This window comes from Manduca sexta, chromosome 3 (genome assembly GCF_014839805.1).
Source record: "Manduca sexta isolate Smith_Timp_Sample1 chromosome 3, JHU_Msex_v1.0, whole genome shotgun sequence".
NCBI classification, from domain to species: Eukaryota; Metazoa; Arthropoda; class Insecta; order Lepidoptera; family Sphingidae; genus Manduca; species Manduca sexta.
The window spans coordinates 1,764,518-1,908,696 of NC_051117.1; the positions used below are offsets into that span (position 1 = coordinate 1,764,518).

General features: G+C 36.2%; 5 protein-coding genes and 7 non-coding genes across 17 annotated transcripts in view; 5 read left to right on the forward strand and 7 right to left on the reverse strand.

The window, feature by feature from the left end:
- Positions 1 to 483: 483 nt before the first annotated feature.
- Positions 484 to 15,702, forward strand: LOC115442297 (inhibin beta B chain). Its single transcript, XM_030167307.2, has 5 exons — positions 484 to 1,048; positions 12,488 to 12,594; positions 13,296 to 13,514; positions 13,823 to 14,098; positions 14,350 to 15,702. Exons 1-5 carry the CDS (start codon positions 496 to 498, stop codon positions 14,506 to 14,508), a joined length of 1,314 nt encoding a protein of 437 aa, XP_030023167.2. The 5' UTR covers positions 484 to 495; the 3' UTR covers positions 14,509 to 15,702.
- Positions 15,703 to 20,345: 4,643 nt separating this feature from the next.
- On the reverse strand, positions 20,346 to 107,893 carry LOC115442286 (chloride channel protein 2). 4 transcript variants are annotated; one of them, XM_037439794.1, is made up of 24 exons: positions 88,318 to 88,461; positions 74,771 to 74,965; positions 52,262 to 52,424; positions 51,666 to 51,788; positions 50,235 to 50,363; positions 41,743 to 41,876; positions 41,185 to 41,341; positions 40,376 to 40,464; positions 39,070 to 39,191; positions 38,637 to 38,738; positions 37,816 to 37,918; positions 37,313 to 37,441; positions 35,476 to 35,638; positions 34,835 to 34,926; positions 34,334 to 34,472; positions 31,234 to 31,337; positions 30,498 to 30,683; positions 29,065 to 29,164; positions 28,336 to 28,486; positions 26,729 to 26,855; positions 26,012 to 26,128; positions 24,796 to 24,891; positions 23,927 to 24,013; positions 20,346 to 23,148 (listed from the first exon to the last, which is right to left on the reverse strand). In XM_037439794.1, the coding sequence occupies exons 2-24, from the start codon at positions 74,846 to 74,848 to the stop codon at positions 22,984 to 22,986; spliced, it is 2,856 nt and encodes a 951-aa protein (XP_037295691.1). In that variant the 5' UTR covers positions 74,849 to 74,965; positions 88,318 to 88,461; the 3' UTR covers positions 20,346 to 22,983. The 4 variants fall into 4 exon arrangements, with proteins under 4 accessions (XP_037295691.1, XP_037295693.1, XP_037295687.1 ...); XM_037439796.1 differs by having other exon boundaries at positions 74,771 to 74,951; positions 88,314 to 88,461; XM_037439790.1 differs by having other exon boundaries at positions 88,314 to 88,461.
- Positions 29,525 to 29,606, reverse strand: Trnas-gcu. The gene has a single exon. It is a non-coding gene; the product is annotated as a tRNA-Ser (tRNA).
- Trnas-gcu lies at positions 32,105 to 32,186 on the forward strand. The gene has a single exon. It is a non-coding gene; the product is annotated as a tRNA-Ser (tRNA).
- Positions 32,592 to 32,673, forward strand: Trnas-gcu. Its single transcript has one exon. It is a non-coding gene; the product is annotated as a tRNA-Ser (tRNA).
- Trnas-gcu lies at positions 33,533 to 33,614 on the reverse strand. Its single transcript has one exon. It is a non-coding gene; the product is annotated as a tRNA-Ser (tRNA).
- Trnas-gcu lies at positions 36,554 to 36,635 on the reverse strand. Its single transcript has one exon. It is a non-coding gene; the product is annotated as a tRNA-Ser (tRNA).
- Trnas-gcu lies at positions 56,181 to 56,262 on the reverse strand. The gene has a single exon. It is a non-coding gene; the product is annotated as a tRNA-Ser (tRNA).
- On the forward strand, positions 94,630 to 94,711 carry Trnas-gcu. Its single transcript has one exon. It is a non-coding gene; the product is annotated as a tRNA-Ser (tRNA).
- A 7,667-nt stretch (positions 107,894 to 115,560) lies between the features above and the next one.
- LOC115442287 (glycine receptor subunit alpha-2) lies at positions 115,561 to 134,241 on the reverse strand. The gene is made up of 9 exons (XM_030167294.2): positions 133,995 to 134,241; positions 132,433 to 132,580; positions 129,603 to 129,685; positions 128,476 to 128,702; positions 123,561 to 123,695; positions 120,511 to 120,611; positions 118,834 to 118,994; positions 118,078 to 118,150; positions 115,561 to 117,820 (listed from the first exon to the last, which is right to left on the reverse strand). Exons 1-9 carry the CDS (start codon positions 134,072 to 134,074, stop codon positions 117,692 to 117,694), a joined length of 1,137 nt encoding a protein of 378 aa, XP_030023154.2. The 5' UTR covers positions 134,075 to 134,241; the 3' UTR covers positions 115,561 to 117,691.
- A 5,339-nt stretch (positions 134,242 to 139,580) lies between these two features.
- Positions 139,581 to 142,539, forward strand: LOC115442289 (beta-1,3-galactosyltransferase 5). The gene is made up of 2 exons (XM_037439802.1): positions 139,581 to 140,460; positions 140,595 to 142,539. Exons 1-2 carry the CDS (start codon positions 139,725 to 139,727, stop codon positions 140,870 to 140,872), a joined length of 1,014 nt encoding a protein of 337 aa, XP_037295699.1. The 5' UTR covers positions 139,581 to 139,724; the 3' UTR covers positions 140,873 to 142,539.
- A 71-nt stretch (positions 142,540 to 142,610) lies between these two features.
- Positions 142,611 to 144,179, reverse strand: part of LOC115442288 (facilitated trehalose transporter Tret1) — a 26,925-nt gene continuing 25,356 nt past the window's right edge. For all 3 annotated transcript variants that reach the window (XM_030167295.2, XM_030167296.2, XM_030167297.2), the window contains exon 4: positions 142,611 to 144,179. This exon is cut by the window's right edge and continues 633 nt beyond it. In XM_030167295.2, the coding sequence (XP_030023155.2) occupies positions 143,479 to 144,179 (701 nt within the window). In that variant the 3' untranslated portion in view covers positions 142,611 to 143,478.

A 144,179-nucleotide genomic window follows, 5' to 3' on the forward strand; every position in this document is an offset into this window, starting at 1 on the left:
AGCAGGAATAGGATTATACGCACCCTCCGCCACTGACCGTCACGTATGTCAAAAGAATTATATCAATGCATAAGACATACGTGTATTAGGTATTCAATAATTTAGTTTGATCTACTTATATTTGTATCAAATACTTAACATCCAAGGCTGTATGTAACCTCTCAAGAATAAGAGCTATTTTTCCTATGATGTAATAAACGGAGAATTAACCGTCTTACTAATTGACATTGTTAACTTATCACAATTTTGTAATTAAGCTTCCAACCAACAAATTACATAATTAATCAGTTTATCACTTTCTTCCTCACGCTAATTAAGAGTCAAGATACAAACACCAAATTGGTCACTGATTAAAAATTATTATAACTTTCGCCGCCTAACCAGTTATATCCAATACAAACTTAACACAAAACATCTATAATTAGTTGGCATTAAAATTCCCAGTAAATAAACGGTAAACAAACGTGCGTTGTACTAGCTGTCAATAATTTTATTATGATGGCCGCTCGTATCACGCCGGTCCATTGTCCAAGCGTTATCAATGACCTGAAGGGGGCTGATAAAGAAAAAAAGCTCAGAGGAATACCGTCAGTTCGGGGTAAGCGTATAACAGCGCACGGATCCGCGCCGGCGAGTCAGTTGAGCTCCGACCACCGCGCCAGACGCCCGCATGCGCCTGGACCTTCTCTCGTACTTCAACTGTCTCCGGCGAAGGAATCTACCATGGCCGCGTGCGCGACGCGAGTGCTCGTGTTCATTCTAGTCACTAACTTCTTAAGTTTGGAGGGCGAGATGTTGGGCAGCTGTGCGAACTGCGCCAACGGGGATCTTAGTGTTACGGAACTGACTCAGATGAGGATAGAGTTTGTTAAGCAGCAGATCTTGAAGAAGTTGAGGTTGAGCAAGAAGCCGGCGGTGGCGCTGCCCGTCAACAGTCTGCCGATGCCGGTTGCCGAGGGTCGGACGCTCAGCGAGGGCACCGACAAGCCACCAGAGTTTGATGATTATTATGGCAGAACTGAGCAGAAAATCATCTTTCCCGTTGAAGGTGAGCTAAGACATATTAATGCTTCTAAATAAAATTCATGTCTATCTATAGTAAAAAAAAAGAAATGCAAAAGTAACAAAATAGAAAAGTTATAAAAGGAATATGAAGTCACGATTTATCATATAAATATAGACAGTAATAAAATTGTTACTAAACTGAATTGCGATGTTAATTCATACATAAATAAATGTTTTAATGAGGATAAAAACAATAATGTCCTCAAGCAAGATAAATAAATTTTATGAGACAGGAGAGACAAAAATTTTATAAATAGGTAATTCTGTATATCCAATTCTATAAAATCTTTAACGACCACAAAAACTATATCGAAAACCGCAATAAAATTAGACTATTGTTAAAATTTAATGTCATTGACACTTTTATTACTAACACAGAGGACGAGATTACAAGAATTAAAAAAACTCACAGGTAATCAAGAAATCTGGTCTTTTATTAACAAGTTACATTTTTAGATAGTCATATACCAAATTAGGCACTAATTACTTAACAATGCGGATGTAATTACTGTAAAAAACGTCACATAAATAATGTAAATAGTGATGAGTAATGTTACATCTTTAATTTAAGATGTTCGCAATTAATTTATGCAAATATGCGCAAAGATAATGATATTGATATTAAAGTTCTTCAACTCGTATCTGCTATTTACAATACAACGCAAGCAAATAAAAAAATACGCAGCATACTTAAATAAAATAGATTTACTTTCCCCTTTTACATTCTGATAGATTTTACTAATTTGTCGCTCCTAAAATTAATGATCATTGGCCTTATTCTGGATAAAAAAACAAATTTCAATTCAGAAAATTCTGAATTCAGCATTGTGTTTTGTAACCTCACTACAAATTAGACGCTGCGTCGCGCGTCTTAGACCCTGATGATTTGATCATTTCTATAATCTACACTGAACTTTTGTTTCAACAGAATCCTGTGCACCTGACATAAACACTCTTTTGAATATTTGCTGGGCCTAAACCTAATAATCTAGAGATAAAAGTGCGCAATATGAAATCCCTAAAGAAGGCCTACAGAACGACAACTTTATTATATTTCGCGAAGCGGAGAGTTAGTATAGGACAATTCTTATACCATCTTTGTCTATAATTCATATGGACACAATTTAGAATTCAAGAGAATCATTAGTAGTTTAAATTCTAAAAGGCAAATTAGATTACGGCTGTTGCATTATCGAATTATTGCGTACTTACGCCTGAATAAAGTGAAGTTCTTTTAAGAATTGTGCATTGCTTTTGCATCAAAATTAAAGCTCATAAAAACTGATTAATATAAATAAAATCGAAAGATAAATAAACAAAAATAATTTGAACTATTTTTCATCTATTTAATCCTCTAGCAGTTTTGAAGGGAGTCAATTCTTAATCGTTACTGTCCAAATAAATTTTATGAATCATTACAAGGTTTTTCCACTACAGCAATGAGCTTTTACTTAGTATTTATGTAATTTAAAGTTTGCTTGTTTTTTATTATGCCTAGATGGCAGCCTATCTCCCTTAAAATTTATAGTCTTACTAGTTGTTGCTCGCGGTTTCTCACCTTTCCTGCTGCAAAAGTCCCCAACACACTATAGCGATTAATAGCATCATCTATACGATGACAACGCCCTCAATTTAAAGAATTTAATTAAAAAAGTCATAGTCTACCCGCGTGCCATATTTGATCAAAATCCGTTCAACTGTCTCTGCATTTATTTCTAACAAACATTCAAATATCTTTGCATATTTTCCCATTTGTATTAGTTACATTTGTTAATTATTTATTTTAAATCAAAATGGAAAAATTACTAGTGAAAAGTTCAAATGTCAGCGAAGCTATTTATTATTTTTATAACGTTTGGAGTACTCACAGATAAATATATGTATACTGCACCAATTATTGTATTCGTCGTAGTTGTTTTAATTATTCCCGTGATAAGATACCGTGAGTTAATGAGAGTTACTAGCAAGAAGCATGACGTTTATTTCTACCTGATAATCGAGGTATGAATTTGTGCATTTAATTTTGAGGTTATGTTCTTAAGGGTGGTGAAAAGGTCATTATTAAATTGTTTATAAAATATGAATATTGTGTTGATAAAATATGAATTAATATTCGTATATTAATGGCATAATATTTAATGTTTACTGGTTCATGCGGCTGAATCAATGAAATAAAACTTTAGCTCTAGATTTAAACATTCAGTGGTGTTGTTCATGACAATTATTTCCTTTGAGAAAAATACATTACATTTTGTAACGTGACAATTAATTATGATAATTAATTGCTTTTATTAAATTGACTATTTATTCATTGAAAACAAATTTGTAAACTCCATTATAACAATTAATGACATTGTGCAATATTTCCCGCCAAAATATTTGCAGATAAGTTAGTGCGAATTGTTCCGAGAAATACTAATTTGCAAGTCTATAATTTATTCCTTACAATAAATACACGTGATATTTCAGTCTGAGTGTCGAACTTTGTACCTCGCGAATGAACGCACACGGCAAAGGCGTGTTTTCATACTCTCGTGACGTCTAAACGGCCTAGATTATATATCTAGGCTAGGTGGACTTTGGACCTATTTTGATATTATGAAATACGAACTTCGAAGGTTGTCCGATATAGAAACTATGTCATAACGATATTGCAAGGTGTTTAGACTTCAATATGTTACCTGTAACAAACGATATTATTGCATAAGAAATTCAAACAGGAAATGTAGGTATGTTGCTGATAAATATCATACAATCAAACAAGATTTAAACATGCACGTTTAGACGGATAAAAAAAGAAAAAGAATATTGCCTTCAAATATAGTTTTAAAAATAACTTTTATTTTACAAAGATGATTATGATTATATTTCATCTTTATATATTACTTTTAAGTGTTATATTCTTAGTGATCATAGGTTTAAAACATAAAATTGAAGGTACAGTGAAAAGCGAAAGCGAACTTTTCTTAAGCTATTTTGTTAATTAATAGATTACAATTCAAAATTTTCAGTTAGGGGTTAGTAATTAAATCAGAAACATTTAATACCTAATTTCGAGTTGTGCGTTGTAAACAGTAGACATGACATTGAAAAATAATTGATATCTTCACTTATCTACAAAGAAAACTAAAACCAACATATTAAGTACGTAAGTCAAGAACAAATACATTTTCTTCTACTCACGATAGTTATCTGAAAAGACAAAATAAATACAGACTATTTGAAACTTATAGCTAAATAAAATACATCAAATAGTAACAGTCAATAAATTGTATAGTCAATATTTCATAACGTCAGAAATCAGCCGCTGGTGTGGTGATAAGCCAAAATCAATGTCATAGAACTTTGAATTAAACAACTTAGAACCTTATTACACTCGTTACCTTCAGCCAACAAATAATGTCCAGTTATTAGAATTGCCTATTAGTAGTTAAAAGGCAGAAGGTAAAGAAAGCAGTATCTATTTTGTAACCAAAAGGACTTCAATATTAGAGCAATACTGGGTAATTAAGTGAAAATTTAATAATCATGCCAGGTCTGTATTACTGCCCACTATTGAGCACGGGCCTTCTCTATTACTGAAAGGGTTTAGGCTCAAGGGCGCCACCAAGGGGGTTAGAGAGGGGCAGCTGCACCCCCCCCCCTCCTCTAGAGGTTCTAAAAAAATCCCAATCTAAAGCAACCAAAATCCTAAGTATTTGACTGGAGTTGCTTGATTGATTATTCCCGTACGCTCAATTACAATTCATACTTTTCTCATTCTCCATATCAATTGAACCCTCCCCCCCCCCCCCCGTGGGTCATCGGCTGGCGAAGTTTTTGTAATTAGGCCTTAGGCCACCACACTAACTCAGTGCTGGCATAGTTCACATACCTTCATAATTCTCATGGAGATTTTCAGGTATATGGTTTATCGCGATGTTTTCTTTCACTGTTAAAGTATGATAGTTGTACACAATGCGTAAAAATTTTAGGTGTCTTGGGTAGGAACTTGCGGACTTTCGTTTTAGCTATCCGTTCCTTTCCCAGTTGTAGGCTTCAGCGAAAATAACTTAGTAAAATAATGATAAATAACACGACATCCTCAAATCAAAGTTTAATTGTTAACAAAACGGTGATACGCCACGTCATGTTCGTTTATATTTTAAATAGTTTTTAACCGGCGCAGGGTTAAGAAGTCGTGTATGCGGAAACTGATAACATGATACGTTACATAATGGTGACCTATATTGTCACGTATTCATAATATCTTACGGGTGGCAAATGAAACAAAAATATTAAGAAGATATGTCTAATGGTTGCGTAGCTTTTAATAAATTTGTATATGTATTAACATTAAAAAATCGCTTAAAAATATACTTTATTTCGTGTCCATTAAAGGCCAGCTAAAAGGGCTGTCAGCAGCCCACAGTTGCCATTCAAGTTATGGGGCACAATAAAAAACAAATGCTTAACTCGAGTAAAGGATCAGATTTTGACTCTATCTTATTTATGGCGGATCCTTTTCAAAAGTAAACAGTTTTAAATATCGTTATAAAAATCGAATACATAAATTAAGAACGTAAAATATAACCATTAAGACTCTGGACTTGACTTTAAAGTAAGCTATAATAAGTCTTTCCCAAAACGAAGCGTAAATTAATCAATTTGTTTTTTGTAAGTAATAACCGCACATAGATTTTTTTACGCGTAAATAACTACATTATTAATTACTACAAAGAAACGCAGAATCGTTATCTCTGTGTAGCGTAACCATTAAAAATTAATCGATCTGCCGTGCCCTTTTGAACTTTAGTTTGATGAATTGTTTATACGGTTATCAGTGGCAAAAATTCATCAACTTTGCCCCATAAATATAGGCTGACGAATGCGGTATTCATTCAAAGGGAAGTGAGATTCAAATAATTTCATTGGATGTGTGTAAGGAAAAATGTATAATAAATATTTTTACTTAAAATAAACGATTGTGTTATAATTTTTTTTATTTTTGACGTCTCTATAAATGTTTTTAGAGAATATATTTCCTTTTGAAAGTGTTATTACATTCTTAAATTCTCGTAAAGTTACTTCATAGTATGAATAACACAGATTTTTGAGTTTCTTTAAAATTTGTTTGGGTATTTACACAGGGTTATTTTGTCGTTGCGTTACTAAATCGAATCACAAACAATCTATAAAAAATAAAAGTTTATAACAAGCTACTCGAAACCTAGATGTAAAACAAAAAGTATAAGATTCGAACAAAATTAATATCAATAAAAAGTATTTTTAATTTTACACGTCTTAATGCTACTAGTTTAACACAATTGATCTCAGCGGCAACATCATACTTTCAGTCAGAAATACTCTCACGCACACACCATATTCGCGCTAAACTACAAATTGATAAAAAGATCAGAAAAGTAGAACAGGTATGTATATTTGACGAGAAATATTCGTTATTAATGGATATCGTTTTTACACTATATCAGCAAAGCTTAAGACGAGTATATGGTTACATTTATTAACGCAATTTCTAAATGACCCTATATGTATAATAAGTATTATATAGTACATTTCGAATTAAATTCCTTGAGTTCATTTTATAACAGTTATATACAAATTGGGGGAGATAAACAAATTCAAAAACCATCTTACGTAGAATACGTTTTATAGCTAAAATACAGCTAACTAGTATTAAACTCAAACATTATAGTTTCACAATTATTCACAAATAACCAAAACATAAAAAATCCTACCTATTGAATAATATAATAAAAATATGGGTCTAATTAACCGAGTTACGGATTTGGAGCCACGCATTGTGCGAATGTCTCATTTGGTCCCGATATGACTTGACCTCTTCTAATTTTATGGGCACAACAACAAACCGAGGTAGTAGGTACGTGATATCAAATATCCGTGATGATAATTCACTGTAATTGAATTACATTCGTAATTCATGCGAACCTTGTAAATATAAGACCACAATATCATTAATAAACACGTTAATGTTATCGTAAACAGCTACTAAATAATAATTTTATATCTTTAAAATGGCTTAGAGGTTTTTAAAAATCTCTTTAAGATGTCCCTATATATATAGTTTTTCACTAGGTTTTATTGAATAATGATATATCAATGTATTGTGTATTATCAATGCTAAAGTTCGTTAAGATCAGTGGCGAAGTCTCCAAATAATCCGATTTCTGCCGGCTTTCCTTTCGTAATTTGTATAAAATCTAATTATTAGTACGATTTGCAGACCGCTTTTTGTGTATTAGTACGTATATGTTGTGTCGGGTTACCTTTCGAAAAACTTGACGATGCGCCGCCATTGGTGAAGATATTTTTAATTTTGTTGTTTGTAAGATGTAACCATACACGCATAATTGAATTTTCAATAATTTTGAAATAGAGCTATATTAACAATATCATCATCAGTCTATATTTTAGTATACAGCTGGACACAGACCTTCCATACATACATACATAAGCGCTATTTCACCTGATCTTCGACTGCTCGCTAGAGCTACATAACCATTGTAAATTAAATATTACTTACAGATAGTAATTCATTAACATTTTATATCTACGTACCTATAATAAAAAATACGGCCTAACAATCAGTTTGTTATATAAAAATGGCTAAATCGATCGAGATTCCTAATTGTTTGTAACATTCAGTGAAGATGTATGTCACATAAAAGTAAAAGAATATGATGGGAACGGGGAATATATGTGAATACAATGTCTTTCAAATAGAGGCGTTGGCATAACTAAAATTAAATAACAAATTTAAAATTAACAAAAATGTAACTAATTAACTTTAAATTATATAAGAATTTGTAATACCTTCATTTATAGCATACAATTTCAACGTGATTTATAAAAATATTTAACATTGATTATTTCCCAGAAATTTCTAAAAATAACTAGTAATTTTTTTATGAATTCATCATTTTCGTGGCACGTGATGAAAAATTCACACAGCATATTCAACTAATAATGAATATACAAAATTGGTTCATTATTACATACTTGACCCTACACCGCTCTTTTTAAAATGATTCAACAAATCACTTATCTTCACAATTAGTTTTTTAATTAGCAGCCTTGAAGCATTACTTATTTCTGTTCGTTAATTAGTAGTCATTGATGAGGCCGTGAAATAATTGGGTTAAGTTACAAATATGTTGTGCAAGTCACGGTAGTATCGCGATATTAAAAAGAACGTGTGAATAAATCTTAAAAGATGAACAACGAACTTTAATTTAGTTTATAACCTAAATAAAAATAATCTTATATATTTTGAATAAAAATAAAACTACATACATCTTTCAATGGCTTCTAAGTAAACTATCGAATCTAAAAAATAGTGATTTTCACTTTTCAACTTTTCGTTATATATGGACTGTTTATTATTGATATTATTTATTTATTTCACTTTATGTACAAAGAGTATAAAGGCGGATTTAATGCCAGCAGCATTCTCTACCAGTCAACCTTTAGGTGGTGCAGAGATTAAAGAGGTATGTGTACACAACGAGAGAAGGTAGTGGAGAGAACATTAACAAAGAAAACTGACATAAATTAAAAATATAAATATACCCACATACATACATATATACAAATAATTAATAATGATTACCAAACCCATTAAAAAATCTTCATTTAATAACTTTTTTTAGTGGGTTTCGAACTGAGTTAGTAAATAGAGAAAGCTGAAAGGTGCATATAACAGTACATATAACGAAACGTTATAAAAGTGTAATTCGTTTTTTTTTCAGATACTGTAGCTTACTTAGGAACCATCGCTATTTCAAACAGGCCGGTATAATTGTGTTGAGAGGTAATTATCGTTTGTCAGTCGCCATTCTGCTAGGACCATATTACATATCTGGTGTAGAGGGTCACATGGCTCGTATTAGTAATAAAAATATTGCAATCTAGTGTCTCTGGCGGACGAGGGCGTTTCAATAACTTACTTCCTTTGCATTACAAATAAAGAGAATAACATAAAAAGCTCTGGGCGGTGTTACTGCTATTTATCTACGCGTGTGGGAGGCGCATACGATCAGGTTAACTTCCTTGTCTTGTGATTCAGTTTTATACAGGGCCATTTTGACATTGCGTTACTAAATGAAACCACAAATTTAAAATGTGCTTGATAATAACGCAATAAGTAACTCAAACCGCAGACGTAAAAAAAACGTGGAAGTTTCGGACACTCATTTTGTTAAGTAATTAGTATCAATAAAATGTATTTTAATTTAACGCCCCTAATACCTCAACTAAACTATATAATTATCAAAAAAATACTAAAGTAAAATCAGGATTTTTTGTGAAAATATTCGTTCTTCATGTATGATTGGCACAATATTAGCAGAAGTAATGGCGAGTACTTATGTGGTTTTTTGGTATTTGTTAACGCAATGTCAAAATGACCTTCTATAAAAACTTATTATAATACGTCAGTTCCTTATAAGGCTAACTTTTCATGGTTTATAAATACTTACCGGATGAAAAATTATTGCACAATATTGAGTAATCCTTTCTTGGAAGAACCTATCAAGTCATCAGTTCTTCGTCCTAGATATATCTTTTCTATAACTCGGGGTCCTTAAAGCAGAGCGTGAAGAAGCAATTGTGCAGGTCGGCATAGCAGTTCCGACTTTCTAGAGATGTTTTTGTGTTTTACCGTTAATATTTTTTATTATAATCTGCCTTTAGTATAACATAATATTATAGAAATGAACCTTTGTGAGTTGCTTGTAAATGTAATCCCTAAAACTAGTTCAATAATTTTAAAAATCTCGAAACTTAAAGGATTTTTCACTTCATACCGGGAAAGATGTTCAAGGCGTGTGGGCGGAGTCATGAGCAAAACCTAGTGTGTAATATTCTTTTATTGGCTGAGGTTTTTGTGGCAGGAAATGTGAAGTTTTCATTGGCTCTTGTTAGATTACACGGACGGTGTGCAAACCAAAATGATTTAAATAAACACACGGTTACTTCCTCAAAAAAGTCGCATTTTAGGTATTTCGTCACAATTTAGCACAATGTGTAAATTTACTTGACAGTTTAAAGCGATTTGCAAATGTTTACCGAACATTTATATCAATTACCATTTTATATTCATACAAATGAATATGATTCGTCAATTTTATTGGACTCGCTAAATGTAAAACAAACATTTTGCCTTCAAATACGCATTTTTGACGCGTGATCGAAGAACACGTGGGAATAACATGAAGGAATCTTTTCATTTATCATCACACGTACCTTTCTATAGTCTTGGAGATTAGAGTGCTAACTGTATAAAGCGTATTGTCAATATGATATGCGATGTGATCTCGCGACGAACATTAGGCCGTTTGAACGAGATAAAATGTTGAAATGTTACAAATATGGACTTTCAATTAGTTTTAATGGGGATACGTAAAAGATATGGCAGTGTACTCAGCGAGTTTCAAAAATGGAATACACTCATTTCAATGTGTATTCGATTGTAGATATTGTTCTCAATTCCATTGTAGATCAAACAGCATGAAGTTTGTTGACATGTTTATAAAATGATTTTGATTGGATTATTTTCGATATTGATCCGATGATAGCCATTCGTTTATTAGGTTTGATCGTAAATCTTTTCTATTTATGTTGCGATAATTCTTTCCAAACACTATAGGTATATTGTACCTCACGATCATAGAATTACACGTAAAGTTATGTATTTTAATCAAATAGAATAGACATAGATCAGGAAGGAATTGTTAACAATCCCGCAATTGGCTAATTGACTCTATAAGTGCTGAACTATATCCATATATACCCAGCATTGCCTAAACTGTGTCGGGGGTAGGAAAAAAGTCGATATAGCACGTGTAGTTGCGTTTCATAAGGCCAGAAATATTGTTGGATTTACAATCTGCTTCCTTAAGCGTCACGCGTTTTTGAAGGTTGCGATCTACGATAGGCATTGTGAGTAATTCGCTGAACACGATTAGGTGCTTTCCTTGTATTAAAATACGTGCAAATGAAATAATAATATTATTTCTCACCTAGTAATATAATGCATAATTTTTTTTGTATAATATAATAATATCCTCTGCTCATATACTAGTTACAAATTATTTTACAAAGCAGAGGAATTTTTACAAACATTATTGTGTCAAACAAAGAACAAAAAAGTTTTTACCTACTAGTAAAAAAAATATAAAAAAATTCACGTCGAATTGATAACCTCCTACTTTTTTTTGAAGTCGGTTAAAAAGAAAAATAATATGATAAATAAATTTAAACATGAATGAAAACGCGCAATAGAGGCATCATTACAAGTGGTTTGTTTTTAATTTATTCTATTGATGTTGTTTATTTTCTCGTGAGAATTAGCGGTAAGAGGACCGGATAACTACTGGCACATGTCTAATATTATCTGCTGCCGACCCCGCCTCGATCCTTGCTCCAATTAACATAGGGTCAGCATATACTATGTACTATATGCAACAAAAATATTATCACAATTTCGTAACTACGATCAAGTAAAGTCCAGATTTAAAACGGCTCGTGGGCACCGGGGAGGTACCACGTTTACTGCATTTAGTGTTATTTGAACTGTATTGCACTTAGAATAATGATTGCTTTGTATAACACCATATTGAGAAGCCAAATCTATATTTTAATATTCGCAATATGGAATTTGAGGTTATCTCAAATTCCGGAGAGAAATTATTAGAATCAACCAACACTCCATTGCTTTACAATTGTTTGTTAATAATAACTCCACCCCTAACGGTACTGCATCCACAATTTTAAATCACAAAATACCATCATTCTGAGACATTGGATTGGATTTACAAAGCCTTGTAATTACTTGCGTTTAATGAATGTTTATGAATAAAACGGAAATAATGATATATTTCTCACTAAACATTAAATTAATGATAAATATTGTACTAATTAGAGAAATAGTTGAACTTGTAGGTAACTCTAACCTATAAACATGTACATAAGTAAATAACTTATGCGTATCACATTGAAGTAGTGATTTCACACTGTATAATTGACTATAAGAAATATGTCTTCAATGATAATATCAAGCGTTCAAATTGTTATCTGCGAGACAAAGAAAACTAATGGAAACAGGTCCAACTATTTTCCCGCCATTTTTATTTAGCGCGGGAGGACGCCATTTTGAAAATAAAACTTATTTTTACTACTACTCAGTTGCTTTTCTATTGGCTCATTCCTTTATATTATATCAACAGTGTTAGTTATTTTATTAGCAAGTGTTAATAGCAAAGTATAACACAAGAAAGTTATAATTATTTATGCATACGTCCAGAAATACGAATTATTTGAATATCTCAACGAGTTCGCACGTAGGCCATGTTTGCCTTTAATGATGTATCACAACTGATTAGGTGTTTTATATTTGTTACAGGTGAATGTCTCACTTCTGGCCGGTATCCATTTAAATGTCTCCAGTTCGAACTACCTCCTGATGTGGAACCCGAAGAAGTGTCGGTCGTGGAACTCTGGTTTTATAAGGTAAATATATAATTATTTAAAAACGTCTAAAGGTTTATGATTTATGCTAATCATTTTTAAAAGAGAAGGTTTCCATAGATAGTATAGATGTTTATACCGTGATGTAATAGAGAATTTCCAATTTCTATTAAATTGATAGCTTGCTAATGTAGAGCAGGAAATTACTTGCTCTATACTGCACATTCTATAACTTTAATAGTCTCTGGACCAATATGAGTAGTAGCAAAATTTATGGGAAATTACAGAATTTTAGATTTCATATTAGATTTGCAATTTAATTTGACTCTAATGGGGCCAAGTTGGTGTAATCAGGCAAATTTATCTTTGACATAGGTTTTTCCTTAGACATAATAGTATCTCGTAATATCCGTCTCTAATTCAAATTAACCTATATTTGATAATAAGATGGCGCCCTTTGATCGTCGGAATATATTCCAAAGACTTTCGCTCATTATTGGGTCGATTAATTTATGTAAACAAAGATAGCATTGACCCATTATATTTGAGGCGTGTTAGCTATTCAAAACAAATACACATAAATTATAATTATTAAACAACAACTCAATTGTAACAGGATAGCAAAACAATAATAGAACAAAATAATTAAGTATTTATTATGAATGAACGTCTTTTATTTACCTGTGTACAGCGCCATCTAGTATTCCTCAACCACAACTAATAATGTTTAATATATTTTTTAGGAAAGAGATCCTATGGATGAATACAACCAAACATTTGTGATATCCGAAGCGGCTCACTGGGACAGTCAGCAGCAGTTTAAGAAGACCAAGCCTATAGCGATCAAAGAGACGGATATTGGAGAAGGTTGGGTGCGGGTGGAGCTCGCCTGGGCTGTCAGAGTCTGGCTGGAAGGCAGGGAGAGGCTGCACACGTTGCATGTCGCGTGCCGGACTTGTCAGGTGAGAAGTGATGTGTTGTATACTATGCTTTATAAATTATCTGTTTAGGGTTAAGTAGAGTGGCAATTAGTGGCAATCATTTTTAAAGTTTGACTCTAAACAACTCACAGGGGTTTTAGATTAAAATGACTTGCAGTTATAGTCAAAGTATTACCAACAGGTATACTGGACGATATGAATATGAGAATAATTAAAAAACAAATCTAATATTTAATAATTGCGATTCACATGAAATAGAATATCAGAGATTATATTTTTAATATATTTTTTTAAATAGACAGTAGAATAAACAATATTTTTTTTAACAGTCACGCCGCGCCCCGCTCTCCTTCCACGAGAAACACCGACCATTCCTAGTGCTATACACCAAATATGCCGGCAAGAGACGCCGCGGCCGCGCGCTAGAGTGCGGCGCCGGCACCAACGAGTGCTGCAGGGAGCCTCTCTACATCAGCTTCAAGGAGTTGGGATGGGATTATTGGATCATACGACCCGCTGGCTACCACGCCTACTTCTGCAAGGGAAGCTGTGCACCCATCTCGTCGGTTACCACCGCTGAGAGCTATCATTATGATATTATTAGAGTAAGTATTTTTATTATGAATTTTTGTGGGACGTGTTATACATTTAAGAATATTCTTTTAAGTGCTAGAAGGTAAAAGAATGGTAAATGTGGCTTATAATACTCCGGGAAACTTAAATAACAACATGACAGAAACCAGACGACTTTAAATTTTATGTGATCTGTTGGATAATCTTTTGTTAGAAAGTCAATACATATTAAAAGTTAGACAATATTTTTTATGCCTTTACTAATTGTTTCTCTTGTCAACAGAAATACTTCTACACGTTAACGGAGAAGAAACCGGAGTTTAAACCGTGCTGCGCGCCCACAACCTTCAGTTCATTACAACTTCTCTACATAGACTCTACGAATACAGTCACACAGAAAACTCTTCCCAACATGGTGGTAGAGTCTTGTGGGTGCATGTGATTGGAAGACAAAAACTTAGTAAATGCAGATCACGTGCGGTGGCACTCGGAACTTTTGTCAAAATGGCAGCTATGTGAAAATGATTGAAAAACTATATTTAGTGAATGCAGTGATATTGACCCTGTGAATTATACGTATGACTTCCAAGATTACGATAATCGACTATGCTCGAATAGTAATTGTATATTGTCAGAAAATCTAGCTCGTATCCAGCCTTGGCTAACCGCCATTTGCAAAAAACGATCCCAGTCATTTTTATCTATCTCAAAAATGGACCAATCAGAACAAAATATTTTTGACACGCTTACAAATGAGTTATTTTGATTGGTTCATTTTAGGAATCGGATTGATGATTGTAATTGAGATCGCTTATTGAAAACGGCTATGAATGATAGCTAATTGCTATTTATGCAATAAGTAAGATTATATTATACGAAGTTCCGCGGCATGGAATGGTCCGTAATGTCATCTTGACATTCTCAGGTTATTACAAATATTATGTAAATATTCGGACATCTTTATGAGAAAGTTCTTTGCCAGAACTCTATGAGCCTAGACAAACATAGATATTAGTAATTATACCATTCCAATAAGGTTGAAATTCATTTTATGAGTAAAACATAATGATCTTATTACGTGTATCAGAATTATGACCGATAGATGTATTAACCTTTCTCCAATACTAATGATTCTTATCTACTTAAGCGTTATTGTGATATTGTAGAGTCGTAATATTAAGATAATTGTATCGAATAATTACTAATTACCAGTGCATTTATTTAAATTAATTTGTAAATATTTTTGTTTAGATAATATACGGTTTAATATTCATATTTGAAGAAGGACAAGTTAGAAACGAAATATTTCGAAATATCATTGTTTTTATTATTTGCAAGTTTGATTCACTTTGGTTTTGTTAAATAATTTATTTTAGAGTCCTTTTTGTATGGATATTGAATATTGGAATATTTACGTTAGTTAAATGTAAATAACTGTATGATAAATTATCAAAGTATGTAACATAATGTAGTATAGTTACTTGTATAAATTTAGTTTATTTACTAACATTCGGAACGACACCCACTTTTGTTCAGATGTAGTGCTTGCTTTTTTTCATCTTTTGCTCGGTTTCAGATAAAAGTCTTAATGCATTTTGAGATTAAAAAATACATTCAACCAGCATTATTCCCTGTGTGCCAATTTTTTATTAGAATCATTTATTACGCGCTCAAACCTCGACAAAAACCCACACCTCTCTTCTACTTTTTTCGGTATCAAATTCGAGTAGAGCTAATGAATATCATGCCTGTTTTATTTTTTTATTGTTTTCAAGAATTTAATATTTATTTTTATGATTATATCAAGCTGAGATAAACAAGCTTTATCCAACAAACCATGTTTTTAGATGAAGCACTACGTGGATAAATTCGTTCCTATAGTTGTAATGTTAGCAAATTGTGAGATAATCTCGAATATAAGTTTTTAGGTTGTTATTTGAATCATTTTAATCATTCATTTAGTACATTTCTTAACGCTAATCTGATTTTGGAAACAATGTTCACGAAATCAAACTTATATTATTCAAACATAGATTTTGTTAAAACCTATATTAATAATATTATCAGTCTTGTATTATATACTGTCCCACTGCTGAGCACGGGCCTCCTCTACTACTGAGAGAGATTAGGCATTAGTCCAACACGCTGCCCTAGTGCGGATTGGCAGACTTCACACACCTTCAAAATTTTTAGAGAAATTTTCAGGTATGCAGGTCTCTTTATGATGTTTTCCTTCATTGTTAAAGTAAGCCATAATTCACAAAGAATACTTACAAAACTTAGAAGTCAGAGGTGCGTGTCCTTAATTTCTCAACCTGCGGGCATTTGTCTCAGCAGTCCATTCCACCTCCAACTAAGCTATCGCCGTTTACCTATTGCTTAAAATATTTTATTTAGCATGTGTACATCATAAAAACATGTGTACATCATTTGATAATGTGTATTCTATTGAATTTTTCCGAACCTGTGTTTCTGTTGTAACATTTTAAAATTTTTCATGTGAATTTAAGATCTTTTCTATTTTCTCATTTATTATAACTCACTTACATTGTATCGTGTACTTAAAACAACTCTAGTTGTTATTGAATATTGTACAGTGTTCAAGTATTATTCGTATAAGTGCTGTATATAGAAATATTATTGGTAAAATAAAATTGATTATAAATGTATTTGGTTTTGTTTTATGACCAATTGAATGATGTCACGTGGGCGATGATTACACAATACAATCACGGGTTCGATACCTGTTGCAGGAAAATTATGTTATCCTCAACTACTTGGAGTCTGTGTTTTTAAAGGCGAACTTTGTTTCACATCAAGATTATTTATCGATAGTTATCGAAGTATACACACACGCCTTTTATTCCCAAAGGGGGTTAAGGTTATAGCTTAAGGTCCATTTTCATACATTTTGTTTCACCTTTAATCTGGGTAACTAAACAAGTATTGACAAGTAAAGAATTTAAATTCACGTCTATTTAATATGACGAAAGTTTAAAGGCCGAAATATCCATGCATATTAATTATTTTTACGTTTTTCTTTCAACTGCGAGAACTAATCACTAACTAGACGTGAATTTAAATTCTTTACTTGTCAATACTTGTTTAGTTACCCAGATTAAAGGTGAAACAAAATGTATGAAAATGGACCTTAAGCTATAACCTTAATAGAGGCGCAACAGGTGCAACCACTTTTCGCCGTGTGTATGTATTCCGTCTCATGATGTAATAGGGAGCGGAGCCTATCACCAATTGAAGTGTATATCTGTATATAAAATAAAATATTTGAATGCTATATTAAAACTAAATTCTGATTGGTCCATTCCTACGACCGATCTGAGGAAAGCCATCAAAATCTCTTGTCAAAAAATCGTGTTTTACCGCATTCAAGGACTGGTGAGTATTTTGTAGGTAGGCAGAGAATTAAAACACAATACGACACAAAACATCGTTTACTAATAAAAGCAACAGATCACAACGCATCTAACTCTAACAGCGTAGTCTCACGCCAACGCGGCGAAGATTCACACAAATTTTAAACGATTTCATGATATAGGTGAAGTTATGGCCTAAAACATTTAAAGTACAAAATCAACACTCGCTTGCCACCAAGTTGCACAAATAACCCGCTCTTAATGCGGTACATCCAATGATGACCACGATCCTCAGTCATGAGGGACCGACTACAGAGAGATGGCCTAAAAAGTCCAGATCATGAAACTGGTTATTTTAAAGATGCCTGTTCGTGGCATCGTAAAGTTTTGATACGCGTTCTTTATCAATATTATAATAGGCAGACCGTTTTTGTCACTTATTTTTTGGGGCGTGCTAATTCTTGATAGTTGTGAGTTCATATTTTCTGTATCCCCCCCCCCCCTTCCCTCACTTTTTAATGGCAATTTTTTCGATATTCTCGAAATTTCCTTCGCCTCATAAAAAGCCCTGATAGAAGGTATGTTTGTAGGTTGATTTCTATTTTTAATTTTTATCCCCCAAATTTGCAATAATTATGACTTATTTGTATATTTATGTACGTATAGTAACAATAGGCCAAACTTCACTTAAATCATTTACAACACACATTAAATAACAATCACACAACTGAATTACAATAAATCACAGAATTTACGGATATTATGTCCAACGTTAGTTTCACATTTTTTGCTATTGGTTGGCTGGCACACTTCCATGTTCATAATACTGCAACTGACTTTTTTAATACGTACTTTTTTCAATGTATTTCGTAAGAAAAAAATATTTCTTTGTACTTTTGTGCATATATGTTCATTATTTTTTTTTGTTTTATTATATTCGCAAAAAACCTGAAAATTTATATACTTATCAAAATTGACAAGGTCAATTCTTTTCATTTATGGAAACCGATGATCAGTGACAACTGATTACGAACGGATCGAAACGTCTGCGGCCGAATACAAAATAGAACGAATTTTGAAACCCAATGCCTCTTTTAGACTATCTGCGAACAATTCCACGATTAACTTGGCGAATAATTCTTGCACGAATATGACTATGAACTAAGAGTGACGAATACACCCGAATAAGCCGTTTGTTCTTGTTCATGACTATTCGTTAGTATTCCGCAAGTATCGAAATCTCAATTATAATCGTTAACGCTAATAGACAATAGAAAAAAAATATGAGTAAATTGTAACGTTACGTCCATCGCTCGGATGTCATTCTCATACATAACGTTAGCGTTAACGATTTTAGTACAGCATCTTCGCTATAATATTGGGGTTAGGTAGAAGTCGTTGAATATACGGTATTTACAGGTTGATTATTTAAATCTTTTAGATCGGTATTCACAAACAATACTATGAGGACGCGCGACAGTGCGCCCGAACGTATAGTGCCTGTAAGTTGATAGTTTTCTTTGGCTTGGTTAAGCTTTGTTTATCTGACAACCAACCGACATACAAGACTTTCCCACCCTCACACCCACCACTACAGCTCCTGTAAGCCAGTATCAGCAGTGGCACGCATTTTATGACACCGAGCAGTGAAGCTCGGCGAGTCTCAGGGAACACTAATATGTCATTATCCCGCAACGAAACTAATCAAATAGAAAGATAGGAGTTGGAAACATAAATTGTCCACTTCCCTCCAGAGCAAATCGGGACACATAATAATGAACTAAGGAGGAGTTTTAGCCTCTAGGATAGCTTGATATAGTTGTATCTCAATATTAGCCAATCACAGCGCTCCTATGCATACCCACTGCGCGGGCTGTCATGCTGAAAGCACTGAGAAACAGACTTAATATCACAGCACTGGTGCGTACTTATCTAAGTAACGTTTGTGAATACCGCTCTTAATTTTTTTTGTTTATTTTTAAAGAGAAATAGTTTAATATTCTTCGTCTATATTTGGTATTAGTAAGTTGCAGCATTAACATATGGAGTAAAACGGAACGTACATTATAAAATAAACAAGCGAACAGGACGGACCGAGTCGCAATGATATGTGACGATACAACCATTTATTACGCGTTTATAAGGACGGAGGAGAACAAAAAAATACGGAAAAATATTAAAATGTACTTACAATTTGTAAAAAATAAGTTTGATATAGGAAATTAGGCTTTATTGTCCTATTAATAAGAAAAATTTAGTTTGAGGTATTCTCATGGTTTCATAATAATTTACTATACAGTCAACACTCGGTTATCCGGGTTTAAAATTATTCGAACACCTTACAAAAAATAGTCCGATAATCCAATTTCCTCTGTATTACTAAGTAAATAGAGTAGTAAATGAGAAAGTAAACCTTCGAAATAACCACTCATTTCTGTTGCATGCTAAACTCATATCCAGTGGTATACCGTGCAGTATTTGGGACAGCAATGTTCTCTAAATGAGTATAATTTGACGCAATATCTCTGGTAAGTGGTGTCCATAATATATATAAAATAAAGATAATTATTATATTTCTTGCATTTTAGAACAATTTGTCTTGTACTTTTGTTTTTTGTTTTGGATATAGCTATTTATTTTTTTATGAATCAGTTTTTCAAGTTCATTATTTTTACGTACTATTTGTTCTTCCTTCGCCCTTCACTTAATAATACTTTAAAAAGGTGACAGTCTATTAGTAAGATATCTAAAGGACATAATTTTTCGTAAATATATTTTTATACTTAAGATAGGCAAAAGCGTGCCTTGTAAGGCTTATTTGAAACAAAACATTGGACTTTAAGTCCAAATAAAAACGACTAGACTAGAGAAACAATAAATAAAATATGCAATAATTTTTTATACTTATTTTTTTCGATATCACAAATTCTTTAGCGTATTCATTTCTAATAATAAATAGGAATTATATCCCGTAAAAGTATTTACCAAACAAATTAGGACACATATACTTATTGATTTGGGGAACAATATGCCGACTAATTACCACAATTATTAAACCAGCAGTAATATTATTATACCCAGCCCTGCATTATATACTGTCCCACTGCTGGGCACGGACCTCTACTACTGAGAGGTTAGGCCTTAGTCCACCACACTGGTATAGTGCTGGCAGACTTCACACACCCTCAAAATTCCTATAGATAACTTCTCAGGTATGCAGGTTGAAATGTTTTCCTTCACCGTAAAGCGAACGATAATTGACAAAAAAACACAGGTAACTTTGAAAACTTACAGTTGTATTTGGGTTTTGAAACTGAACAGATCTGTCTAAGCAAACCGTTCCATTCCCAACTGGCCTATCGTGTATTAGTCCAGCATTATTAAAGTCCAAATTCTACAATAAATAGGGGGTATTTTCGACCCTAACAGCGAGTATATAGGAACCAAACTACATTAAAACACTAATAGACTGTCACCCTTATTCCATTTATGCACATAGCATATCCACAAATGGCACAAAAATTAGGGTCCGTTGCCGAAATATACAAGGCGAGACCCTTGGACATTTAAATACATCGCTTATAATCTAGAATAGTTTTGGAATGATTTTGAAAATCACAAGCCTTCGTGACAATAATTTGGCATCGGTGCAAAGCGTTACTACAATGTTTTTGAGCCTAGCAGTAGGATTATAGTCAAGTATCAAAAATATCTAAAATTTTGGTACTTATGTGTAGTAAAACTCTGCAGAATCGAAACTTCTAACAGCCGTTTTCAATAAACGATCCCAATCCTTAATCTTCAATCCGATTCCGAAAACCAATCAAAATAACTAATTTGTATGCATGTCAAAAATACTTTGTTCTAATTGGTCCATTTTTGAGATAGATCGAAAAAGCGATTACGATCGTTTATTGTAAACAGTAAGACATCATTTTACACAAGCAATGTACTCGGAGTATTACTGCTCGATGTAAAGTGTACTTGCAATATGTTCATTAAAAATTATGTTTTAAAAATATAGCCACATGATTGATTTTTGAATGTACCTTGATATACGCGGCTTTTTCAAATAAATATTTCCATATTGCAAGCACTATGATTATTAAATTATTTATAAATAGTAATCTCTTTTGAAAGCACCATATAAACAAAAAATATTCAAAATATATAACTAACAATAAATAAGTGTGACTTGTGCGTTTTATGACAATTTCTACTTAAAGCTACGCTATGCTATACAAAGCTATATTAATAAGATAAAAAAGTATTTAAAAATGCAAGATTGGTGACACAATGCGTATTTTCTATAGCCTTTGGTCTATTTAATTACCTAAAAACATAGTTTGACATGCACTTATCTGCATTTTCATAACCAGCTTTTGTATAGCATAGCATAGCTCTTAATATGCGATGTCTTTTGACACTTAAACGTTATACCTAAAACATGAGATGCCGTCTTTACTGGCGTTTTGAACTGCGTTTTGACACGCCCCCACATCTTTGGGTTTACGTATATTGACTAACAACGAATAAACTTAAAATATATACATCAAACGGCATCGCCGCGTATCGTATAGCTTAGCTAACGTCAGTGTGGTCCCACCTTTAATTAAGGCTTTATTGTTTTTAATTGAACCTTAATGCCTCGCGTTAAATATCATTATTATGCTAGATGATAATACTTGGTAGATGAACAGCTGGAACACTGAATATTTATTGCAGCTGTTTTGTTAGTTCAAGATGGGCAGGAACTTATAAGGGGCTATTTAAGTTATAAGTAAACGTTTTGTTTCACTTTTTAACCGACTTCAAAAAAAGGAGGTTATCAATTCGAAGTGTTTTTTTTTTTGCAAACTCTATTGTCTTTTCGTATTCTTTATTTTTTTAATTAATATTTATTAACAAAAAAATTATGAGCGTTAACCTTTTTGTAGTTTGTCATTAGAGAAAACAACGAAATGGATTATCAAATAAAAGATAATAATACTTAATACTTGAATAGCCTCTAATTGATTTTAATTTAATTACAATACATATTGTTCAAAAGGTAAATAGTTTTTTTTTACTACTTCTAGTAGTCTTAATTAGGAGTACCATCTACCATGTTACATATTCTACCTACAACTGACTTGCAGGTCACCACCACATTTGCAAGCCGTCAATTCAAGTCCTATACTTGATGGTAAATGCCACTGCGTAATACAATATAGTAGGACTTCCCTCATCATCCTTATATAGAAAGAGCTGGGTTTCAATAATCAAACATAATTTACCTCAAAAATAAACTTGAAATTATATAGATTTCATAATTAAATTTCTGTTACCATAGAAATCAACGGGGTGAATAGGAACACGAAGAGCAAATAAGCTGATGTTGTCTAACTAATTATCAATAAATATTTTTCTGTAGTTGCCAGTTTCGGTTCTTCGCATTTCTTGCCTTCATATATCATTCTCAGATAATATTGGCTATTGAGTCAAAATAACCTCAATTGAATTACCTCACAATTGAAAAACGAACCCTATTGCCCAGTGATAGGCTACTGTTTCTCGTTGGTGGTGAGTTTGGCGGTCTCGCTGTCGGACGGCGGCGCTGGCTCGGTGGCTTGCACCTTGATCATGGTGGGTAGCGGCGTGGTCGGGGGTTCGGGCCTGTTCGCCACCGTCAGGGCGCCGCTGTTCACGTCTTCGATAGCTTTGCGGAGCTGTGGTTCGGAAAATTGGATTTTAATGATGGGAAAGTTGAAAAATTATCTTTTTTTTTTAAATTAACATAAATTTGTTTGTTGGTGGTAGGATATATTCAATATCCGCCCGGATAGCGACCGTACACAAGGTGTTAAAACCCGCCATAGTGGCTCTCGTAAGTGTGTCGCGTTCTGTTGTATATCCGGTTCCTCAGGGCGGCATATTGTGTCGACTGTCGAAGGGCAATCATTGGTCGACAGATGACATTCTATTGGGCAATACTTCAATTTCAACACAACTTATGAAATCTAGCTAGATATTTTAACTTTGACTATTCCAAATACCAACACCTCAGTCTCCCCATGACAATGAAGGCAGCAGTCTTCGAAAATTCGACAGAAAATTATAATATAAAAAACGGCGATTTCGATGTCTAACATTCGCGTAAACATTAGAAATCATAATCAAATTTTTTTTTTAAAAAAATCTGGTGATTATGTTGTTTTTTTTTTCTTTAGTTTAGCATGTTTATTATAATGTTAAGTATTTTTTTCTTTTTTATCCACTGTCCTTTTTTGGGTCTCATTTTTGTGGAACCTTAATTGGATTGTGTACTACTTATTTTATCTTGTTTAAAGTTGCATTATAGATTAATTTCTTTCTTAAAAAAAATACCTTACATTTCATACTCAGTCGCTATGACTGTAAAGTACATGTCAGTTTATTTCTTAAAAAAAAAAAACATTTTATACTCAGTTCCTATGAGTGTAAGGTACAAGTTGGGTTAATACTGACCTCCTTAAGCGACACGACGCCGATGAGTCGCCCGATGGCGGTGACGTACGCTCTGCTCACCCCCAACGTCGAGAACAGCGAGTGGACCTGATCGACATTATGAGTGTTTATCAATAAACGTTATTTATTTATTTATTTATTTATTAGCACTGCCACATTGTACATATAATAACAGTTACACATAGTTACACTAGTTTTAAACAATAATTATAGTCACTGATATGTACAACAAGTACGGCGTACATAACATTCGCCACAGCACTCAGCGAGTAGCATATTTTTATGGGGCCTCAATACGGTACACATAATATTAATAATAATGAACAATTTTTTAAACTACAAATACAATATAAAAAAAAAATATACGTTATATGTAGATAAGCTCATAGGTCCCATGCCCAGCAGTGGACAGTATATATAACTGGGCTGGTATTATTATTATACTAGTTTTTGCTCATGGCTTCGCCCGCGTAATGGAGTTTTCAATGATTACGGGATCAGATCATATAATTGTCGCCGTAGTTAGTCCCACAATATTATTTGAGTGCCTCGACAAGGTAAAGACAATAAAGCCAAACCATAGAGTTCCGTAAGATTTACAATACACTGACTATTTATTAGGTACAGCACAAGACAAAAAAAAACTATGTAGGCTCTACCTTATGAGCCTCAGTTACACCCCGGGAGAGAATTATATGGACACAGCGGATACGCGGGGCGATGTGCGCCGGCGCAGCTCGTAGTGTCACGGGCGGGCGCGAGGGGCGTGTACTAGGGCGGCGGGCTATACACACAATAACACTACTGGCACACTGCATACTTCCAGCACTATTTCTCTGATATCTATTATTTTTGATATCAATACTGACCTTGAGTAGCGAGGTCCTCTCGACGAGCTGGAATGGCGCGGGGTCGATGTGGCAGATGTACAGGTTCTCGTCTTCGTACACCGAGTCCTCAGGGTGCTGGAGACAAATACCACAGTAAGAATATTACTTTATAGTCATTAAGGCACTTTATCAAGCCTTTTTTTTCGCGGGGAATAACGCGTTATCGCTTCAACCACTTGCTGAGTGGAATGGTTGTTGGTTTCACCGGTCTTACGGCCCAACGTCACCGCTCGGGAACTTTACCAAGCCTGAATACATGAAATACCATATCAGAACTCCCCACCTCTAAATTGGTTTTAGGAATAAGTTAACTATATTATCCTATGCTTAAAGAGCGGAACTAAGCTGCAACGATTAACTAGTTTATATTTTTCAAAACAAGGTAAAGTATGAAATATTATTTTTTTGTATTATAATGAATGATATTAGTGGGCTGCAATTTTTTATAAGATTTTGCCTCTCCTCTCCCAATAAAAGTGAACTTTAGTGGTAGGATATATTTAATATTCGCCCGCATAGTGACCATCGGTGATGTAACCACAAGGGGATAAAACCCGCCATAGTGGTCCAAAGTGTGTCGCGTTCCGGGACCAGCATCTGTATATCCGGTTCCAACAGTCCGGCATAATTATGTCGACTGTCGAGAGGTAATCGGTGGTCGTTATCCGGACAGATATAAAATATATCCTACCACCAGCGTTGGTCTCTCGATCAATCACAAACATCGACTTACGAGTCGAAATTTTTTGAGACATTTTAAGGGAGTTGACTATGAATAAAATACCTTGTACGGTAATTCTTATGGCATTTATTGCTTTCTAAAATAGTAGATTAAATTATCGATTACAAGCGGCGATAGCCTAGTTGGGGGTGGAACGGACTGCCGAGATGAATGTCCGCAGGTTCAAATCACAAAGGCACACACCCCTGACTTTTCAAAAAAATTATGTGTGTATTCTTTGTGAATTATCGCTTGCTTTAACGGTGAAAGAAAACATCGTGAGGAAATCTGCATACCTGAGAAATTCTCTATTAGGAATTTTCGAGGGTGTGTGAAGTCTACGAATCCGCACTAGGCCAGCGTGGTGGACTAAGGTCTAATCCCTCTCAGTAGTAGAGGAGGCCCGTGCCCAACAGTGGGACATTATATAATACAGGGCTGATATTATATTAAATAGTAGATAGTAATAGTGACCAGTTCTCGCTTCCTGGCGATCTGCAGCATGCGGTCGAAGTCGATCTCCTTGGCCATCTCGAGCTGCTCCCACGCCTTCTGGTCCTCGGGCGACATGTCGCACACACGCTCGCGGGGCTAGGCAGACATGTACAAATTTATTATAGCACGCTATCGTTATTCAAGCAGTGTATGATTTAACTAGTTTTGTCTAGATTATAAGGCATGTGTGATATGCAATGTTTGAATTGCTGCACTATTTTAGAAAGAATTGATAATTTATGGTGTACAAGGTGTTGCTCAGGGCTTGGCCCGCGTGAAGAGTCTTTCCCCTTTACAAAAGTTCCTAAAACACTGAAGCGTTTCATAGTCACTTGTACGATACTAGCGCCATCTATTTAAAAAATAGATAAAAATTTCATTATTTTTCATGGGACAAAATAAACGACAAAAAGGTTCCTATGTGTTAATTCAAGATCGGGTCTATCCGTGTTCGTTCTATTCAAATCTGTTAATCTTTTTCTGCGTTTTCTTTTAACAAACATCCAAAACATTTTAACAACCTTTCATATTTATAACATAAGTAAGAAAATAAATTTTATATTTAGTCTATGGTTTAATTTAATATATGTTACCTACAAGACTGATATACATATTTAATTTGACTATATGGATCAATTCATACTTTAACATTCAGTTTCACAATGTCATCGCACTTATAAAAATAACATTATTTACCAGTTGCACTTTCTTGTTGATAGAGGGACTGCGCGGCAGCCCCGAGCTGAGCTGGTCCGGGAGTCCTCCCTCCACGTCCTGCAGGAGGGAGGAACGCTTGAAGATAGCTTCGAATGCCGCCCGGATCCTGATGAAAGAATTGTTACACTAAAATTACTTTACATTGAAGCTGATGCTGGAGCTGTTGGTAAGCTAATTGTATTGGCCCGGCGTATCAAGCGTAGCGTATTTAATTAAAATGACTTCACGTTTTTTCTATGACTTTGGGCACCGATACTTGGTACCAAAAAGGGAATTTGACAAAACATGTTCTTTACTTTATTCAAATTTGTACATAATTATATAAATGTTAGTACGGAAATAATGATTAAAATCCGGTAAAAATCAAAAAGTCATAGGCCTTTGAATTTCGAAAGGGTAAGTGTCAAGAAACAAGAAAAGACGCGCAATACGCGCCCGTGACGTCACCGGGAATTACTGCGCGTGCAAAGAGTGAGATGGAGCGACATTCCCACTACGTACTCATTCTACCCATTGTAATAATTAAAATATGAATTACTAATTTCTTAACCAATATTGACGCATTTTTCACAAAACGACTTCTTATTTGTACTATACATATAGATCACTACATAGTATAAAACAAAGTCGCTTTCTCTGTCCCTATGTGTCCTTAAATCTTTAAAACTACGCAACGGATTTTGATGCGGTTTTTTTTAATAGATAGAGTGATTCAAGAGGAAGGTTTATATGTATAATAATAACATCCATTAAATAGTCAGCATTGCACCCGTGCGAATCTATACTATTATATAAAGCTGAAGAGTTTGTTTGTTTGTTTGAACGCGCTAATCTCAGGAACTACCGGTCCAAACTGAAAAATTCTTTTTGCGTTGGATAGCCCTATGTTCGTGGAGTGCTATAGGCTATATATCATTACGCTATACCCAATGGGAGCGGAGCAGTAATAGCTAATCTCAGGAACTACCGGTTCAAATTGAAAAATTCTTTTTATGTTAAATAGCCCTTTGGTCATGGAGTGCTATAGGCTATATATCATCACGCTATACCCAATGGGAGCGGAGCAGTGGTAGCTAATCTCAGGAACTACCGGTTCGAACTGAAAAAATATTTTTGTGTTGGATAGACCTTTGTTCCTGGAGTGCTATAGGCTATATATCATCACGCTATGACCAATAGGAGCGTAGAAGTAATGAAACATGTTGCAAAAACGGGGAAAATGTATTAATTAGTTTTTAGAGCTTCCGCTGCGTGCGCTGCGTAAACGGTTAAAGTAATTCAACAATAATGTATGACGGGATTGTTCCTCTTAAAAAGTTCTATAAAAATATATTATAAACCAAAGTCCCCCGCTGCATCCGTCTGCCTGAACGTGTTAAACTCAAAAACTACCCAACGTATTAAGATGACATTTGGTATGGAGACAGTTTGAGACCCTGGGAAGAACATAGGCTCCCAGGAAATTATACAGCGTGACTTTTATAACGGAAAACTTTAGCCCGAAAAACTTTATAACGCGGGCGGAGCCGCGGGCAAAAGCTAGTTAATAATAAAACAGCTACCGCATGCTGATGTATAACTCTCACCTGGTCTCAGCGCCGGTGACGGTGGTGTAGACGGAGGGCTGCGGCGTGGTGGGGGTGTGGGGCCCCGTGCCGGGGGACGCCAGCCCCCGCGTCAGCGTGAACGAGTTCGTCTTCTTCAGGATCGATTTGGGACGGAATAGTTGGCCGGGAGCTAGAATAATTTATTTAAATTTGTTTGTGATGTTGAAACATAATAGGTCTAATAATGAAAAAAAAAGTCAATAGAGAACTATGAAAAAATTATAACACGAGAAGAAAATCAACTATTAACATAAATAGTTGCAAATATACACGAAAAGAAATAGTAAAAATAATAATAAAATATTTTTTTTACCTCCTTGGTCCATATCAATATGGAGTTCGTACAAAATCGCAAAGAACTAACGTAAATGACGATCTAGTATGATTTACTTAAAAAAAAGTATTATCGATCTGTTTATTAAGTCCAAAGCTCTTTAGCCCTCCACCTATATACTCGTATAATGTTGTCCAAGCTTGCAAGTTGACTGACAGTTGCGACCATGAAGCCAAACTAATCTACCATAATAATGGCCATCATCATCAGCCGCAGAATGTCCACTGCTAAACATGGGCCTCCCCTAAAGATATCCAGATCGACCTATTGGAAGCGGTCCGCATCCAGCGACCTCTTGCGACTTTTATTAGATCATCTGTCCACCTCGTGGGTGGACGTCCGACGCTGCACTTGCCAATTCGTAATGGTCATACCTGGTAACAATCCGCCCTGGTCCTTGGTGGTGAGGGACGAGCCCCTGGTCATCCCAGATCCGGGAACTTGAAGACTTAGCATGTCCGGGGCTGGTGTCACCTGTCCGTGGAAGCCGTGATTGTTAGAGATGAGTAGTATAGAAAAAAAAAGATTGCCACATTTTTTTTGTCTTCTGGCACGCAACACATGTGAAGCTCTAGTTTATAATATTATACAAAGCTGAAGAGTTTGTTTGAACGCGTTAAACTTAGGAACTATCGGTTCTAATTGAAAAAATATTTTAGTGTTGCGATAGCCCATTAATCGAGGAAGGCTATTGGCTATATAACATCACGCTATGATCAATAGAAGCGAGCATCAATATTACACAAAAAATAACCTTTCATTCATATATCTTTTTTCAAACAACTAAACGGCTAAGGCCTGTAGAATTAAACGTAAAATATGACAAAAAGTCCTCGACGAGGATGGGATTCGAACCCACGCGTGCAGAGCACATTGGATTAGCAGTCCAACGCCTTAACCTCTCGGCCACCTCGTCATGTTAAAACTTATTCAAATAGCGAGTGTCATGAAATATTCTTTATTATTTTTTTATTATTAGATTATAGATAACTATGCTTCTACACACGACTTTTATACCTTAACACTTTATTATCTTAAAAGATATACATATATTTATTTGAATAATATACTCCAGTGTCACTCTGATACATTAAGTAGCTCTGAGTGTTAAGAAAGAGCAAGAAAAATTTTCATCATAAAAAAAAGGGAGTGAAATAGCGTCTTCAAACGTATTGGTTGGTTGGTACAAGATCTCATGAAGTACCCGATAATAACTCCAGAATAATAGAAAAATATATTTCTCTCCTTAAAAATGCATGATATCCTAGTTGGGAATGGAACAGTCTTCCGTTACGAATGTCTCTAGGTTCAAAACCCAAACACACCTTTGACTCATCGGGTTACGTTTGTATAGTTTTTTATCGCACTTTAACAGAGAGAAAAACGTCGTAAGGCAACCTACTTCATACTTCTCCATAAGAATTTCGAGGGTATGTGAAGTCTGCCAGCCTTGTAGTCTAAGATTTAAAAACCTCTTAGTTGAAGACGCTCGTGCTTAGCATTGGTCAGTATATAATACAGGGCTGGTACTATTATCTCAGAGGTCTCACCTCAACTGATTGCCTTGGTGACGTGGTTGTACTGCATACGCGGTACGACAGCACTCTGAGGTTCTGGGTTCGAATCCCGGGTCGGGCAAAGTGATATTTGGGTTTTTTAGCCCGGAGTCTGGAATTTGTGCCCAATATGACGATAGGCTTGCTTATCACATCTTGGGACGGAACACACTTGGCGAAAAGTGGGTGCCCTTGTTGCGCCTCTGCATACCCCTTCGGGAATAAATGAGTGATGTGTGTGTGTGTCTCACCTCAAACCTCGAAGGTCTTCGATCTCTCCTCCTGGCCTCTGCCTCGCGGTGCCACCTGGCGGCCACTGTGAGACGCCTCTCTCGACCCACTTGCTTCTCTATCACTCGCACCAGCTCCCATCGGTGTATGGACCCCAGCAGCACCATTGATGAAGGACTGTCTACTAGCGGGAAGCTCTTGATCGCCTGTTAATAAAATATACGAAAACAATAGGAGTCAGTGGTCTCAAGTAAGCAAATTTACATGGTCCAATTGACATCAATATGGGAGTATTCCTTGTCGACGAACACAAAGTATAGAGTAACAACATCATGAATATGAAGATAGGCTTCAAATTGTATATCTTAGGGTAGTTATACATTTGTTGAACATGTTTTCGCTCAGACGTTTGAAGATGTTTTCTTGTATCAGACTCTGCATTCAATACCGGAGGAAGCATTCGAATTAGATACTGGTATCTCCCGATTAAACGATTGCAGGGGCCTGGAGGAAAGTTTTGGGTGATATTTGGTTGGAAGAATAAACTTTAACCGGCCGAGTAACAAGATCTGGACCAAGCAGTCAACAGTTTACATTTGCATCCACAAGACAGATGTGACTGCAACTCCATTGAATTTGAAAGTCCTTTTCGCACTTCTGCTTCTAGAAATAAATAAACAAGTGGAGTATCCATTTTATTTGCACGTATTTCTTTACATGCTGCTGCTTGTAGAGAGAAATAGACATGGCTCTAACCTTGTTCTCTTTCAGTATGTCCTTGAGCTGCTGGAAGGTCATCCTGTTCCAGATGTATTTCACGTCGCGCACCATGAAGTCTTCCACGCAAATGTCGTACATACCTGGTAACAACAGACAATTGCAGAAAATGGTATTTTTACAGCACAAATAGGCAGCTATGGTTGTTAGTATGGTTGGTTGTTGTGGTTTGGATTTTTTATATGGCCACAATCCATAAACACCAAACAAACAGAAGTCTTAAGGGGGGAGTAATAGAAAATGCAGAGGGAGAGCATTTAGGTACAGGGCAACCGAAAATCTGTATGTTAGTACACATTTGATCCAGTGGGCGGGGCTTGAGCGGAGCGCGGGAGGCGACGGCCGTCTGATACCAATCTTAAGATCAACGCATACGCATCCCCGCGCACATATACAAGCGATCGGTCAAGTTGTTTATCGACAGTTATTGATTCGATTCTTTCCTAACCCAATTTCGGCTACGGCGGCTATTCTTAACGGAGATCAGCCAAGTACGCAGGATATATAGTGCACAAGTGTGTGTGCAATACACAGGTACACGCTGTTCCTTCACTTTCATAGTCCGATGAGACAGCAATCCGACATGACCGGAGAAAGATCAGGCGCAGGACCAACGGCTTTACGCGCCGACAATTAACCGCATGGGTAGACACCCAACGTAACCTCTTCGCCCAAGAGTTCTCAATCATACAAAACCCAAAAGCAACCTGCCGTTTCACATTAGTTTATCTTCGTCGTAAATCTATTTCTTTTAGCGTCACGATTTGTAATAAATTACGATAAACTTTACGAGTAAGCCATTGTTAAACATACGCAAAACTGGTAGTGTAAATTTACATGGTACACACATGACGAGGTGGCCGAGAGGTTAAGGCGTTGGACTGCTAATCCAATGTGCTCTGCACGCGTGGGTTCGAATCCCATCCTCGTCGGGATTTTTTTAAGTAGTTAGACCGATTGCTGAACAAATATTGATGGACACTACTAATTTAGTAATGGAATTCTGAAGCAGCAAGTTTTTTTACTCTTCTCTTGTTTATGTCATCTCTTTAAGATGGACAGAAATTAAAACCTGTCATAATGGCACAAGTGTGTTGCGTTCCGGGATCAGCCTGTGTATATTCAGTTCCAACAGGCCGGCATAATTGTGTCGACTTTCGAGGGGCAATCATCTCTCGTCAAATGACATTCTATTAAACCCCACTCCACATACTATCAGGTTCAGTAGAGTCACTGTGTCGCGCACGTATAAAAAATAACCATTTTGTCACAAAGGCCATTCATATGTATGCATAGATTAGAATGATGGGGTTTGTTATTTGGTTTACATCCGACATGACGAGGTGGCCGAGAGGTTAAGGCGTTGGACTGCTAATCCAATGTGCTCTGCACGCGTGGGTTCGAATCCCATCCTCGTCGGGGAGTTTTGTTATTGCAAATCGAATGGTTGAACAAAAAAAAAATGTTGAAGTAATATGTGTCAAAATGCCTAATATATACCAATAACCATATATGCTTATATGACTATATATGACTAATATGAAAGACAAGAAAGCAGCAAGGTTTTAACAAAATGTAGCATAGATATAGATTTTTATATCATTTTAAGTGATATGACTAGTCAATAGGCTTTGATAGGCCACAACTTAGGAGCGATATTTTAAATTAGGAGCGGGACTAATAAGACTAACTATCTGAAAATGAAATTCAGCACATTCAGTGTAAGTATTTTTTTTTTATATTTGTGCATGGCAAAGCGTCCCCACTGCTCTTGATGGTAAATCGAGTGGGATCGAATAGAATATCGACTGACGAGAAGTGAATACCCTTGACAGTCGACACAAATATGTCGGCCTGTTGGAAACGGATATACATAGGCTGATTCCGGAACGCAACACACTTACGTGGTCCACTATGGCGGGTTTTAACACCTTGTGTACAGTCGTTGATATCCAAGCGGATATAAAATATATACCACCAGAAAAACTTGCCTGAGGAAGTTTTTTTGTCACCACCCAAAACAAAAAACTTGCAATGTGTTTTTCGTTAAACAAAAAATAAAGTTACCTACGTATTTTGTTCGGGCGACGTTATACTTCAAGAAACTATAAATCCTGCGCTGACGATTACAATCATCATTCGAAAAATATCACAATTTATTAAGAACTTATTGAGCCAAAACCTTTGATTACAGTTGCCCGACCTACGTTTTTTAAATAGAGCCTCACAGAGCTCATATCTTAAAACCTTGCCACCGGAAATTAATACAAAAAGTCCTCGACGAGGATGGGATTCGAACCCACGCGTGCAGAGCACATTGGATTAGCAGTCCAACGCCTTAACCTCTCGGCCACCTCGTCATGTTAATGTGCAAAGGAAAATACACATGTATTGTAATAGGTTATAAAATATTTTTGTCATAAATATTCATAACAGTAATTCACTTCAGTTTTCTGTAAGACAATGGTATATGGTTTAAATTTGTATAGCAAACTACACAAGTACTGAGCACAGATGCTCAGTGATGGGGAAGGGTTGGCGTATGTACAAATTGAACGAAGTGTATAATAGCATGTCAGCCAATAGACAACGACCATCGACTGAGGAACCAATCACGTTGTACATCGATGCGTCACGCGTCAAACCGACCAATCACGAGTGTGCTCACGACTCGTGCCTCTATCCGTATGAGTTATGGTTTTGAAAATTATATGTGCAGTATAAATGAATCGCTTTACAATAAATATACAGAAAGCGATAGATCGGTTATTTTGTTTATAGCGAAATATCGAGAAATTCAAATAATCTTTCTCACCCCTATTCTTATTCATTAAGTAAAACGGTGGTTTAATGTCTTACACGCTTTTTAAAAATCGTATGATAAATTTCTTAGTTTGTACGTCTATGATGTAAAAAAGAACACAATTTACAAAAGGCGATCTTCTTTTGAGATGTCTATCCGGCAATGTCAGTCCCTCAATTGTACACTGATGTCTTGATAATTATACATTCAATGATATCCAACTTATTTCTGAACACAGCACAATAAACCGCCTCAGTATGGAAGTGATGTACTCACGGCTGGCTGATGACAGCAGGTCGGGGAGGTAGGGCAGCTTCTTGATGAGGATGATGCTGTCGAAGCAGGACGGCTGCAGCAGCGCCGCCGTGGCGTTGGCCGCCAGCACCGCTGCCATTATCGGCAACAGGTGTGTCACCTGCAAAATCATATTCATTTAGTCATTTTGATGTTTTTTGAGATCGATTGATAAAGTTATCATTACCCCATACACTTATGCCCAAGGAATATCTTGTTATAAAAGGAATATTTGATTTTGTTAAGACAACTCACTCGTTAAATAAATTTACAATCGGATGAACAATCGATATTTGGAAATCGATTACTAATTTATTAAATTCAATTGACAAAATTTGGCATTATATTACAATTTTAAAATTGTATTTATTCAATTACTAAGTCCACCGACTTCTTTTTATTGCAGTCTTAGACTTTAATGCACACATCTGTGTATAACTATTAAAATACTTTAAAAAATCATGAGTAGTCATTAAAGCTCACCTGTCCCGTCATCTCGCTGACGATGACGATGGTAGAGACGGTGTGTGTGACGGCGCCTGTGAACGCGGCCGCGCCCACCACCGCGTACCCGCCTGCGTACACAAACAATCACAGTTGTAACTAGCTTACTTAAATGAACTGCTCTAAACAACAAAGCAAACCATTTTTTTTTCTGTATCATGTACTGTAGTTTATCATTTTTTTTTCGCAGGGCAAAAACACGTTGTCGCTAGCATCACTTTGTGAGTGGAACGATTACTTTGGTTATCCGGTCTTACAGCCCAATGTCGACACCCGGAAATATAGCATCCGAGCGGGTATTGGACTGAGTCCCTAACCCCTGTATGCCCCTGAATAATAGGTGCGCTTGTTGCACTTCTGCTTACCTCTTTGGAAATACAGGCTTGACGTGTGTTTGTTTATTGTATATCAGACCTGCATTACCATTGTTAACAATTCATTATCTTTCAAATGGTTTTATTTCGTCACGAGTTAAAAGAATGCTTTCATAATTGTACACTAATGTGTACCCTTTGAGTTAGGTATAAATAATAGGGCCCGAAAAGTCGATTTCTAGCCCAAGCCGAAACCGAATTTTCGGACAGACTACTAAAAATATCTGTTATACAGGGTGTTCTCACCTGGCAGTATCTTCTGTATGTGGCCGCCGTAGGCCACGCCGAGCGGACAGAAGTAGTGCATGACCTCGCCGGTGAAGCGGCCGAGCGACGCGCCCATCTTGAACGCCGGCACGAAGATGCCCGCCGGCACCGGCAGCGTGCACGACACCATGCTCAGGAAGAACTGACGGCAAACTTACTGCTGTAGGTCTCATACGTGAGTCCGCCTGGGTACCACGGCAATGTCTATTTTTGCCGCCAAGCAGCAGAGTGATATGTGAGAGTCTGCCTTGGTAGGTACCACGGCAATGTCTATTTCTGCCGCCAAGCAGCAGAGTGATATGTGAGAGTCTGCCTTGGTAGGTACCACAGCAATGTCTATTTCTGCCGCCAAGCAGCAGAGTGATATGTGAGAGTCTGCCTTGGTAGGTACCACAACAATGTCTATTTCTGCCGCCAAGCAGTGTGTAGTCACTGTTGTGTTCCGGTTAGCACATTGTAGCCAGTATAACTGGACATAATGAGACTTAACATCTCACGTCTCAGGATGGTGAGCGCAGTGGAATACCGAACAATATTTTGTAGTTCAAGGTGTTGGATGGTGTTTCAACTGTTTATGGGCGGTCGTATCGCTTACTTTTAGGCAACGGCAAGCTAATCTCATCATTCTAAGCAATCAAAAAAAATAAAATGAAAAAAAAAAGCAAGTTGTAGAACCCGTTATAGGTATGGGCATACAAGCGCGTCAATGTTAATGTCAATACACAAGGCACACACCGCATACAAATTGTAAAACCGGATACCGGATCACCTTGCATATCCTTTTCAAGACCGGCATAATTGTGACAACTGGTGATGGGTAATCATCTCTCGTCAGTCGACCCTTTATTTGAACTCTATCCCACTTACCATCAGGTACAGCGAGTACATTCTGCTGTGGTATGAAACTAATAATAATAATGACGAGAAATGTGATCCCCCTTTATTTATCTTTTGGGATTATTTAATTTTTTTACTGCAAATGACATAGAATCATCAATATAACTTATGACCTTGTATTAGTGAGTGAAATATTTTACATTTCAAGCCAAAAAGTCCTCGACGAGGATGGGATTCGAACCCACGCGTGCAGAGCAAATTGGATTAGCAGTCCAACGCCTTAACCTCTCGGCCACCTCGTCATGTTAATGTCGAGTTAAAATTAACAACATATTGTTAATTATTTGCACAGGTGTTAAAACACGCATAAAACAAATACAATAATCGATTACATAGTATTTACATGCCTATATACTTTGGTTACGTAAATGTGTTATTTTTTTTCTGTGGGATTATAATGTGTAGTGTGTGTTTAGGAGAGCTATATACTTTACGAAAATATGTTTTTTTTTGTTGTGTGAGATTACAATATGTATAACACTTAACATCTACCTGTAGTGGGTGTTTAGGAAAGAATGTATGTGTTTATTGAGAAAGTTGTAAAATACACTCTATACCTTTCACTCAAGGTTGGTTACGGATGTAACATATTTCGCGTGGGGATGTTACAGTTAATGGGAATTTTGTACATTAGGCGAGCTGTTTGCTCGTTTTGACATTCATTTTTATAGAAACTCAAATCTAATAAAGATCGCAAGACAATTCCACAAATCTCAATAATTACTTTTGTATTTATTGTGGTCATTTAGACTGTGGACTATTCCTGATTTACCGTCTCCCCTCTTCCATAGGCCAAGAGTTGGCAATTACCCTCCCTTCCAAACCAAATATGTGTCAAAAGTGTGCAATTAACCTCCCCTTTCAGACCAAAAACCGGGTCTCGACTACACCCCTACCGTATAACAGCAAGTCGACTCACGACAGAGAAGAAGAATATGATGAGGCATCCGAAGTGGTCGACTTCAGGCGTCTGCCAGTGCGACACCACGGCGGCCTGCTCCGCGCTCAGCTCGTCCGACCACGTGAAGTTCGCGAACATCGACAGCACCTGCGCACGCGCATAACTTCACACCAATACATCTTCAGTCGTGTGACTTATAATTCACACACACACACACAACACCACGCATTTATGCCCGAAGAGGTAAACTTTATGACAAGGTAAGATTATCAATTCAAAGTACCAACACTTTAAGTTAAGATAAAATTTATGCTAAATTTATTGTTCAACTCTTCAACTTCATCATGGTCATCTACAACCAGTAGAGTCCCACTGCTGGGTATAGGCCTGAGTCCCACTTCTGCTTATAGACCTCTCTCGTAGCACCATTACGTCTCAAACCAATCGCATCCAGGTTCGACCCGAGATCCTAAATATCCACTCATCTTGGTTATGGTCAAGTCTTAATATCTGGTGCTTACCTGTTCAACGTTCCCAAGGTCAGCTGCCATGTACTTGCCGATGCCGGGCGGGAAGAGAATCGACATCACAGCCAGAGTCATGAAACCAGGGTAGATGAACCGGCTATAATACAACAACATCAATTTGAACTTAGTTTACTGGTAGAAGGTAGAATAGCACACATAAACTCCTGCATTTCATTCCCGAAAGGGTAGTCCGAGACGTAACAGATGCACCCACTTTTTGGGGTGTGTATTCCGTCCTATGATACTTCTCGAAGGGGTAAAGGTGTTTGTTTTCCGTCCCATTCTGTGATAGGGGGAGAGTCTATCGCAGTATTGGGTACAAATTCCAGACTGGGTGATACAGAGTAGAGAATCCTAATATTACTGCCCAATCCGAAAAGCGATCCTGAGACCTCAACATTATAGTCTTTCTGTAATACAATTACGCCTCTGAGGCAATCAAGGTTGAATAGAAGAATAAATCTTTTGTTTCCAACTGATCTATATTTCTATTTGATTAAATATAATGATAAAGTCGTGACATAATAACAATATCATTGTCATAGTCATACGGAACCATTATGTAGTTCTTAATAACTGCAACTTTACTTAGAGCTGACTTCATAGCTGTCAACTGTTTTGTTTGCAACGCGTATTTTAACCCGCAATAAAAACTGTAAGCCTACTATAGCTAACTTCAAATTGGTAAAGTGCAGATATATTATGGACTCCTTTACATGTGGAAGTCGGCCCTTATGCGTGATCCACATGCCAGCTGGAAATTAGAGTCTTTATTGCACAAGTGTGAAGTTTGTACGAGTGTAATGGGAACATACTTCTTCTGTAGGAAGTTGCTGAGCGTCTTTGTGTTCCTCATGAAGAGAACATATTGCCGATGTAGCCACACCCATAAAGCAGCTAATAGTCCACACACCACACTGGAACAGAGAGGGGAATTTTATTAGATTATTTTTATTTAAATCAAGCGTTATTACTCACTTACTAAGCTGGAATTTTAACTCATTTTTTTAATGTAGATTAGTAAATAAATAAGTCTGATGTTAACTGTTGCCCCGCTCTTTAAAACATCCATAATATCGGGATTATGGATGCGCTGCAAGGTTTACTGAAAATAATATGGGGAATCTTTAAACCTAAAAAATCTACCATCATATGAAATACAACAGCAAGCCTTCGCTTCAAATTTCTATGGTGGATTAATTTATGGCTTTTTCTTTGTCAAAACCGTAATTGATGTTTACAACCTACCCGAGCAGTACGAAAACCGCGAACTCTTGAGGATCGAATGGGAAGTCTTGCGGCAGGTTGGTGGGAAACAGCGGCTTGACGGTCGGCAACGCGCCGGACCATACAGACAGCAGGCGGAACATCTGGAATATGTGTTAATTGGATCATTTCACTAATAAACCATGTTAATAATAATATATAATAATTGTCCCGTTGTCTCAATCAAAAGCCTAGCAACCAGTCCAGCTAGATCCCATCCATAGACCCAGTATAATTCTCATCTTTTCTGCAATAGTCCCTGCACCTTGCAAGCGCTGTCTTTGGCTGTATTTCCTCCATAAGTACAGACAGAGAGAGTACTCGCAAGGTGTATAAACCCCACTTAGAGTAATGTATCTTAAAGGGGCCTCTACGTGTTGGATCCATGTCCCCACGCAAGCCTTCCAAAAGGACCGGCCTTTATGCCGTGATTTCCCGCAGGAAAGTTACAACATAATAATAATAATATCAGCCCCGTATTATATACTTGCCCACTGCTGAGCACGAGCCTCCTCTACTACTGAGAGGGATTAGGCCTTAGTCCACCACGCTGGCCTAGTGCGGGTTGGTAGACTTCACACACCCTCAAAATTCCTTTAGAGAACTTCTCAGGCAAGCAGGTTTCATCACGATGTTTTCCTTCACCGTTAAAGCAAGCGATATTTCACAAAGAATACACACATAACTAGAAAAGATAGAGGTGTGTGCCCTTGGGTTTAATCCTGCGGCCATTCGTCTCGGTAGTCCATACCACATCCAACTAGGCTATCGCTTCTGTAAATAAAGCATGGGACTTTTTGATTTTTCGAAGTTATATGTATATATTTTTGTATTTTCTCAGGCTTTAATTGTGAAAGAAAAAAACTCTTGGAAATCTACTTAAATAGGTATAATTCTATTCATAAATTTCCAAGCTAACTGAAGTCTGCCAGCCCTAGTCGGGCGTGGTGTACTAATTCTCTGAGTAGCAGAGGAGGCCCGTCGGTAGATGACAGGGATATTATTTTTAATATTACAAATGTGATAAATGAGAGAGTTTGAGAATGTTTGTTATAAGTAAACGCATAAATATCTGAACAGATTTGGATGAAACTTGGGAGATGAATAGACCATATCCTGGATCAAATCATAGGCTACTTTTATTCCCCGTATTATTGCAAATAGGAAATGTGGGATTTTTATAATTTTAATTAGATGGCGCTGGCACCTTACAGCTATGTTTTAGGGATTTTTGTAGCAAGAAAGGCTTTCTACGCGGGCAACACCTAGTGTAAATTTAAATACTCACAATAGCACTGCAGCACGCCGCAAAGAACCCTCGCCAATAGTTCCTTACTGCAAAGTATGTTGTCGTTACTTCTATAGAGAACAGCACGCCTGAAATTAAAACATAAAATTTAGTAGCCATCGCTTTGTCTATTTCTGTCGCCAAGCTGTTGCTTGTAGACGGTAATAGACATTGCACGCTTACTGTTGTATGCATGCTGTGTTCGATTCGATTTAGATATCTCATCTCATCAACCTACAACTGTCTACTGCTGAACATAGGCGTCCCCTAGAGCGCGCCACGTTGCTCGGTTCTCCGCTCTCCTCATCCAGCGTTATGACTTAGATATTGAACCCAGTGTATTGTTGGACATTAAGCCAAACTCTTCAGGGTGATAAACGCCGTAGAGTACCATGTGTCTTCAGCCATTGGAACTCCACTGCTGAACACAGACTTTCCCCAAAGATTTCCAGACCAACCTGTTAGAAGCAACCTCCTCAAAGTCCTAACAACCTGTTAGTACTTTAATGACGTGTGCCTGGTATTGATAAGTGTGTGTGTGCGTGCGTGTGTGTGTGTGTGTGTGTGTGTGTGTGTGTGTGTGTGTGTGTGTGTGTGTGTGTGTGTGTGTGTGTGTGTGTGTGTGTGTGTGTGTGTGTGTGCGTGCGCGTGTGTGTGCGCGCGTGTAAGTGCGCGTGTGTGTGTGCGCGTGCGTGCGTGTGTGTGTGTTTTATTTTCTTTGTTTCCTTTTTTTTGTTGTCTTTATGTGTGTGTAGAGAAATAAACGGTTTAAATGGTAAATGGTTTAAACGAGGTTTTTTATAACCGACCTCCAACAGGCGCGGCGAAGCACGAGGCGACTCCCACGGCGCAGGCGGCGGCGAGCATCTCGCTCGTGCGGGACTCGTTGCTGTAGATGCCCTGGAACGTCGTCACCAGCTTGGACAGCAGCGTCGCCACCATCGACGCGATGTGCACCGACGGACCCTGGATATAGAATGAAACTCTTGATTTTTCAAGGGAAATATGGTACCTAATACAAAGGACTCATATATGTACTACCTGATGGCGTAGTTGTATTACCGTACGACTGTAGTGCTGAGGTCTCAGGTTCGGTCCCCGGGTCGGGCAAAGTGATATTGGGTTGTTCTATTCAGTATCAGCCCCGAGTCTGAAATTTGTCCACGGTAAGGCGATAGACTCGCCTTCTATAACATCATGCGACGGAGTATGCATGATGACAAAGTGGATGCAGTTGCTCCTCTGCCTATCCCTTCGTGGATAAAAGACATGAGTGTGTGTCATATATATATATACGTCCTAGTTAGTTCGAAACCCCAGTAACGCTGTCATATAAAATGGTCTATTGATTTGATCAAAACCCTTACCTCTTTACCAAGCGGAAGACCAGACCCCAACGTGGCCGTGAGACCGATCAGCTTGGATATCAACGCTCGGAACGTCAAGTATTCCTTCAGGTGAACTCCTCGGAGTATGGTCTTCATTTCAGGTATACCCGAGCCTGGAGAGCGGGAATAGTAAAAGTTATTTGAAGAGCTTGTTATTGTAATTTTATCATAATAAGTGAGGGTCGCCGGAGTCCGATGGATGAGGGCGGCCCAGAACCGGTCCCTGTGGCGCTCAATGGGGGAGGCCTATGGCTAGCAGTGGACGATTCAAGGGCTGAAATGATTTCATCATAATCATTATCGGCCTGTTGCAATCGACTGCTAGACATAGTCCTTTAGCGGCGTACAGTTAGTAGCCGCTGTGGAGGAACAGATGGTTGCGTTCTATGGAAGGGGAAGATTTCCTTTCAGGCAGATGTTGCACCTGACCGACCGCGGCCTCTACTTTTAACTCTATATAGGTCTTAGTGAACCTTCTTGATATTTCTGTTTAAAAGCAATTATCAGCGGCTTATGATCGGTATATATTGTAGAATATTTCCCAAGGTACACCGGTTTGCTGCTTTACGCATCCAGTCCCTCTGGTCAGATAGCAGGACTACTTACACAAGAGGGCCGGTAGCGACTGGAGGTAATTTTTTAATTAAGGCGAAATTTAATATGACGAAATTTTAAAGGCAGAAATATCCATGATTATTAATTATTTTTACGTTTTTCTTTCAAAAGCGAGAACTAATCACTAACTAGACGTGAATTTAAATTCTTTACTTGCCAATACTTGTTTAGTTACCCAGATTAAAGGTGAAACAAAATGTATGAAAATGGACCTTGAGGTATCGCCTTAAGTATAAAAGATTATAATCAACCTTGAACACTTTTGAAATGAGCTACACTAGAGTTTCTTGTTTGTTCTTCTCTGATAACAATTGCCGAATTGGTATTAGAAAAAAAATATCCAATCCAAATAATATTTTATGGATTTAAAATAATTTAATATCATTTTCCTTCATGCAGTTCACAAAACATACTGATGGTAAATGCTATGTAATTCTATAAGTACAAAGTACCTACTGCAGACTATTTGGCTGCGCATAACTCCATACAACATAAGGCTTTAAGCCTCACAATGCCCAGAATGAAATGGCAACAATCTTAAATATAACCAAAAGTGTAATTTAATTATTTGGAAACAATCTTTCAAATGATAACACAAATGTATTTTAAGCTCAGATATAGCATATCACCTTTAACAATAAATAAATATGTAAACGTTCAATATGCTCTATTTTCCAAGTCGGTTATATTAAAGGAAAATTAACAATAAAAGGAAAACGCTGTTTAGTATTAGATCAACGTATTGATGTAAGTTATAGAGCTATAAAATGGCGTGAGTTGCATGATTCTGGTATTTACTAGCACACACACGCACAGATAAATACAAACAGGGAAGGGGGGAGACGCACACACACGCAATCATACACACACTCATAAATGTTCTGTAATTGTGAATAATACCATCAACTAAGAGGTATTAAGATGTTATCTTGATTCTAACACTATAATTACTATAACCACACACAGTTACACTCTATACGGTACACACAGTGTATAGAAATTAATATTATGTCAAAACATTTCTCGACGGAAATGTTTTTTTTATCTATCTATATCTATACTTATAATACATCTGTAGAGAGGTCAATTCTGTACATGAAATATATTTCCAAAATAACTATCAGGGAGTGATTAGGGATCGATACTGATGCCAAAAATGCAATTAGTAAAATTTTTGTCTGTCTGTCTGTCTGCCTGTCTGTATAACCGTTATAGAAACAAAAACTACTCGACGGATTTTAACGAAACTTGGTACAATTATTTGTCATACTCCTGTGCTGGTTATAGTATACTTTTCATCACGCTACAATTAATAGGAGCAGAGCAGTGAAGGAAATGTTGGGAAAACGGGAGAAGTTACTCCATTTTTTAAGTTTCCGCCGCTTGTGCAACCTTAATGGTTAAAGCTACACAGAAATCATGTATGACGGAAATGTTCGCCTTAAAATTATATAAAAAATATCCCACGACAGCATATGTCTATCTTTTATGGTGTACTCACAATAACACGTGTAGCTCCCGATAGCATAGCAGTTCGAAGCTTTCTCATTATATTTGTCTACTCTTACGTTTATAACACTCTCAGTCAGCCCCGGATCTGGGGGGGAGGGGTGAGGGGGGCAAGCCAGGGCCCGTGCCCCGGGCGGCGAATTTAGAGGGCGGAAAATTCAAACTTGGCAGACGAATACACATCATTAACGCAACTTTGACTACTGCGACATCTATACTGTAGGGACACAGAATGAATATGGTAATTGTTGGAGACGAATGAAACTCGAAGCTCGGATTAATAATGAATGATTTATTGATACAGGTGCCCTATATTTATATCAATTGCTTAACGCCAGTAAGGTTGACACAACCAATGAGTGCGCGCGGGCAGCAGTCCATCTCTCTCGCACGAACCTATAGCGCGCCCGCTCGCACACTATAAATATGTGCGCCTCAGCGCGCCGATGGCTGAATGCACCTCAGGTCCGATGCCGGTGAGCACGCCACGTACCGTCTTGGTTTGTTCGATTGGACAGACATTTTGCGCTCCATGTACGCGGTGTGAGATTGCACCCACTGTAGCCAGTTCGCATGCTTAACAGCGATATGTGGTTATGTGGGTAGATCCCACATCACTCCCCCCTCAAGCGAAGCGTACATTTGGTTTTACCACTCTCCCGGATCTGGTGACGTAGGGCTGGTTAGACTGTCGAAAACTAAGGTCGGCTGTCTCCTCGATCGTTTCAGTGCAGATGTAGGCTGGCTTAAGCCTGTCTAGCGATATCACAGCTGAACGAAGCGGTAACTTGATCTTAAAGTATTTGTCGTAACGCTTGATAACTTCGTAAGGGCCGTCGTAGGGCGGAGTCAGCGGAGGAACGACTTGATCGTTTCGCACGAAAACATGTGTGCACGTTGCCAGGTCTTTGTGCACGAACGGCTCTCGTCCAGTACTGTTAGAGCAAGATGTAGACTTGAGCGATGCCATGGTGTCCATAAGCCGACGAATGTAGTCATTTTCCTCATGACTTAACTTAGCCGTCGGGATGATGAAATCAGACGGTAAACGGAGTGTTGTTCCGTATGTCATCATTGCCGGGCTAAATTTTCCGTTGGGGCGGAGTGCGGTGCGTAATCCCAAAAGCACTGTAGGCAATTCATCCGTCCACTGAACGGAGTTACCGCGGGCCATTAGTGCTGCTTTCAAGGTTCGATGCCATCTTTCGATAAGGCCATTGGATTGTGGATGATAGGCTGTAGTGCGGATGCGTGAGATGCCAAACTTCTTCATCAGTGAGTTGAAAAGTTGCGACTCGAATTGCCGGCCTTGATCGGTTGATATGCGTGACGGGCATCCAAATCTTGTAATCCAGTTGTTGTATATAGCTTTCGTTACGTTTTCCGCCGTGATGTCAACTAGTGGAATTGCCTCCGGCCACCTGGTGCAACGATCGATGATAGTAAGACAGTAGCGACAATTATTAGACAATCGCAGTGGTCCCACAATATCGACATGTATGTGTTCGAAACGCTTAGAAGGCGGAAATTCGCCTAAAGGTGTGGTTACATGGCGGTGTATCTTGGCTCGCTGACAGTCAAGGCATGCTCTGGCCCAGTTGCTGATGTCTTTGTTCATGTTTGGCCAAAAGAATTTCGTACTGATCTGCTTCCGTGTGGCTCTGATACCTGGTGACACAAATCGTGTTGCGCTCTGAATGCAGCAAAACGATATATTGGCGGCAGATATGGTCGAGGTTTGCCAGTGGACATCTCGCATCTGATTGGTCGGTTGTTTCCTTGTTCGGTGACGTCACTGAAGTTCAAATTGGCTTGCTTTTCAAGTTGCTCTAGTTCAGGATCGCCGCGTTGATCGAGAGATAGCTTTTCGTAATCGATGGGGGGAAGGACATTGTAATTCTTCGATGCGAGACAATGCGTCGGCCACCGCATTTTCGTCGCCGCGCACATATTCTATGTTTCCACAAAATTGGCTGATAAAGTGCAACTGCCTCTCTCTCTTTGGCGTGTCGGTACTGCTTGCAGGACGTTTGAGTGCATAAGCTAACGGTTTATGGTCAGTGAATACGGTCACTTCGCAGCCTTCTATAAGTCGTCGAAAGTGTTTCACCGCAGTGTAAATAGCCAGTAATTCGCGATCATAGACACTGTAGCGACGCTGTGTTGGGCTCATCGTCTTGGAAAAATATGCGAGTGGTTTCCACACATCGCCCACCTTTTGTTGCAATACGGCACCAAGGCTGCAGTCAGAGGCGTCTGTCATTATTGCCAGTGGGGCACCGATGACTGGGTGCGCCAAAGTCGTGGCTTTCAAAATGCTTTGTCGGCACTTTTCGAAAGCTTCATTAGCTTCTGCGTTCCACTCTATCGGTGACTTGTCGTTGCGTTTCCTATCTTGCAAATATTTGTTAAGCTCAGTTTGCAGCTCCGCTTGATGTGGCAAACAGCTACGATAAAAATTGATCATGCCCAGGAAACGGCGTAACTCGGCGACTGTTTTTGGTTTTGGGTAGCTGGATATGGCCTTGACACGTTCATCAGTGGGTTGTATGCCATCAGCAGACACGTTGTAGCCAAGAAAATTGATTCTTTCTTTTCCAAACTCGCATTTTTCGACTTTTATAGTGATACCATATTTATCGAGGCGTTCTAGGACTCGCCGTAATAGATTTTTGTGGCTCTCTTCGTCCATCGAATATAATAAAATATCGTCGACAAAACAAAAACAATTGTCTATGCCTCGTAGAACCTCGTGCATAAACCTTTGAAATGTTTGGCTGGCATTGCGTAATCCGAACGTCATACATTTGAATTCAAACAAGCCAAACGGTGTGGTTATCGCCGTTTTCTGGGAATCTTCCTTGGCAATCGGGATCCAATAATATGCCATCCTTATGTCTAGTTTAGAAAATATTTTCATATTGTGCAATTGATATGTAAAATCTTGTATGCGAGGTATCGGGTAGCGGTCGGGCAGGGTGACAGCGTTCAATCTTCGATAGTCGCCGCATACACGTAGACCTCCATCCTTCTTCTTTACGACGTGCAGAGGGCTCGCCCACGGACTCTTGGAGGGTGTGCAGATACCCATCTCTAGCATCTTGTTGAATTCTTCCTTTGCCACCTTATACTTGTCAGGAGGAAGGGGGCGGGGCTGGGCGAAGAGCGGGGGGCTTGAAGTTTCTATGTGGTGAACGACATCATGTTTTACCAGTTACCATCATGTTTGATCAGGATGTCGTGGTATGCTTGGTCATGGTTAATGATGTGTATTGTTCCCTCGAATGTTTTCACTTCAAAGGCGTCGATTGCTAATTCTGTGACCTTGTCGATCAGTTTTTTTCGATGAAGATCGATTAGCAACTTGTAGTGACGGAGAAAGTCTGCTCCCAGGATAGAGGTTTTGACATCGGCGATAACGAATGTCCACGACAGATTACGACGAAGGCCTAGATTGAGCCTGAGCGTCTTCTCTCCGTATGTTCTGATGGGGGTATTATTCGCTGCGTATAGTCTGTAGTCACTTGATCTCTTGATTTTTCTGCCAGGAGTGGCCGCTAACACTGATATTTCGGCGCCAGTGTCAACGAGGAAACGTTCTCGCGTGTCGCGATCGTAGACACATAGGCGGTTTGTGGTATTGGGGACATCGACGCCCGCCACATTCGATGTCTGTTCTAGTTTAACGGCTTCTGTCTTCTGCAGCACGGCGATTCGCAGCGCCTTGCCTTATCACCAAAACGATAGTGACACCGGCACTCCCATGTCGGGTCGCCAGGTTTGGTAGACGACTTACTGCGTTGTCGAGGTCTCGAATGAGAACGATCAGGGCGTCTCTTGCGTGAGTAACGCTGCATTGACCGTCCACGCAGTTCAGCAACCTCCAAGGTCAGCCTTTCAATTTGTTTTGCCAATATTTCCAACTGTGTGGGTACCCCCGGGTCGCTTGTTTCTCCCGATACCGCTTCAATCTTTGCTGTGGCGGGTTCTGAGTACTCTACCATCTTGTCAGCCATGGCCGCCAGTGTCTCCAGCGACGACTCGGTGTTAACTGAGAGCACAACGCGTACTTGGGCGGGTAGATGCTTCATCCATTCAATACGCAGTCCGCCATCCGTAATCATCCCTCTACCAAGCTCTCGCATCTTGCGCAGCAGCTGAGAGGGTTTTTGATCACCCAACTCTAAGCCGCTGGTGAGTTTTTGGAAGTTTCTGACATCAGAGTCTTCGTACGCAGCTAACAAACGAGTCTTCAAAGTATTATATTTGTCAGTTGCGGGTGGATTGTAAAGAATATCTGTGAGGTGCTGGAGGTCCGTTGCCTGTAGCTGTTGCAGCACGTAGCGATATTTTTGATCATCCGAAGTCTTCAGCGGGTCCACAACGGCTTCAAATTGCACGAACCATGCCCGAGGAATTTCTCGCCAGAAAGGTAGAAGTCTGGACTGTATGGAGACAGCTGCCACGTCGAGTTCGAGCTTCGTTTCCTGGTTTGCTTCGGTCTTCTCCATCACGTCGGGGTCACCAAATGTAGGGACACAGAATGAATATGGTAATTGTTGGAGACGAATGAAACTCGAAGCTCGGATTAATAATGAATGATTTATTGATACAGGTGCCCTATATTTATATCAATTGCTTAACGCCAGTAAGGTTGACACAACCAATGAGTGCGCGCGGGCAGCAGTCCATCTCTCTCGCACGAACCTATAGCGCGCCCGCTCGCACACTATAAATATGTGCGCCTCAGCGCGCCGATGGCTGAATGCACCTCAGGTCCAATGCCGGTGAGCACGCCACGTACCGTCTTGGTTTGTTCGATTGGACAGACATTTTGCGCTCCATGTACGCGGTGTGAGATTGCACCCACTGTAGCCAGTTCGCATGCTTAACAGCGATATGTGGTTATGTGGGTAGATCCCACAATACTATTATATAAAGCTGAAGAGTTTGTTTGGTTGTTTGAACGCTCTAATCTCAGGAACTACTGGTTCAAACTGAAAAAATCTTTTTGTGTTGGATAGTCCTTTGTTTGTGGAGTGCTGTATATCATCACGCTATACCCGATAGGAGCGGTTCAGTAATGGCTAATCTCAGGAACTATCGGTTCGAACTGAAAAAATATTTTTATGTTGGATAGCCCTTTGTTCCTGGAGTGCTATAGGCTTTATATCATCACGCTACGACCAATAGGAGCAGAGCAGTAACAGTTTCAACATGTTGCAAAAACGGGGAAAATATATTATTTTTGAGAGCTTCTGTTGCGTGCGCTGCGTAAACGGTTAAAGTTATGCAACAATGACGTATGACGGGATTGTTCCTCTTAAAAAGTTATACAAAAATTTATTATAAAACAAAGTCCCCCGCTGAATTTGTCTGCCTGAACGTATTAAACTCAAAAACTACCCAACGTATTAGAATAAAATTTGGTATGGAGACAGTTTGAGACCCTGGGAAGAACACAGGCTTCCGGGAAAATATATAGCGTGACTTTTATAACGGAAAACTTTAACCCGAAAAACTTTATAACGCGGGCGGAGCCGCGGGCAAAAGCTAGATCAGTATATAATACACATAAATTATTTCCCGCGGAGCGCGAAATGATGATGATGATGATAAAAGTAAAAATATAGGTGGTTAGGGGCAGCATTATCCAGATTTTGCCCCGCCTTCAAAAAATTCAAGATCCGGGGCTGCTCTCAGTCATCCCTAATTAAAAAAGTTAACATTATTAAATATTCCATAAAAAAGAATCATAGAAATCGGTATAGAAACACCAAAGTTATACATGAAGTACGCTAATAATAAGCCATCACGCGTGAATACTGAATCATGCTATATGCTTTCTTCGATTTCACCAGGATCCCATCATCAGACCCTGACCGGACAATCGGACCATCTGCATACCACCATACATTAAAAAAACATCCCGACAAATTGAGCACCTCCTCCATTTTTGAAGTCCGAAATCCACGCGGGCGTAGCTGCGGGCGGAAGCTAGTCTTGTAATAAAGTTTCAAAACAGATAATATGGAACCTATATAATAACCTAAATAATATACCTATATAATAATAAAGATTCAATATTATTATATAGGTACATTAGTTAGATTTTTGTTTCATCGAATACTGCCCAAACGGTTTGCCGAAAAATTCAGTCCCGTGATAGGCTAGACTCTAGCCTAAATAGTTATTAAAGTGGACCCTCTTGCAGCTAGAGGGCCCACTTTAAAATTTTGTATGGCTAGGAAATCGAACTCAGATCCTCATCATACCACATTCTACAACTTACCCTTATTAATCCAAAACACCTAAAATGTCAAATATAACACATGAACAATCCTCACCAATGCTCTGCGCGGCGACGATGTGCACGAAGCCAGCCGCGAAGAGTATCAGACATACAGGCAGCGAGACCCACGCCACGTACTGGCTGAACGTGGAAGTCGCCAGGTCCTGGTACATCCACATGCGAGCTGGAACGTCGAGAAGGCAATTTCAAGAGATGATACATAACAATTACCTCATACACATAAACTCTTGGTACAGAAACTTAATACTGATCATGTTATGCTTTAAACTTGTTCCAGTGTATCCTTAGATTTGTTTGCTCACCTAATTTCTACAATTTAATTATTATTACTTATTATTACTTAGCTCATAGTTAAGTACTAAAAATTGCATTGTTTTCTGCTTGCGGCTAAATACTTATATGTAACTCTTATTGTGGCAGCCCAAGATACAAGCGTAGCTTAGTTTGGGTGCCACTAGCAAATATTGTAAGTAAATAATAATACTGTAAATAGATAAATAAAAAAAATATGTATGTATGTATCGACCGTTTAAGGGTAATTGTCTTAAGCGACACTAAGTTACATGCATATCAAAAATCAGCACTTTTTTCTATGCTTTTTTAACCTAGTTAAATTTTTTAGAAGAAAAATGTCGTTAAAGTCAATTAGCTTTTCAACCATCGATACTTACTTGGTGCATTGTGTTCTTCCTTGCGTCTTTAAAGTATTTTTTATCACTAATTTACAGAAATAATAAATCTACAATATATAGATATATGTATAATAGATGTATAGATAATAATCCGGTAGTAGTAATGGAAAGGAAAAGAAATGTATGCATCATCTGCGTGCCTAATGCCCATAATACGCTTGCGCATGCGCATAAAATAGACTTAACAACGCGATGAATGTTTTCCATAAAACAAATTTTTACTTATAAGGTAAACAAAAAATGGCTAGTGTATCGACTCTTTCAAGTTTTAAGTACAATTTTCAAATTAGGTAAGAAACGATTGCGATTTTTTAAAAATCTTTTACTGGTAAAGGGACTTTTTTAATAAACACATTAAAATGTACAATATCTTAAACGGGAAACTTATATTGATAAATATTATGTAATACCACTAACAAGACATCATACATACCGGTCCATAATTAATGTTTGCGTGAAAGAAAATTATACCCTTTACAAGAAGCAATAGAATACGGGTATTTACGTAATTCTAGAATCTAGATTTATTATCCTTAATGGATACACATTTAAAACGAGAAAACGGTAGTGCACCTAAGGTACATTTGTATAGCATGTTAATGCACATTTATATGTATAGTTTCTATGGTAATTTGTATTGAACAATTTTTATTGATAGGATATAATTTATGAAGTTGTCGATCAGTGTCTTTGATTTTAGCTGTAAGACACTAACGGTTGATACGGAATGTGAAGAACAAGATTGATGTATTAATACTGGCTGTGAGACTTACCGTTGTTGCAGACAGCGATTCCCCTGTCCATGGCGAAGTTGAGGATGGCCATGATGATGCCCAGGAGAGCGAGGAAGATCCAGTCCTCGCCGAGCCGCGCGAACGTGTGCCGCCATATGTAACCTGTCACATACTTCACATCATTGTTTATTTTTTGTGGACACGCTTGTAAAAAAAAGGGTTTATACTTTATGCGAGTGAATATAGGGTTGTAAGTTGTAACTTCATTAGAGTATTTTTTTTGTAGGGATGAATGGAGAGAGACTAGCAATAAGCATTCTTCCTCCATACAACAAACTTACGCTTACTAAGTATTTTTTCTAAACAAGTTCATGGGAGGTGTGATTACTTTTCATTCGGGAGCTCTCTTGGAGCAAAATTATGAAGGTTTCGTAGCTGTTAGAGCGTAGAAATTGGTGCCGATGTTCATTAAACATATTCAGTTAAAATACTCTATTTTAGTTACGTCAATATATTCAAGCAACGAAAACAAGTAACAAATTTTATAATACTAACATTAAACTATTGCAAATACTCTTTATGACTCAATATTGACTAATCCCACTTTATTTTACAAGTCTTACATACACACTCACCAAAAACTTTGAAGAATTTTCCCCTGGGTCTCGGCTTCCCTGTTGCTTCTAGCTCCTTCTGCCTTAGCTTATCGTCTTTCCGCCGCTTCTTCCGCAGTCTGCGCAGTCTTCTCGCTTCTTCCCTGGCTGCTTCACTGAGGTCGCGTTGGTAGCGACCATACATCTGAGAACAGAAGATATAGTATTATCATCATCGTCTTTCTAGCAGTGTCATCCTGCCTCTCCCCGGGATATTTATTAATTTCCTAGATTATACGTTTTTGTGTGTTCCTGTACACTGGCAGTATGACCCTACCTCTCTCCTGAATATTTATTTATTTCCTACATCATCTCTTTTTGTGTGTTCCTGTACACTGGACACGAAAGCTTTTCTGACTTTCCTAGTCTGAACAATAGGGTAATGAATGTTTTTCTTTCTTTCCTAATGGGAATAATAGGGTAACAATTCGCCATAATGGCTCAGGCGTCGCATTTTGAAGTCAACTGGGGTACATCCAGATAGCAAATTCTAGCACTCAAAGAAGCTACGTTCTCCAATTCATTATACGTCGATTCCGAAAATAAACCAACCATAACACAATGCTACAAATTAACCACTTTTTTGATTGAATTCGCGATCGATCCGGTTTTGGATATGGTTTAGTATCTTGGATTACCATCTCTCAAGTGGACTGTATGTAAAGTGCACGCAGCCGGTGTAGTGGAAACTTAAACAAGCAAAGCTGCAAGCCCGATGCAAGCAGTTTAGAATACGCAAGTGGGAATACACCTGCAAGTATTTGCACAATGGAAATTCAGCTTTAATTTCACCAGTATTCACTGCACTTTACATCAGGTCCACTGTATTTTTGCAGCATAATATTAATCTAGTCTACATTGTAACATAAGGTCCACTGTTCTTTACCACATCACATACCACAACCCTATTCCCTTTCTCTATTATCTCTTCTATATCCATCCTCCAATCTCATCTTTAAGAAAGCGGATATGTAACTGAAATATCCGATAGTTCGGATACCCTTGAATCCGTCGTGTTTGCTAAAGCTATCAGATTAACTCGTGATGTTTGGCGATGATAATAAAATTGGAAAATTGTAAATACCGTTAGGTTTAATTAGATTTTACGAGATAATGGTTGAGATTAGTTCTGTATCTAACGGGATGGGAACAAGGTCGATGCTTCGTCGTCGGGCTTTGCGTATTTCTGCCGCTAGGCAGCAGTGCGTTGCTCTGGCGTGTTCATTTTGAGGTCCCAGAGCTTCACCAAAGTGCACATGGAGACCAACATGGGGTTTTTAGCCGGTAAAAGTCGGGCATGCCCTGCTTATAGTTAGTAGGTAGGGATACAAAGGGATTTCCCCATGAAAAAAAAATAAAAAGGCAGCAGTGCGTTCCGATACCTAGCTCCTCTACCTAGAACTCTACAAAGGCGGACTCTCACATATGGGACACCTACCACCAGTAGACATCAATTACAATACAATGCCAAAATGAACCTGTATACAAAAAACCGCAGGCGAAACCTAGCGTTGCATACAGTCCAGCCTACACGAGTCTGCTTGCGGGTTCACTGACACAGTAATTGTACGCGTCGTTGGCAGACAGGGCTCAATACGAAAAATGTTAAGCAGTGTTTACCGCCTCCTTAGTTAAGTGGCAGTTTACTTCCGTCTGTTATAACTGGTGACTTGTATGTTAAAGTTGGTTAACTAAGGTCTAAATTATATTTTTTATGTTCTATTCGATTTCTGGAAGGTAATGTTTTATATCAGAATTCTTATCGAATTGACTTTCTCCGGGAACAGGCTCTAATAATCAAAATACATCTAATAGTTCGTTTTCCATAACTATCGTGCAAGGCAAAAGGCTTGCTATCGTTCAAAGCATAGAACGGAAATACAAAACAAATAGTGGATACACCTGCGCATCTGCTTACCTTTCTTGGCACACAGTCGTGAGTTTATGATACACATACCTGTCTACAGTTATTAAAGTCTGTATTTAGTGTCGTTAATAAATATCGCGTCCTACGTCGTATGTTTTTAATTGATCTATTTGCGGGTAATGTCGTAAGACTCCCCTTGTATCTTGTAATATGATCTTAGTATGAGCTGGCTATTTCATTGGGATGCTATCGGGTTATTAAGTGAGCGGACTTTTTATGAGCAATTTGCTGTTGGAAGGATATTTGTATTCGCTCAGAGCGAGTATTCAAGCAGCCTAAAGTTCCATACCCAGGCCATATCCTGAGACATGATAAGTACCATCAGCTGAGAACCATAATTATGGGAAAAATATCAGGAAAAAGAAGTAAAGGAAGTATGAGGAAGGCGTGGCTGCGCAATATACGGGAGTGGACTGGAATAAAAATAGTAGAAGAACTGTGCCGGCTAGCTATGGACAAGGAAAGGTGCAGGGAACTGACTGCCAACCTTCAGTAATGGAGAGGCACCTGAAGAAGAAGATGAGCAGCTATCGTATACAAGATGTAAAACCGTAAGAACACACGTACATATGTCGCGTTCCAGGATCAACAACGTGTATACCCGATTTTGTACAGGCGGGCATAATTCTGTCGACTGGTAAGTGACCAAAGTTGTCGAGTAAAAAGGTCAGTATTGTCAACTAGTGACGTTTCCATGAAGTTATCCTTCATGGCTCTACTAAATTCCTTACATTAAAAAAAATCCCCGCTATGTCTTTTTGAACACTATAAATTCAAAAAACTATCAAACGGACTTCCATACGGCTTTTGCCAAGGGACGGAGTGATTCAAGAGGAAAGTTTACTTGTATAATTCATGAATGTACTGTACGCTAGAAAAAATGTAGGCATATATGGTCTGCGATATATTTTTTTTAGGGCACGGCAAAGTGACTCCACTGAATCTGATGGTAAGTGGAGTGGGGTCCAATAGAATGTCGACTGACGAGAGATGATTACCCCCCGACAGTCGACACAATTATGCCGGCCTGTTGAAACCAAATATACACAGATATGTAGGTAGCGATATATGCTCTGCATGTGCGTGCGAAGTTGGGCGGGTCGCTAATTAATATTCATCAGTATAATAATATTTTCATATCAAACGTGTACAAGAATAAAATGGCCATAAAACCAATTTTATGAGTCACAATAGACGATGGTAGGACGTCTTCATTAAACCAGAAGACACTAGAAATGTATGGAAACGTCTTCTTTTACTCGTAGAGTAGGGTTGCTGACAGTCTTCACATCAACACACCAGCTCGACCGTGTACCTTTGTTTCATAGACGTAAAGTGACTTCTAGGTGGCAGGTCTTATATGAAAGAGTGTCTGGGTAGGTACCCCCGTTATGTCTATTTCTACAGTCAAGCATCGTGGATTAACTGTAGTGTTCCGGTTTGAAGGACATTGTACCCAATGTGATTATATTATGAGACTCAATAGCGTACGTCTCGGGATGACAAATGCAGCATAGTAGTACTACGCTGTTTTGCATGGTTTACTAATATACCTAGGCGGGAGTGTCGCCAAAAAATCTATTTTGTTTAAAAAAATCTATAGAATTTTGTATAATTGTAGAATGTAAAATGTAGATAGATATTATAACTTTGACTTTTCAGATGACCAACACCTCAGTTTCCCTGTGACTATGAAAGTAGCAGTCTTCGAAAAGTCGGGAGAAAACTATAATAAAAATCCGCGATGAAATCAGGAACCTAGTTATATTTCGATGTTTAACAATCAGTCGTCTTGCTCGTCTCGTCATTTAGTTGTAAAAAAACGGTTAAATAATTCCACAAATTACAAACAAACTATGTGATATTAACTTTGATGTCTCCATTAAACTAGAGAATACTAGAAAATTTTAAAACCAGAAACGTTCGGCTTTAACCATATTAAAATATTTGTCGATCAAAATTTTAAAAAGTCTCCGACGAGGATGGGATTCGAACCCACGCGTGCAGAGCACATTGGATTAGCAGTCCAACGCCTTAACCTCTCGGCCACCTCGTCATGTTTATGTCAAGTTAAAATTGTATATAATATGGCTACAGATTTCGTAGAAAACAGAAGTGCTAGTGGAGTTCCTTGGAACTTACTTACGTCACAATATGTGTTATAGATGACGTGAGGTAATAAGCACTAAGAATGTGATAGCAATAAATGGCACCGACTAAATGTAAATACTTTTAACCCAGGCATTGGTTTTTAGACTAGGTAACTCAAAAAAATCGCCTTAATTAGGTTATCACCCCTACTGCATTCTGGTTTACAAGTTCTACCCGTGGCATTAAATGGAAATCCACCATAGACTTTACAAATCTCAAATGAAAGTGTGTCGCGTTCCGGGATCAGCAGGCCGGCATAACTGTGTCGACTACCGAGGGGTAATCATCGTTCGTTAGTTGACATTCTATTGGACCCCACTCCACTTATCATGAGGTGCGGTAGGGTGACTTTCCCAAGCACGTATAAAAAAAATCCTGGACAAGACTCATATTCTAAACAACACATACAAACAAAACGAACACGGTAAATTAAACACACAAAAAGCGGCAATTGCGCGTCCTTCCGCAAAAAAAACCTATTTAACACAATTATCGTGTTGACAAAGATTTAAGACGATGTTATATGTGTAGAGTTTAAGCCTTCTGCGCAAGCGATGGTCGCTAACTAAACATAAAGATTAAAATTGTTTGAATTGCCTTCATTATTTGCAAGGATTAGTGTAAAAATTACACCATTAACAGTTATTGCTCTAGTTTATAAATTATGAATATTGAAATGTTCTTGAAAATTAACTCTTCTATGAAAAATTTGTATTCTATAAGAATTATAATCTATAATAATGATTCTTACTAAATTTCATACCATGCCATACCATGTTAATCTTTAAACTGATACGTTTTTTCAGAAGATAGTTTATGAGAACTTTTACTTCTCTTGTTAGTTCGGCAGGATAGTCTACGTCAGTCTTAAACACTTCCTACGATGAAATCAATCATGAAACTATTTGATATCTTTAAGGATTTTAAGTACCTCCAAATTTATGAACAGTCTGAAGTTTCGAGCGGCAGTCATACGCTACAGAGTGACAGGAGACTATTTGGATCTGATAAGTGCAAAGCAGTCAAAAACTATAACACGCAGAAGGAGTAGAGGGAGTGATAAGTGACTAAATTGACACAAAGTACGATATTGTCAAAATATAACAAGAGATGTTGTGTTGATGACACAGCATACTCTCCACCCTAACAATTACTAGAAATGCAACTTACTGGATACATCAGCTGACCCCAAATTCTAAGATCAAACCACTACAGCTCACAAGGTACCAGCTGTACCAATTCCGAAACCTTGATTCACGCAAGCCAATGACTCGTCAGCATCATCAACAACGTGTTGGTCTAAAAATAATCAACGCCCACGTATTCGCGTGCACCTAATTGTTCCATTAATTCTTTTTGATGCGACATGTTTATTATTAGATTTAGTTCAAAGCTGTATTGTCTTATCGTTTCTGGTTTTTTAATTAGAGTCGGTTACGTCCGCTCCTGTTAATTGATGTATTTGTTTTAGTATTTATGTATGGTAAACGTTTATGATTCCTGGCATATGGTGCCAAGATGTGGTAAGTAAGCTGGAGTGGTGATATTTATAATTATTATTTTTATTATTTATTTTTATATATTGATCACCAACACAATTTACACCAATACATATGTAACAATAGTAAAATTATAATATTATTGACAAGCTAAGTGCCATTGCAGTTATAGGTGAAGACTGTATGCAAAATTATGTATAACAAAAAATAATGTTTCTTAAATTATTAATATATCTGTGAAGATTAAAAATAACGAAATTAAAATAAATAAATTAAATTGTTACAATTAAAAAATCATACTGACTAATATATAATTTCTTTATGTTGGGTTGGGTTGAAATATATATAGGTATTGATAGTATCTAAGGCTGTTCTTCTCCAGTCTTGGAAGTCCACTGCTGATTATAGGCCAGAAAAATTAAATTAATCATCGGAACTAAAGAGCAGTTGATGTCATATTTGAAATTAGACACAATTAACTTAGTTTTACGCCTTATTTTTCCAAAGACATCTTATGGCATGGTTATAACACAAAAGCACCGTTTCCACCCCCATAATGTAATTCCTGATATAATTTCACGTTAATCAGCCTTAAATGAGAATAAGTGGAAGCGACAATTGTACAGCGCGATCTTACAAACGAGTGCATCATTATTATATCTGCTAGAAATTTGTGGAAATCAGAAATCCCAAGAGGCAAATAAATTTTAGTTCTCCAGATGTCACTTGGAGTAGAGGGTGGGCTGTAAATTTATGGTATCAGAAATTTTAATCGTTTCAGTGTAACTCTTCAAAATAAAGACGGTTAGAGGTTAAAAAAGTATGCGGTGTCAATTACCTAATATGGTGGAGTTGTACTAAGGGTAAAAAAATTAGCCCTCATTGTGGACGAAATTATTAAAATAAAGCCTCCATAGCTCAAACAAAATCACATGAGGATGTAAGTCTAAAATTCATTTTATTATAAAATCGAATCCTTAGATCATCGGGCTTTGCGTTCTACACTAAAAAGATAAATAATGCAATTTTAATTCCCTCAAAATGCTATATTAAGAAAATATTACAGACTTCAAGGATGAGGATATGAACAAGGATTTTCAGTTTTCCTCAGCAGTGAGACATCGTGACCTCAGAGACAGGCCCAACAAAACCCGACGACATTGTAGACTTGCTAAATGAAATATTTAGCGGAGTGCGGTAACATAAAGGTAATGCCATTGTAAAGCGAAGTATTACATTCAATATTTTTGTTGACGATAAAAAATTAAAACTAGACCAGGCCGGAGTAGAAGGACGGACTAGTTAGTTGAAAGGTACAAAATAAACATAAGAACATCTGATGCATAATAAAAAAGCAGATATTTCAAAAGATATGTGGGTTATTGAAGAAGTCACAAATGAAGCAGTAGGGCAATTTTAAAAATAAAGAAGATGTTTGAATAATTTTAAAGGAAATGCAGATGCCATTGAACGTATTCCAGTTAAATATGGTAGACAAAACATATCCAAGAAGAGAGTCTCCACCTAGTAAAGAAAAATAAAATTTCATTTGAACTTCACAAGACCTTCAAAATGGGTCAGCCTACTTCATGTTAGATGTATCTATTTTCTTACCTATAGTAAAAACCTTCATATCACCTTAAACCACTTTTATCCAATGCTTATTTGTATTACGTATGACTTACATAACAATAATGAATATTGTAAATACGTTAGCAATAAACGAAGCAGTCACGACTCGCTCGCTGCCTACCCACAAAGGGGCATTATTGTAATTACACACATGAATTGTAATACATATTTTCATAGTCACGACTTAGTTTCCATTATAGTCAGAACACCCTATTCCGTCTACGGGGCAAATCCGTCTGTTTGCAATTACGGACGTTTTAATTAAAGGACAGCTTTCAAAGCCGTATAGGCATTGACGTATCTATAGACACGAACGTCCATATAAACTATTTGTTTAAAATTTGAACTAAAATAGCAACCAAAACGTCACTGTTATAACCTATTTATTCACTTGAACTACAAATAATTGTACTTAATAATATCAGCCCTGTATTATATACTTGCCCACTGCTGGGCACGGGCCTCCTCTACTACTGAGAGGGATTAGGCCTTAGTCCACCACGCTGGCCTAGTGCGGATTGTTAGACTTCACAGACCCTCAACATTCCTTTAGAGAACTTCGTCTCGGCAGTCCGTTCTACACCCAACTAGGCTAGTTGTACTTATTTGACTAATATTTTTATTTAAATCCAGGTTTACACTTAGACTTGAGTTTTTACACTATGAGCGCCAATCCGTACATGACCACAAGCTGTCAATATTGACCATACTAAAGTTAGTTTGAATGGATTGCAGTTCAATTCAGTTGAACACAATGAATGTTCGGAACGCCAAATCTAGTACGTAGTACATATATATCGATGCGTATAGGTAAATAGGATATTTTTGACTCTTACTTTCGGCTATCAAAGCTGTCCTTCGAATAGGAAGTTTTTTTCTGCCTTTCTTCTTCGGGTAGTCATCGCTAAGGTAGTTAGTGAAAGGCTGGTAGGTTAGCTAGGTTAGGGCTTTTATTGTCCTCACCGGTGAGGATCGCGACGCGTTTCTCCCTTATTGCTTATTCAAAAATACATATATACATCATTTTATTTCTTCTTCCCTGCCAGCCCGAGCTGGCTTCTTTGTTTACTAAGTATATTTTTCATTTATTTTATTTTCAATATAAATTGTCTTTTTTTATTTAAGCTAATTTAATTAAGTAATAATTAAATATTTTCATGTACCTTGACTTATCATAAGTGCAACCATGTTCGCCTACGTGATGAATAAAGAATTTTTATTTTTTTAATTTTATTTTAATAGAACGCTTGTAAATGCTAGAAGACGGATACGCCACAGTACACGGAATAGAGCTCACTTACTATATGTATTTTGCAAGTAATACGAATGTAAATATAACATGCTTAAATGAGGTAAGGATACCTTGTAAAGTTCTGTGTACAATGCTATGTGCTAGTGCAATCCTGAGGGTATGACAGTCTTAGAGAAAACTGGTATGCGGTGACTTTGCTGTTATGTTAATAGGTGAGATAGTGTCGCTCTTAAACCCGTGCTCTCTGCCTATGAAATTTTATTCTGAACGGCTCATCCGTTATGGAAGTTATTTTAGCGGACGCAAATAATATATATATTTTTTTTATTTCAGACGTTTATTTTATTAGAATACTTAGAAATGAAATAGTCACAGGCAATCTTAGTCGTACATAAAATTAACGGGTACAAAATAACAGGAAATACAATTTATTAAATGTTATTTTGTCAGTCATTCCAAAATGTAATCATTAAGCACAAACAAACAGTATCATATATTACCACCGTATCACCTATTGTATTTCGACGACAAAATTTTACACAAAATAATTAGAATCATTAAAAACTCATAATACTTAAACTTGTTAGTTTTGTGTTAATAAAATTACAATTACCTGGTAGTGAGATTTTTTTTATATGGATGGATGGATGGACGAACAAACAGACTTAATTTTGGTATAAGATTCATGCGAGCATAATAATAATAAAAAATAATATAAGCTCTGCATATACTGTCCCACTGCTGGCACGGGCCTCCTCTACTACGAAGAGTGATAAGGCCTTAGTCCACCACGCTGGCCTAGTGCGGATTGGTAGACATCACACACCCTCAAAATTCCGTGCGAGCATAATCTATATCTATCTATATCTATACTTATAATAAATATGTAGAGAGGTCAATTCTGTACATGAAATATATTTCAAAAATAACTATCAGGGGGTGATTAGGGATCGATACTGATGCTAAAAATGCAATTAGTAAAATTTTTGTCTGTCTGTCTGTCTGTATAACCGTTATAGAAACAAAAACTACTCGACGGATTTTAACGAAACTTGGTACAATTATTTGTCATACTCCTGTGCTGGTTATAGTATACTTTTCATCACGCTACAATTAATAGGAGCAGAGCAGTGAAGGGAAATGTTGGGAGAACGGGAGAAGTTACTCCATTTTTTAAGCTTCCGTCGCGTGTGCAACCTTAATGGTTACAGCTCCACAGAAATCATGTATGACGGAAATGTTCTCCTTAAAATTATGTAAAAATATCCCACGACAGCATATGTCTATCTTTTATGGTTGACTCACAATAACACGTGTAACTCCCGATAGCTTAGCAGTTCGAAGCTTTCTCATTATATTTGTCTAATCTTACGTTTATAACACTCTCAGTCATCCCTAATTAAAAAAGTTAACATTATTAAATATTCCATAAAAAAGAATCATAGAAATCGGTATAGAAACACCAAAGTTATACATTAAATACGCTAATAATAAGCCACCATGCGTGAATACTGAATCATGCTATAAGGATTGTTTTTGTATATATATAAGGTCGCGAACGCACAGGCAGGCGGCTTGCTTGGCACCTAGAGGTTAGCGAATCACCTAGCGAGTAGCTTCGTAAAACGAACATTCTCGAACGTTCGCGACCGGCTCCATTTTTGAAGTCCGAAATCCACGCGGGCGAAGCTGCGGGCGGAAGCTAGTATAATAATATAATAATATCAGCCCTGTATTATATACTGTCCTACTGCTGGGCACGGGCCTCCTCTACTACTGAGAGGGATTAGGCCTTAGTCCACCACGCTGGCCTAGTGCGGATTGGTAGACTTCACTCACCCTCAAAATTCCATGCGAGCTAATCCATTGACAATCGCTAGCAAATAAACAAGCCGATTTGACGTAATAGAAAAAGATGGGTGCAATTTTCCGAATTGATTTCTGCGGTTAACTATGTGTTTATAGAATTAGCGGCGTTCGTGCGCGTGCGCTACTTGTTTTGTTGTGGTTTATGTCACATGTACTTGTGCGGTCGCTGTAATCTGTGTAATGTGGTAAATTGTTGAATCTAATGATGTAGGTGGCCGAGAAACTGCATCTCGATGGAAGACATTGTTAAAAGGATTTTTTAAAATATTCTATTATAAAATAGTACAACGAATGTGTCGTTATAATATTTTATGACTGCCTCGGTGGCGTAGTATTACGGTACGACTGCAGTACTGAGGTCCCGGGTTCGACCCTCGAGCCGGGCAGTGATATTGGGTTTTCTACTCAGTATCAGCTGACAGTCTGGAATTTATGCCCGACATGGCGATAGGCTCGCCCTCCATCACATCATGGAACGAAATACATACGGCGGAAAGTGAGTGCACCAGCTACGCCTTTGCGTACTCTTTCAAGAAAAAAAAGACGCGAGTGTGTGTGCTATACATCTGACGTGTTGGCATCTCTTAACCAGTAGTTTTACATAAAATCAAAACTGGCCAGTAATAAAAAAAAAAGATACCGATTCCATTCGGGCAGTAACACAACCTCTTTATAAAAAAAAAAAACAAATACAAGACCTTAACGGTAACGCGACTCCCTCGACCCAGTTTCTCAGATATCCTTCCACTTCCTTAGTCCATTGCAACACCTGTATAATGTGCTCATTATACAATTGTGCGTCCAGTCACGGGATAGCGATGCCGTGGGAGTGGAGGAAATACCGTCTGATGAAGTAAATGAGGCGTGCCGAAGGAAGTGCGGGCAAAGTTACAATATTTAATTTTGTAAAGTTATACCAACTGGGAATGTGATATGCCGGCGCCAAGAGAATGAACCGTAACTGTGCCTTTCCTTCTGTTAGCTACGAGGGATACAACGGTTGACGGACTTAAATTGTAATTTAGGCAAATGAAACCGGCAGAAGTTAACTGTTATGTTAGGGCCGGCGTATATACAACAATAATGCATTACATTGCGTTAGTGGATTTTGAATATTATTTCAATGAAGACAATGTCGATAATAGTTTGGCAGTGAAAAATACTCTGCGCTGCGCTCAGCCATATATCGGCCCTTAGACATAGTGAATTGACTAGAAAAAAACATAAGCTCAAGTAAAAATGTTTAGGTATAAAATATAGCTGGGAACTGCTCAGCGAATTTCATCAGCATTCAGAGAGTTTGGATATAGAAAGCATTGTTACCTGCTCCTAAAATTCTAAAGATCTAGAATTTTAATTCTTAAGAATCAGGTTAAACAGTATAACAATCAACATGGTTAGAACTATATTTTAAACACCATAACGTATATTAAGTAATCTGCGGTCATCAGAGATCATCTTGTTAGGTTCTCGTAATTAAATAATAGAAGTAATTAAAACAATAACAGCGTCATTATTTTAATCAGCGCCGTCTCCTGTTTCCGTATATATTTCATGCTCTGTTGACATAAACACATCCGGTTCTTTAATTATGTTAAGTAGATCTTTGGTAAATTCTTGACACTTTAACCTATTAATTTGTCTGAAGTTATAAATCTATCATAGTAAAGGGCATTTGAAAACTAACGAAACAAGTATTATCAACATCCATGCAATAAAAATAAGTTATAAGTCTTTTGAAATTTGTTGAAAGGAGTAGCTTTCTAATAACAGTAATTGCAAACTGTGACGTCACCGGTTGTTGGCGACCATAAAGCTGCGTGCGTAAGAAAGCAATAGCGCGATAACTCCATCATGCCCCCACTTTTGCTCACAACAATATTACAAATATGAATAACTGCTTTATTTTTCAATCAATTTAGATGCTGATTTCACAGCAGAATTTCTGTTTTGTATTTTGTTTCTGTTATATATGAAATAAAGTACAAAATCAAATATAGGAATCGACCCTATTAACAAATAAATTATTATATATAATTACATCTTCACAGTTCTTTACTTTCGTATTTATAACACTTTTAGAGAAAACTTGTAAAAGGTATCAACAAAGTCGGAATCATTCATCGCAGTACCATTTGTATTTCCACCATTATGATCTTCATTCTTAAGCATAGCAGCCTTGAATAGGGTCGTCAGTTAACTTGATTATCCTTTTTATCTCGACAATACTAAAGACTTATTTATGTTTTGTACCGATTTGTTGCTAAGGTCTTCTTTGCTCAGTTTATTCTATTTTACCCATATAATATTTTATACTGTATAGTTTATATCGAAACTGTTCAATAATTAGAAGCCAATATTTTCCCCATCAATTAAATCGTCTTGAAATACGGCCGTAATCAATTAACGATCCATAACCAAAATCTTCGAATCGAAAAACAATCGAACAGGAAGACAGGGCAAACAAACTTACTAACACAATATATCTTATGAAAAATAGCGTATTTTTTTGTTCATCCTGCTTTTCTTTCCTATCATATTACTGGTAAACGATGTCAACCCTGCGAGATAAAATCGCGTGTTCGCGCTGTCATTACGGCGCGTGCGCACGCCAGCAGCGTCTTCCCGTGCGTGGAGGGCGAGGTCGCTGACGCACCGCTTCCTTATTGCCTTTGGGGATAGCTGTTACTACTTGCTTAATGTATTATCGTGCTTGTGTACGATTCTCTTGTTTACAATACTTCTAGCACCTTTTTAGATCACATCGACTCCTTATAATATTAGGCAGCATGTCACTGAAGTACTAATTTACTAAAATATTTCTCTTTTTATAGAGTTTTATAAATACTCCATATTATATGACATAGTGTGTAATACGAATGGCGTATCGATCGACTAGAAATGGTACACGGGCGGAACCTGGAACACGGCTTACGTGGGCCACTATGGCAAGTTTGACTTGGTACGATCTCTATCCGTGCGGATACAAATATCCTACCAGCATTCCCTTCAGAATATACCCTTGACCTGTCACTAACATAAAGGCCATCAAACCAACCGATCAGCCGTCAAACGCATTAACCGCCTTAACGCTAGGCTGTCTTATTAATGTAGGATGATAAACGCAATCTGCAGACGGCGAACCACGTGGGCTGCGGCCGTGAGACACTGCATGCAAAGGCTGATATAACATTGATGCACGCTTCAAGGGTTAATGTATTTCGACGGATGAAAGGGTAAATGACTTAAGCAACATTTTCAACATTAACTAACATATTATATATAATATTATATATAATATGTTAGTTAGAAGCAACAACTTTGTGCCCCTTTTAACGAAATTAAGACGGACGGAGGAGCATGAAATTTGGTACAGTTCAAGTTTATATGGAGAAGGAGTTAAGAAAACTAATGTGAGACGAGCGTGGCGTCTTTTTATGGTTAGCGAAACGACATAAACCATAAACAGCAACACCATACATAACTTTGAAACAAAAGTACTCCAATACGCTCGTCACTGACATAAGACGTTAAGTATTATAATTCCCAGTAATTATTGATACTTGTAACTAGTAGCAAACATCTATTATGCGACAGTTTAGATGAGTAGATACCACCGCAATTTATTCCTACCGCCAATCGACATTCTGCAAGAAATGTTACACTTTGATGTATAGGACATTATAAATTTTGTTTTCAAACAAATTATTTATAATTTTAATAACACTCAAAATCGACCTTTTGAAAGCCCTTGAATATCAAAAAAGGCCTTTGGGACAAACACTTTACTCGTAGTGAGGAAACGCGTCGGACAAAAAATATTATGAGGTAAAACAACAAAAATATTTTGGACATATATTTGGTACGAGTCCGGGTCACGAATGATATCATCTGATTTTAAGGTTTAATCAAGAATACATTATTTACAGTCGAAATTATAACAACACTTATTCGTTTAATTTTCATGTAACATCGAGTATAAGGCCGTGTAAGAAACCCTGAGAATCAAACTCAGGATCTCACAATGCCTGTATGCATAGGCTTACCATACGTCCCGGTTTGACCGGGATAGTCCCGGTTTGAGATCCCTGTCCCGGCATCCCGGTCAAACTTGAACAGCACCGACACCCCAACCAATCGTTCCCCCGCCGCGCCGCCCGTGCCACCCGCGCCAACGACGAAACAAAAGCGAGCGAGAACGAGTGATACCGACTGCAGCAAAATGAAAATGAGCCTCTTTCTCTTCTGCGTCCCGGTTTGGCTCTTCGTAATTATGGTAAGCCTATGTATGCACTACCCCTGAACGAACGATCGCTTCCTTGGTAACATTACAACCACTACTCAAACAGTCCGGCATAACTGTGTCGACTGGTGAGAGTCAATCATCTCTCGTCAGTGGACACAATCTGGACCTCACTCCGCTTTCCAAATCTAATTGCCTTGTACGTATATAAAAAACACTGACCACTTAACCATGCAGACCTACCTCAGTGCGAAGGTCCTTGCAAGCGTCACTATGTCTCCAATGAAGATGTTTATCACTTTGACCGAATTATTGGAGTGCGTGCGACATAACGGACTCCTCAAGGCAGATAGACGCTATTTAGTTCAAGCACCCTTCGAGACCTCATGCTACGATAACGCTGCATGTTATGTTTGTACGTAACTAGATATTATTTAATATGTCATATCGACGGTTGAAAGGCTATGGCTTAAGCGACAAAGACTCGTCTGCCACCAAGTTCCACAAATTAGTTGAAGATGCTTTGGACAGAAACCGGTGGAGACAAATAATCCGCTCTAAATGCAGTACATCCAATGATGACCACGGTCCTCAGTCATGAGGGACCGCCTACAGAGAGAGACAGAGAGAAGGTACACAAGGTGTAAAACCAGCCATAATGGCCTACGTAAGTCGCTTTACTGGTTTTGGACAGGCCAGCATAATTATGTCAACTGGCAATGGATCACTCTTACCAGATGCAAGTACTTTGACCCGCTCGCATCTTACTTTTTAAACACCTTGCAAAAAATCTCCATAAATCCGAGCAAATCCACACCAGGAAACTAGTTAAACCAACAATGAGAAAAGTGTGATGTCCTTTTACCTCTGTATCGCGTACAAATACATTGATAACAGTCATGTGACCACGGATGTTATTACGATACAAACATACTATTGTTTATTTATATTGTTACTTGGCGCCGTTTGGGTTGCGCAGACGGTGTGCGAAGATGGGTGTGTGATTTTTCTTTGAGACGAGGATACCATTTATTTGAGGGATTTCATCAATAGTATGGAACTAGCTTTCGCTCGCTTCGTCCGCGTGCAAGAGTTTTCCGTATATATTGTCCAGGGACAGACAGATGCGGTATTGTATTTTGGTAAATAAATAAATAATGCTTATTATCCTATATATGTTTAGGGAATATTTCACAACTTTTGAATAATACTAGTCGTCACATAAATGTAAAAGCCGACCAAATACAAAAATCATTCTCTATCCTCCCAATAACTGGTAATTATGTGATTCTACATTAGCTGTGTATGAAAATACCATACCGCTGCAACGACGTCACAAAACTGCCTCAAAAAATACCCCGCAAATTAAATAAAGAAATATCACAACAATCTTGTTTTAAACTTCGTCGTTTACTTAATTCAAACAATTCTTCGCTTAAATGAAGCATTACTTTGAAACTATTTAATTCATAGAATTCAAAGGACTAGTTTCGAGAAATAATATTTAATGCAGACATCATTGACATTTTTATCTTTGTTTGCAGATATACTATCACGATAACATTAGAATAGAACACATTCGAATTAAATTCAAATTTAAAGAATTATTTAAAGGGCAAAATGGAACTAGATTTTAAATAAAATTATTATTTTTTTCCTTCGTATACATTTTTTTTATTTGTCGAATAACCGAAGTTAATAGCCAGTAACATTATAGAACTTTTATAATTAGTCCAATCAGATCGTCTAACACAGCCGTCATAATTACACAATAATTGCCGAAATCGATAATAATGCGCGCAAACATGCGCATGATCATTTGCTAACCATACTAATTATTAATTAGTATCAATTACCTTTCATCTACATAAATGAGAATATCACGACGCGACTGATCATGACAGGTGTTAAGAGAGAAAATGCAAATTATTTCAAGGATTTCTCTTGTATGTCTGCTACTTTTGCTAGAGTAATTAAGTATACGTCATATATTACAATTACGCCGTCGGGGTGTTCCTCAAAATACGCTCACACTTTCAAAAATAAAATAGATTGTATAAGTCACGTAAGAGAGCATCAAAGGCGCGGTACACGCTGCTCTGAGGTTTTGTGTTCGAATCTAGAGTCGAATAAAGTAGTATTGGTTTTATGCTCAGTATCAGCCTGGAGTATGACATTTGTATTCAAAGGCTCGCCCTCTTTCACGTCATGGGACACAGTAAACATAGCAAAAAGCACACACACCCCATTCGGAGATAAAGATTCATGACGTGAAATAAGTTCTTCGACTGGCTGACAGAAGTTTCTCGAGGCTGATGGTAATCATAGAGAAAAACCAGGCATGGACATTTGTTTCTTAGTTATGATTTGTCATTAACCTGATCATATCCAATTTAGCAGATTGATATTATTCTGGCGACTGGTATTTTTTGAGTTTACGTTGACGATGGTAGAAAGGTATGTTGATTACAGCTCTTAGCGTACTCACTGCCCGGCACAAACGGGAATTGAGATTAACAAATTTGTTTTAGGATCTATCCCATAGGGGTAGGCTGAGACTGTGGATTGCCACTTTGTACAATTCTGGCATACTTCTCGCGCTTCCCTACACCTTCATAAATCTTTTCATGCATTTCCGCCGATTTAGGGTACTTTTGACCTGGCCTTTACTAAGAATGTTAGATATCTGACAATCGAATGTTCGGTGCGGTCGACCTCTACCAACTCTTCAATCCATATTCACCTTATATGTCTTCTTTGTCAGAATCATAATCCATCCTCTCCAAATGCCCAAACCACCTTAGTTTTAGATAATTATTATGTAAAAACTTATTCATTGTAATTATATTATATATTCGTGGTTAGTTCATTTTATGTGCAATCAAATAAAACATAAAACTGTTACAGAGATAATTAGTGAGGTACTAAAACTTAATGCCAACTTGAATGGCACGAACTGCCAATTCATAACTAACAAAGTAATAATGATTTATTATGTTAACGCCAATATTTAAAATTTAAATAAAACTTCTTTAGGGGTTTTTCACGATAAAATGATCCCAATCTCCTTGACCGCGAAAACAAAATCTTCGTAACGTAGAGAGTAAAAATTAAATAAATTTATTGTGTAAAATTCGTGAAGTATTTTTATTTCAATATCAAAATAATAAATACATACATACATAACATCACGCATTTATCCCCGAAGGGGTATGCAGAGGCGCAACCAGGGCACCCACTTTTCGCCAAGTTGGTTCCGTCCCATGATGTGATAGGGGGCGAGCCTATCGACATATCGGGCACAAATTCCAGACTCCGGGCTGATACTGAGCAGAAAAAACCCAAATATCACTTTGCCCGGCCCGGGATTCGAACCCAGGACCTCAGAGCGCTATTGTACCGGACATGCAATACAACTACGCCACCGAGGCAGTCAAAAGATAATAAATGAGAATTAAATATAGAAAATGCTGCTCAGACTCAATGGCATACAGAAGTCATACGGTTAAAGGTACGACTAGTACGATACGGCTATCGGCGGTGGCGTCTCGGCTTCGATCCTGGGCCGGATAAAGTCATATTGCTCAGTATCGGAACTGTGCCCGATAAGGCGATAGGTCCGCCTATCACATCATGGGACGGAATACACATGGCGAAAATTTGTTGGACTACCATCTCTACCTATTTCTTTGTGGATAAAAGGCGTGAGTATGTATACTATTAAAGATATAATAAATTACATACAATTTTAATGTCACGAACTCCCAATACATAACAAATAATAAATTGCAAATAAATATAAAAATACGTGTTACACAATTTACGGACCGCAGTCTCGCTCCAGCGGGACCCGTTTGGAACTGGTTCTTGGAGCTCACAATATCGCGGGTCAATTATTATAGAGGTACAGACACGAAGCTTAACACCTCCATGTTTTTATTGAGTAAAAAAGCGTTGTAAGAATTCCTTTAGAGATAAAAAATTCTTAAAAAGGTACTTGTTTTTTAATTGAAAATAAAAAATTCTTATAGTACCATGAATTGTCGGAGCTGTCAAGTTTTGCTCAACAAAAATAGACTTTAATGTCCATTAAAGACGCTCTCAAAGGGCTGCCGGCAGATGCAGTGAGTAACGCGATAGGTTAAAAGAATTTCAGCAAAGGAATTTTTTAATACATTTTTCATCATTTCAGCCGGGAATCGTCCACTGCTGGACATAGGCCTCCCCCATTGAGCGCCACAGGGACCGGTTCTGGGCCGCCCTCATCCATCGGACTCCGGCAACCCTCACCATTTTACCCATCATCATTTTACTCATCGCACATTTTTACCCAAAATAAATCAATTTATAACTCGTTAATTCCTAAAATAAGCTAATCTATAAACCATTACGGTGTAAACTGTTTACTTTTTTATCAGTGATAAATTATGCAGATACCGTAGTATGAACTTCGTTATTTTTTCTCACACAGAAATTTTCGATAATTTAGGATAAACAGTGACCTTTGGTTGAGCATTGTGAAGGGCAACATATTTCTTCTTAAGTACTTTGATATCTTCTTTTTCATCTGATTTATCGTTCTTTACATTGGGGTCAGCGCAACACACTTAGTCAAGTATATTGTTAGGATTAATAGTTTTTACGACTTCCGTACGACAAACGCCTCTAAAGATCTAGATCTAACCAAATCGTATTAGAAAACTTCACTAACCTCGGATTTGAACCTATTACCTTCCAGTACGCAGTCCACGTTACAAGCCGGCATAGGATGCGACTCGCCCTTGATATCTGGCTATTATAACACGCCTTTACCAAAGAGCGTAAACGAGTTTTACCTTTAATGTTAACTTCTATTTTTACCAGTATGGGTTCTCTCATGATGATTCAATTATTATAATCTTCTATCTCCATTGTATTGAAAGTCAAAGTTTTAATGTGTAGAGTAACATTAGAAGCTACAAATTCGATTTTGATTTTTTATCATTCACCTCTAGGTACCACTAGTTTTTATCACCAGAGCGTAACTTAACTTGGGTCAAAAAAATAGTAACTAAAAACAATTTAAAAACATTTTTTCAAAATACATACTGCGTAGCATTCACGTGACTACAGAATAGCTATTGTTTGCAAAAAAAAAACCATGACAATTATATTAACAACCGTTTTTACCATTCATTAATGCATTTTGGAAAACAATTATTTGAAAGAGCTGCTCATAGTTATATGAATTTGTTGCTTTGACAAATGAAGTACTTGTTTTCAACTACATCATATTTGCATGGTCTTATTATATGCAATTCCATTGTATTCGGAAGTATATTTATTCTAAACTCAATATTAAGTGGATGAGTAAAGTTATCTTGCATTGATGTAGGTATTTTGAAGAACTGGCGAAGGGGTAACCATGTTGTAAGGTGAACCTTGGCAACAAATCGGGATATAGCTAAAAATTATCGGTATACAGAGATATTCTTTGGAAAAAATTCTTAGTAAGTACTTATATATTGCTTATAGTAGACCTTTTAGCTGGTGTTAGGATATATTTTATATCCGCCCGGATAGCGACCACCGTACACAGGGTTTTGAAACTCGCCATAGTGGCCGACGTATGTGTCGCGTTCCTGGATCAGCCTATGTGTATCCGGTTCCAAATGGGCCGGCATAATTGTATTAACAGCCCAGGGGTAATCATCTCTCGTCAGCTGACATTCTATTGGACCCCACTCCACTTGCCATCAGGTGTAGTGGGGCACTTTGCCGTGCAAGTATATAAAAAACATCTTTAGTACAAATACTTTTTCTATGCAAACTTTAACGCTATCGGTCAAAAAGGTTAGCAGTTAACGTAATCATGTATCAAACAAAAACAAATTATATTTCCATATTTGTACACACACAAAGTAATACTAATGATTTTTTAAATAAAATAACACGTTTCGAACACACTAAATTTAATTGCAAATGGAACCCATTGTTGTTATTTTTCCAAAATGTTATTGTCATTTGACTTGGTCAACGTTTTAAATTATTAACTACGTATTGCGGTATCTCCGTGGATTTTTATTTAAAAAGAAAAAAAATATTATTTTCTATGACGTTTTCTACTTAATTTTTAATATTATAATTAACTCTAAATATAAACATCAAAAGGTAATCAATGTCGGATTTGTTTTGGAATATTATCACTGAATTTTGTTTTTAAGGATTCTAGCGTATTTTGGGTCTCAAGCAATGTTATTCATCGCAGGAATGTTAGTAAGATAGTAGAATATGGTGACCCTTAATTTGTATATTATCGTAGTATTCTTGTTTGAGTAACTTCTTTTTTAAACAATCACTTAATATCATGAAGACGCTGAATCGGGTTTATGTTGGTAAGCGCTAAGCCCTGCAACGGACACAAATATAGATTACTCATGATAACTGAAACCACATAGTTGTCTTTATTCCTGCTAACATTTTGTCAAAAATCATCTATGCATAACGAATGTTAGCATCAAAAATCTCGCTTTTACTTTTCCGATTTTTTGATAATTTTGTAGTTTAATGTGAACATGGCGTCTTCGTGAGTGTAATTATGACTGAAAGTGTGATATTGCTGCTGTGACGAATTCGCTTAGAATAGTTGTAGTGGCATTAGGGCGTGTAAAATTAAAATCACTTTTTATTAATATTTATTTGGTTCGAAATTCATACTTTTTTATTTTATATCTACGGTTCGAGTAACTTATTGTAAACTGTTATTTTCAAGAAGATACGCATATGGTTTCATTTAGTAACGCAATGTAGAAATGACCCTCTATACCGTCCCACTACTGGTCATGGGCCTCCCATAATACTGACTGGGATTAGGCCTTAGTCCACCACGCTGGCCCAGTGCAGATTGGCAGACTTCACATCCCCTTAAAATTCTTATAGAGAACTTCTCAAATGTGCAGGTTTCCTCACAATATTTTCCTTCACCGTTAAAGCTAGTCATTATTCACAAAGAATACGCACATAATTTTAGAAAAGCCAGAGATGCGTGCCCCTGCGATTTGAATCTGCAGACATTCGTCTCGGCAGTCCGTTCCACTCCCTAGGCTATCGCCGCCTTTTTTTGTTTTATTGTTACACACAAATAAATACATCAAAGTTAAGAAGTTGAAGCGAAAGCTATTGTGGTATAAAAGCGTAGTTTGAACGATTTAGAGTGTTTTTTTTTATTTATTTGTTTTTAAAAGGCTAATATTGTAGATATTGATTATAGTCAGCCACGTGTGATACTATGAAAGTTCACTACGAGCATACCACGTTAAGAGCCGGAATATCCTCGATCACGCGATATCCTTCAACGCGAAGCTCCAATGCGCGATTACTAGTAGATCGACCACCATATTGGGCTGAATATTGTCCTATCTCTTGTTAACAATATTTTCCTATCATAAAATGGTACTTATAACATGATTTACTGTGTATTTTTAGTGGATACTTTTATTTCAAGGTTTTGATGTGGTTCACAAAAACAATGTATACATATAAAACAAATCCCCCTTTTCTGTCTGACTGTATGTCATTCGATTTTCTCAAAAGTTTACTGGTGGTAGGTCTCTAATATGTGAGGGTCCGCCTGGGTAAGTGCCACCGCAATGTCTGTTTCTGCCGCCAAGCAACAGCGTGTAGTCACTGTTGTGTTCCGGTTTGAAGGACATTGTAGCCAGTGTAGCTGGACATAATAAGCCTTAACATCTCATGTCTCAGGATGGCGAGCGCAGTGGAATACCAAACAATACTTTGTAGTTCAAGGTGTTGGATGGTGTTTCTACTGTTTATGGTGTGGTGTTTCTACTGGGCGGTCACAATCAGGCGAAAGGCAAGCTCGTCTCGTCATTCAAAGCAATAAAAAAAAACCTAAAATTAATGGTTCTCTATCACTTACCAAAGTCCCCAAGTAGCTATGGCCGATGTCCTCCTCCGAAGTATCGCCAGAGACGAGATTTTGCTTTTTAAACCTCATTTTTAACCACTTTCACACGAGATAGGGATGCACCCGCCCAACGTTTATCGATATTATTGGTAATTATTGTCGATATTGATCGATTTATAACTATTGTGATAGCCTGTCGAGTTACATCTGTGTATATTCTTTTTGTTATTTATGGGGTTGTAATTAAATTAATTATTTGTTATACTAAAAATGTCCACGGAAATCTTGTATGTTTTAGCTACAAAGTGTATTAGATAAAGTCTACAGTAAAAGTTATCGGGATAGAGCTAAATCTTTAAATTAAATTAAATTTCGATTTTTATATGATAGGTTTAACTACTTGAGTGAGTTTAAAAATTAAGGAAGAGAAAAAAAAAAAAGGATTTCTAACATCATTTCTGCACATATTTTCTTAAAGATTACATATTTTTATAGGTAAATTATTTTATCATTTTAGATTTTTTTAAGAACTCAGAAACTCCTTTTTTAATATCAGTTAAAATAACTTAAAAACACCCCACAAATAATTCAACATATAACAAAAATAATTGAATAACCGCACATCACTACCCCTTCGAAAAACCACAACACAACTTTTTTCCTTTTTTTTCGATTTTTTACTTTTTTTCGATTCGCGCGGTCCAATTGGGTGATTGGCCCAAGCGCTCGGCACGGTTCAGGTAAACTGAGCGTTTGCCGCGAATGAAGATGACGGCCAGCCGGAGAATTACTGAAACTCTGAAGTACTAGGACGTGTGCACACTGTTAATTTTCTTAGATTAGATGACCTTTATAATTCCTTGTTTAAATTTTTTTTTGTTGTTTTTGCGGTTACATATTTTTTTTTTGGTATGTGGGCAGTCGTTTTGCTGCGAAGTTTTTTTTACAGAATATCTGTGTATGGGATTTTATGAGATTCACCATTCTACCTTAAATCCACAGAATATCATCCTATGTCTAATATCGAAAGCATCGGCCGTGCAATGTAGCTCTAAGCTCAAACACCAGCTCCTACCTAAAATTACATTAGTAACAAACATCATGGATTTACATTTTCCAAAAAAGAATACGGGAGATATTAATATTTTGTGGATTAAATGTATTAAGTAAGATAATTAAATATTAACTTTAAAATTCTTGTGGCTAATGTTAATACTTCATAATAATTATTATTTTGACATTGAATTTACATTTTTAATTATTTTAAATTAAATGTTGTATGTAATATTTTTTTATTTATTTTGAATTTGGAAGCGGCAATTAAGATTTTTTATTTTATTTACTTAATACAATATACATAGAATTAAATATTGTACGAAAATATAATTAAGTGAACCAAAAATAATAACAAAAAAGCTCAAATATTTAAATAAAAATGTTTTATTTATACTAAGTTTTGAATGACGTGATTAAACGCAAATTGTTTTTTTTTTACTTTTTATAACTAAAGGAAACGCTAGTCCGCGATTGTGCACGCGCCCTTACACCACACCAGATATCATTATCTCATTACGAGCAGGGTTGGTTTTAAATTACTTACTCTTTACGGTGACTTTCTTTGAATATTATTGTTAATATTTTAGTTCTTTCTAAACATTCTAAGGTAAGTAAAGTCTGCCAAATTGTACTAAGTACTGAACCCTATCAGTAGTAGATGCCCGTGTCCAGCAGTGGATCAACACATGGATCATACTGTTATCATTAGAAAAAAACTGTTTTACATCACATCATTATTTAAGAACGGCTAAGCAACGTCATTTGCCTTTTCTGCGTCTGCCTACCTTTCAAGGACACCAGCGTAATGTGTAACTTAAAGAAACAATAAGTCGTAAATATTTACATGAATTTTTTTTATTTAAATTATTTTTCGGGGTTCTTTTTTCAAAACCGGATCTCGAAATCTTTATTACATAAAGGTAGCTTTATTGTGTCGTGCATATTTACATATTTTTTTTTTTATTTAAATTATTTTACGGGCTTGTTTTTTCAAAACCGGATCTTGAAATCTTTATGACATAAAGGTAGCATTATCGTGTCCTGAATATTTTCATGCAATTTTTTTTTATTTAAATTAATTTTCGGGGTTCTTTTTTCAAAAGCGGATCTCGAAATCTTTATTACATAAAGGTAGCTTTATTGTGTCGTGCATATTTAGATATATTTTTTTTTATTTAAATTATTTTTCGAGGTTCTTTTTTCAAAACCGGATCTCGAAATCTTTATTACATAAAGGTAGCATTATTGTTCGTAAATTACGAAAACAAAATTAAACCCTTTATATCCCAAAAAAAAATGTTTATGCATGTTTATTGCCATACCATACAGTTATTTAATAAACCCAAGCCTTAATTTAAAATGAAGGTACTTTTGAAAGTCGTAAAAACCTTTTTCGTTTTTTTACATTTGGGTTAATTTATATCCTTCACATTACGCTTAAGGTACGTTTTCAATAATGCGTTGGACAATCGCACAACGCGTCACGACTTACGTTGCGAAAATGGACAATAAAATTCTATAGTATAATAATAATATTGAATAGTTTCTAACAATGGAACTTATCTATGTTGATAGAATTATTGATAAATAGATTTTCAGTTGTCCTATAAAAAAATATATCGATTTCTATCGACGGAGTTCAAAGTTTTAAAAAGACTTATTTGCATACTAATCGTAAAATAATAGTGCATATGTGCTTACATATTATAGTCTTTTTCACACATAGCAAATTTGAGGCCGTTATATTAATAACAATATTACAGGAGTATCAATAAGCAAAAATTGCCGGAGTTTGCGCACAAAGTGACTCGATCGACTAATAATATAAAGCGTGTAACAGTTAAAATTGGAACTGTACCTTAAAGCAAAAATTTGTGTACAAAGATGATTCGCCAACTTAGGCAGTGGAAATATGCATCCCCCAACCTCCTCATTTGCTCTTACGTTAGCAATACTAAGTTTATACTAGCAAGTTTATCAGCAATATACTGTGCAAGAAGTTCTAGAGGCGTTTGCATTATCGGTCATATTTCCATAACTATATCCACTTGACTCGCCGCAAGTCCTGCATGCTTCAAAATCAATCAGTTTGTCGTGATTATTTGACGGTAAAAATCTGTGGAAGTCAACTTTGCAAGATTTCTTGCTAATCCTAACCTCGCTTAAGATTTTTGACACATCCATGACACCACAATTAAATTAATGATTGGCAATCTTATTTTGTCGTCTTAAATAATGACAACATTATATATATGAGAAGGTAATTTTGATTTCAAGTTTTGATAGCACTTTAAAGTGTTAAAACATTATTTAACCCGAGAAGGAACAACCATATACGGACATTGCAGAGGACGCGGTGAACAAAATCTTTATAAGCCAATATTTTTCTGCAAACATTAAGTCTGTATCTTCATAGGGTAGGCAGAGGTACAACTAGAGTACCTACATTATATATTCCGTCCCACGATGTAATAGGGGGCGAGACTATCGCCATATCAGGGACAAATTCTAGAGCTCGGGTTGATACCGAGTATAAAAGCAATATCATTGTCATAACCAGGATTTGACCCCAGGACGTTAGAGCGATGCCGTACTCGACACGCAATATCCACAAGCACCTCGTTTACCGCCACACAGAAAACGTGTTCATATCATGTTTTATACAATTAAAAGTTGACAACTGAGCCCGTAGCCAAGGTGCCTTTCTACAATTAAGGCTAATAGAAAACAAAGTTACTGATAGTGAAAGAATTTCCAAAAATCGGTTCAGCAGTGCCAGAGATTAGCCCCTATAAACCTACAAAATAATTCACAAACTTTTCTATTTACAATTTTAGTATAGATTATTATATAAATCTATATAAAATTCTCTTGTTACAATGTTAGTCTCCAAACTCCTCCGAAACAGTTCGACCGATTCTTATGATTTTTTTGTGTACAGTTGGTAAGATTGAGAATTGGTCGTAAACTGTATTTTAAACCCCTATATGATAGGATGTCCCACCCCAAAATTTTTATTTTTTGGCCAACATTTTTTTATTATTTGGAATTAAAAAATACAACCCTAAATTCTCACCTTACTACCACCAACCCGTAATTTTTAATCGCTATTTTAATATTTATAATTTTATTTAACAACAAACATATTTTCTAGAACTAATTTATATGGAAAAACAATGTTTGCCAGGTCAGCTAGTAAAAATATAAAGTTTGATTATAATCTGAATAAACCGCTATTCCCAGCACCAATGTCCCACAATTAATTAGGATAATTAACGCTTAACTATACCCATTACAACTCTTTATAAGCAATCCTGGTGGTTTTTACTGGTCGTAGGTCTCTCATATGTGAAAGTCCGCCTGAGTAGATACCACCGCAATGTCTATTTTTGCCATCAAGTAGCAGTGTGTTCCGGTTTGAAGGACATTGTAGCCACTGTAACGACTGGACATAATAAGACTTAACATCTGATGTCTCAGACTGGCGAGCGCAGTGAAATACCAAACAATACTTCGTAATTCAAGGTTTTGGATGGTGTTTCTTCTGTTTATGGGCAGTCGTATCGCTTACTATTAGCCGAACGGCAAACTCGTATCGTCATTCAAAGCAATAAAGAAAATTAAAAAAAAAAACTCTACGTATCAGAGTATCGCGCTAACAGACGCCGTGTCCTCGACACTACACACTAACGGTGATAATTGATCTCTGATTGATAATGTAATGACGAATTCACGTGATGTTTGCTGTATGATTTTATATTTCGGCGAGGACCTTGAATGAGGGGGCGACGGCCCCTGACCACGCCCCTATGACTAGGGGCCGTAAAGCAATGACGAAAGGTTTATATAACCCGATTTCTCCTGACTTTCCTTTATGTAGAATCTAATATCATTAGAACTATTTGCAGACGGCATTCATGCATATGTAGATATGTGTTGTGTCGGGTTCTCTTTCGGAAATTTTGATTTATCGCCACTGCTGTAAAGTATGAGATGGGTCCAAGGGTAAAATGATTGTATTAATGTTGTAATTGCAATGTTTTATGCACTATTATTTAGTCTATGCTTTCATCTATATTATGTTGCCTATGTTATTTATATAGGATTCAATTTTTAAACTCGTCATTCTAGTTCATTCACTCACTCACACTCGCTTTCGGTGAAGAGGCGACGTTGCCATTACTTTAAAAAAACATTCTAAGTGTTAAGTTGCCACCCCTACACTTGTTTAAATAAAATTCGTTATTTCGTTCCGTGTCACTGAACATTCAAGTACTAGAAGGGACCATATTTGGACAGTTTGATTAAGTTATTAGGGAAGTCGAATCTGGATGTGATTAAGTTATAGCAGAAAGAAAGCAAAAGACAAAAGGTTGACTGATAAGCGGTCATGTTCGTGAATCTTAAGAAATGGAAACTGAGACGTTGGGATCTGTTTGGATCTAGCATTTTCGTTAGATAAATTGAACATTGTTGTTTTTCTCTGAGACAGTAGTAGAAAGCGTTTTCTTTAAACCTATACTGTGAATGAAAAAGGCTACAATGCTGCTTTGCAAATTAAAAATCCTATTGCAAAAGTTTGCAACGATGATATTATAGGTAATATGCATACCAGACATAGCATCAAGGCTTCTTCTGATATTGTGAATATCTATGAGATTCCCTCTCAGTAGTAGAGGCTTGTGCCCAACAGTGGGACAGTATATAATACGGGGCTGATATTATTATTATTATTATATTATGAGATTACACACTAACCACATGGCCATTTACCCACACTACAATGAAAAAAAAAATATTAAAAAAAACAAAGATATTTTTCAAGCTATCAAATTTTTATGTAATGTTTGCATTTTCGCCATTACGTGTTCCTTAAAACACGTTAGATAAGTGAATCAAGTGGCAACTTCCGTGTTGACGACATTGGCCCCATTTTGTCCGTTATAAACTCGTAAAAAAGTCAAAATAATCAGCGGCTACGTAAGGACGATGACCGTGGCTTGTATAGATTTAAAACAAAATGAAGCATAAACAATGCATCGAAATGGTCAGATCTCCATCTTTAACCAGTTTAATTTACTGAGTCTTACTTAATACTCGAGTAACTTTTTATTGCAGTGATAGGGCGAGATGAGCACGCTGTTCGTCTGAGGGTAAGCGATACAATAAACAGTAGCAACACCACACAGAACTTTGAATTACTAAGTACTACGCGGCACTTCACTACGCTCGTCATCCCGAAACATAAGATGTTAAGTCTCATTTTACCTAGTAACTACGCTGGCAAGTGCATACTTTTAAGTTATTAACTCGTGTTTGGTCCCTGTCTCTCTTATTTGACTATTGAAAATTCCTTGAGACAAAGTTAAAAACCTTTATTGGTCTTACTGTAAAAGTTTCAACAAATAAATTTAAGATGATTTGTCTAAATTTTAGTCAAAATAAAATGAGAGCGATAGCTTGTTTTCAACTAACTATACCTTAATTTGAGAAAAAGAGAATCCTAAATAAAATTTCTTCACTCAATAATGCTAGGGCTTGCAATCACAAGACATCGACACGTACAATAAACGGAAATCAAAGCATCATTATATGGAAGATCAGAAAATGCTATTTCCTCGTATATCTACAATTTATTTTCCCATTAAGAAAATTGTTTCAAGGAAGTGCAAAGGGTTTGTTATATTTTCTAAAGACACAATTATCCTTGTGAAATACATTATGATCATTTTCCTGCCTTAAAAAGAGATGGTCAATGTGGTTTTATCTCACATGTACCTATAATTTACAATCTTAACTTACTTTTACGGCATTGATCGTGAAAATGTTCGGATGTTTGTTAGAAGGAAACGCTAAAACCACTGAACGGATTTCAATCTTTGGTACACGGTTAGACATTCCTTGGATTAACAGCTACTTTTTGTCTGGGTAATTTGTTCCAGTGGGATTTTTTTTTTATCTAGCGACGTACTTGAAAGTGTTCCTGCAAACTCGGCTTGCGTGAAAAGGCTTTCCTGCTACAAATATCTCTAAATGACTACAGCGTATAGCGCCATCTGTCCGAGATTAAAGCAATCTACTTAAAAATCAGATTAAAAATTCAACTATTATCTATGGGACCAAATTACCGGAATAAAAAATAGGCTATATATATGGGACGTTGAAATTGAGAAATAGCTAACTTCTGTACAATTTTATTGTTAAACGTTACACATCTTTACGTCCGATTTCCACCTGACATTTTTCTATCATTCAATATATCGCATAACAAGTCCTCAAGTTAGAGTATAACCTTTTAGGTGAAGTATTCCCACATAAATTAATCTAGATTATACTCTACACGTATGCCACATTAAATTCAAATCCGTTCATGTTGCTGCGTTTACTTCTAAAAACTTCTAAACAATTTCCAAAACATTAGCATTTTTTAATCTTAATTCAGAAGCTTGGTCGTAAATTCCTGACCATATCGCTCCATACATCGGCTTTTACAGATGTTAACTCTCTATGGCATTTATAATAAGATTCAAATTAATGACAACATTATTCCGTACACCTATACACAGATATCATTTACAATACGATGGTTATCTTTACAAGTGTATTTGCTTGTTTTCGCGAGCTCCTGCCGGACCTTGGGCCAGTTTTTAAAGCCTACCCAAATTATCTTTCTTTGTCTTTAATAATTTTAAAGTAAGCATTTTGTGAACGGGAAAGCAGCGATAGCCTAGTTGGTTATGGAACGGACTGCCGAGACGTATGTATGTATGTACGCAGGCTCAAATCCCAAGGGCACATATCTCTGATGTTTCTAAAAAAAAGAGTGTGTATTCTTTGTGAATTATCGCTTGTTTTAACGGTGAAAGAAAACATCGTGAGGATACCTGCACTCCTGAGAAGTTTTCTATAGGAATTTTGAAGTGTGAAGTCTACCAATCCGCACTAGGCCAGCGAGGTGGACTAAGGCCTAATCCCTCTCAGTAATAGTGGAGGCCCGTGCCCAACAGTGGGTCAGTATATAATACAGGGCTGATATTATTATATATAAGCATTTTGTTGACTACTTTTAATATATAAAAATTTGGTGGCCTTTTTTAAGCTCCCACCTCATTACAGCTTGGTTTTACTGATTTAAAACTCGATAATTTACGATTTAAACATGGAGAAGCTGTCTATCTCCCTTTTCCCTGTAATTGAACCTAAGTCCTCTCGTTTTGCAGCAGTCTCATCATAATGATTTCTTATGTTTACGCGAATGTTAGACATTGAGTCTCATCATCTCTACACTACGAAGGCTGCCAGTGGAAATTTTCTATCAAACCATGTGTTCATGTTGATGCATCGTATAGTGTCAGATTTTCTTTATCACTTCAAAATAAAGGTTATTCTGTGCGCACGAGTTTAACGCTCTTTGGGTTCCGGATGTTGATATTTGTATAACATCTGGCAAAATCATTATTTGTTCTGTCTTAATGTATTTTTTCTGCGTTTATTTATTTTTTATTGTCGCGGGCAAAGTGCTAGTTCGCCTGGTAAGGGATCAACCATACACTTTAGCTATGTTCAGGGAACAGCAAAGGCACTAAGTACCTTAGTTTCTAAATAGATTTCTTATGTTTACGCGAATGTTAGACGTTGAAATTAAACTATTTTTCGGATTTTATAGCAGTTTCAATTATTTTAGTTTTCTCCCGACGTTTAGAAGATTGTGCAGCCTTCAGTCCCCCCCGTGACCATGAAGGCTGCAGTCTTTGAAACATCGGGAGAAAATTAAAATATAAAAACCGCGATAAAACCCGAAAAATAGTTTAATTTCAAGGTTAAAATAAGTTATGTTGACTGAGAATTTACATACGAGATTGAACCGGCGACCTTCGTTGCAGTCCTGACCATTACCAAGCCATACCTAACACTAATTTTATTTAAATTGTCTATGAAAATAACCCAGCCATTTTGGTCCTACAGCCTAAGCCTAACAATAGGCCGTAAATTTTATGGACTTTCCATTATCCATAATACTATATCGTTATCAATCAAAGAACCCTAAATCCGTAGATAGATAACGCGCGTCAGTCACTCGTAGTCGCAATGACGCGCGGAAGCGATCGCCGACCGTGAATATGTATCATCTCCATTGTTGGACACGATACGAGATTTGAAACGTCATTCCATTTTTATATAGATCTTAATAATAACGGGTTTCTCCAAACAACGCTAGACAAGTTATTTTAATCATTTTGTAAAAAACTTTAAATTTCTAGTTCTTTTTTTAATTTCTGTTCTGTTTTGGTTTAATTACGTTATTTTAGATGTAATTCGGACCTTACTATGATTTTTTTTAATGCTATTTTATGTGGAAATCTGAGCTAACCCACAACTGTAGTAGCAAATTGTTACTGGTATATAATTATAATTCCTTTTTTGGAGCCACAATCCACAAAAATCTCAATAACTTATAATGTGGCTTCTAATAAAAAGAAGTATATTCTAAGAACGTATTCAACTTTTATAAACCAAAATTGACTGCATAAAAGTAGGTTCAACATGATTTTCAAAGCCTTGGATCTATTTAAACAATATATGCTGGTATGTTATGATTTCTTATTCATTTGCAGTTGGACTCATTGTGCTATAAATGTATCAATATAAAATATTAAACGATTATTGCATTAACTCTGCACATAATTGAAATTATAGTAATATCAAGTATGAGCATTTACTCAACAATTATAGATGCTCCATTTATGATGCTATATTTCGCAACGTTGCAGTAGGACGTCGTGTTAATTATATCTTAAAGGTATATCAAGCCATGTTGTGCGTCATCTGGCAACATAATATGATGTTGTGATACGTTGCTAAATATGTTGAACGACACGTGTTATTCACTAAACATTATATAATAAATAGAAATTTTTAATTAATAAATTGTGGTTTACTTGAAAGCTGTAATATAATACACTTCGTTTTCATTTTAGTTCCTGACATTACATCATTAAAGTAAAATTTTAAGAGTAATAAACCGATTTATTGCATTATAAACTACATATACGGTACATACTTTCAACTTTCAAAATTGGAAAGGATTAATTAAAATCATATTAATGATAATAAATAACGTTAATGTTTATTGCAGTGTGAGTACACAACTTTCATCGATCACTGTTAATTACCCAAACAAACTCTGCTTATAACAATGTGTGTGCTTGGATTTTGAACCTGCAGACTTTTGTCTCGGCTGTTCGCTTCATTTTCAATCAAACTATCGTCGACAAACAATACTACTCATTAATGCTTTATGTGAGTAACAAAAAGGTCATTAATAATAAAGTTATACGAATGTGTTTAATCGCCCACTGAAAAATCCTCTAAGGCCTAATCTCTTTGACGTGGAAAAAATCATCGCAAATATCCACCTAACTTACAATTGTCTAAATCTTTAATTACAACATTTCTATGTTCCTGCTGTATATTAAAAATGGACGGCTGTAAAATCTCGTGTCGTGTCGGGCAATGGACGCACGCGCAGTCTTCCCCTTACAAACTGACAATTGGCCATTATACTTGCTCCTTGGCCCGCAAGCTGACCAAGGCGTGCGCACATCGGGCCTATCTATATAATATACTAAGATTACAGAGACTACTATATAAGATTTCCAATGGTACCTAATAGGCAAAGAGTCCCGAATCGACGAACCAAAAATATATAACCTAATATTACAGTTCAAATGGATCAGGGAATCCAATGATTGTCTCAGTGGCATAGTTGTGTAGCTTGCGCAATACGACTATCGGGCTGAGGCCTCGAGTTCGAATCTCAAGTCGGGGTTCCTTTGCTCAGTATCAGCACGAAGTCTTTGAAATGTATGTGTGTAGGCAGGAATCCAATGCAGTCATGTGTGATCGAATGAAAAAGAGATGCGAACTACAGTTAAAGCGTTGGAATACTAAGGAAATATACCAAATCGGGGCCACTGGCTTCAAGAAATAATATATAATTATAAATAATAATATCAGCCCTGTATTATATACTGTGTCACTATTCCTCTATCTTCCTATGGAGAACTTCTCAGATGTGCAGGTTTCCTCACGATGTTTTCCTTCACCGTTAAAGCGAACGATAACTTCACAAAGAATACACACATGATTTTTTAGAAAACTCAGAGGTGTGTGCCCTTGAGATTTGAACCTGCGGACATTCGTCTCGGCAGTCCGTTCCACACCCAACTAGGCTATCGCCGCTTCAAGAAAACTAACGTGAAATCACTTTGGTTTTGCGTTTGTTTTTCCCGAGTCTCATAAATCCTATAATATTCAAAAAGTATAGATCTGACATACCCTAATAAATAAAAAAAAAAGTATTTTCTACGCACACATACACCGTCATGTCGTATCAAACCGGTACGAACAAAAAGACATCTAGAACCTTTAATTTACACACAGTGCATACAAACGTGCCAATTGAGATAATATCAAGATTTCATACGAGCTAAAGGCATATCTTAATATGACCCTACGTTTGTTGGCTTAGTAAGGCCGGCTTATAAACAAACTGGGCTCTTATTCTGTATGATACTGTAAATGCGTAACGCGGCCGTGTCATGTTATCTTCGAGAAATGTGCGTGGAATGGTATTCTGTAAGCCAATTTCTATAGTCCTAAACATGATGCGTTGTGTTACGTGCTCGTTACGCACTGTTAAAATAACGTGCGGGATAGAGAATAAGGCCCCTGAACTCTTGGGTAAGCGCTTTAGGCGCCCGCAACGCTTGAAAATTAAGCGGCCATGTTGAGCACAATCCACTGACAAGTTTTGCCATGCCTATTGTAATCAAATCTAATAGTTCATGTGATAGGACCCTTTCATTTAATTTTATCCGTGGTGCTTTATAACTAGCTTATCTAGTTGTAAACGTCCCTATCCTTGAGGTTAAATCGCCTCCTTACATCATGATTTTGTCACCCGCATTGCTCTGGAGGGAAGTGGACAATTAATATTTCGAACTCCTCCCTATCTTTCTATTTGATTAATTTCGTTGCGGGATAATGACATATTAGTTTTCCCTGAGACTCGCCGAGCTTCACTGCTCGGTGTCATAAAATGCGTGCCACTGCTGATCCTGGCTTACAGGAGTTGTAGTGGTGGATGTGAGGGCGAGAAAGTCTCGTAAAGTCTCGTAACAAGTTACGAACCACGACTCAGGACAATGTAAGAGTTACAAGAACTCGTTTTTACGGCGAATATCCTGATATCGTAGGCAGGCCCTCCACGAGATGGACCGACGACCTGATGAGGGTTGCCGGAGTCCGATGGATGAGGGCGGCCTAGAACCGGTCCCTGTGCGGTTCAATGGGGGAGGCCTATGTCCAGCAGTGGACGATTCCCGGCTAAAATCATGATGATGATGATCCAGATATTGTCCTCTGGGTCTATTAGAACAAAACGCGGCCGTCACCATTTAGCACACTCTAATAGCATATGTTTTCGTTTTATATAATATTGCACGAACTGTATTTTCCTTACCAAGACTTTCCTAAAACCAGATTTTTCTTTCTGATTTCTTTAAAGAAATCGCAGAGCTTTCATACAGGAGTGGAATGGTCGTAATTGGCAGCATCTGTCGACGCTAAAGTTGACTGACTGGTTAAAGTTGCTGCCGGAATACATTACCGTATAAACCCATGGTAAATAGTAGCCAGTCCACAACACATTCAGGTAACAAAATATAAACCGCAAATATGTACGCAGGTAGTAAATTTCCATTATTATTTTATTAAATTTCATTTAATTATACTGAACAAATAAAATTATTTGAAAACCGTATTCTTTGTTTAGATTACTTTTATTTCTGTATGGAATGTTTCCGTGCTTAAGACATAACTCGGCAATTAGATAATGGTAATTTTGTGGTCAAAAGCATCACCACCTGGTTAACGTAGGCATCTATGCGTGGGACTTTAATACCTATCATAATATTAAAAAGAAGAAAAGGTTAGGTTTGTAGGGGCTAATCTCTTGAACCTATTTTGAAAATCATTTCATGAATAGGAAGCCACTTTACTTCTGAATGCTATAGGCTTTTTATTCCGGAAAATTATTTTTACACGGGCGAAGTCGCGGCTAAAGTTAATACTTTATAAAACGTATTGCATTTACCTAAATCTGAGAGGTTTAGAAAATGTTTTTTTAGTTTTGTAGTAATCGAAATGCCGATTTATTTTGTTTAATGCCAAACTACATTATGTTATGTAATTTAAATTGGCACGAATATTTAAATTTATATTTAAGTTTTTCCTCAACTTTAAACGTAAACACGTTACACTTCTGACATTTTCTTCGTATAAATCTTGCTAGCGGTGTTAGTAATTTTACATGTTTTTATTATGTATTTTATTTCCTAATTAACATTGTCGCAAGACAATAAATATATCAACTATTAAAACCTTAACAAACAAACCACAAATAGACAAATATATCGTTACGCTTCATTATAATCACCTACTCTTACTGGATCAACTTTTTTGACCTCTCTCCCCTTTTGTATCACAAACACATTATTAACTTCACTTTGTTTAACAACACAATTGTTTTGTCCGGTGGTAGTTTCACAAGTCGGGCGGGTCAACCCTCTATCACGCTGAGAGTACATTTGCATACAATTACGTACTCCTGCGCACTCAACTATTTACAATAAGATTGTGCGTTGTGGGAATAATTAATTTAGTCCATTTCAACAAATGGCGTACGTAAGTGCGTCTTCTTAGATATGTTTTTTTTCGGTGGAAAAACGCGTTATTAGTGCCACCATTAGGGACTCTCCCCCCGTGCATGTTATGTTGATGTTACTGATCTTAAGGCATGTCAACGCTCGGGGAATAGCATCATTCGAGCGACCATAAAGCCGAGGCTTTAACATACATACATACATACATACATACACATGTATGTATGTTAAAGCGGTATACAGTGTACATACACTCAATACCATCTAAGACCCGCGGTATATTCTTCGGCGCATGTGAGACTTATCACAGTGCGCTCAGGTGTAGTTCTATGTAAATTCTTTATTTCTGTGTGTTTCAAGTAGGCCGGCATAATTGTGTCGACCGGCGAGGGATCGTCAGTCGACGCTATGTGGATGCTAATCCACTAGGTGTAGTAGTCTAAGTGCTTACTAAGGTTAGCAAGTTTATTAGATTGACATTATTCTGGTATGGAAGAGTCGGGATAATTCAGAAAACGCTTTCTTAAGTTAGGTAAGTAATCAAGCAATTTTTAATGTAGTATTAGTGATTATCAACATAATAACAATAATCAGCTCTGTAATATACTGTCGTACTGCTGCTGGCCTCCTCAGAGAGGGATAAGGCTTTAGTTCACCACACCCTCAAAAATCTTATATGTACATAATTTTCTAGATTTGTCGGTTTCCTCACGATGTTTTCCTTTACCATTAACACAAGCAATAATTCACAAAAAATATACACATAACAGAAAGTCAGAGGTGTGTGCCCTTGGATTTTTAACCTGCGGACATTCGTCTCGGCAGTCCGTTCCTCTCCCAAATAGGCTATCGCGGCTCGAACATCATGAGATTTTAATTACAGTGTCTCAAAGTGCCAAACGCAATATAGCGTCTTCCAGTCATTTGTAATTAGAGGTTCCGGGCAGTGTTAATATCTAGCTATAACGAACACGTACAATCGTAAAATTATACAAAAGCATGGCAAGTCATAGATGTCATAGTTTTTTAACACTCTCAGTAATCGGTACCTAGAAAAATACCATATTATTGTTTTTACTACAATACATTTAAATTTCGAATTACATTTAGTTATAACTCATTATGATTCCACTACTTTAGCTTTTTTTTAAAAAGACATAATTATAAATCTGTCAGCAACATACCTGTATCCGCAGTCGGCTTAAAAATTTAATCCAACATATACCAAAGTAAACCTGCGGTGCTAATTCATACTTTGACGTCATACATTATAGGACATTCGCTAAACTATATTGCGATACTATAAAAACACTGTCATTGACTCGGTGCCGTAGTTGTATTGCGGTACGACTGCCGTTGAGTTCTAGGGTTCGATCCCTGGGTCGGGCAAAGTGATATTGTTTTTTTTTTCTGTATCAACCAGTCTGGAATTTGTGCACGCTATGGCGATGGTAATTCTGTAGTCTTCGAGTTGATTGCCGAAGACCACGTCCTCGAAGCTATAACGGCTATAGCAAAGGAATACGTCAAAGATCTTTGCTTAGTAACTAATTGAGTATTTCTATTAAAAATGACTGCCAATTTCGAGAAGGTAGATGTTAAAATATTAACATAACTTTATTACATTTAATAACTTTCAACCTGAAGTGGATCAATAAATTAAGTCCAAATACAAGAGCACGCAGCATTACGAATTCTTATGTTAGCCATCGAAAAAACTAGTTTTCAGTATTTATCGCGGAATTATATTTTAATTTTCTCCCAAGGTTACGAAGATCTGCCTTTATAGTCACAGGGTGAGGTGTTGATCGTCTGATTTTAAACTATTAGAAATTAAGTAAAATTAAAACATATAAAACCGCGATAAAATAGAAAAAAACTAGTTTTAGTTCAAAGCATACAACATTGATAAGGAAATACACAAAATAAATAGGTAGGTATTTTTAAATTAATCATCGAGCAAAGGATAATTGTGTGTTTATTTGATTCGAATCTTGGTGCGTCAATCGTCAATTGTCAATGTCAAGGACAAGATAAAATTACTCGACTCAGTAAAACTAAACGAACTGATCCAGATTCAATTGAAACGACAGACGTGGAATATAATCCTATTCTGTTCGGCGTTGCTCTTTGATATATTTTATACTCACTATCGGCCAGGAGACTTGAATCGTGTTCAGTAAATGGCAATAGTTTCTCCTCTTATTAAATGAAGCTCAACCTAACTGGAGACATTAGGACCTGTTATACTTATGTCCACCTGTATCAAGCAGAGAGGCGTGATGCTATTCTAATGGAAGATATGTTAAGATGTGTTGTGGGTTTTGGGCTCTTTATTAGACTACACTCATTATACTAACTTGATACTATACATTACATGACTTATATACTAAATAGACACACTACACTATTATGTATAAATAATGAGAGCAGCTGGTCCTTTGGCGGTCGTAGGCTACTTAAAACAATTGCAGGACCAGAAGGAATATGATGTAGTGTATGGCAGTGGCGAAGGGTCCATACAACATGATTCTTGTCGGTTTCTCCCTATGTAGAATCTAATTATCATTAGAATGATTTGCAGACCGCATTTATGCATATTAGTACCTATGTGTTTTGTGTGATTCCTTTCGGAAAATTTCCCCTTGCGCCACTGCTGTATGGCACTGTACTATATTGACAGGTCTACGTGGTAAGTCTCTACGAAATCATTTATGAAGACAATTTCCCCAGTAATTTTAATGACTGATGTTCAAAACAAACCATGATTTCACATAGTGTAAACGTCATTGCGTAATCTGCAAAGCATAGGGTAATAGGGCCTACTTACCCAAACCATCCAACGCTAGAAGAATACCATTTATTATAAGTAAAAAATATATGAGAACTAGCTGAGCCGACAGACGTTGTCCTGACTTGACTATGTATGCACGCGCGCATTCTGTCAATCACTGACAGTTATTTCGAACGATTGACAATTATATAAAATTAATATTTTCGTTAAGATTTCTTAAATTTTCTAATTTCCCGCGCAATTTTTTAATTTTTTTCTTCCTGACCATAACAAACAGCTGTTCACGCGTGATGGCGTGACCAAGGGAAATAGGGATTCATTTTTATATATATAGATTGCTGTCCGATTGTTTACTTTAAGATCATAATAATGTAAATTACCACGTATCTGAATGACTTCCAAATACGCAAAATATTATAACCAATGCAATTTTATTATCAACTTAAAAAAAAACACAGTCTTTATCAAATGACGCAGCTTAAACCGCTGTGTGAACATTATTTGCGTCATCGTTTCAGTTGAGATTTGATAACGCGTTGTCTCACCTCTGTGTGATCAAGATAATTTCCCCATTTCTTTCTTGGAATAAAGAATTCACACACATATCTAGATCTACTGTTTCTATATGAACCATATTTTTTTTTATTGCTTTGAATGACGATACGAACTGGTTGCTCGTCTGATGGTAAACGATACGACCGCCCATAAACAGTAGACACACCATTCAACACCGTGAATTATAAAGTATTGTTTAGTATTTTCCTGCACTCGTCATCCTGACATGTTAGGTTAAGTCTTATTACGTCCAGTAGTTACACTGGCTACAATGCCCTTCGAGCCGGAACAGAACATTGAGTATACACTACCGCTCGGCGGCAGAAATAGACATTGCGGTGGTACCTACCCAGGCGGACTCTCACTTATCAGAGACCTACTGCCAGATAAATAATTTATGTAGATTACTGATAAATACAATCTGGTGTATTATATCGACTCTAAATAGAAATGAAATAAAGGAAGTTGATTTAAAATTATTCAATGTATTCTGTACAAAATACATTAAACAAACGTTGGCTTGGTTGTCTATTGTCTCAAAAACCGAAGATATCCAAAAAATAAATTGCGTCGCCATCATCATGTACAATCTGAAGATTCGAGATTATTCCAATTGGGATGCTTGCAAATACTGGTTTAAATACGACACACGTGTTATTGTAAAAAAATATGTAATAGAATGTGTAAATGAGCCTACGGAACATTTTTGTTCTGATTTGTTATGGCATGCCGTATCCTTCCTCTTATACCTTGGTCGTATGTATATTTTTTGATCACTGTCAAAATCCTTCACATTTGGCGTCCGACAATATCAAACATGTTAAATAGCCAACAGCTCTTTCTTATTACCACCAACACTCTCACATTACTATTCTGGTCTTCACTGAGGTCCAGCTAAACAATGGAAGGAACACGGGGTCACTCAGACACGCCCTCTGAATTGTAACTATTCACTGGATGATTTGGTAAAGGTAATTCGCAACTAAACACCTGCAAGTTTGTTTTTGTCGACTGACGATAGATGATTACCCCTTGGCAGTCGACACAATTATGCCGGCCTGTTAGAATCGGATATACATAGGCTGATACCGAAATGCGACACACTTACGTGGGCTACTATGGCGGGTTTTAACACCTTCTGTGCGATGGTCGCTATTCGGGCGGATATAAAATATATCCTGCCACCAACAGACAATAATAATTTATATTCGGATCCTGAAAATATAATACCAGTCCTGTATGGACTGCTTATTGCTGAGTACGAGCTTCCTCTACTGAGAGGATTGAGGCCTTAGTCCACTATGCTGGGCTACTGCGTATTGGTAGACTTCACACACCCTTGAAACTTTTATGGCGAAATCTCAGATATGTAGTCATTCTCATGATATTTGCATTCACTATTAAATTGAAATGATATTTGAATAATTGATAAATAATATAAGTACATGTAACTTCTAAGTCACAAAAAAATATCCACATTTTTAAAAGATATTTACAACCAAAGTAAAGATAACATTGCAGAAATATCGTGAATTTTTTCTATATATATTGTAAATTTCGTATAAATACATACGTCTTAAGGATTAATCTCCAGAATTGATATATCATATATCAACTTTACGATCTCTTTCTCCTTGTAAGTAGTCGCGATGCATCCAGTCCTGTATCTACTCTACATACTTGTATAATATCTTCCTGTATAAAAAATCTAGCGTGTTTGATGGAAGTCTTAAAACAATTATCACGATTATACAGAGCAGGAACCCGCGTGTCATTGGAATAATTATTTTCAATGTTGCGTGAAACGTACGCGAGGCTGTATCATATCTCAGTTTAAGATCACAACGCTAAACAACTATTCCAAATAAATTATCCACCATTAGTTGGTATCCAAAGTCTTGTCGTCCCGAAGAAGGCACGATGGATGAGAACGGTATATTTATTTGGAACTAATAGTCTGCAGGTCGCTTGTTGACTGGTATAATTGTAGCGATCAGTAAAAAATACAACACCCCTTCTTTGTTAATAACCTTCTTACTCACTTCATCAGGTGCACGTCATTTTGTCATGCTAGAAACAATAACGCCACCTTAAACTCTAATTAAATACTACAGCATTCACTGTGCTCTATGCTATTACAAAAACATCATAAAGGTCCTCAACACCAAAAGCGATGACACGCGAAGCTATACTGTGATAGACTCCAAGATGTCTAGACTCTTCAAGGTGATTCAACAACTGTTGCATTTCACCACTGCGATTTCGTAAAATGCTCGGTTCAATGCCAACGGTTTACGCAATAATTTAAAACTGGTTATGGGCGATGTTTATCCATATTTTTCAGTTCAGACGCTAAGAAGGGAACAGCATTTTTTTTACAAAGTGCGTAGAAGAAAGTTTCGTAAGTGGCTTAAACGGGTTAAAGAATTGTCTTCTTAAAAACTAATACTTAGTGAGATTTCCAAGGGTGTTTGACTTTCCTTACCTTTTTTAAATAAGTGCATGACAAAGTGACCCCACAACACGTGATGGTAAGTGGAGTGGGGTCCAATTGCAAGTCGACTAACGATAGATGATTAAACTTCTGCAGTCGACACAATTATGCCGGCCTGTTTGGTATACACAGGCTGATCCCGGAACGCGACGGACTTACCTGCAGTTACCTAAACTATCAGAATTTCTTTAAAGCCGATAATGCACCCGTTATTCTTTAAATGTGAAATTTGGATAGCTTTCATCACGACGAGGTGGCCGAGAGGTTAAGGCGTTGGACTGCTAATCCAATGTGCTCTGCACGCGTGGGTTCGAATCCCATCCTCGTCGAGGACTTTTTACGGAATCTTATTCTTGTTTATTAATTAAATAAACGAAATATCTTCTTCATAATGGATGTAATTTATCATTTTAAGGTTCAACAATTTCAGAGATTATCATAGGCTACTCAGAAAGTTAATTGTATAATATTTATGTTGATTGTATACTAGATGAAGGTCCTTTTTTGCTAGTTTCAAGTAAATTTTATTTGACAGTTATCGTATTAAGCAGCTAAGGTAGATAGTACTCATTTTGTTGCCATTTCTTTGAAGGCATAGATTAGTGTGACTTTTGTATAGCATTTACTCAGAAGTTGTGTATCAGGCCCTAAACTATCTACTCCTAAAATAGACGTAGTTACGTAATGAATGTCAAGTGAAGACTTTAATATCTTTGCAAGTCACCTTGAAGTCTCGATGGCAACAAGTATTATAAGAACATCTTGACAATGTTATTACAATAGTTCGCCTTTGTATCTATGCCCATAAGTGCCAACTTTAATAAAAACGAGTAAGCACACACGGCCGGCAAAATAGTCGATTGTTTTACCACGTCAATCGTTATAGAAACCGCCGTGGAGAAATTGCCTTCATGTATGTACTTCTGTCGGGGAGAGCTGCGTATCAAATATACTTCGCCCCGCTCTGATTCCTTCTTTTGAAAACCCATTTATTGCGAACAAAAACTCACTGTAATGAAACCAACTGAAAAAAGGCCTTTTTCTACGATAATATTTGCCTTTAAAGTTAGTCCGGTCACCTAGAGGCGATAGCCTAGTTGGCAGTGGAACGGACTGCCGAATAAGCGAATGTCCGCAGGTCCAAAACCCAGGGCTAAGTCTGCCAATGCGCACCAGCCCAGCGTGGTGGACTAAGGCCTAATCCCTCCGAGTAGTAGAGGATCCCCGTGTCCAGCAGTGAGACAGTATATACTACAGGGCTGATATTATTATATTATAAGGCCAACTAGGTGCCAAATTTCATACTAATTCATTTAGCACATTATGCCTTTAATTAAAATATACGAATATGTTTATAACTTTCGCATGCACTTTAATAGGAAGATACCCTCTAAGTTTCACTAGCGGCTTCGGCCTCCTCTACATCTTTCCCTAAAAAGGGCCATTTTGTACTTTTCTCAGATAAAACCTACATTTTTAATCCAGATTCTATATTGCTGACCCAGTATCTATGACAAGACCTAAGAATGTGGAAGAGGCGAAAGAAGTACCTTTGTCAAGATAATGTGTTAATCCAGCATTATTAATGCCATCATCATCATCATCAGCCGCAGGATGTCCACTGCTGAACATGGGCTTCCCCCAATTATTTCCAGATCGACCTATTCAATTAATGCCATATTTGAACCAAATCGATTCTGGAATTTTTTAAAATACAAATAATTTAACATAGAAATATCTTTAACAATTTACAATACTAGTAAGAAATAAGTATTAGCCATTTATACTCTCAGCATTTCTAAACGGTAATAGCCCGATAATGATTTATGTTTTGCAAGCATTCTTATGTCCAATATGGCCGGTGACCCAGATCACTTCCTACAAGCCAAGCTTTATACCTATAAATTATATTATTGTTAAGTTCCTGTTACGGATTTATGACAACTGTTTGTTGTAATACAATAACACCTGTATTTTGTAGGGATAAGCAGAAACGCGAGTATTTTTCACCAAGATCAAAGGTACTAGCATCATATCGACCAAAAATCCCAACCAAGCATGGTATTGTAGAATGCCCAAGAACCGTAACAAAAATGAGAATCCTATATTGAGGGTATATGAAGTCTGGCAATCCGTACTAGGTCGGCGTGGTTGAGTAAGGCCTAATCCTTCTCAGTAGTAGAGGAGGCCTGTATCCAACCAACGATCAAATTGTGATCACTGGACGTCCACTAGTTAATATTAAACTGTAAATACATAGAGTCTAGACATTCTAATATTGCAGCAAATAAATCATAAATTGATGATACGGTCACTTTTTATTACTAATTGTATTATTAATTTACTGTTATCGGAATGTACTGGAAAAAAACAATAGGAACAGTTGTAGAATATAAAACCAGTGATATGGTAATCCATATGATAAAACATTGTTTTTACGAGTAACAAAGTGGATAATGATAACCAGATGCCGCTATAAACCACAACAAAAAGGACAGTTAAAAATCATCAATCATCATCATCAATCTAATCACTAGGCTTGCCAAAATTGCTTTGTACACTAAAAAAAAAATGAAAGTACCGAGGAAACAGGTATGTCCCGACTCTTTTAAGATCTAGTACCGAAAATCCCAGTTCTTCAAATACCTTTCAGCTCCAGAAACCTTACGTATGATAATTATGTGTATACTAATGCTAAAGACCAATAGAGTCAACAATTGTTCTATTTAGTAGTAGAACAGCGCTGTAGATACTATTATATTGCATGCACCAGTGTTGACAATAAATCATTCTTTGTCTTATGAGCGGTTTCGATTGGGTTATTCCCACTGTCTAAAATAAAACCAATGTAACCTTTGTTGTTCTGATAATATCCGCCCTAATCGTCTTTTTAATTCCTTTTCTTTAAACTTCTTATCATCTCATAAATAGGGAGACAACCACCGTAGGGCTAGGAGGTGCAGAACACCGGTGACACCAAGACCCTTATCAGTATACCTAAACTGCAAAATTTCCCAAGAAATTATCGCAGGTTTACGCTTTACTTTAGGTCACCACCTAGTGAACAGCATTTTACCTACCAAAATCAGGGAGCGATGGATTTTTTGCACCTGCACCCTTCGTTGCCTAGGTAATGCTCATAAGGACTAGTTTATATTGAACCAAACGTTTCACAATTTCCTACAACTACACTGACATATTTTTTTACATAAAAAACTTAACTAGACATTAACAACGATCCATAAAAGTAATCCCAGTTATCAAGCACATGACGAATGGTATCTAAGAATTTGGACGATAGCAAAACGGATTAGATAATACCATTACACACTGACCGATACCAATGTCGTGGCCTTAAATCTAGGCATTTCCTCGTGCAGTATCTGCTTGTATATTTGTTAATCTTCCTCTTCAATATTAGGTACGTGGGCCTTCAGTGATAAAATATTACCCTTTCGTGCCGGAAATTGTTTGATAGGAGAAAAGGAAAATGTGATAAGTTTTGCTCATAATTAATACGTTTTTGTACATAAAGGTTATATAGATAAGAAAATATACGTTATCTTAAATAGTAACTAGATATCTGGATAGATATATCGGTTTTTAAAAGAAATCTTACACCACTGGCATCTCGAGTTACTTACTTTCAATAGGATTTCTGTACATTAAAATAATAATTTAGTTAATATTTTATAGCGAATTTTTGTATTATAATTTTCCCACGATATTTCGAAGATTTTGTAGACTTCTTGGTCACGGCGCGGATGAAAGTGTTAGTTGTCCGAAAAGTCAGTTACAATATCTACTCACAATTTAGAATTATACAAAGGATTTTCAATCCACCCCGTATAATATAAAAAACCGCGACAAAATCCGGAAAATATTTTTACTGCGATGTCTATTCGATATGATGACATTCGCGTAAACATAACAAATCATTATATACATTAAATAAAATTTGTAATAATTTGTGGTTATTTGCTACTTTAATCACCTATTGTACGTTGGATAGCAAATGTAAACATATAGAGAACGAGTTGTACAAAAACATTAGATATATTTTTTATGAATAAGTAACAATTTTTTTTTGTAATTAGAATTTGCTCAAAATAGCGGTAGCCTAGTTGGGTGTAGAACGGACTGACGAGACGAATGTCCGCAGGTTCAAATCCCAAGAGCACACACCTGTGACTTTTCTAAAAACTACGTGAGTTATCACTTGTTTTAACGGTTAAGGAAAACATCGTGAGGAAACCTGCATACCTGAGAAGTTCTCTTTAGGAATTTTAAGGGTGTGAAGTTACCAATCCGCACTAGGCCAGTGTGGTGGACTAAGGCCTAATCCCTCTCAGTAGTAGAGGCCCGTGCCCAGCAGTGGGACAGCATAGAATACAGAGCTGATATTATTTATTTTATTAAATTAGAACCGGCTTTGGACTTAGGCCTTTTCACCTACATACATTATGTTCTATTCGCGGTAACGATTATAGAAAGACATCCTTCCTAAAGCCCCTGGTCCGACATTGCTCCAGATATCCCTTATCTGTGGCAAGTCTGATACCATTATATGATTATAAAAATATTTGTTCAGTTATTTGTTTTTAAATGTAATCTCGGGTGTCACGACGTGCAATCATAGATAACGTTGCATAATGGCTGCCGGAACATTTTGTATAAACATCTATAGTTATAGTTAATATTGCCTTACGACTTTGTTGTTAATTGTAGAGGTAAAATATTTATATTGTTAGATTAAAAAATATTGTGAGGGTATTTGTGACACTTTTGCTATAAAAACACTGAACGTTTGACAGACCGAGGTAGGGCTCGCAGTGCCTAAAGCACTCACCCGCAAGACTGATGTGTCTATATAAGCCGGTCCTGCCCGGCAACAAACGTATCACCATATTAAAAAAAAAAAAATTATACCGAAGTGGTTGGTCCTGGACAGTCGTAGCGATCGGTTGGATGGTAAATTATTGGCGAAAGCATTTCTGTAGCCAGCGATAGTTATTTTTATTTTTTAATCAACTCGCTTCAGTTTCTATCAATATATTAATAGTCTCTAGAATTTGCTCACAACTTTACCCTGCTGTCATTTACGATGTGTGCTCCTAAAATATTTCATATACATCACAGAAGCCGAACTTTACTTTCTACATTGAAACTAAAATTTATAGTCAAGTTGTGAGATCTATTAAAGAATAACTTGCTGTGTTTCTCCATTCTATTCTTGGATTTCAAGTAACCAGCGAACCGTAATCTTCAAAGCCTTCGCTCTCACTTAATTTAACTCTAGATTTGGCAGGTAGCCAGTTATTTCGGTAGTATGCTTAATATCTATACCCCATTCATCTGAGTGTTTGTATTCAACTTTCCCTGCACCAGTTTATTTATTATGTATATAATTAATGTTGGCTCTTATTATTTATTTTTGTCTATATTTTATCTGATGTCTATCTTACTGGGAGCAAATCAAAATAGCAGAGCAGGTGCAACTTAAATTAAACTTTATAGCATCGCGATAATAACGATTGAAACCAACTAACAGGGCGCAAACAAAGAAATATATTACAGCTTGTAAAATTCCTTTCCTCCTCCCGTCCCATAAACTCTCTCCCCTATCCCTGAAGGAGCGCCGTGGTTGCTAAGCCGAGGGATCGCTTGTACACCGTTAGCAGGGTACCCCCGGTGAGAACCAATCCGTGCCAGAAAAAAATGACAATAGAAATTAGCATACAGAATATCATTCCACGCTATTTTCACGAACGTAACACTGCTGTGGTACCAGTTAATACTGTGATAAAGGATGACTCCAAGGCCCTTATTCTCTATGACAATATAAACTCGTAACACGGCCTTGTTACGTTCGTGAAAATAATGTGGAATGGTATTCTATATGCCAATTTCTATTGTCTTAAACGAGACGTTGTGTTACATGCTTGCTATTCACTGACGAAATGACGCGTGGTACAGAGAATAAGGCCTCAGAAGATCATGGATGTGCAGCCCGTGGAATGGGGCTTAGGGAATGGTAGACGGTGTTTGGAAAAAGTAGTTTACATAATTATGTTATCTTTGCTTTTAGTCACGCACATACTACGTTTTTATCTCCGAAAGGGTAGGGAGAAGTGCAACTACCCACCACCAACCCATTTTTCACCATATGCATTCCAACCTATGATGTGATCGTCATAAGACGGAACTAGTCCACCTACTTTTCGCAATGTGTGTTCTGTCGTGTGTGATAGGGGGCGAGCCTATCGCCATATTGTACATAAATTCCAGACTCCAGGCTGATACTGAGCAGTAAACCCAATCTCTGTTAGCTGGCTTTTAATTACTTTTTTTAGACTGACTAAAATCAAGATATAAATCTAGGTCGTGGCTGGCTCACACAAGGCTTTACAGATTTCATTGTTAACCTCGCACATAGTCACTGGTAACAAACATTTAATCTTAAGTTAATTAAATTTAAACCCAATTAAAACCACATTAGGACTGTTTCTAATTATTTTAATCATTATCACTGCGAATTATCTATTGCAGTGCTAATTCTGATAAGATATTATATAATAAAACGGGATTGGAATCTAATCATGAAACACACTTTGATCTTTAACATACAATATTTAGAATTGAAATTGCAATATCATCCAATATGAGAACGTATAATATGATTCTTTACGTAATAATATTATTATGCAGTATGAAATCGATGGCGTATGCATTACTAGCAATTGATCGTGACCTTGCCCACTAGATTTCATTATTCAGATAAAACTTTTCAAGGGCCTAGCATATATTCGGGATAAAAATACCGTACATAATAACATAAACACAAACATTTATGTTCATGTGTAGATATTTGTCCGAAGTGAAGACAATTGCTAAACGGATTTAGATGAAATTTGACGGAGAGATAGACCATGTCAAAGGTAACTTTTAATTGGGAAATATAGAAAAAAAAGAAAGAAAATGATTTTGTAACAAACACAAGATACATACATATAACAAACAAACGAAACAGACAAAAAGCACCTAAATGTTTATCACATAAAAGGCTCCAACTCACCAATACGCTGACAGTGAAGCAAATGCTGGTCTCCGTTGGGCCATTTGTACATTTCTTTATTATTACTTTTTGATATAACGCACTCTTAATAAAATAATGACTTATTTCAAAATTGATAATTTGTGGCAGTCGTCGGAAAACTAATTTTTGTTTGCTGCCTATTTTTTTGAAGTTGCTATAAAATTGAGCTTATTAAAGATAGGTAATAAACGAAACCTATAGCATGAAAAAAAAAAGGAAAAAAACTAAAAGGTCACAAACAGAAATTGCTTGTTTGACGATTCCCACAAATTGCCAATTTTGAAATGGGTCATTATTTTATTAAGAGTGCGATAAATTATTTGCTAAAAGATTTTACATCAGAGTGAAGTCGTATCAAATCATAATAGTGAACAAATGACGCCGTTAACGAATACTAGTTTTAGTAAATATCCATTCATGAGCTATTGTTTGATAGTTACACGCGAGATTTATTCTCTGAGGAACTTTTATTTTTCTAAACACAATAACTCTCTCATGACTAATACCTGCCCTGCATGGGCGTAGGGGGGAGAATGGTGGGCAGAGTCCATCCTGGAAACGTCTTTACCCGTAGTAGAAATAGGCTCACGTTTGCAGAGGCCTCGCGTGGGCCTTGAAATCGACGGCCATTTTTTGCTCGGGCCAGCTGGCTGAAAATCCTTAACTACGCCAATACTGTATCATTACTGTCCCACTGCTGGACATGGGCCTCTTATATTAAGAGGGATTAGCCGGCAACCTAGTGCGGTCTGGTAGATTTCACACACCTTCGAAACTCTTAAGGATAAATTCTTTCGTAAGTGTATTTCCTTACGATTACGCGTTAAAAATCAAAGACCTAGGCAATCGCCGTCAATTACGACAAATTACGTAATCACAATGATTATAATTATGTATGCTTTTGTTTAAAACTGGCCCATTAATTAAGTAATTACTAACAAATTATTTTCGGCTATGTTAAAGTATACAAAGCAACAGTAAATACACTATTAGGACACTTAATACGTGGAGGCCCGCTTTTTTTTATGCGAGCACGGGAAAGACCATACTACACCTGATGGTAAGTGGGGTTCAGTAGAATGTCGACTGATAAAGAGATGATTATTCCTCGGTAGTCGACACAATTATGCCGGCCGGTTGGAACCGTATATACACAGGCTGATCTCGAAACGCGACATACTTACGTGAGCTACTATGGCGGGTTTTAACTTGTATACAGTGGTCGCTATCCGGGCGAATATAAAATATATCCTACCACCAGCGAATTAATATACAGTCGAATCCGTTTATAATGACATCGAAAGGAATTGACAAACACGTCATAATAAGCGGACGTCATACAAAGCGTTTTGTGAAAAAAAAACATTTTTATGTAAATGGTATGCATGTATTTAAGTACTTTAATAGAGAAACATAGTAACTTATAAAATGTATGTATGTATGTACATAAAAGTTGTATTTTTTAATGTAAGTAATCTGTAATTTTTGTCTGCTTTTGTTTTTTTATTTTATTGTAAAAACAGTCTCTAATACTATTATGTATAGAAGACATCGCTATGGTCAAATTATCGTTTTCAATATTGCTATGAACAAATCAGGATAATAATTGTGCAGCTTTTAATGCCTCTTCTGCGGTAGGTAATGGTTCTTCCTCGACTTCTTCTTCCCCATCACTGAGATTCAAAATAAAAACGAGCCACGTGCCGAACGTCGTCGGGCATCAACGAACATTACCGAAGGCGTAAAGAATCATGTCGGTCATTATAACCGGACATAATTTATTAAAAGGGGTCACAATAAGCGACATGTCACTGTAAGGGAAGTCATTATATCCGACTTTTTTATAAAGAATCTTATATGAAAACCAAACTTCGTAGTGTAATTACGTCATAATAAGAGGTTGGTCAATATAGGCAGAGTCATAATAAACGGATTATACTGTATATCTGTATTTTACCATCACAATATATATTTGTACCGCCAAGTATGACGTCACAGCAGACAGCATATAATTCAATGTTCTTATGAAATAAAAAATTTAACGGATTTTTTCGTAATTTATAAAAATTTTACCCCCGAAGTTTTGGACGGCAGCCTTCATGGCCACGAGGCGGACTACAAAACATTCGCGTAAATAAAAATAATTTTAACAAAAAATTAAACCGCCTTCAAAAACCACTCAAAACCAAAAAATAATTTCACATAACAGGTATATATTGGATACCAAACTTTGGAGTCGGTGCCTGAAGTAGATTCAAGCAAACCTAACGCAAAAACACAACTGATATATTTCGATCATAGTACAACTATTGCGTTGTGGTGTTACATCTCTGCCTACCCCTAAAAAGGGGAAAAGGTGTGATGCTATATACATATATGATGATATGATATACGTAGATGCTGTATGCATGTAAGAAGTAGAGTCAACTAAACCCAACCCAAAAACACAACTGATATGTTTCACACACAGCGCGACTATCGCGCTGAAATGTTACGCCTCTGCCTACCCTTGACACTCGGAAAAGATGTTATGCTATATGTATAAGTATATGAGAAGTACACTGAACCAAACTCAATGCAAAAACATAACTAAAAACGTCATAGGAAAGCTAAATTCGCGATTTCGTTTTCTTGGACGACATAATTATTCTAGTTTTTTTAGTTTTAAAAGCAAACTATTGAAGTGATGTTGAAAAAATTTTTATTTGACCAATCTGGAGAGATATTCGTTTGAATAAAAAAAGAATTTTCCAAATCGGTTCATAAATAAGCGAGTTCTGAGGCAACAAACATACAAAAAAAAATTCACGTCGGTTAACAAGAAATCATTTTGGTTAGTGTTAATACTGCTTATGGGCAGAGATATCGTTTACCAACAGGCAAACCAGTTGCCGGACAGTACACAATCGTGCCATACGTAAGTACAGTCAGCCACAAAAGTGGGTGAATAAAGTCTAAAATAAGTTCTAAAGTCTAAATCACCTTTAAACTTATTTGTCCTTCATTGCTGTCTAATATTCGCGTAAACATAAGAAATGTTTGTGTTCCTATCAACAATATTTTTTTATTTAGTAAAATAAACTTAAAAGTGTTGACTTTATTTTCGATAAAGAAAAAAATATATTTCGCGTGCAGTTAATATGTAGGAGCGTTTTGAAATTTTGAAATCGTTCAATTACTTTTGTGGCCGACTATACATCAAGTGCATATATTATCAAAGCGCTTATTTTCTCGCCTGATCTGAGACTCGAAATTTTTTTTACTTGCAGGGCTTTAGTGTCAGTATCGACTGAACACCGGTTTAAAGTGTGGCGATTTCCTTTTCTAATTATATAATACTAAGTATTGGAATGTAGTCCTAATAGACACAAAAAAGTTTATTATCACATCTAGTGCATGCAATTCATAATAAAAGTTGGTAACATTAGACATGTTTAATTGGTTGTGTGTTGTTATTAGTGTTTACCTTTTTTTAACATTATCACAATCTTTTTTTTAACATTTTTTATTTTACAGCAGTATAATATCCTGCATTTTATCGAAGTATGTAAAAAGAAACATCGATAGATACCTGTTTGTTAATCCTTGTGCTTGACCTTCTCATTTAAGTTTTATAAATAAATACAAAATATTGTTCAACATAATATGTCATATATCATCCATACATAATACATACAATTGTCACACATAATGTCACGCCTCTATTTCCAAATAGCTAAGGGGTCATCCATTAATCACGTGAAGCTCGAAGGGCAGAGGAGTTCGGAAATAAAAACACTAAATACGACAGGAAGCGGGGGAGGGTTGTAATGAGATATCACGTGTTTTTATTTTTCGTTGTTGGCGTGATTATGATTAGGGGACAGAGATAGTCTAAAACCTCACCACATATCACCAGGTTTAGGGGACGGGGTTCAAAAGTCACTAAAAAACATCACGTAATTAATAGACGACCCCTGAGCAGAGAAGTATGATATAAAATCTTGCATCCTTAATCGCACCGTTTTATGACGTCATAATCTGTCTAATGCTATCTCGCATATAAAGTCATCACGCATAGTTTACATTCGGTAGTAGTAATTGAAAAACTCGAATTGAGAATCGGACATTGAACTTCATAGATTTTAATGCCTTATCCTGCTACCAGTCAGAAGCAACTACATTACAAGCTCTAAGCAAAAAATCATATAATACTATAAATACGAAAGTAACTAGATGTTACGCTTTCACGGCTAAACTACTGAACCAATTTTGACGGAATTTAACGCGAAGAAAGCTTGATGTCCAAGAAAGGAATTCCATTTTTTAATATGCATCACAAACCAAATTTCGTACGCGAAGCCGCAAAGAGCGACATTAAAATACAATATAAATGTATCATAATTAATTCATACAATCAAACCAGCAACATGATTACACATTCTAGCAGTTACAAATGTTTTAATGAATCAATAAAAATAATCTTATAAATTCCTTTTGCCCCATTTTTATACGGTAACACATTTTTGTCCAATTGCCTGGGACGGAACCGTGGAATATTTGTTTTCAAATTATTGTCTCATTTTAACAATCCATCTATAATTGTTTTTAGTGTGTTCACATTTACTTTTTTTTTACGGAATTATGACGTAATCGTCCATAATAATGTATAATACAAAAAGAAACTGTTGGCATATTAAACAGCGAATAATATCTATTCATGAAACATTTATTATAACTTTAATAAAAACATAAAATATGAAACACAAAAATATTAATTTGCATTTATCCTTATCCAAATCTAGAAGTGGATAAGCTGATATAAAACCTGAGTGTAATGGAAGCCCTTTCCAGGTCTTGTGAGATGTTACAACAAACCGCATTCCTAATCTCGGCTTTCTGCATATTGCATGAAACCAGTTTGCTTGCAACCTAACAGTAAAGTTTATGTCCATGAATAATTCCTTTACTATATATGGAATGATTTTGTATGTTTTGTATTTATGATACTAAATTAAATAAAAATATTGTAAGATGAAAAAATATTACTGTGTTACTACTTTTAATAATGGCTTATGTCTTTTGTTGCTGAAATTTTTGTTCAAAGAATAGGAACTTTATCAAAAATATAAAATTATAGCAGCATAAAAAACAACACATAACTATGTAAATATTACTATGATCTATTAGTTTGATTTAAATGTGTAAAATGGAAGAGCCTAAAACTTAATATAGAATTTTATAATATTTACTTTTTAAAAATATATGTATAGAAACTTTTTGCCAATGTGTACAGAAACCTATACTAAAAAAAATAATAACATAATTTGTACCACTTGTATAATTGTAAAGTAAATTTTAAGTTATAACATTAATTCAAATGTGCTATAAGTACTTACCTGGCATGCTTATAAATAAATTAAATACCTAAATATTGAGGAAACTGTTTACTAAACATGACATACATCCATAATATTGTCATCCATTTTGGGTAAATTTTAATGTCATAATAAAAATTATGTTTAGGTAAACATATACTTACCTATCAAAATTATGTTACAAAGTTGTTTATTATGATGTTACCTTATATCACCTTTAACCCAAACCAATTATTCAAAACCAGTCTTCTATTTTTTGTCGAATCATAATCATTAAATTAACTAACTTTTCAATAAGTATTTCCTTGAGTACGTCGCAATATTATATGTGCAAATAGGCACGGTAATCAGTATAAAGTTATATGTACACATTTTTTATGAATGAAACGTTAATTGAGAATAAATTATATGGTCATACAAGCAGGCATAATACCAAATAAAGTGCGTCAGAGACCGGGTAAGGAAATAATTATCTATACTTTTCTAGAAATTAGAAAGTTACTTACGAGTGTGTTCTGATATCCAAAGCCGGACTCCTCGTCCGAACCATCTTCTTTGTTGTTTTGAACCTTCATTTTAATTCCGGAAAGTTCTTTTAACACAGCAAATTGCAAAACCTAATTTACCAAAACAATGCGAAACACTGCGCGCGAGTCGCGGTTATTATTGTTTTTTTTTTCTAAACAGGCAAAGATTCACGGCATCCGGCCACAGACGACGATATCCCGCATACAAGAGCTACGCCGAACGTAATAAGACGATATGTAATTGAATAAAGATCCCATGCAAATTGTTCGCTCGCTAAAGGGAGCCAACACGTACGATCACCACTTCATGCAACGAACGACTGACAAAAGTTGACAAGTGACAGTTGCGTTCGAAAGATTAGATCGGTGACCGTGAACTTGAACTTCTTATCTATTTATTTTTAGTAGTTAATTATCACTATTTATATTTTCTCAATCGCAATGAATTTTTAAATAATATAATACAATGCAATAAAGCCCATAAACGCGTACACGTCACGATATTCCGAACGCGAATAAACTTTGATTTATCAAAGCCGTTTCGTTCCGCGTGCGATTACGTTTTGTGTTCTTTGATATTGTCATTGTTTTATCTGATTGACGATTGATATGAGAACCATGTGACGAGACGGTCATATTATTATCATAATATTATTTATTACAAATAGAAAGGTTTATAGTTTATCATAGAACGACATAAAACTTTTCTTCGCTATCAACTTTTTTACTATCGGAAATGAATTTTAAATAAGAGTATTTAAAATGAGATTATGCATAAATGATAAAGAGAACTAAATTGGCTCCAGTATGGTTATGAAGCAATTTAAAAACAAAAGATATTCTTTCCATTGTGACCGCGTTATGTTTGGATGAGGATTAGTCACACAATAAAAAATATTGTAACCGTCATTATTAATGCTTCTATATAATCTTGTAACATAATACGTGCGATGGTCGTTGCTTCAAATAAATATAATCACTACATTATTATTTGCGCAACAAAATATATTAACTAGAATAATAGGACTCATAAATTCATAAATAACTACTTCTTCATGAAAAAGTATCGATATAATATTATATATACTATGTACATCACATCACATTTCTTGAAATAGACAGTATGGGTGGTAACTGATAAACCATTCTTCCATTTGCAATGCCTCATGGAACTTACAACCTTGAACTACGCAATGTGATTTAGGGGCAGTTATACAGCAATGAAATGTATTGTTATCCCACAACCGATCTACATGCGCCAATAAGAGGGTTCTGGATTATACTTTTTACGCCAGCCAAATAAACTAGGAAGTAATCATAACCGAGCTTTAAGTTCCTCGGGTCATTGCGGAAAAAAGTATTTCTCCCGCGAAAATAAAAATCAGTGCGTTTTTTAAGACATGAAAAGTTCGAAAATGTATTTAGGTAAGTAATAAAGAAGATGCTTTAATTATTAAAAATACGCTAATAACTACAATTAACAGCAACATCAACTGCTTAGGCAACTGATTTTGAAACTGTTAGATAAGGACAATAGACAATTATTAACAAGTCAAGAGTTTATTACCTGTAGAATGAAGGAATTAATACATAATATAAATTAAATGATCTCAGTCTTTGTCATACATCAAAGTAAAATAAAAGTAATTCTTAAAAGTAGATACCTAACTACTGTTAATTTGATAAGACTGTGACGCAGGTATTATTTATAAGTGACGTAGGAATCGAGCACTAGACCTCTTAGTCCACATCTTATAACTTCCAAAGAGGCATTATTATAAATTTAGATGTAATTAAAATTAAACTATTTTTCGGATTTTATCGCGGTTTTAATATTTACTCTTTCTCCCGACGCGACGTTTCGAAGACTTTACAGCCTTCATTATCACGGATGGAAGAGGGGGGGAGCCAGGTGTTGGTCAACGTAACGTAGCAAAATATTAAAACCGCGATAAAATCCGAAAAATAGTTTTGTTTTAATGTCTAACATTCGCGTAAACATAAGAAATCATTATTTAGATTTAATGTTAATTCTATGATACCGGGAGGAAAATTCAGATGTCGGTTCAAAAATTTCTTATTCAGTTCACGATGCCATTTTCAATGCAAAATAGTTCGTGATAGACGAATGCTGCCTTAACATTCGGTGACCGAATACTTAATAGACTTAAGACGTTCAATATAAGACACCAGCTAATGAAGGAACTAAAATGATACATTTTATTTAGCAATAAGTAGGTACATTTCGCTCAACATCCACTTGAATTTTGACTGCAAAGTAAGCATAGACCTCTTAAGACTAAAACTAAACATGCCTATAGATTCTAATTCACGCCCTTCGTAGACAAAATACGTAAATTTTAAACCTGTGATGTATTTAATGTTTGCACAGTCTTCATATGGCATTAAGTATAAACAGTATCTACTCTCCAAATCGCAAAACACCAGAAACAAATGCCAAAAGTGAGACAGTTGATAAAACAGGGCTAATATTATTATTGTTATTTATAATTGTGGCTGGTGCAGGTGCCATGGTCATATAAAATAATTATAATCTTCCTTCTGTCCAAGTTATTCGCAACTTTCAAAACATGTTGCGTTCTATAGCATGAATGCCCGGCTTAGGTAATATCACTGTCCTACAGAAAGTGCTTGCTTGCTATGCTTATATTTCCCGCCTTTTATAAGTAAACTAGCTCCTGCTTATGGTTTCGCTCATGTGAAACTTTTTAAAGGATAAAGATTAAATATATTTTCCCAGAATTAAAAGAAACCTATGTCCTTCCCAGGGTCTCAAACTATCTTCATGTCAAATTTCATCGAAATCCGTTCGATAGTTTTTGAGTTTATCGCGTTCAGACATAGACGCGGCGGGGACTTTGTTTTATAAAAGGTATGTAATGACTAATGATGTTGCTAAAAATGCCACATCTAGTCATTCAGTTCATCACAAACTATTTTAATGGAAACAAGTAATAACTTATACTTAATAAAATATTTGTAAATGTACCTACTACCGCGTATTTAGTCTGGAATTTAAGGTTTATGATTCGTTTACCATCAAGCGTGGGTACCGCGTCTATATTGCATAATTTACATTCTAGTTAGATAAGTAAGTCAGTTTTTATCTTTTTAAATTTCACCAATACAAAGCCTAAAATAAGGAAGTAATTTTATCAATCTAGCCTTAAGTTAAATATCTTTTTGTGGTGGAAAGTGGATGAATGCAATGAATGAACAGCCTCTCGGTCAAGATCAAGGTTTTAGCATTCGAGTAGATTCAGTTAATTTAGGTTGCAATTAACATGTGTAAAACGAGATAAAAATAAGCAAGAATACTTGTAGAAATTTCCACAAGCAATTTTTTTGGTGACGTTTTCAGTCATTAAAAACCCCCAATGGAAATAAAACGAAAAAAAAAAAACAGTTTTTATAATGCAAATGCCAATCTGACTTCTGCAAATAAAGCTCGCAGGGCTTACGGCATAACGCATGTGTGCAGAGCTAATAAAATATTGCAGTAAAAGTAAACGTATTTTGGATTTTTTTGCGAAATACGTGGGTATATTAATGCGAGATCAGCAAGTCAATATTATACCTAAGTAATTAGTAATTGCAAAGGTGGACAGACGATTTGATAAAAGTCGCAGAAACACGTTGGATGCAGGCCGCTTTCGACAGATCCGTCTGGAAATCTTTGGCTGATGATGATGATGAATTAGTAATTGATTGTAAATGCAATATTAACTAAACGCAAGGAATCTCAGATCATATCCCAATAGATACAAGAGAAAAGAATTATAATAAAGACAGATCTAATGAATATTTTTCGACACCCAACTAATGCTAGCAAGTGAAAGGCCTATGTGCCCAGTGTTGCGTGATAAACTGAATATATTTAACTATGCAATTATTTAAACTACCGTCTGCTCTCAAAACTTAGTTTAGACAATATAAAAAACGAGGAAATAGCTGCAGATACTTATTAGAAGTTTCTAGACGAATTATATTTGAAGAACGGTTATGATTTAAAAATTAGCATTTATCGCTGCACGAAATAGAAATGTGTAATAATTTATATTTTGCTCACAACAGCTGTTACTCAATACTGACATCGTCCATTTGATAAGTTTTTATAGCTTTAACTATGTAAATAAGGATTTAAAGTTCATTTTTAATTATTTTTTATTGTTAATACATTTTGCAAATATTATTTCGATTCTGAGAAATCTCGAAGTTCTTCGACTGCTATTGTAGAAACTTCTCAAACCCTAGTCTACTATGCAACACTACACTTGTTTCGTCTTAAACAGCAGTAGCACGATGTGAAGAGAGAGAACTCTACAATAATATTTCCACTCTCTGGTGTGTTGGTAGTAACAGAAAACAAGCGACCAAAGAGTACAATAATATAGGGAACAGGCTCCCTAAAGGTTTTAACAATGTCGTTGAAATAATATACTTAAAAGCATACATTTTTTTATATGTGGACGGCAAAGTAAACCTATTGCATCTGATGGTAATTGGAATTAGGTCCAAGAGAATGTCGGCTGATCCCGGAACGCGACACACTTATGGGCCACTGTGACGGATTTTAACACCTTGTGTACGGCGGTCGCTATCCGGGCGGATATAAAATATATCCAAACACCACCACATTATCATCTTATCTCTATATCCTCCGAAAATAGAATGGGCCCTGACATTAAATCCATCTCTATAAATCATTGTAAATAAGGTTTAAAATAAATAAATTCTAAAGTAATTCATTACAAAATTAACGGAGTATTTTAAACTCCTTTCAATTTCACCCCTATTAGTACGTTTACAATACAAAAGTAGACAGTCCGTAAATAAAGTCAAATTAATGCGGATGAAAAAAGCATCTAATTATGTAAGTTGATTGGCGAATGGATGTTTGCAAGGCTACAAAAAATTGCGTTTCAACTAGTTCGCCTTGTCACTGCGCTTGCGTTTATATCATCTTAATCCGTTCGTAAAACAATATGAGCGCATCATTAATTGTGTAGCAGGCAGCGTACTCAGCCTGTGAACCGGAGCAACTGGGTTAGTATTACAATTAAAAAAAAAATATAAAAATATTGCTTTGTATGACAAGACGAGCTTACGGTTCGCTTGATGGTAAGCGACAAGACCGCCCATGAACGAAACAAACACTATCCAACCTTGAATTACAAAGAATTGTTTGGTATTCCAATGCGCTCGCTATCCTGAGACATGAGATGTTAAGTCTTATTATGTCCAGTATTTATACAGGCTACAATATCCTTCAAACCGGAATACAACAGTGAGCTGCTTGGCGGCAGAAATAGACATTGCGGTGGTACCTACCCAGGCGAACTCCCGCATATGAGAAACCTACCACCAATAATAACCATTTGCATTTGTTGTAGTGTAGAAATTGTGCCTGATATGGTGATATACCCCTTATAGCATCGTGGGATTAAAAAAAGCTAGACGAAATGTGAGTGCACTAATTGCGCCCTAACCAACCTAACCCTTCTTGAAAACTTTTTAATTTGAGGTTGCAATACAGATACATAATACTCACTCTCAGTAATATGTACATATTCACGCCTTTTATCCCCAAAGAGGAAGGCAGAGGCGCAATTAGTGCACATAGTTCCCGTCGTGTGTATTTCGTCCCGTAATGTATGTGATAGGAGGCGAGACTATCGCCATATCGGGCACGAATTCCAGACTCCGGGCTGATAGTAGAAAAACCCAATACCACTTTTTCCGACCCGGGGATCGAACCCGAGACCTAAGCAATGAAATCGTACCGTAATACGACTACACCACCCAGGTAATATTATTAGGATAATAAATACTTTGTTTACTTGCTGTCTTGTACCTACTAACATGATCCAAACATAGATAGTTTGAATAAGCACTTATTTCGTAGTGTTAGTGTTGCACTTAGTGTTCAATATACCTACTACATATCTTTATATGTCCATTTTATAACTGAGCATATAAATTGTAAGTGGTAACTGTAACATACTTTGTTCTTGTTCAAAACAAAAAAAAAAATGTTATCAAACAAGAAATGCCAAACCTAAGGTCTTATAAGAGATTACATAACAATTGATTATATAACACACATTTGCAAATGACCAGCCGGACAACGCAACGGGTTTCTGACGTTTGTAAATTAAACAAGATATTCAAAACAAAATATTTATTTGATCCAACATAAATAAATCTTAACACTTTTATATTATATGCATGGTAAGACGAATGAGCTATTCGTCTGATAACACGACTGCCATGTCCAATAACAACTCTGCTCAGAAAGCAGTGCACCAGTGGCACAGCTATGCAACCCGATTTCAACTAATGTTTCATGTGTGTATACCTTTATTTGTCAATAAAACGTGCGAGGCCCGCCCTAAACGCGCTTCCCTTTTTTGGATCTGTCATCTGGAGCGCCTACAGCGTTCACCCGGAAGACCGGTGCAGTTGAATAAGCCGACTCGCGTCAGGCTATCAGCAGCAGTCATTTAAAAAAAAAAAACAAAATAAAAATCGAATCGGACATGTTTTATTTACGCTCCATTAAATCCCTTATAAAATAGTCGTATCTCCGGTATCGTTACGGAATATTATATTACCGGCATCTCTTTTAGGTTTATTTACATTTATTTTAGGTTTTTTCTGTTGAATTGGTCACGATATGTTAACTAGGGCTTTTTTTGCATCAAATTACCTTTTGAAAAACTTCATCCTTGGCAACTGCAGTGCACTCAAATTCAAAGCATTGCGGTTGAATGACGAGACGAGCATACTCGTCTGTAGGTAATGATACCGACATAAACAGTAACAGCACACAGAACTTTGAATGACAAAGTACTGCGTGGCACTGCACTGCTCTCGTCATCCTAAGACATAAAATGTTAAGTCTCATATGTTTAGTCATAAAACTGCAATGTCCTTCAAACCAGAATACTGTAGTTTATACTGGTGCTTGATGGCAGAAATAGATAATGCGGTGATATCTACCCAGACGAAAATTCGTATAGGAGAAACTTATCACATATACTAATTTAAAATAGCTTATTTAGAATATACTTATTTGTACTTATACAACTTAACACATTCAAGACTGATGATACAAAGATTTAGCGACCTCTATTTGGCATTTAATAGAAACTCGAATTTATGTTGACGCAACAAGTTTCCGAAACTGGATACAATGTTACAGAAAAATTAGTCCAGTGGCAATGTGCATAAGTAATAGAAACACTAATTTACGTTGACGCAACAAGTTTCCAAAACAGCATACAATGTTACAGAAAAATGAGTCCAGTTGCAATGTGCATAAGTTGCACTTTCAGTAAGAATCGCCGTCAACACTGAGGCAACTATATTTTTCAATGGCTTACAAAAGTCATATAAGGATTTAACTTACTTAATTTATAAATATACTTATGAAAATACCATGAATAATGGGCAACTAGGTACCTAGAGTATCCATATAATTTGCAAATTACTTACGTTACGGAATGAATATTTTAATTTGTTTTAAATATAGAAGAGATACGAAAAGAATATTTTAATAATCTTGAAAATTTATGAATAAAAAAACATAACATTGCTCTACGTGTATTTTTTTGGCATATCAAATGAAATCTTATATAAGATTTAAACAATAACCGATTCTCATGGCTGACTTCCACGGTTGGCTAGACTTTAATTCTAGTAGAATTTATACACAATTAAAATAACTGAAGTGATCATCTATGAATGTTAATTATTTAAATAACTAGCTACTCATGTGATTGACATTTGTTCACTTTCATTTTTACAATAATTACTGTTAAAAGAAAAATCGTGAAACCTAAATCGTCTTAATAGTAGATATCGATATATATGTCGTATGATCGTACTAGATCTGGAGTTCCGTACACTCATTGTGTTCGACTCAACTGTACTGCAATCCGTACACCTGACTTTAGTATGATTTCAACATTTACAGGGTGTGGTTATGTACAGAATGGCGCTCATAACATAAGAACTCAAGTCTAAGTGTAAACCTGGATGTGAATAAAAAATGTTAGTCAAATAAGTAAAATTATTTGTTTTTCAAGTGAATAAATAGGTTATAACAGTAACGTTTTGGTTGCCATTTTAGATCGGATTTTGAGCAAATAGTTTATATAGACGTTCGTGTCTATAGAATATACGTCAATGATAATTCAGAGCTCATTTATATTTTACCGTCGCTCATCCGAAATGTGCTCTACCAAATTTCTCAGCCTTGAATATGTCAAAGTCTTGTTCAGATATAGCTTCGTACACAGTTCTGCAATTCAAGCATGAATTCCAATATTTCTTTTAAGTACCCACGCCTGTTACTCTTCGTGACGTCTTGAGTTATCCATATCAGACAATCACTATGCCTCATATTAAACGAGTCTTTGAAAATTATAACTATTTGTAACACCATTACACATTAAACTCTACTACCATAAAGATTAAAGACAATTACCGTACTCAAACATTATAAACGATTTAAAATCCTGTGCATATGACCTTTTTGTACGCGCCGATGAACTAAATAAAATGTGCGGTAAACGAGTTTGGGAGAAATGTGTTTTTTTTTTATATGCGCGGTATAAAGTCGTCGAGAGTGCGCGTTGTCATTTTCACACATTATCTAATTACGTTGTACGCTTTTAACCTAAACGGCATTGAAATAACTCCCAACATTTCACTCCCAAATGCTATTAACTCCAGTCTTGCTCCTGACAAACTGTATTTTAATGTTTAAAAGTAGGGTTTGAACCTCCGATCTTTCACAGACAGGCCATTAGACGATATTAATTATTTAAAAAATGGCTTATTGCTGCCCAACCGTGCTTGAATTGCAGATCTTTGTACTTTCATAAATTTCTGGTGTGAACTATCGACGGCTCCTTTCGGGATATCGTTGCCTGTTTAATGGAGAAGACTTCAAGTACACCCTAATTAGGCACATAATTTGACCTTTTCCACTAAAATGTTTCCACTAAAAAGAGCGCAACGACTAGACAGATTTTCATATTAAAATATTATGTAATAATTAAAATTCAAGAGTAAACACAATAAACTTTATTGAGAGTGGGAACCATATTCTAAGGTTAAATTGACATTTGCAGGGGGGGTTGCTATCGACTACAGTGACTCCGAAGTGGACGACAGTGCGAGTAGTCGATCTCCCGAAGTTTTAGATGCCGAAGGCGTCCTTTAGCGTTCAGGTGACAGCGATAGTTCACACATGACTATATACTATCTAAAAGAACGACGCAGTTATAATATAGTTATTTTACTAATATAGGATATTGAATGTGAAGTAATGGACAAAAGTCCAAAAATTAAAGAGAATGCCAACAAAGTGAACAATGGCATTTTGGTTAACAATGATGGTCACAAGATTCTTTTATTTTTGAAAAATAGGTATTTTGACGATGCTTAGAAACAAAGAATACAATGGATGAACATTTAAATAATGGCAAAACTTGTGATGGTGGAAGGAAATCGGAAAAAAATAGAAGTTATGCCAATTATTTTAATATACGTACACTTTATTAGTGAAAAGTCATAAAAAAAATCTTTTTCTGAAATTTTGCGAAATAAACCAATAAGAAATCGATGATCTAAAATTTATCAAAATAAATATTTTTTTTAAATGAAGGGTACTTAATACCAGAACGGGTTAATCTAAATAAAATAGTAACAGAAAACATACAGAATGCCTTCAATAGATGACGATAATTTTAAACGTAACTGTATAATTAGTGTTTCTGATTTACTCCTTTAGTTTCACTTCGCGTCATCTTTAAATGAGGTTTCTCTAAGAAGTAATGTCCTTAATTCTTTCGAAGTGGGATCTGAGCCCATTGTCTTTACTTTCACAGCCAGCCCATTAGAGGTTGTTAATTATTCTCAAAACAAAAGCATATTGCTTCCCATCTATGTCTGAATTGCAAATCTTTGCAACCGCATTTATATTGGCATCACACACACGGACAACGTCAACATATTGCTGATAACCAACTGTGATATGTAGGTTCTGACAGTTGCTGAACTTAAGATGTTAAAACATCCGTCAATAATATATTAGTATTGTATGTATCATCAACATGACAGCGTTTGCGGACTAATTAACTGAGCTTACGAAGATACGTTAGATACGTAATTTATCGCGAAATTGAAACAGAAGTAGAATAGAAACATAAATATACCATTGAATGACACGCCTGACAGTATTTTGCAGCTATTGAAGATGTAACTGAAGGATAAAGCAACAAAACCACATTAATGCAGTCAGATGTACTGCGCGAACTGAAGCCAGTAGGTGGCGTTGAGCACTGAGAACAGGAACGGGAAGAACACGCGCGAGAACCGGTCTATATTGATCGCTCGCATGCGGGCCTTGGCTGCTTCCGCTGCCTCCTGTGGGAATGACAACGAATGTTTTTTTCAACTTGTAGGAAGCTTGAGCCTGTTCTTTATAAGCCCCCTTAATCCGACGCCTACTGCTCTTAAGAATCCCGTTAAGTAAATGTCCAGATTGTTCATTTATCATCTAAAAATCATCATTGATACTTTAGCAACTTTTGGAGTTTTAAAATCTTAAAAATAATGATTTGCTAAACAGTATCTATAGGAATAATATTACTTGAAGTGAAAATAGATATTCCGGGTCTTACCTTTGGTTTGCCAGCACCGTCACCAAGAACTATATTCACCAAGCAGTATTCCATCAGGGCCATAAACACGAACCTGTAATCGAATTTATAAAGAGTAATTTTGACATTTCGTTACTAAATGAAAGCACATATTTGTCTTTACCCTTGCTAACATTGGGCTCAAAATCATCCATGAATAACAAATATTTTCAGTAAAATTTAGTTTTATGTTTTTTTTTATCCTTTTGTAGTTTAGTGCAAATATCGCGCGTGTCAATGTATTTCTGATTAAAAGTATGGTGTTGCCGTTCCGATAAATTATGTTTTTGTAGTAGTACTAGATGAATGTAGAATAATTGATGGTAAAGTTTTGTTTTTTAAGATGACAAAAATATTTTTTAATTCTAGACCCTATGGGCTCATTTTGATTGCTGGAAGATGTAGATCGGGAAATTTTCTATGTTTACCAGGGTTTAACCATATTTTTGTTAACAAACATCATTGTTTAAGTACTATTTTTGCACAGCTCAAAGGAAAGTTGCTAGTTCAATTACTCAATATCTAGAGTCTGAACTTCTTAAGACTATTTCAATGCAGCTAAGTTCGTTGCCATGCAGGAGTATATAATATGAAGCTCTGGATGATGAGCTACTGTTTATAAGTAATCACGGCGCTTAACATCAGGTAACTAAATCTGATCTGAATTGCTTTCCTATCATTATAAAAAGGTAACATTTTATTTAACCTATGAAAAAAACTAAGACTATCGATACTTACACAGTACAAACAGACATAAAAGCATCAACGGCTTTCAGATACGACACAGGAGGGAGCTGCGCCTGCGACTTTGCGTGTTGCGTGGACAGTGTGAGGAGCGACGTCACTCCGAGCGTCACTCGGGCGGGGGCGGCATCTGGCTTGATCCAGAACGATACCCACTGAAAAAAAAATAGGTTTATGGTTCTCAAAAATTTGCTTAGTTATCTACATCTTAATTACTAGCATTTGCCTGCAGCTTCGCCCGAGTGAAAATGTCAACATCATCATCATCATTTCAGCCCTTGAATCGTCCACTGCTGGACATAGGTCTCCCCCATTGAGCGCGTTAGGGACCGGTTCTGGGTCGCCTTTATCCATCGGACTCTGGCAACCCTCACCAGATCGTCGGTCCATCTCGTAGGGGGCCTGCCTAAAATGTATTCCGGTATAAATATATTCCCGGGATATAAAGTAGCCTATAGTTATTAACTGAGTTTGAAAGAGCAACTCAAGAGCTTCTTGTCCGTTCTTCTCTGGTGAGAACTGCTTTCCGAACTTGTGGTAGAGTTAATATTGACGGAATCTAAATAATGTACAACATTTTACAAGTTAAAATAAATTATTTTATTTCATAACGTAATTACGCCATCGCGGATGGATACAAGATCTATTGTTCTTCTTCTTCTTTGCTCATTCCCAATTTATATAGGGTTTGGCTTTTCCAATATGTATGTACCAAGCTATTCTGTCTTAGGTTGTCGATTCGGGTATATTATTTTGTTTTAAAATATTGGTCATACTGGTCCTCCAGGTAGAAGGAGGTTGTCTCCCCCTCTTTTGTTTTCTGGAAGGTTTATCGTTTTTTGACGAAGTAATATCTATTCTTAATCGATGATATTCGGACTTGGCCGATACGTTAAAATGCGAATTGTGATTGTAGACCACTAATCCACTGTTTTAAATTTAACTTTTATAAGTGTAACATCAAAATTTGCTATAAACAATCATCGTCGTCATATTATCAAGCGTCTATTGTCCAATATCACCGTTGCTATCAGAAAATCCCCCGCGACCGAAATGCGAGGATTAAGGTACCTTATCATGAACCTTTTCATTGCCCCAATATTTTTTTTATGATTTATGCAAACTAACATTTATAAGGCAAAGAATTGTATTAGCTCTCAAATTCGGAACTCTAATAATGAAGAGAGATTTGAAGGTTGCAGTACATCTTTGTTAGTATGCTAATGTGATGGGTAAACTCTAGTAGGCCATGCTAAATGATAACAATAGGCCGAATATTATTGACATTTTAATTTTCTCTTCACGGCAAAATTAAGTTATTCCTTTAATTTCTAATTTTGATAAACACTACACTATTATGAATAAGGAAATAGCTAAACTTGCTGAGCAATTTTCTATTTTAATGTAATAGAGAATTGTTTATCAATTTCAGGTTTTTATTCGCGGCCCCGCCAGCGTTAAAAAGTTTTTCGGGGACAAAAGGCCCGCTTTATATTTTCCCAGCATAGAAAATAACCTATGTCCTTACCAGAGTCTCAAATTATTTCTATACCAAATTCTATCGAAATCTGTTGGGTAGTCTTTGAGTTTATCGCGTTCAGACAAACAAACTCTTTAGCTTAATATAATAGTAGAGATAGATATAGAGTATAGATAGATAGTAATACTCACAGACATAATGACGATAAGGCAGGTTGGTATGTAAGTGTTGAAGAGGTGGTAGCCAAGACGCCGTTTCAACTTGAAGATCACTTCCAAGCATGTGAAATTACCTGGAATATAAAATAAATAAATAATTACATAATCATAAAAAACGTGAATCATGACAGAACCCGTGGCGAAGGGTGAAATTACTGAAAGGAAACCCGACACACTGGTGGTAGGTCTCACTAATGTGAGAGTCCACCTGGGTAGATACCAACGCAATGTTTATTACTGCCGCCAAGCGGCTGTGTGTAGTTACTGTTGTGTTTCGGTTTGAAGGACATTGTAGCCAGTGTAACTACTGGACATAATAAGACTTAACATCTCATGTCTTACGATGGTGAGCGCAGTGGAATACCAAACAATGAAATGAAATAATTTATTTGAACCTGTAAAATGTTATACAATATTTAGATTCTGTCAATATTAACTCTACCACCAGTTCGGAAAGCAGTTCTCATCAGAGAAAAACGGGCAAGAAACTCTGGTTTTGCTCTTTTCAAAATCAGTTTAAGGTATAAACTAAGGGAACATGAAACACAGAAAAGAGAAAAATTACATTTTTTTTTATTGCTGTTTAGAGCAGTTCATTTATATGCTCATAAAATAGGTAATAAAAGTAATTTCCATACGAGTGCACAATCCTGTCAGTAATCATGAAATATAATACTTATAATGCTCCTAGCAATAAGTAGTACCAAGCGAAAGGGCAAAACAGTCCACACAAGCAGCACCCGTTCACGAGTATGACGCATGTGCCAGCTATCGGCCTCCTCAACCATATTGTAGGGAAGCGGCCGACCCGTCACATGACGCCACCGCAAACACTTTGTAATTCAAGATGTCGGATGATGTTTCTACTGTTTATAGGTGGTCGTATCGCTTACCATTAGGTGACCGGCAGCTCGTCTCATCATTCAAAGCAATAAAAAAAACAACGTATAGATACCAATTATAATTTGATTTTACATAAATTACGAACGGGAAGCCACCAAGAAACGAATTATATGGAACTATCGCCTGTGCTGAAATCCGTACGATCAAATAATGCATACCACTGTTAAAAATCGGTATCCAGTGAAAGGTCTTCTCTAATTTGTATATACAATATACATGGAAGCGGGGATTTCGTACTATCCTACTTGCTAAATTGCCATTTAATTTGGAGAAATTGTTAAATTGTCTTACTTTTATATAACTATGAGGGATTTTAATGTCAATAAAAAAAGAGCCTTGTGAAAATATTCAATTTACTTTGATGGAAGCGACGTCGAACTACCACCTTCACGGAATACCTTTCAAAAAGGTTCCTATAAAAGTAAAACAAGTGTTCTACATTGACTTCTTAGCTGTTATTCCCCTAAATGTAGTTGGATTAAGTATTAAGAAAAGTTGTTTAACGCCTGCCTTGTAATTGTTGTATCGAAATGAAAGATTCCTTTTTGGGTCGTCGTTTATGACGTCTGAAAAACTTGTTTGTTAGTATAGAAAACACTAGAAATAATCCTTGAGCAGCTTGAAATGAAGTATTTGTTATTAATTCAGGTTCTATGTTTCCTAGATAGGGAAGAGGGCATCTATAGTGAATCCTTCCCGCACGGTCTTGATCTGCTTGATTTCGGTCCAAGTTTTTAGTAGTATTTAAATGTATAGAATCAAAAATAATTACAGTATTTTTAAGTAATTACGTGATCAGCATTCTTTGTTTTATTACGGATACATTCACGCCTTATAAACCCGTAGGGGTAGGCAGAAGCTTATCTGATGCACCCAATTTTCGCCGAGCGTATTCCGTCCCATGATGTGACAGGGGGCGAGCCTATCGCCATAGCTAGCCCAAATTCTAGACTCTGGCTGATACTGAGCAGAAAGATCCAATATCACTTTGCCCGACCTGGGAATCTAATCGAAATTTATCGAACCCAAGACCTCAGTACTGCAGCCATACCATACCTAATACAATTATGCCACTGAGGCAGGCAAACTGGCATTAAGGATCTAATAATATTGACGTTTTAATTTTTATATAGATTTTTTTATGAATTTTGTCGACCAAACGAACGAATGTACCTCCTGCAAACATGAAGATCTTAACCTTGATCCAAACTTCTTATCCATCTAGGTCGGTCGTATAGTTTGATCTGTTTACAGCGATGTCGTCTTCAGACGGATTATAGTTATCCGCTAGCCTTCTTTAATCTCGGTAAAGAGTTTAATCTTCGTAAATTTATTAGGAGCTATATCTCGATTCTTAATGTTGCGAAATTATGTCGGATGGGTTAAGGATTCTTTTAAACTTCTTCTTAAACTTAGGCAATGAAAACACGAGGAAGTAGCTTCAAAATCCCATAACACAAATAGTCGTAGAAAGCTGATAGTAATAATATGAACCGAATATAGGTATATATCGATAGCTTTCTTATTGATACCAGCATATAATGTAATAATGGTCTTCCTCAATAATGTATTCCGTAATAAATATCAAAGGAAGAAAACGAAATTACAGCGTAAATCTAGGCTAAGGTATTATTATTCCCTAGTAATGCTTTCTCGTATTCCTCTTATTTTTTAAAGCTCTTTTTTACATATATTTATAAAAAACAATGCAAGAATATAAAAAAATTAATCAACCTCCGATGACAAAGCTCAAGACCTGAACAACCGGCGTTTAGAGATTCTAAGTTTTTTTTATTAGAAATTCTAATTCTTTCTCCGAAGAATCTCCTCACAATGCGTGTTATGTTCAGCAATTATTGAGTATACCGATAGCGTTAAGTCCACCTTTATACCTTATATGTATAAGAACTGAAGGAAACCATTCTTTCTTTCTTCTTCTTTTCATAGCTTACTAATAAATAAACTATGAAAAGAAGAAGAATGAAAGAAAGGTTTTTATTGTTGGAACAAAACAAAAAATAACAGGGTTATAATATATTTATGTTATAAAATATATATATGATATTGTGCCAACAATGGGAGAATAAAATCAAAAAGCAAACGAACAAAAAACAACATACCAGTGGAGTAAACCTGAGTGCAATCAGCAGTCCTGTTCTGAACCAGTTCCAGTTGTGGCAGTTCGATGTTCTCATCCACTACCAGGGGCACGTCAGGATCCCACTGAAAAACCAGGTCATCTGTCGTGTGGGACACTGGAATGGAAAATAAACGTATAGGTACTTAGGGCCTTTAAACATCAGGTCTTTTGAATCGTCAAGAAATTACTTTATTATAAAATGTTTTTGAAAAAGAGACGACATAAGGAAGTTACATCTATATACATTATAAGCGTTATATCTCTTTCATTCTTCAGTTATTTGATATAAGGAAAGGAACAAAACGTTGATCACTCGAAGGACTGATCGAAAGGTTTATTGATAGGTGTTTATTTCATGAATCAATATTTGAAGATTGGAGCTGCATCTAAATCCGTGTTTTGTGTTGTTCTATTGATTCATTATCTGCATTTAATTTTGTACATTCAAAGGGTACTAATTTTTTTATAATAACTAAATTTCGATTCGATATATTGTGACTCACTTATAAGTCATAAGTTCGCAATATCTACGAGTAAAATACATATAAATATTTCGTCTTCACCACTCTATCTCTACTTCCCCTTCGTGACGGCATTTTAATTTTAAAAGCAAGTGACCACTGACTGAGAAGACGAAGGCCTTAAATGCGAGATGTGATGAAATTTACAAAGTAATTGACCGTTTTCATTTGAATTGTATTGCTGTGGTGAATGGTGAAATTTCAGGAAAGGGAACGCAGTACAATATGTAGGTACTAATTTACATGAATGCGCTTTCCATATCGTACCAATTATAATTAGATTCAACATAAATTCTACATAAAGGAATGTCACTAGAAATGAAGTTATATGGACCCTTCGCCACTGTTGTACTACAACTGCTGAATAAAAACCTAATTAACCTCCAAGAGTATACTAAAATTACCCCAGGTAAAAATAGACCTGATGAAAATTCATAACCTCTTGACATAAGGCGATAGATTGGTCTATTTATAGCATCCACGCCCGGACCCGTGCGATAAAATCTCGCTGACTTGCCAGATGTCGAGTGGTTTGAGCACTCTTGGCACACATTTTACTCCCCACTTAAGCCATCAATTTCTGTATCGCCTAACTCTCGTGGACTTTGCTTTGAAGAGCGCTTACGGAGTAGGATTAGGGGTTGAGTGCGCTTGAATGTCAAAGCGGTTCGTGGTTACTATTATGTTACCATAACTGCGTCGGTGGCGCAGTTGTGTGAGGGTTCGACTGCAGTGCTCGTCTTGGGTTCGATCCCTGGGTTGCGCAAAGTAATATAGTAATATTTGAAGTCTATTGTGCCGGATATGGTGACATGCTCGCCCCCTACGACATGATAGGATGAAATACAGATGGCGAAAAGTGAGTGGACCAGTTATGCCTCTGCCTACACCTTCAGGGTGAAAAGGCGTCAGTCTGTGTGTGCATAATGATAATTTTCAAAATCGGAATCAATTATTTATTTGATGATTTGTCGTGAATTTTTACTAACGCTGTTCAAATGCAAAACTACACATTTCGTTGCAATTACATTGCTAACACCTATAAGTTAAGACAGCTGCTGCTCTCGGAATGTTTAAGGTACACTAAATATAAAAAAATAAATCACAGTTTTCTTTTCAATTTACATAGTATGATAAAAATTGATCGACAACCTTTGGCAGATTCAGATTTTAACGCCGAAAAGCCCATTTTAAAATGGCGAAAGGTGGAATTTTCCAAAAGGGAACTCCACAACACATATAAGTACTAATTATGCATGAATGTTGTCTGTAAATCGTTTCAATGATAACTAGATTTTACATAAAGGTAACAGGAGTCGGTTTATGCGAACCCTTCGCCACTTATTTTACCAATTATATTTACAATCAATTTCTTAAGGAAATATTTTTCTTTCTTACTTTACTCAAACTGTGGTTTTATATATACTTGCTATATGTAACTTTTACTTTCTAGAGCACCTGTTTTGGGTTATAAATATAGTCCAAGAATTATTTTTCATGTCATAATATGATGCATTCATGATTGTAACCTGTTTTGTGTTTAATAAACAAATAAAATCAATAAAAAGTATTCTGTGAGCTGAATTTCGAGTCCAAAAGATCTAGTGCTATTATTTAGTATCACCCTTCTCGCAATTCAGGGTTATTCAAGCGGAGCGTGAAGAAGCAATTTGGCTGGCCGACATAACTGTACCAACCGTGACGGATATATTTATATTTTGGGTTTCACAATCAGTTGCAGTGAAGCCGCTTTTTAGTGCAGTCGATAAAAAAAATTGTTGTGCCCTGCATACAAAAATATTTTGCAGTATTAATTGATAGCGAACACGTAAAGTTCGATGCAATCCCGAGGGAAAGCTGATAATTAACGATGAACACCTTCGTACTTGCAATAATTATGCTGATGCCCTAGATAAAGGTTGACGACATTAAGCAACCTATTTTATAGTGTTTTTGAAAATATCAAATTGTCTTAACATTTACAAACAAAAAGCGGGAATAAAAAAGATCAAAGAAATATTTATTAAAGTCCAATAAGGTCTTGGAAATTTAATTTAGTTTTCTAAGTAAATTAATAGTTAACTATTTAGCAGAATATTGGTCATTACCTACAATTATTCACATATTTTAGTTCAAAAATTACATTCTGAAAGTATTAATTTGATTACAAAGATATCTACTTCTTAAATCCATTGGTCATTATTGTTGAAAGAATGTTAAACATAATGTTTGTGGCATAATATTTTGTTGCCTTTGTCATGTGAATATAGTTTATAGTTTTTACTCATTGGTAATGGCTGTTTAGAATTTAAATTTAAAAAGCTTTCCGTTGTTTTTTGTTCGCATAATAAAACAGTTCGTTTGTTTGATATCCGTGTATAATTTCAACACTTATCACTTAATTTATGCGAGAAACTTGAAAGAAAAAGAAAGAAAGTAGTTTATTGTTGGAACAAAGATAAAAAATAAAAACACAAAATCCTACATAACATAAACAATTATTGCGCCAACAATGGGCCTCCCATTCAGCTATATACTATACCACCTATGTAATACTGCAGCGCTGGTTTTCAATGAGTTGCCTAAACTTAAGAAATTTACTCTTTAAGAGATTTATTAAATCACGACAAGTTGACTTTTGTAAATTTTAAAACATGCAAGACTTGAGGCGTGTCGCATGTAAATTGATAATTATTGAAATATTGCCATTAATGTAAACACATCTGGAATTTCTTATGCAATGTATTGTTGGGAGAACTTGCTAGAATAAACTTAGCTTTACAAAAAAAAAAAAACAATTTATATTTTATTTTATTATTTTAAACTTGCCAACGCCACAAAAAAACCGAAGTGATTTGAATATCTGAGTATTTGTCGAAATAGCGTGGTGGACTAAAGCCTAATCCCTCTCAGTAGTAGAGGAGGCCCGTGCTCAGCAGTGGGCAAGTATATAATACAGGGCTGATATTATTATTATATTATATTTCGAAATAAATGTATGTAACGAAAAGGTTTTTGCGAAATAATGTTACAACATTTTCTCACATTTTTTTTTGTTTGTCAGGAATTCATTCTATAATATATTGTTTGATAGAACGAATGTAATAAGACAAAAAACGAGATAATACATTGTGTTAAAAACTTTTTATAGATATCAGCCCCGTTTCATAAATATACTGTCCCACTGCTGGGCAGGGGCCAGCTCCACTACTGAGAGAGATCGGACCTTAATCCACAACGCTGGCCTAGTGCGGATTAATACACTTCACACACCCTCAATTCCTATAGAGAACTTCTCAGGTATGTAGGTTTTCTCAAGATGTTTTCTTGAGCTTTTCATTACGAACATTTATTTTAAGAAATACTTATTTCTGACAAACCCTCACGTAAAGGCTAGTGTGATACAATTAAAGTGTGGCGACGGCGCTTGAGAGCCGTTCACACCACAATGAATACGTAACGAGCCCTCAGAGGGCCCTTCAACGCTCTCAGGCTTCCCCGAATTTTACTACTTATTACTGGTATGGGCAATGAACTTTTGAGAATATTTTAAAAAATGGTTTGATCCAAATCCTTACTAAGCGCCTATTCTTCATCGAATATAATATAGGTCGAGCAAATATAAAAGTCGAGATCTTAAATAAATGGTAAACAAAAGAGTTGCTATTGGTTGGTATTCGCATTGAGGTCCTATTTCTCTAACTTCTAGTTTAAATCGTATTAAACAGCTAATGTAGGTAATACTCATGTCATTACCATTATTTGGGAGTAGAGATTAGGGTGCGACTTTTGTATTTGGTTTATTTATAAAGTGGAACATTTACTTAGATCTTGTGTCTCAGGCCCTAACTGTGTTATACCTTAACTAACAACATTTACAAGAACATTGTGAAACAATCTCTAAGTAATACCTATTATAAACGCGAAAATAATCCGTCCGTTACGCTTTCCGGCTAAACCACTAAACTGATTTCGATTAAATTTGTCACAGAGAAAGCTTCAATAGAAAGAAAAGATTTAAATAAACAATTAAGCACAAACCGAATTCGATAAGCTTGCGAGAAAAAGAAATATTGACATATTAAATAATTTATATCACTAATATGGATTGGGAAGAAATAAACACAAAAACCGCTGAACAGATTTGCATAAAAATTGCTACATTAACCAAGTCTTGGATTAAAATAGGCTTATTATTATAGGCTAATTTTATTTCGGAAAAATTTACTGTAGGACATTTTGCAAAAAGGTCATTCGCGCGTTCGGACTTGCAACCAATATCTAATATTTAATATTTCAAAAAACATCTTCGACGTTTCTCAGAGCGGAACCAAAATAAAATATACCAGTAGTATTAAATACAAAACAACTTACAGCTCTCCATTTGCAACTTGCATTCTTGTGTATCGTGAGGGTAGATGAGGAAGTTCATAGCGCAGGACAGTTTGAGGGTCAGCTTCACCATGTACAGTATGGTTTTGTCCTTATACAGCCACACGTAGTGATTCGGGATCGTCATTGTTTGGAAGGTTACGGATTTGGCGTTCTTGAAGAAGGAATCCGGTCGCCACATATGTTTTAACCAGTCGACTTCCAGTAACCTAGGGAGAGAACAATATACAAGGTTAAGAATACTTCTATTTCTGAATTCTGAATAGTATTAGAAAGACAATGGCAGCCTTACTGTGACTGCCCAAGGTCTGGTTCGAAGGGGCACGGAGAAAACAAAATTACCGTTCGGCAATCGAGTAAAAGGCCTTGTAAAGATTTGCAGTCTCGGATTAGTTTAGGCCGGTACCGACTGTGACATCAATCAGACCAACTACTCGTTACCTCGAAACACTGCACTACTATCAATTGATAGTTGCAGTAGTTCCTGTTTCCTGTAGTGTCTCTCGGCAACAAGACAGCGGCTGCACGATGTCTTACAAAAATTACTCATATATTACAAAACAGAATACCCCGTCGCATCTGTCTGGTTGTTATAATCTCTAAATTATCAAAAGGATTTCGATGAAATTGGTTATGGAAATAGACCCTGATTGGGTCGTAGGCTACTTTTTATCCGAGAAAATCTTTCATGCGGGTGAAAACATGAGCAAAAGTTAGTAATGAATAATCTTTGAATATGTCTTGTTCTATAAAGTTAACATGACTCTCCTGCACCATTTCAAACAACAATTAAGATGCAGCGAACACGACCGCATCATAACCGTTGATTGTAATTTCAACCGCAAGCATTGTGTCCAAATGAAATGACTTCCTAATCCAGACGAAAATCAATACGCAATGTGCTTTGGTAAAACTCGCTGAATACGAGTCATGGGCTCAAAGGAAGAAAATTTAGATCTATATTAGAAGCAAATGATACTTAATGTAAATAATTTTCTTTAAAATAGATAGTATATTGACGGTGTTATTTTTTCTTGGAATCATTTTAGTTAGTCTTAACCACTTGAAGTCCACAACTCTCAACGTTCATATATGATAGAGTAATTTACCTGTACTCCGAAGTCATATTTTCAGGCAATCTTAGACGAAAGTCCTTCCATGTTTGAGCGAAGAAAATATCGGCGGCATAAGTCTGTAGAAAATAGTATTTTTATTTTATAGATAGGTACCGGATTATATATGTACAACTTATACCAAAATATGCATAAAAACTTTAGCAATGAGCAATTGAATTATTAAAGGGAACTAATTACTATACTTTTACTTAATATCAGCATACACTTTTTACGTACCAACATAATAATTAATGTTAGAATCTTCATACAAAATTTTTTTTTTTCTTAATATTCATAATAAGACTAAATATATTGTCTTCGAAAGTCCGGAGAAAATTAAAATATAAAAACCGTGATAAAATCCGAAAAATATTTTAATTTTAATGTTTAACATTCGCGTAAACATAACAAATAATAAATATTTTGTAGGCCTAGTTATATGTAGGTAATAAGTATTACGTACGCGGTAGATTACCGCGCTGATATCTTGGGTTCGATCTCCGGAACGAACAAAGTTATATTGGATTTTCTGTTTTCATAAATTCGGGTGTTAAGGTGGTAGCTCAAGGTCCATTTTCATACATTTTGTTTCGGCTTTAATCTGGTTAACTAAACAAGTATTGGCAAGTAAAGAATTTAAATTCACGTCTAGTTAGTGATTAGTTCTCGCAGTTGAAGAAAAATGTAAATAATTAATAATCATGGATATTTCGGCCTTTAAAATTTAATATGACGAAATTTTAAAGGCAGAAATATCCATGATTATTAATTATTTTTACATTTTTCTTCAACTGCGAGAACTAATCACTAACTAGACGTGAATTTAAATTCTTTACTTGCCAATACTTGTTTAGTTACCCAGATTAAAGCCGAAACAAAATGTATGAAAATGGACCTTGAGCTACCACCTTAAGCTGACCCTTATGGTCCGTGTTGTTTGCGCACAATTTCAAATCCTGGGTTAATTATCAGTTTAAAACTTTTCATAATTGTTGACAGTAACAGTAAAACATAATATTATTTCAATTATTGTTCGTTATTTTACCCAAAATCAATAACATATTCTAATATAATGACAATATACACCATCCCATGATTATAGGCATTATATGCAAAAACCGGCTAAAATTTCTAAAATATGCAAATGCATATAATCTGTTTAAAAATCTATTTTTACATGATGGTTGGGTAAGTAAAAAATAAATATGAAAATGATAAGTTTAAAACTCAAGCAACGGTAACTAAGGAATCGTTGAGCAAAAATAAGGTGTCCTTATAAACCAAAGTACATAAAATCCTGAAAACTGACATGAGGAAGCAAACACAGCGAAAATCTAAATATAAAGATAGTCAAAATAAGTACTTTTAAAACTCTATTTTCTACCACTTAAATACTAAAATCGCTACATTTGAACCCTAATGTATTCAAAATACCGTGAGAATAACCTCATATCGACATTGAAAGTACCCAAGGGTAAAATAAACCGGTCAGAATCAAACGGAAGCAATGGCGGGTCCCCGAGGCACAGAGGGCTCCAGTATGTGCACTTTTCCCAATGTTTTATAACCACATTCTATAATATATTCTTTATAACATGCAGTATAAGGTATTTTAAAATTTGTATTCTGCCTCGTGGCGTATAATTAGTATTTGTATTTAGACTATCCGACACCGCTCTGAAGTCCTGGGTTCGAATAGATCGAGCGTAGTAATACCTATTTGCAGTTTTCTACTCAGTATCAGTCCGGAGATATAGATATAGCGCGAAAGCACGAACACACACACATCACGCATTTATCCCCGAAGAGGTATGCAGAGGCGCAATTAGAGCACCCACTTTTCGCCAACTGCGTTCCGTCCCATGATGTGATAGGGACGCCCCCTATCCTATCATCATATCGGGCACAAATTCAAGACTCCGGGATGATACTGAGCAGAAATAACAAATATCCCCCGAAAGGATGAACATAAGAGAATTTAGCTTTGCCCTGGCAAACTCAAACGTCCGAGAAATCGTGATCCCATCCGATAGTCGGACCAAATATGCTCCACGCTAAGCACAAAACTTTATGTTGTGCTCCACGATGCCAAAGATAGGAATAGGTAGCGCATTTAAATAATATAAAGATTACTGCATCTCCAGAGGATTACGAACGATGCAATTATTATCTATATATATTAAAATGAATCCCTATTTCCCTTGGTTACGCCATCACGCGTGAACGGCTGGACCGATTTCACTATTTTTTTGTTATTATCAGAAGAAAGTTCTTATGAAAGAAAAAATTCAAAAAACTGCGCGGAAAATTAGAAAAAATTAAGAAAACTTAACGAAAATATTAATTTTATATAACTGTCAATTGTTTGAAATAACTGTCAACGATTGACAGAATGCGCGCTGCAAATTCATAGTTAAGACGGGACAACGTCTGTCGCGTCAACTAGTAAATTATAAATGGTTTTGACGTATCAAAGTGCAGCTTTTTCCGCCTACGTGATAAAGTATTTTATTTTATTTATTACTCGATTGACAGTTACTTCAAGTAGTTGCGCAACAAGTTGACACCGTCTGGGCAGCACCTTATCGTGAGTACTATGCCTCACCGTAAAAAATAAAAACAATCTAGGTCTATTTATTGAACACTAATACATTGCACTACAATCTACAATTGCTTAGGGGTAGGGGACAGACGTATCATATAGCGTAGCCCCCCCATTCACAACAACTTCTGTGAAACACAATAGTGATGTTGCTTAAATGGTTAATCGATAAATAAATAAAACTTAAGTTGATCCATTTGAAAAAAAAATACAATTGCTTACCATGGAGTTCTCATCGATGGAATCCAAACCCATGACAGTGACGTGGAAGTTAACTGTTGTCGGCTGATCGTTGATCTTGGGCGGTCGCATCTTGTCGTACAGTCGAGGGTCGTCGGGGAGTAGGTCTTGAAACGTCAGGAGTGTGGACCTGGTCAAGATCAGAAGCCATATATCTTCATATATCGCTATAGTGATATAACACATACTCAAACTGCATTGCTTGGGTAGACAGAGGTACCATTTTTTTAACAATAACCTAGAATTCATGAAAATAAAAATAACCCTACTATACCTAATGATAAATGGAGCACTGGCGCTGGGTCCATATAACCCGATTCCTGCCGGCTTCCCTTTCGTAATTTATGTAAAATCTTACATTACAATTTGTTTCTAACTATCCCACGCAAACGTGTCATACCTAACTTTGTTGCAATGTTTTTAAACGAGTTTGCAAGCTTAATTATTCTGCAAATGAGAAGTTGCTGTTAAACAAGAAAGCTTTATTCATGCAGTTTTAAATAGAAGTTTGCAAGCAGCGCACGGTTGGAACTGATTTTCTTTGAGACGATTTTCGTCCGAAGTCAAATAGCAAATTATTTGAGTCCTTATAACAAACATCTTTACAAAATTATAATGTATATACACACGTCCTTTATCTCCTGAAGTTTATGAAGAGACGTATCTGATGTACCCACTTTCTGCCGTATGTATTCCGTTCCATGATATGATAGCGAGCGTATCGCCATATCTGGCACAAATTTGAGACTCCGGTGTGTTACTGATTACTGAGTAGAAAAACTCAATATCACTGCCCGACACGGTATAGAACCCGAAAGCTCAGCACTGCAGTCGAACCGTAGTACAACTAACTACGCCACTACTTGAGACGGAATTTATAATGTGTAGGACAAAAAATATACTGTAGAACTTAATGAAGTTTCAAACGATTACAATAAAACCTCTTTGTAGTATATTTGTTACCGTATATGATATTGGGTCAAGGGATTCATTATAAATACATGATGTTAACACACTTCTACCGAGTACCATCTGGTCGTAAAGGACAATAAACTTCGGCAAACAACTCGACAGTATACTGGGCATTGCATTATTGTCAAGTAAATGTTGCATATTATGATGCCAAAATGTAAAGGGAACACTTCATTTTAAGTAAAAAACAGACTATCTCTACCTCTATCTGTACCTGTCCTGCTCTGTGAGTAAAATATTATCGAAAATCGGAGCAGTTTTCAGAGATATCCCCTAAATCTCGAGTATACATCTTTAAAAACTTATATAGATAAATCAACAATTAGTTTAAATACATTGTTTTCAATTATTTACCCACACTTCACTCTTAATAGTATTTTAGGCCCATATCGTGACAAGAGAGCTTAAGTTTTACTAGCATACTCCTACTGATATGCAACCTTCCTTCAACTTAAAATTTTCTAGTAGTTCATAAGACGTAACAAAGTAAAAAATAAGAAATATAAAACGTTGAAACTATTGGTGGTGCTTAGATTATTAAAAAAAAAACTTAATTATGTTTTTTTACTTACTGTGCATAGCAGAGGTCCGTAGCACCAAGCCAGAGTCTGAGAAGCACTGTGGTCATCCATAACAGTTTTTCAGCGGCCATTTTAAATATTACTAAAACGAAATTTATTTTACAAAATCATAGTGATTAGTTAATTTATATTCAAATCATATTTATTAAATATAAAGATCCCTCAATTTCATCATAATGGGCTTATTATATATTTTCTTTCATGATTAATAGGCTAAATAACCGATAAAATAATATTATTAAATTCAAAATAACTGATTTAAAAATGGCAGCCGAAAAATAATATTCTACGGAAAGCGCGCGAATTTTGACAGCTGCCAGCGAAACCGCGGGAAGTGTAATGACGGACATGAAAACATTTCACACTTGACCACGAGATCCGTACTTTAAAAATTTCTTGACATGCGCATTGGGAACCTATTTACTGACAATTAAATGTTATAGGTCCTGTATCTACACTTTAAAGCATACACTATTAAGTGTTTATATATACAAATTTTGTAAGAAACAGAACACAAATCACGCCTTTAACCCCGAAACGGTAGGCAGAAGTGCAGGTATGGTACTTATTTTTAGCCATATATTCTGTCCTATGATCTATGATGAGAAGGGAGAAGCCACTAATTCTATTATAACATGGATGGAATTGTTTCTTTTCGAGTGCTGATTCATATAAATTGTTCATAGTATGACTAACTTTATCCTATTCTAATTTGTTGTGATTGGCTGTATCGTTTGTACTTCCTACGACCATTCCGCCAATGTCAAGTCTAAAAAGCAACTGACACACGTACTATATGTATTAAAATATATATAACATATATTTGGACGAGTGAACATGAAAACAAAAATACCGTATATTAGTTAATGCGATAAATATGCAAAAAGAAATCTTAACTCAAACTTAACATAGGTCTTTGCCCGAGAATACGCTCGGTAAATATATCTGCCACCATTTTGTATTCAGATGACATGTAGAATACTATAAATACGCGAGTTACCAATAAGAAGGTTGAGAGGGTTTTACCCTCCTTACTGCTCTCAAACGCCATTGTTGCGTCGTTCCCAGTCGCTTTTTAAATGATTATAGATATCGATTGTAAAATATGATTTCAGTGTTTTGTTGGAACGTGACAGATAAAAATTGGTTAAAATATTTCTTCTGTACCCCCATTTTCACTATACGATTTACCTCTGATTAACGAAGTTACGTGTCTATTGTTTATTAATAATTACCGTTCGCATTAATACTGTAAATAAAGGTATGAATGACCCTGCACGATGGACCCATGACTTGAAAAAGGCGGTTGGTAGCGGAGGGATGCGAGCTGCTCAAGACCGGGTGGTTGGCTCTTCATTAAGGAGGTCTACGGTCAACAGTGGACGAAGATAGCCTGATTAATTGATTGAACCCTATTTATCCGTAACCATGATCTCTTTCACCTCGGTTCGAACCAAAAGGTTCAGTAAAACATACTCTTACCTTACCAGTAAGCTGTGAAATTGTTTGCCGACATACATGTTCAGCTCAGCGAGCCGTATAATAAGTATAGCTGCACAAGATCTACGAAACAGGTAATCCCTGATCAAGCTTAAAATAAAACTAGGAATAATCTGTCTATTCTGTAATCAACTTTCACGGCTCCGTCCGCCTCATAGTCCATACAAATTTTGAATCTCCATTTACTTAATACATCATTAAAGAAACCCCAATGGCAATTTCCAGCTTTCCACATCTAAGTTATGGACATTATTAAGTCACTGAATCAGGAATTTTCACAAAACGAAATTAAGTACTTTTATTTAATAGTAACCAAGCAATATATTAATTATATAGCTCATGGTACTACGTGGAGCAAATTTGGACTTTTTGTAGAAACATATTATTTTTAAAGGTAACTGAGCACCTAACTCTATAGCTCGGTGTGTCGAACAGCCTACGCGGTCAAGTGCTGGGATGGGTTCGTTCGCAGCGCGGCCACAAGCCTATTATTGGACGTCGACAGCGGATCTCGGCAGCACTTGAGCACGCGCCTGTCGCCCTCTCCGGGAAGATTTAGATTTTACCTATGTACTACTTTTTATTATTTTGTTTATTACTTCTCAATATCAGCCTCGAGTTTAACCTATATTGCAATAGCAAGGAGCAATGTGCAAAGACTGTCGTGTTTCAGTTTGAAGGACATTATAGGTGAAGAGACTAGAGACTCAGTATCTTATGTGTCACGGTAACGCAGCACTTTATAATTCTATGTGGCTATAAGTATAAATTCTATGTGGTGCGGTGCTGTTTATGAGTCAGTACTGAACGAAGTACGAACCTTACTCGAACAAAATGCTCGTCTCGTCATTCAACTGGAATAATTTTAATATATGGCGATAAGCCATGAAGATATCACATGGAACGAAATACACATAGCAAAAAGTTCACTACTGCCTAACGTTTTGGGGAAAAGGCATGTGTGTGGCTACTAATATGTATTTGGTAAAGATTTGAATCTAATAATTTCGGTTATTAATGATTCGTATATGGACATTATACGGACAAAGTTATAAAGGATATTTCTACTTAAAATCATCCCGGAACGGATAGGTACGGCCTTTATGATATGGAAGAACGGAATACACACAGCGGAAAGTGGGTTCAGTATTTGCGTTTCCGCCAACTCCTTCGGGGATAAAAGACGTCAGTGTGTGCCTACCTAGTGCACGACAGCCTAGCTAGGAATGGAACGGATTGACAACACTGTGATAGGCAGGTGTTAAGCCCACAGCACCTCTGATTAAGGAAGTTACGTGTCTATTGTCTATTAATAATTACCGTTCGCATTAATACTGAAAATAAAGGTACGAAACCTACATACGTGAATATTCTTCATAAGAATTTCGAAGACTTTGAAGTCTACCAACTCGCACTAGTCCAGCGTGGTTAACTAAACCTTAAACTCTCCCAGTAGTACAGGAAGCTCGTGATCAGCATTGGTACAGTAGATATGTATATTATACTTAGTCTGGCCATAAATACTGTTACACTTAATTATAAAAAAATATTACATTTGAATTTCGAATCTGTCATTTTTATACGATTGTTCATTGTGTTTTCTCATTTTGGCGCCAATACATTGTAAAATATTTTGCGATATTAAAAATGGTGTGGGGTGATAAAGAGAACCGAATCGCTGTGATAGCATTACACAAAGTAGGTATGGAGCCAAATGCAATTTTTAAAACTCTCCATACACTTGGTATTAGTAAAATGTTTGTGTACCGGGCTATTAATAGGTACAATGAGACCTCCTCTGTTTGTGACAGAAAAAGATCTGGCCGTCCACGTAGTGTTCGTACGAAAAAGGTGGTCAAAGCAGTAAGGGAAAGAATTCGAAGAAATCCTGTCCGAAAGCAAAAGATTTTATCTCGGGAAATGAAGATAGCACCTAGAACCATGTCGCGTATTTTAAAAGATGACTTAGGACTTGCAGCCTATAAGAGACGCACTGGCCATTTCTTAACTGATAATTTAAAGAAGAATAGGGTGGTAAAATCGAAACAACTACTGAAGCGGTACGCAAAGGGAGGTCACAGAAAAATTTTGTTTACGGATGAGAAAATTTTTACAATTGAGCAACATTTTAACAAACAAAATGACCGTATTTATGCTCAAAGCTCTAAGGAAGCTTCCCAATTAGTCGACAGAGTGCAACGTGGACATTATCCGACTTCAGTGATGGTTTGGTGGGGTGTTAGCTATGAAGGAGTGACTGAGCCATATTTTTGTGAAAAGGTATCAAAACATCGGCACAAGTGTATCAAGATACCATTCTTGAGAAGGTAGTTAAGCCCCTTAACATCACCATGTTCAATAACCAAGTATGGTCCTTCCAGCAAGACTCGGCGCCGGGTCATAAAGCTCGGTCCACGCAGTCTTGGTTGGAATCGAACGTTTCGGACTTCATCAGAGCTGAAGACTGGCCGTCGTCTAGTCCCGATCTTAATCCGCTGGATTATGATTTGTGGTCAGTTTTAGAGAGTACAGCTTGCTCTAAACGCCATGATAATTTGGAGTCCCTAAAACAATCTATACGATTGGCAGTGAAGAATTTTCCCATGGAAAGAGTGCGTGCTTCTATTGATAACTGGCCTCATCGTTTAAAGGACTGTATTGCAGCCAATGGAGACCACTTCGAATAAGCTTTTATATTTTTAATTGTTTTATATTTATGTATTAAACTGACACACTGTAAAAGTAATAAATGTTATTTGCAGTTAACAATTTTTCTTTTTTCTTTATTACAATATTTATGGCAAGACTAGGTACATGGCTGGTATTATACCTACATAGGAAGTAATCTATTCATTAAAACCTGAATTTTAAGAAAAAAAATAAAAAAAATAATGTGTTTCTAAACGAAAAAAATCGTGAGCACTCGCTTTGTGATTCTCTAACAAGTCCGACATTGAGTGCCTATTAATTTGTAATAAGCAACGACGCTCCATGTTTGTTTCACGATGTTCAAAGAGCCGTTGAGTACTCTCCGCCCTTCACATCTTTCGTATAAAAATATCAAGGGCCGCCCTTTTCAACTATGTTTATTTTTATTCATATCCTTTTTTCCTCGGTTCACAGTATTTTTTGAATCTATATACAGGTGGGGTGTAGAATTGGGGCAGTAAGGGCAGCTTACCTTAACCGTTATAAATAAAATATGTTATTTCAGTTTTTACAATCCAAGATTCAAAAATACGTGTTTAATACGACATTGAATTGGGGAAATAAAATATTCGATTACTGTATGTATACGATTAAATTGTATTTAATACCATATGGGATTAAAGTTTGGAAAACGATATAATTAGCCATTTAAAATAGCTAATTGTAGCTCACTTACAAACTATACTTATAGCATAATTGGATAAATAGATTTTTTATTTATTTGTGGCGCAACCTAAAATTTTTTTTTTGTTAAAACATGCTAAAAAAGTAATCAGACTCATAAAATATCAAATTAATTTGTATGAAATTGTGTCATATTTACAAACAATGCGCAAAAATTTAACAAAAAAACAATAATTTTCGATTTTTCAAAGCTATAAAATTTTAGTCAATTTAGTTTTCCTCTATGCCGACGATATTATTTGACATGATTTTTGTCGACTCCAATGTTAGTCCTTAGCATTAGGCCGATATTTTTTCCAGATATCCTGCTATATGATAAAACATGATTCACATTGTGTATAAAACATTTTTTCCCAAAAATATCACATTATTCACGTCATTAAAATTTTCAATATTCCCGCCTAAACTTACGAGTAGATAAATTATTACGTTCAGAAACTATAATCAGTCTCAACCGATTGTTCAGACAAATAAATATTAACATTAAAAATAATATTACTTACGTCTATTTTAACATACCTAATACCTATTATTATTTTCTTCTAATATATTAATATTGTGATCACTTACCTATAGACTTAATCCGCATTGAAAAAAGTGTAACAAATAATTTATAGCGGCTCCATTTGATTTTGGAATATCTGAGTTCTTGTTCTGTATTCGGAACATACTTTATTTGCCGAATTTGACATATGCAAGAGACAATAGTTGAATATTACTTTTTGATAGGCAAGGAAAATAAAACATTTATATTAAATGTAAAAGTTTCGTGAAATATGTATTTTAAAGCATATAATAAGTGACATTACATATATTCAAACGATAGCAATGAAGGAGAGTCAACGCGTAGACAAAAACGAAATGTTGACCATACATAAAATTCTGTTTACGTTATGTTCTATTGTGATAATTTACAATTATTATTACACTGAAGTGAATGTGGTTTGTGTAAAGGACCCGAAATTTACACTTCTCGACCCCCAAAATACAACAGTTATTAAAGTAGACGATGTTTACGATCAACTTATTGATATCAAGAATTTTTCGTTCAAAATAAATCCTCAGCCTTGCGATGAGTACCCAGCAGGCTTCTTACTCATGATTATCGTATCTTCGAACCCTAGTAACTTTGATAACAGGATGGTTATTCGTAGCACATGGGGCCGAGAGATAGAGTCGACAAAATTAGTGTTCCTTGTTGGTGAGCCAGAAAACTTAACTATTTCTCAGAAAGTGCTAGCTGAGAGCGCTCTGTACGGAGACATAGTCCAAGGTAACTTTAAAGATGAATACAGAAACATGACTTACAAGCATGTGATGGGATTGAAATGGGTTTCCCATCACTGTTCACAAGCCAAATATGTTTTGAAGACAGATGATGATGTGATAGTTAATTTGGACGCGTTGTTACACTTCCTGGGGCGGGAACTGTCGCCATGGGGTGCGAAAGGTTTGATAACTTGCCATGTTGCGGTACATGCAGAGGTGCAGAGGTCTGATGAATCAAAATGGAAAGTGACTGCCGAGGAATACAAGTTTGAATTTTATCCCAATTATTGTGCAGGTTAGTTTTATCCAACATGTTCTTGTAAACAGAAGCAACTTTATTATTCCTATGTTAAGCAATATTTTTGTTTGAATTTTTTGTTAAAACCTAATTGTAACAAGTCTCGAATCAGTAATAATTGTATCTTTCAGGTTGGGCTATTCTTTACTCCCAAGATGTGGTACCACAGCTACTCAAAGCCGCACAAAACACACCATATTTTTGGATTGATGATGTACACATAACAGGGGACTTAGCACAGAAGATTGGTGTTGCCAGAACCCAATTATCCAATTTAATCTTGAGCTCGAGGAAGGCAGATGTGTTGGCCAAACTGGGACCAAGATATGCCGGCCATTTCCTATTCGGACCTCCAGATTTGAAGGTTGAGAGGATTAACCAACTTTGGCATGCCTTACATGATTCATAATAGTATTATGCAATATCTATGAGTATGTGGCTTTCCAGTATATGGGTTAGCTGTGCTACAGGGATCGCTGCAGTCCATGGATGGCAAATACCGTTTACCATCAGGAAAACAATTTGTAATAAACCAGTTTTTAAAGACATAGGTGATAATAACTTAGATGCATTTAAGATGAAAGGTGGAGTTATATTTGTAAAATATTGCTATCAAAGATTCGTTTTTAGGTATATGCTATCATAGGTAAATGTGAATTGCTATGTTTATGTTTTTTATAACTTAATTTATAACAACTGTTAGGTCTCAAATGACAATCTAGTATTGTGCTTATAATACTAACTTCACACAGCCTGAAAATTCTTTGAGAAATTCTCAGGTCTGCTGATTTCCTCACAATGTTTGCCTTCACCGTTAAAGCAAGTTATAATTCACAAAGTATACATACATAACTTTAGAAAAATTAGATGTATTTGCCCTTGAGTTTTAAACCTGTCGATATTCGTCTCAGCAGTCCATTCCACTCGCAACTAGGCTCTTGCTGCTTTTATGGATAGAGTGATTATGAGAAAGGTTGAAATATGTATAATGCATTAATGTTTTATATGATAAAAAAAACTAAGGCATATTTGCTTGGAAGCATGTGAAGCCAGAGAGGGTGGCTAGTGTATTATAAATGTGATGATATTTATATGTGTGTTAGACAATCACATACACACCATAATAAAATTTAATAAGCTTTAGCACAAATAATTTAAGAACAGATTATCTCATAAAATAATTTAAAAGGTGATTTTCTACTTAATATTTGTTTTAATTTCTTATCCCACCTGTTTAGTTTAGTTTGAGTTTAAATTCAGAATGTTTTTTATATTGTTTTTATCTTACTTACTATATAATAATTAATGGAAATGTTTGTAAACAGTTTTAGATGTTCGTTAGGAGTAAACGCAGTAACCACTGAATGAATTTGGATGAAATTTGGCACATGGATGGATCATATTCTAGATTAACATATAAGCTACTCTTTATTTTGGCAATTTGCTCCCATGTGAAATATTAGATTTTTAATCCGATTTTTCAGTAGACTGCGTTAGCGTCATATGGATGATGCTATGGATCATATTCATTCATTTCATTCAGGATATAGAGATTTTTTACGAGGTTATATCATAAAAGTATTAACTTGCTGTTCATGAATGTCATATAAATAACATAATGTTTTAGTTAATATAACAATATTAATAATATCCGAATAATTAAGTCATAAAATTAAATATCCGAATATATATTAAGATCTATTTCATAACCATTGCCAAGGCTCAATGAATTGTCAGTCCATACAAAATTACTTTCCGGAGATTCGAGTAAACGATCGATCGAAATAGACCAATCGGAACACAGTTTGACATGCTTACAAAAGAGTTATTTTGATTGGTCCATTCTCGGGATCCTCAAAGATTTAAATTGGAACTTTTGTTGAAAGTGGCCGTTAGTCAAACAACTTCTAGATATTATAAAGAAGTGCAGGAGAAGCTTAATAAAATATCTATTTTAATTATTTTTTTTTTGGGTAAAGGAAATTGTGAAACATTTTCCATTCGCGATTTTAGCCTGAAATCATGATAAAATAATTTTCAAACTAGTTTTCAAATAAATATAAAAAAATTTTTTGATACTTTTGCATTTATTGCCAGTGCCTTTAGTAATATGTATGTGATATATTTATAAATAAAACAACATAGCATTTAAGATAACAACATAATTTTATTGTTCCTTGATCGTTTGTACTGTTAAAATATGTTTTATTTGTTAACATTAATGGTCTGTAGTCATAGAAATTTGAAGATTGGTTCATAAGCAAATGTCATTTTACATAATAATCGATATTCATTTTGTATCTCTCAGAGCATTATTTATTATATAATACACAATGTGTCTCAAGACATTTTAAATTATTTTACATAGATATTTAGAAACTAAAATTTATTTGCTGAATTTAATAATTGGCATGTTATTTGTGTCCATATTTCACTTAGTCTAAGACAAAATAAAACGAAAATACGAATAATTTATATAACAATTTTTAGGTAACTGCATTATTTTAAGAATGGTTGGGAGGATGGGCATAGCCAACATAAGTAACATTAACTTTACATATTAATTTTTTTATACTCAAACCACATATGTATATGGTTTAAGTATAATAGCTTGTTTTTAAAATACCAAGTTAAAATTTGTATAAAAGGTAACTTATATTTTCTCCAAAGTGACCCTGGCTATGCCCATTATCATTTAGTTTCCACCATATAATTGGCATCATGACACATACAGGAACAAAGAGTTATAATCAGTGTTACGGAACAAATATTTATTGTTTTTGGTCAAATTAATGAAATATAAATTAGAGGAGAAAGGGGCACTATTCGTAGATTCTAATAAAAAGATTAAGAGTTAAAAAATTTGCTTATTTTATTTCTGTTTCTGAGTTTATCTTCACTAGAGCTCGGACTCATAAACCATGAGAAAAATTGAAAAATATGTCAAAGTGCCCTCTTCTTCCCTAATGACTACTACTTATCACAGGTTTTAAGTACTTATTTACAATTAAATGTCTATTTCACTAAAACAATGTCGTCTTTATTAATCAGTTTTAACTGTACTTCAGGGTCCACTTGTCTCTTACCCTTAAAACTATCTTCTATGTCTTGTAAAGTCCTGTCCTTTGTTTCTGGCAATAAAGCGTAAATTACTAATAAAAATACAGTCAAAGTGGCAGAATAAACTAAAAATGCACCTTCGACTCCTACAGAAGAGTATAAATGAGGAGCAGTCTTCATAGATACCACGAAAGATGGCGTTAGAAACGATGTGGACAACGTCGATCCTAAACTCCTGTAAGCTAACGGGAATACTTCCCCACAGATAACCCAATTTAAAGGAACTAAACCGAGGCAAAAGGATAAAGTGTAGAGTGTCATCAAAGACATTGGCAGCACATCTAACATCCATTCTGAAGTTAGGACACCAGCTTTTCTAATATAGATGAAAACTGATATTGCGCTCAGAGATAAAACGGTCATAATACCGCTCGTGAATAAAATTGTACGTCTCTTGAAGTATTTCAACAAGAATATGGCTAAGAATGCGCACACAGTTCTCAATAGGTCCATGACTGTGAACTGCCAAGCGACGTCTTTCGGATCATTTTTGTCAAGTACAGCTTCAAGTATAGTATTACCATAAGCTGCGAACATATGAGCTCCACCGAACTCGAACACTATTAACATGCTTATAGCTATAATAGCTGGTTTGT

What these genes read in the sequence shown, in the direction of transcription:
- LOC115442289 (XM_037439802.1), top strand. Translation starts at nt 139,725, where the DNA reads ATGAAGGAGAGTCAACGCGTAGACAAAAACGAAATGTTGACCATACAT. An exon ending in TTATCCCAATTATTGTGCAG is followed by an intron (nt 140,461 to 140,594) that starts GTTAGTTTTATC and finishes TGTATCTTTCAG; the next exon opens with GTTGGGCTATTCTTTACTCC.
- LOC115442287 (XM_030167294.2), bottom strand. Translation starts at nt 134,074, where the DNA reads ATGGCCGCTGAAAAACTGTTATGGATGACCACAGTGCTTCTCAGACTC. An exon ending in CACTCAGGTTTACTCCACTG is followed by an intron (nt 120,612 to 123,560) that starts GTATGTTGTTTT and finishes TTTATATTCCAG; the next exon opens with GTAATTTCACATGCTTGGAA. An exon ending in TTTATGTCTGTTTGTACTGT is followed by an intron (nt 118,151 to 118,833) that starts GTAAGTATCGAT and finishes ATTCGATTACAG; the next exon opens with GTTCGTGTTTATGGCCCTGA.
- LOC115442297 (XM_030167307.2), top strand. Translation starts at nt 496, where the DNA reads ATGATGGCCGCTCGTATCACGCCGGTCCATTGTCCAAGCGTTATCAAT. An exon ending in AATCATCTTTCCCGTTGAAG is followed by an intron (nt 1,049 to 12,487) that starts GTGAGCTAAGAC and finishes TATTTGTTACAG; the next exon opens with GTGAATGTCTCACTTCTGGC. An exon ending in TCGCGTGCCGGACTTGTCAG is followed by an intron (nt 13,515 to 13,822) that starts GTGAGAAGTGAT and finishes TTTTTTTAACAG; the next exon opens with TCACGCCGCGCCCCGCTCTC.
- LOC115442286 (XM_037439794.1), bottom strand. Translation starts at nt 74,848, where the DNA reads ATGAGGTTTAAAAAGCAAAATCTCGTCTCTGGCGATACTTCGGAGGAG. An exon ending in CTTCGCCGCGCCTGTTGGAG is followed by an intron (nt 40,465 to 41,184) that starts GTCGGTTATAAA and finishes TTTTAATTTCAG; the next exon opens with GCGTGCTGTTCTCTATAGAA. An exon ending in GCGGTTTTCGTACTGCTCGG is followed by an intron (nt 38,739 to 39,069) that starts GTAGGTTGTAAA and finishes TCTCTGTTCCAG; the next exon opens with TGTGGTGTGTGGACTATTAG.